At 39.9% G+C, this 112,194-nt stretch overlaps 7 protein-coding genes across 7 annotated transcripts; 1 reads left to right on the top strand and 6 right to left on the bottom strand.

Annotated features, from left to right (window-relative positions):
• Positions 1 to 4,168: 4,168 nt before the first annotated feature.
• Positions 4,169 to 41,350, bottom strand: LOC139121816 (ras-like protein family member 12). Its single transcript, XM_070687015.1, has 5 exons — positions 40,840 to 41,350; positions 38,550 to 38,606; positions 10,716 to 10,789; positions 9,875 to 10,080; positions 4,169 to 5,772 (listed from the first exon to the last, which is right to left on the bottom strand). The coding sequence occupies exons 1-5, from the start codon at positions 40,943 to 40,945 to the stop codon at positions 5,457 to 5,459; spliced, it is 759 nt and encodes a 252-aa protein (XP_070543116.1). The 5' UTR covers positions 40,946 to 41,350; the 3' UTR covers positions 4,169 to 5,456.
• Positions 41,351 to 47,809: 6,459 nt separating this feature from the next.
• On the bottom strand, positions 47,810 to 50,905 carry LOC139121815 (uncharacterized). Its single transcript, XM_070687014.1, has 2 exons — positions 49,828 to 50,905; positions 47,810 to 48,642 (listed from the first exon to the last, which is right to left on the bottom strand). Exons 1-2 carry the CDS (start codon positions 50,746 to 50,748, stop codon positions 48,286 to 48,288), a joined length of 1,278 nt encoding a protein of 425 aa, XP_070543115.1. The 5' UTR covers positions 50,749 to 50,905; the 3' UTR covers positions 47,810 to 48,285.
• A 5,701-nt stretch (positions 50,906 to 56,606) lies between these two features.
• Positions 56,607 to 61,074, bottom strand: LOC139120937 (uncharacterized). The gene is made up of 3 exons (XM_070685527.1): positions 61,052 to 61,074; positions 58,612 to 59,356; positions 56,607 to 57,419 (listed from the first exon to the last, which is right to left on the bottom strand). Exons 1-3 carry the CDS (start codon positions 61,072 to 61,074, stop codon positions 57,063 to 57,065), a joined length of 1,125 nt encoding a protein of 374 aa, XP_070541628.1. The 3' UTR covers positions 56,607 to 57,062.
• Positions 61,075 to 65,645: 4,571 nt separating this feature from the next.
• On the bottom strand, positions 65,646 to 70,436 carry LOC139121814 (perivitellin-2 67 kDa subunit-like). The gene is made up of 2 exons (XM_070687013.1): positions 67,589 to 70,436; positions 65,646 to 66,597 (listed from the first exon to the last, which is right to left on the bottom strand). The coding sequence occupies exons 1-2, from the start codon at positions 67,898 to 67,900 to the stop codon at positions 66,241 to 66,243; spliced, it is 669 nt and encodes a 222-aa protein (XP_070543114.1). The 5' UTR covers positions 67,901 to 70,436; the 3' UTR covers positions 65,646 to 66,240.
• Positions 70,437 to 75,194: 4,758 nt separating this feature from the next.
• On the bottom strand, positions 75,195 to 85,742 carry LOC139121812 (elongation factor 2-like). The gene is made up of 15 exons (XM_070687009.1): positions 85,459 to 85,742; positions 83,405 to 83,616; positions 82,601 to 82,782; positions 82,224 to 82,432; positions 81,652 to 81,885; positions 80,947 to 81,060; positions 80,499 to 80,637; positions 80,150 to 80,345; positions 79,575 to 79,713; positions 78,722 to 78,949; positions 78,145 to 78,288; positions 77,328 to 77,537; positions 76,798 to 76,974; positions 75,959 to 76,091; positions 75,195 to 75,624 (listed from the first exon to the last, which is right to left on the bottom strand). The coding sequence occupies exons 1-15, from the start codon at positions 85,459 to 85,461 to the stop codon at positions 75,431 to 75,433; spliced, it is 2,514 nt and encodes an 837-aa protein (XP_070543110.1). The 5' UTR covers positions 85,462 to 85,742; the 3' UTR covers positions 75,195 to 75,430.
• A 389-nt stretch (positions 85,743 to 86,131) lies between these two features.
• On the top strand, positions 86,132 to 101,460 carry LOC139121813 (U3 small nucleolar ribonucleoprotein protein MPP10-like). Its single transcript, XM_070687010.1, has 10 exons — positions 86,132 to 86,321; positions 87,470 to 88,235; positions 89,225 to 89,409; positions 90,119 to 90,314; positions 91,044 to 91,185; positions 91,558 to 91,763; positions 92,353 to 92,463; positions 99,231 to 99,338; positions 99,945 to 100,178; positions 101,243 to 101,460. The coding sequence occupies exons 1-10, from the start codon at positions 86,167 to 86,169 to the stop codon at positions 101,393 to 101,395; spliced, it is 2,256 nt and encodes a 751-aa protein (XP_070543111.1). The 5' UTR covers positions 86,132 to 86,166; the 3' UTR covers positions 101,396 to 101,460.
• Positions 101,461 to 102,522: 1,062 nt separating this feature from the next.
• On the bottom strand, positions 102,523 to 111,738 carry LOC139121811 (hydroxylysine kinase-like). The gene is made up of 5 exons (XM_070687008.1): positions 111,601 to 111,738; positions 108,701 to 109,119; positions 107,916 to 108,043; positions 107,115 to 107,289; positions 102,523 to 106,265 (listed from the first exon to the last, which is right to left on the bottom strand). The coding sequence occupies exons 2-5, from the start codon at positions 109,068 to 109,070 to the stop codon at positions 105,772 to 105,774; spliced, it is 1,167 nt and encodes a 388-aa protein (XP_070543109.1). The 5' UTR covers positions 109,071 to 109,119; positions 111,601 to 111,738; the 3' UTR covers positions 102,523 to 105,771.
• Between the last annotated feature and the right edge of the window lie 456 nt (positions 111,739 to 112,194).

Here is a 112,194-nt window from a genome sequence, read left to right as displayed (position 1 = left end):
TCAAAGTAAGTTTAAAAAAGAAAACTGATCTAAAATGGCATTTATAGGGAGAAATACCTTAACTTATATTAGATGTGGCCGTGGAATGTGATTTTTTTCACTTTTCACCAATATGTAATCAAACCCCGACTGTAATGATTGCAAAACCTAAATATTAAGCAAAACCTAATTGGGTTAGCAGGTGTCGTATTTACTGGTAACACCTGATCAATTCTGCCCTCCCCCTTCCTGTAATCTTGATACTCTTTCGGTCAAACCATCAACATATTGGGTGTTTTTTGAAATTTCAGGTTCCCCACTCTGACAGTGTTCTTGAACAGTCTAAAACTCAATAAAACGTATGCTACACACATGCAATCACTTGCATTGTTGTCCTTGATTGCAGTTAAGACGTACCCTTTTTTTGAAAGCAAAGAATTTATTCACAATAGTGACTTTGATGGGTAAATAGGCTTACCATCAGTACTGTTGTGGTCTTTAGCGCCCTCAGCGATTGGACGAGATGACACACGCATCACGTCTGGAGACGAACCATGCAAAGGATGGGCATCACTTGTATTTTGAAATCAACGAATGCAGGAAAAAATCTCTGCCCCAGAGAAAAGTATTTTTTCCATTTTGTTCGGAATTTTCGGTGGAGTTTCGGCAAAAGTAAAGAAAATCTGTTCTTCCTGTCCCATACGTTTATCACATCTTTACAATCCTGATCCACTTTTGGGGTGCAAAATCAGTAACGATAAGAAAAGATTTAAGCCTTACACTTTCTAGGCGCATACTACTTCAACACTACACAATTGGAGTAAGGCAGCATGACTTCACGTATTGCAACCTATTTAAGTATAGTTGTTGTTGCTGCTACCTTACTGTTGTCCGTGATTGCAGTTGAGACGTACCCTTTTTCTGAAAGCAAAGAATTTATTCACAATATTGACTTTGATGGTAAATAGGCTTACCATCAATACCGAGACGTACTGTTGTGGTCTTTAGCGCCCTCAGCGATTGGACGAGACAACAGTAAGGTAGCAGCAACAACAACTATACAGTAAGAATAATTATTCTATGCATAGTACGCGGCGGCCGGTACGTATCACTCCACTCGCAACTGTGACCTTAGGCCTAAATCCCAATTTTCGCTTTGTCGATTTTACGATAAAATCTGCAGCCCACTTCGATTACGTGTTATACGGAATAATACGGCGAAACAAAGCAAATGTCAAAGGATATTTGTGTTCTTGTTTGTTTGTGAAAGGTTATCATAATCTCATGGCATATCGTAGCCTATTCTGTACCCAGTAACAGCGATCGCATACCCAAGCAACGGTCGACTCGATTACTTGATTCGAATTGTTACACTTTCTCACGAAAAAGGGCGTTGATGTTTTATGTAACCACCCTGACTGCTGTATTTTATTGATTCAAAAGTTGTCTTTCTTTATTTCTCAGGGCCACTGATAAGCTTTTAAAATACGGAATGGTCATCAAAGTTCACACCACTCTCTCATAGTGACTGTATGGTGTTTCGGTGAGGAATGTCGTAAAACCTCGCCTAACATGCCTTTCGTGTGAAGACTGTTGCCATAACAACGCCGTATCAACAGTCAGAACATTGAACTTGCACCGTCACATTACCCGTCGAGGTTTAGTAGGGAGTCGAAATTTTGAGAAACACGAATCATAAAAGTGATACGCGTCTGAGCTTAGATAGATGGATGGATGGGTGGGTGGAGGGAGGGAGGGGGAGAGGGAGGGATTGAGGGCCTGGCGAACGATTGATGGATAGAAGGATGGATGAGTGTTAAAATTCAGACTTTTCCTTTCTGTCTTTCTTATCTTCTAACGTTTTCACTTTGCGCTCTTTTGCAAGCCTTAGAAACAAATCGATTTGGCAATGATGATATTCTTACAGCCTGAGATCCAAGCATGGAAAATTGTTGCAAACGCGTTTTGCTTTTTCTTTCACAAACCGTGGCTACGGTACGTCAGGATCAATGCGACGAGGTGAAGGTGTACAGAGCGGAATACTAAGATCACAGTCCCTCTAACGTGGAGAGTCTGTGATCACAGTCCCTTCATTGTGAAGAGACTCTGCTACACTGCTCCTGGATGCACATATCGCTTGCAGTCGTGTACGTGCATAATTATCGATGCCATTATTTCAGGGAAAAAAATCGGTTTTTATAACTGTGCTAACTTTCTACCACGTGTAAACAAAGTACACACACGATCACTCATTCAGAGCATATTTGGGTTCACCGTTGAACACTTCCATAACACACCTCTATTGTTCCAGCATTCTCAATGCTGTTGGGTTTTATTTGAACAACTGCAGTCGCGTAGATGCAGACATTATTAAACCTGCCACTCGAACCAATAAAGTAGTTTCTTGGCAACGTGCGAGTACCGATTTGAGTGTGCGTTAGAACAATATTTTACCCATATATGAGTTGACTTTTTAAAGTATATCATCAATAAAAGATTATGCGATTGGTTGAAACTCCAACGGCCAGACGGCCCCTTATTCAATAAAACGTAACCGCCTAGTGTTTGCTTCCAACGAGAATGAAAATATTTCCGTTGCCTTGTAAGGAATGAATGGGGGTAGCGATTAATGATTTCATGACTGATGTAAGGCGTCTGTTTTAAATACTATTTACGTACTAGGCGTTGACCAGTAAGAAGAGTTGGTGGAGTAGCCATTTTATGTCATAAGGATGGATTTAGTCAGGGGTTCAGGATTTTTGTAAGCTCCGTTGGCTAACGGTCCCTATTGTCGAGGGACCGTGGTCGGCTGTAACATGGGATATCCTTTCTAGTGTGTTTGCTCTGTTTTTAAAATGCAATCTCTTCTACTTTGAAATTCACATGTCGGAATGCCGGGCGATCTACTTATCAAAATGTCCACTGAGTGCTTGACAACTTATCCTCGAAAGTGAAAGGGTTAAATCTTCGCTCACACTTTCAGATCATCATGGGAATTTCAACGGTTATCTTTAAAAATCAGGAATACAAAGCAGGGGTCACTGTGCAAAGTTTGGTACTTAAGAGATAAATGACATTAACTTTACCGAAGTTTGAAATTCAAAATGGCTGCTGTCCCTTGTTAACCCCGAGGAACAAAAATTAAATTTTCGAGTTACATAAAACTAAGACGGTGAAAACTTTGTCTACTCCAAGGACTTCAAAATGAGCTTACACAAGTGGGAGATCAGAAAAGTATTGTAAAAACTTGACATCCAACTATCTGTCCCCGAGTTGCATTGTACATTGCTAGAGTGGGAAAAACAACAAATTGCAACAAATATCTTGATATGGAGGAGAAATATGATTCACAGGACTTGGTGAAGCATTTGTTTCATTTGTTTTGTATATAATTTAAGCTAGTTCGCGCCTCGAAAATGAATGACAAACTTTTGCTCAAACTTTTTCCGAAACTTTCGACCATACTCTTACTAAATAATGAAAAATATCAGCGGTCACCTGGCAAAGTTTGGTACTAGAATCACAAATTACATAACATTTACAGATTTCGCTAAAATTCAAAATTGCTGCCATCCCTGTGTTAACCTTATGGATAAAATAAATTTTTAGTTTTTCGCAAAACTAAGACGGTGAAAATTTTTCGTACTTCCAGGAGCTTTAGAAAACGAGCCAACGTAAGTGGTAGATCAGTAAAGAATTGCAAAAATTTGAGTGCAAATGTCTGTCCCCGAGGTGCATTCTACCTTAATGCCCCCTCGGTAATTCTTAGAAGAAAAAGTGTTACAAAACTATGCAGGATGTCTGACACTGCAAAAGGGGTGAACTCCCTGTGCGTGTAGAATCTGATTTATGGATTACGGCTAATCTGTGCCACATACCCAAAAGAGTAGCTGTTTTGGGTACCACACTCCAAATGTGACATGTAACATATTTGTCATAATCACTGTATTAAAAGGGTATTAATGCCAAATATTTGTCAAAATGATGTGGAATTCTTTGCCTGGTATTATATGACGGCATGTATAAAATGTATGTGTACGTGTGTCTAGTACAATTATGCTGGCGAATGCCCACTGCGCGCAGACGTAGACAGAAAAGTGCACGCGCACGCGCGCGCTAACCACTACGCATCTGAAAAAAAGAAAACACCACTCACGCTTTGACGCAATAAAGACCAGAGACTGTCAAGTTTCCCAAACTTGTCAATGTATTGATTATCACTGTGCCAAGATTTCATTTTAAACACCGCCATAAAATAATGGGATGTGACATGACAGCTGTATTCACAAATAACCACCTGGGTTTTAAGTGCAGCGCCATCAAAGGGTGATTCTTCGCAAGCCAACATAGGCTCCAGCATTGATTGGCTGTAACTGTATCCAACAGTACATATTACCTGTTCCGCAGGAATAACATAGAGTATTTACAAATCTCTCCCGAAATACCTCCTTTCTGTCTGGCTCAGTTTTTTGTACGACAAAATACTACTTTGTTCTCTGTAAACGTTATCGTGGGAAATCCTTGATTTGATTGACGGTTTTCCCCATGGAGTTCTATGTCGCTTTTAGGTTAGAGTTGATTTCGCTCACTGAAAAGTACGAGAACTGAGTGGGGAGATCAAGATATAATTGGTTCACACGATTCTATGAAAGTAAAATAAAAAATCGACACTGAAAACACTAAAAGTGATCTAGTCGCACACTCTTTAGGGTTCCTCTAAGTGTATCAATACAGATCGTTTGTGAGTCTGGGTGCTATTGTAAGTAGCTCATCATCTAACCTCTTTCAAAACTCTCAACTCTAGAAATAGAAGCTCTCAGCTCCAGAAATAGTGAGTACAATTCCTTGTAGACCAGACGAAAAACGGTTTAGTTTAGCAAGGAAGCATTATTTTCCACAATGCCATCAGCAAAACCAGTTACAACTCTAGCTTTGGCCTCGGGTTGGTGAAATAAGTATCTAATTTGACAGAAGTGAATACCCGGTCCGAGTGAAACTGTCACACGTATCTGATCAATGTCCCACACAAAGGTGCGCACTGTAGGGCTCAGGTTTCAATCTATTCTGTTGAACTTGTTAGCATGCTGCAGCGCCCCCAATACTATCAGTGACGTCCTTTTGTTTTTTTTTTTTTTTGTTTTTTTCCCGATCGATTGGTTTGGAAAGACGTCGATGTAAATCATTCGGGCACACGCGACCGGTTACATTAAGTACTGAAAGAAATGAATTCTAACTCTTTAGGCCTTGAACTAAATTTTACAATCGCGTTTAGGCAGTCTTCAATAGCTGCCGTTTCTATATTTAATTCTACATCAACAAAGGATCGGGTAATAAATTCTCTCTTTGCTTGTGCACGGCTCTGTTCCTGCCAAAATTCAATGCCATATAAATTCGGAACAAAAACATGACACGAGATACGTGTCCCAACTGTGGCTTCATTTACAAGTGTTTACAAGATTTGACTGTGTAGTGTCCGGTCAGTTGAATATTTTATTAAATATTTTGAATGTCGTTCCAGTCCTCTTTGTGTGCAGTGTCTTTGGTTTGGCGGGCAGTTGGTGACTCTTCGTACGAGTTTCTTTGGCCGTGGAGGGCACGCTGACCGCTGGTTTGTCTTCGTCGCTGATGAAGAGTGGCTTCAGCGGTTTGTGTCTCTCAGCCTCGTCTCTGATCTCCCGCACGGCGTCTTGGAAGACTTTTTCGACGCTCTCGTAACCTCCGGCTGCCGATGACTCGTGGAACTTGCAGGCGTACTGTTGTGAGAGGCTGTTACCCTCTGTTTTACTGACTTGCCTGTGAAGGGAGAATAAAAGTATACCAATTAACGTAATTCGCGCCTCGGAAATGAAATACTTTAACTAGTGTTCAAACTTTCCTCAAGCAAACTTTCAACCACTCTCTTTTAAAATCACGAATAAATATCGGGGATCACCATGCAAATTTTGGTTCTAGAGATTTTACCCTATATCTACCGATATTTGAAATTTAAACTGCTGCCATCCCTGTCTCTATGGGGAAAATGAAATTCCCGATTTTCACATAAACTTAGCCGGTGAAACCTTTATATATCCCATGAGTTTCATTGCCCCCGTGTTAATCCGTAGGAAAGTAAATTTTCTATTTTCACACGAAAAAACCGAGACGGTAAGACCTGCATTTCCTCTACCGGCGTAATAATATATCCACACGAGCAGCAGGCAAACTAAGTATTGTAAAAATTGGAGGGTCCGAATATCTGTCCCTACGGCGCATTCTACCTCATGAGTTTCATCATACTATGATCATTGTCTACAGCAAAAGGACAATGAGATTTTTCGTTCGTGGGCTGCCCAGTAATTTTACACACATCATAGTGCATGTAGAGTTAGCATACAAGGCCTTATCTTACCATTATATTCATCAACAGACTGACTGTCTCAAACCGGTCAAAGATATGAGTTATATCACTGACAGGGAGTACTCTCCAGGGACATTTTTGCTGTCAGAACCAACGATGTTGAACCCGTCCATCACTGTGTCAGCGTGCAACACCTGAGCGCCGACGTGTGAACACGAACACCGCGTCGACACAATCGTGAGCGTGAATAAAGTACAGATCGCATATCAAACACCTTGAAAACAAATCCACATCCATTTACCAGGGAACAACTGATACGGGCAAGGGCGCTCACCAACAAATGGACTACATGCACAATTCGGGCTTTGAGACAAGCGAGTCAACAATGGACAGAGATTATATCACTTGCCCGGGAAGGGCCAAACACGGGACATGAAAGAGGTCCCAGTACGGCGAGTGAACAGATGTTGATCGTAGAATTCGTGACTTTCGAATTTCTCATGTTTTCACTCGACTTGTTTTCATAAGCGTTTTATTTTCAGAAGTGTCGCATAATCTAAGAAATCCCACAGTCTGAGTAAGCTGGTTTAATGTTTTGGTTCATTTTAATGCTTTTAAAAGCCCACATAATGTCATCACCCTTCGCAAAGTGAAAAAAAAACACCATGGATTACTTTTGCTTTTCGCTACTGTTTTGAAAGCTGTTTGACCTCTGACCCTGTGAGGCAAAGGTCAGCAGGACCGGCGGTGACGAGGGGAGTTGATTTAGTGGGAACAGATGTTGAGTTTTTCCCTCTGTTGCAAAGTCTTTCACAACGAGTAACAGGCCTAAATTATGTGGGTCATTCTCCCCTTCTCTATATTTACATACATTCTTGCGCTAATCCATCGAAATAGTAGCTATAACCCAGTAATAAAGTCCATGGGCGCGACTTGTAAATCATGAAGGCACATTCGGTGAACCGCAAGAATTTGTTCAGCAAGCAAGGTGAGGCATGCGTGGGTCTCTGCTACCTCCATGGACAGACATAGTTCGTTGACCCAGGCGTTGACGTTGCCCTGGCAACTGAGGTCGGCAAAATGGCGCATACGAACGAATAAATTAACTTATATCCATTAGCCCCGTCCAAGTATTAACGATCATGCATTTGCCCATCTTTCTCTCTCTTTTTTTTGGTTCAAAAGCCAGATGGCTTTTATGGTCCCCCGAAGGAACATCTGAGTTAAGTTGAATTAAATCCGAAAAGCTTATACAGACATTTACTGTCACGCCAAACAGCTCGATTCAACGCAAAACTCGAAAGGGAGTAACTATTTGACGGCTGTGAAATTTCAATCAGCTAGGTTACTAAAATATGAAAATATTGCCGTACGTCTCAGTAAACCAAAGGCCCATATGTTTGTTGATCTAGCCTCTAGAAATGCAAACTTATTACGTGTGTACCAACACTAATACAATACCATCGACAGACTCAGTCTTCCATCGACTGAATAAAACTCTTGTCTGAAGCTTTTCTTGAACACTGCTGATCAGACAGACTTCAATTGTCCAAACAGTGGACAGCTAAAAAGCCCTTCTGCCGCACAGAAGTGTGCGGTTACCGGTGGAGAAACACGAGCGACACGGGTTATCGCAAAGTAAATAATAAACAAGTTTTGTTTGTTTATCACCTCTATACTTCTCGGCGTAAAATTTGCAAAGGTTATCGGTCCAGTCACGCGCGAGGCCACGTGCAAATGGCACTGGTAACTTGCTCGATGAATGACGCAACAAGTTTGGCGAACGTCTTCGTGAGTCACTTTTCTGCGCTGAACGTGCATGATGGGTATGGCCCCACATACGATATTGGCATGCAAAGGAGGAGGCAGAGACACAGAAGCAGTGACGTAGACAGACAGAGACAGGTACTGAGACAGAATACTGACTTACAAATGCACACATCCGAGACACTGAGAAACGGAAGAAATAAGGACGGTTGAGAAAGAAAGAAAGAAAGACAGGCAGAAAGACAGACAACTAGCTAGACAAAGAGGCAGACTTCTGAAAAAGTCTGTGCATTTTCTCGCAGTATTTCGCACGTATGCTGAGCTGTTGTTCACACACCAGTATGAAAACAAGAATGACATCATGCTCGAGCAGGACAAAAAACGTGAATGGACCACCAAAATATAAGCGTATCCATTACCAAAGAAGAGGCGAAGCTATACCCTGTCAAATACCCGGGCCCAATCCTTGGCTTCATTTCAATACCTTACAGTTTTGAATGCCTACATAGGGGGAGGGCGGGTCACACCCTGTTAACCTTCTGCAATACGGGCCCGGGAGAGATGTTTTATCTGCTCACACTATCGGCAACTTTTATTGTTTTGTTTCCAATGACAAGGATAATGACAAGACAGGTTTGCCGGTCCATCAGATACAAATGCAAAAACATCAAAAGGACAAAAGTCGCTCTTTCAGGTGTTTTTCTGTGTCATAAAATACAACCATGAACTCAGACATGTTGTTGATTATCAACTTAGAGTAACTAAGGGGCAGTGGGTATAGTAACAGCACGCGAATGGCAAACGGAACTCGTTGTGTTTCCCCTTCGCCGTGACGAAAGACTGGAAGTGCGAAAACCCAAACATAAAATTATGATTTGAGCTACCGTGTCCCTACACACGATGATTTCCTGGAACAGGTTGTTTGGGGTTTAAAGTGCTGGCAGATTGTGGCACAACATACATTCAAACAGCAAATCTGATTTAGTATCACGCACATGATGATATGTACGATTCCAAAATATAACGGTGGGATATAGTTACTACGAATTTGCGCACAATAGTCGGGGAAAGCAGTATGAGTTTCGCTTGTCAAGTCAAAGCGTATGTTGGAATTATCCACGACCCCTTACACGGTTTGTGAGATCAGTGAGACCAGCCAACAGCGAACTTACATAATTTTCTGGCAGATAACAGAAATTATACGTGACCGTTTTCTTTATCTGTTCTGTCTACAAGCTGAATTGAATCCATATTTCATCGACCACTGCTTTCCAGAATATTTCAAAGTTCTGACAAAATTAAGCGACTTTTCAGATACATGTAATACCCAAAACAACAGCGACTTTCAGTAACGTTTTTAAACATTAGACAAATTGCAGGACAGGTTCCATTCAGCCTGAGAAACTATCATGCTTTTCATTCGAGTACAATTCGATCTCGTTTTGCTTGAATAAAACCTTCTGTTGCGCGGACATCAACCAATATCTATGGTCGACGACATTTTAAAATACTATTTAGGAAGAATGTCGGTGAAGAAATCACAAATAGGTCACCCTGTCTTGCTAAAACCGAAAGTGTCGTCATTCTGACTGTTTTACGCTACTGTCGAAAATCACTCACCTCTTTACGGCAACAGCTTGACTTGTTACCGAAACCTTTAACAAGACTAGATTTTACAGTGTTCATACTATTCACCGCTTCAGTTTCTCTGACTTGTTTATCGGGTGAGGCGAAATCAAGCCCTGGAGTGCGAGAACGGTTTTGACCTTCACATTTTTATGTCAAACTCACCTGTATCTCTGCATGTCCACTTTGTTGCCGAGGAGGACGATGGGTTTATCGGGTGAATTCACTTTCTGGTGCTCGAAGACTTCTTGCAGGAATGTTTTTGCCTCGTCGAAGGAATGCCTGTTGTCAATGCTGTACACGATGATAAAAGCGTCTGCCCAGTTTAGGTATCTTTCGGAACTGTTGTCCTCGAACTCGTTGTTGCCAATCTGGACGAAAAAAATCGTTTCAGACGAGAAAAGTCACCTCCTCAATCATCATGGCCATCACTGGAGTTTACGATCATATGTATGAGATACTTTGATTTTGAATAGTGCCCTGAGAAAAATCTTGTATACTGAAATCATTCCAATAAATGATTTTAAACTGTTGCAGTGCATGAGTGGTATTAATTTCTAACGTGACATTATTCTCTTGTGACAAACAAATCAATCTATCCATAGAGGTATGACGATAACCTGGATACGTTTTCGAAACACATGACGTCATTTTTGGCAACGTGCCATAAAGTCTACCATCTCCCTTAGTTCGGTGTGTTTGTGTCTTTTTCCTCCACCCGTTCAAGTTGTCCGTGGGATTGTAAATTCGCATGCCTAATTGACTGCACAGCACCAGTCTCGCGATGACCGTTGCAGTTGTCTGTTCGCTTGTTTCCCAATGTAGAAAATAAGTTCGCATTGCAAGAATTTCAAACTAACGACAACAGAACATCGGTACACAATTTCCACTTTACGTAAATTACTTTTTAGTGACCGTAGTTTTAGCCAAGGACGGGTTTTCCTTTCAACGGATGACAGGTGTTTTTAGTCAATCGTTAATGATGGCAATATAACACGACAGTTACCTGATTAGCTGTGTCCATTATCTTCACGAGTACTTGCTGATTGTCAACTACGGTTTCTTTGCTATATGTGTCTTCTGTGTAAAAACCAGAGCGAGAGACATTGTTTCCAGGGTGTTTCATACATAAATTAATGAATGCGTCATGGAATGATAGGTGTAGACGTCGCATTGCATGAAACATGGCGTGATACCACAATGCGAAGTTGACGTTCCCCACTCTAAAACAGATATACCCTTGCAATACGGCGGTATTAACCCTTTGAGCGCCAAAATCATTTTTTGTTGCCTTTAGGAAATATACACCGGTCAATTTTTTTCAGATTTTTGTCAAAATTTTGATAACAAACTGTAGCTAATGAAATGTGATGTCCATTTGGTCCAAAATTATCAAAAAATTACAGAAAAATTCATAAAAATTGGTAAAAATATTGCACTAAAATTTTGGTTGGAACAATTACAGCACTCAAAGGGTTAAGTCGACTACCATTAAGGTACCACGGTTGTAACTTTCGAATATATCCGCTATTTCCGTCCTGTAGAAAAAAAAATATTTTCATTTTCCCTAAACTTCGTTGAAATACACAGAATGAGCCTTGTCAACTGAATTCATCGGCAACAGTAGGATTCAACATTAAACACATGTAGGCTTTATTGACAAGTTGGAGACTGGTAATTCGATATGATGTTGGAAGAAAAACAGAAAATGTCTTTGGCAAACGGGACAAAATATTGGAAAACACATCAATAGTTGCGACTAATGGAACTTTAACCTCCAAAAAGTACATTGCCCCCGGAGATTCCCGAATGAAGTATTTTCTGGATGACAGCCATTAAAATGAAAAATGAAAGTCGGCAAATACAAATGCATCGATTGTTGTTCTTGGCGCCCCCACGTTGGCTGCTTGCACTTAACGTTCATCGTCCAGGCTGGACGAGACTAGGTTAGCAAACGTGAGGCACGTTGCATGTATTGCAAAAGTGTGCAGTGAACATGCTGTTTCAATAAACTGGAAACCAGACATGCAGTTCTATTTTTGGAAGCAGGGTGATTTAGTTTCCAAATCTGGCAGAGGTGAAAGAAGAAAAAACCGGGCCCGGGGCAGACATGTTGCTCTAACAACACTAATCAAAGTTTTACTGCTCGACAAACGGCAGATGATTGTTGATGCTTGCCCGTATCACCAAGGAAACGTAACTAAGATGCAAGTCAGCAGTCCCTGAACTTTCAAAAGAGGTCTTCTAACCGGTGTTTTTGTAACCAATAAACTTTACGCTGTCTCTTCTCTAGAATGGATATCGACAACATAACGATTGAATAAGCACGCATAAAGAAACGATTCCATTACAGAAAGATACGATACTTTCATTTTCGTCACATTTCTGGAAGTTCCTGCCCGGCTTTCACTGTATCGACTGGACCGGCGTTCAGAACGTTCGCAGACGCTGAATCAGCGGCTGCCGTCACTACAACACAAGACGGAATTTCAAACCCAAAATTCCTTTCTCGTTTTCTTTTTTTGTTAAGGATAGGCATCGGCGATTACCGATGAGGTTTTGAGTGGAAACAATTACTGTACTGACGAACCAACAAGTGATCCCTGCAAGTTGCACAGGAAAGCCGTGGGCGACGCGTGTACCGTATTCGCGAGACAACTTTTAATAGTACAAACTGTCTATTCTTGACATCTGTTTTGCCATCGGAGATAACCTGTGACGTGGCGATGTTCTTTGATGAGCAAATGAGACTCAAAATACATTTCAAACTTCAATGGCTTCACAAAACAGCATGTCACACCGCACTCTCACCCATAAACTAGGAGGAATACCAAACCACGAAAGTTACAAGAGGCTGGAATGACTGGCTGGAAATTGCAAAGGCACTGTCCTGAGCATCTATCATCCGTTTTAATGAAATATCTATATATTTTACGGCACGCAGGATACCCCCCCCCCTTACCAAGAAAACACATGGGTGACATATGGGGCAATAAACCCCACAATCTAATGTGAATTACATGAAAATAAAGTTTTAATGCGACCGCAATGATTTGATTTCACTTTATACGTCGATAAGTCCAAGAAGTGGAGGCTAACTAAAAAAACTAATAGATATTTAGGTTGTCCGTCACGCAAGTAGTTACTCAGTAACGGAGTCTAGCATCTCGACGTCGTCTTTCTGCCTTCGCTGAAGGCCGAAGGACGATGTCGAGATGCTAGAATACCAGCAAGATGACTTCAGAAATGGTTGGAAACTGTTTGCCAACGTTGTGGTGTTCTACAAACTTAAGTAAAAAAAAACCTGCCGTGTAGCTTAAGTGGGGAGCTTGCCTGAATCTATCTGTCTCCGTCTCTAAAAAGTGGTAGTCATTCCTCAAAATGGACGAAGACTAGTCGCATTATTGCGAGATCGGCCAACAAAGTTAACTTCTACCCAGTGGCAAACGAGTCTATATATATTTTACGATATATATACAAATACATTCGGGTCACTTCTGGCACTGTCCAGAACCTCTCCGTACTTTTGGTATGGTAACCCCAGAATTTTTAGGGCTACCATACCAAACTATACGGACAACTTCTGGAAGTGACAGTACCCCCACGTGACATGGCTCTTTTCGGGATCCTCAACCGAGCGAAGTCGCGCAAAACCCCGCATACCTGCAACATCTAGTTATTAACTGCGATAATGCCAGGCGGCCTAGATTGGCGCCCGTGAAGTTATACTCTAAAACGCCGATGGGGTATGCACTTTCTCCGGTAACTCTAATGAGTGAAAATATGTTAAGTGGAGATATGGCTAATGTTTTAGCTGTGCGACTGGAATGGTTTCGCTAATGCATTAAGTGCAGTTTTAAGCTTCACATTCCGAATATCTTTCCGTGATAGTATATGCACTTTCATAATTTGAAGACATCAGATTATGATTAAAACTTCAAGAACGTGTCGGTGCGATATGGGGGGGGGGGTCATTTCTGTATTGAAAGTTTAGTGGCGACACACATTGACTTTTCTTTACACTCAGTTGTTAAGAACCATAGTGTCATATGGTGTCTTTATTACTTAAAAATTGTGCGTCAGATATCATCGCCCAATGAGATCATCGGTTAAGTTGGTAGAACAGAAGTCAACGAGCATGCATGACCGGTGAGGTATAATAGCATCGTACTTATCCTGTCTGCAGTCGCCTGCAGTGTGAAAAAGCAGACGCTTGACATATTTGAAATTGTTTTTTAATAGTCTGGTCCGTGTTCGCAACCGAGTAGAACGATTACTTCTTAAATCTGTCAATCAAAATGTCCATGGCCAGAACAACTTTACGGCCCATGTTGTATGCGACTTCGTCACGCTGTGCTCCCTGAGAGGAAGAGTCACGAGCGATTTATGTTCAATTGTTGGCTGCTCGACAGCAATACCGGCTACACATGGCTTTCTGAGTGTCCTCTGGTGTCTCGGTGGCATGACAAGTGACATTTCTGCAAATTCCAAAAACAGCATAACGAGCCGGACAAGAGCAAACCTAGCGGTCGCGAGAGACATATATTATTAAACGAGATGGCATATACATCGGTGAAATAGTGATCGAACGCGAAAATGTTAAAAAATATCGGCATCCACTGCTGTCATATGTCAAATTAACAACAGCATGAACTATTCTCCTTCAATAAACGTCAATTTTTAATACATAAATTACGTTCAATCGACTGAAGCAATTCATTATTTGTTTCCGGGGGCGAAAAAATATAACGTAAATCTGTCCGTATTTGACAGGCAAATTCAACAGGAAAGATGTTGAGACAAGATGTAGAGAAACATATGGTGATAGATGGAAGAAGAAGGGGCGAACAGACAGACGACATTGACTCCACGGATAGAAAAAAAGGCAGACGAAAGTACGACCAACATTTTGGCGCCACGCTCGCAAAGGTAACGTGAGGTATACTTAACCTCTACAATGTATTTCGCAAATTACCAACGGTTCACCGGTATCAATGTAACTTGTCCAATCAAACTTAACTTACTCAGAGACCAGCATACTAATGATACACGCGTTTTCTGTCAGCTGTGAAGGAAAAAAACATTTACGAATATTTCCCGTTGATTTGACCAGCGTTGAGTTTCACGACAATATACCAATATCCCTGCTGTAGATGTAATGCAACTGTGACCCACATAATACTCATATTAGGGTGTCTAACTTGTGTAAGGATTGACTTTTGCTAATCTAAACACAGTTAAACTAACACATTACTTATGGGAACGTGATTTAATAGCCTTTCGGTCTAATAGACCGCTACTCTCACACTATTATCTATGTTTGTGCGTGGAAAGCAAAGCATTGAAACTCCCCCGGATTAACCCCTGACCTTTCACGAGAGGTGCCCGTGTTGTATAGAAACATGTGAATTGCGGGTCTCTTCATGAGGATTTTTGCGATAACTTAACGGAGATGAAAAAAATTCTATCAAAATGACAAAACACCCAATGTGACCTTTTAAAGTCTTCGAGTGGGGAAAAAGCACTAATTTGGTTAGAAGACCAATGCAGCACCTGCATTTTGCAAAAACAACGTCATTGGACACAATAGAAGGTTCTGTCTTTGTGCGGGCTTTCAAACCCGTCTCTTTCAAAATGGTCCGTTTACCATCACACAGTCTTACAATGATGCCATCGGAAGTACCAAACGTTTTCACTATTTACTCAAATATTTCGATCATTTTGGACGAAATAGGGGTGGATCACTGTCTGGTTCTGCAAACCTTGACATCATGGGCCCGCACTGCAGAGCTCATTAAGGACGGGCCACACCTTCTCTGGCTGATGTAGAGAAACCACGCATATCAATCACCAGATGTTTTCACACAGAGGAGAAGAAACCACATTTTTTAAGAAGCGTAAAACCAGTAGTCGGGTCTGCCCGGGCAATTCACAGTGAGGGGCTTCCTGCCCGAGCCGCAGTTCAACAACGGAAGACAGTTTTTGTTTGTATGACTTCCATATGTTGAAATCAGAAGGTGTGGAAATCCGATATTCCTGGGTCTATGAAAATTCTCCAGCTGCACTTGCATATGCTGTGCATATGGAATGAAATGGATAGACGTAATGCAGTCTACGTTTTGATTGCCATAATCATCGGAGCAATCAAAACTCCCATCAACGTCATACTGCTCATCTGAAGGAGTAACTGGTGTCCAAATTACTGACTTTTTTTCGAACCATTTTCTGAATGTCCAGGGAATCGACAGAAATAAAACATAACTTCCTTTTCTTTCATTTGCATTATTTGAAGCTCCGTGTCGTTGATAAAAGGAGTTTTATGCTGATCAGCATTTGAAATTACTGTTTCTATTTCCGAGCAAGATCAACTCACGTTGGTGGTAGGACTGACTTGTGTTGGGTGACAGTGAACATGTGTGCACGCGCAGTGGAGGAGATTGTTTACAGATGCACTGTCTATTCTAGAAATATTTGTTTCTTAACACAGTGACGGTATACGCTTTTGAACTATTATTAATGTTAACATGACTAAAATCTGCTGTCTCGTTAAAATTAAAAGCAATCATGAGGCCGCAAAGCAAAACGTATGCAAGTCATTCCCGCGAGCTTTTTTCTACTCCACGAACCTACGCAAAATCAACCGCCATACAAGATGCCGTAAAGAGGGGTGTACTTTACGACGATGATACAAGTGCATCCCTTGTCTGTCATCAAGTTTTTAAGAGCAGGCAAAGCAAACGCTATCAACGATAGCGACTACAGCAGCCCTTCATATGTCCTTCCGTATGGCTCGTCAACTCCTGCCATTGTCGCTGACTTTGAACCATGCCATCGAGAATTGGTTGACACGCGTGTAAACGTTTGGCATTCCGCAAAAGTGTGTCACAGACCGTTAAACCATTGACAGTCTGTGATTTGAGTCTGTCTATGGTAAAACTATGCAGTCTGCCCACATTTCGACGGCAATTAACTGATGCCAAACGAATATTACCCACGCTAGTCACACGCGGCTCCCGTCCCTGTATCGTCGCAGATGTATGAGAACAAGCAATGAAACTTGGTCTTAAAATATACCTGTGCAAATATTAAACGTTTCATTCCTAGAAGTAATCCCTCGTTTCGGTTGCTCAGCTGTACTTCAGAAATAGAGCCCCTTGAGTACATTCAAGTCAGCCTGAGATTTTATTGTTAGCCAGATTTTTGGAATCGCTTCTTCGGGCGCAAGAATTCACAAATTGAACTGAATTGAATTGAATTGACACTATACCACTTTATTGGATTATTTCGTTGCGTACCGGGAAGTGAATGTTCCGCGCTGTTCTGTTCTCTTTTCTTCGAGAATTTTCTACTCTTTCCTGCGTAGGAACGCCCTTCTGAAATTAGATGACCTCATTTATTCTTTCCAGCCTGATTGCGCGTAATATGGGCATTGGAGCCACATACCATGTTAAAACCACCAATTATCCCGGTAATGATTATGTATTAGCAGTAGGTTAAAGCAACACATATCGATGGTGACACTTTTGGTAGCTTGAAGTGTGAGGAATTCATGGCTATAAATAATGTCGAAAAGCAGTTCTGTACCCAGATGCCTCGTTATATCTTCCATAGCCTATCAGTCTCTGCATCTCAATATTACTCCACCTCGGTGCACGTATGGAGTCCCTTCTGCTTGCATCCTTGTATCTCTGTCTGTCTCTGTCTGCCTGCCCGTCTGATATCTGCCTGTATTTTTGTATCTATTCATCTATTTCTCTGTCAACTAAAATCAGGGAAATACTGACACGAAAGGCTAGGATTGAGCCATGGTCTCATTAACTTTCATTAAATTAATCGGACATTGTCTACGAATTTTCTGAAGGAGTGGGTAGCCACAATTGGCCCCGCCTCCCTCGGGGTTCACTTGGCAAATCGAATTGCGAAACCAAAGCAATGGTTCATGAAAGGAAGTGCAGTCAAATTGGGCCTAATTCGATATGCGTCACTCCAAATGCATATAAGCGCCAGATCAGAAATATTTTTTTATAAATTTCGTTGACTCTTGGAGGAGACTGACGATTTCTCTAATATGCTTTCCTGGGGCAGGTATTATTGGAGGAGGGCTTTTATATCACGTGAACTATGACCCGTAATGGAGCTGTACGTAGAAACATTATCCAAGTTGGTAGAATTAATCAAAGTACTGCACATGTAGCCCACCATGTACTACCTCAACAAACCCGACTCCGAGCTGTCACACTGTTTGAGTTAACACTTTGACAGTATGGGTTTACTGGTAGAAATTTTATCATGGGATGCTTTTGATTGTAGGTATGACCACTGTTAGTTTGGAATTGAGAACCATTTTGTACGGCAACTGAAATTATCTTCTTGTTAAACTCTCCCTTCGCATGATGAAAATATACCTGCAGTATTTTTTAGCCGATGGAGTCGACCTGAATACAACATGAACCGTTTTATAGTCCGTCCACCAGGTATCTATTTTTCCACATACGTCTCAAAGATAAGGGAAGAATCTCTCCCTAAGCTCTCGGCTACGCCTTTTTAAAGACTCCCTCACAGCCCCTCTCTGGGTACGCACTATGCCTGCCTGGCACAACACGGCACGAGCAGGTATAGCAGGCTACACCAGCCTCAGTGCGTAGCCAGCCAGGGGCTGTGAGAAAGTCAAACCTTTTGATAAACCGCTACTTTTGGTATATATCGGTGGATGACCTTGCTTCGTTTCCATATTTATAAGTTCTGTGTAATTTCACTTCCCGCCACTTCAGAAGATTTCCTATCATAAGAGATTTACTAGTCGGTTACTAGGGCGATAGGTTAGATATACTTTGTTACTTTCATATGATTATTTACTTTAATAAGTTTCCATCGAGTGGGCACTCACCGGTGACTGGGTGATGAAGATCCGTTTAACTTAATATCGATTGACGTATGACTGTTCAAGACTGGCCTAGCATCAAGAAACTAACAGTATGGCCTGATTTCAAATATGCACGGTCAGAAGTTAAACCCTGGTAACCCAAAAGAACCTACTTTTTCCAAATCACTCTAGATCCTCGATCCGTCGCACGCGGGGACGGGTCCTCAAGTCTACCATCAGCAATGCTTTACAATGAGTTCGATTGAGTGCCGACTCGCTATGCTATGAACTGCATAAACATTGTACAGAACTAGCTGTGAGCCTGTCCAATAATCGCGTTTATTTTTGGAGTTATTGACGTTTTGATGATGTTCTGTGTTGATGTTTTGTTTTTGGTGTTTTATTTTTGGAGATAAAAAGAGCCTCGCATTTTGGCACAGAAGTTGACAATATCACCCTGCATTTCTTTTGGGCCTTCTATTTCCACTGTAGACGCCACTTGCAAACAAGAGAAAATTGAGTTAAGTTTGCAATAGAAGGCAGATTAATTCGATCAACGCAGTAAAGTTTTATTATTAGTGTAAATTTCAGCACGACCTAATTAGCATACGATTGGAGTTTATGAGAAACGTTTAGAATCGACTGCCTACGGTGAAAGGTTTTTTGTTAATACCTTTTTTACTATTCAAAACGTATTATCAAATCGGTCTATATAGATGCCATCCACACAACTCAATCAGTAACTCGCCAACATTATCAGACAGGAAATGCTTATGACGCATTTATCGCAATGTCATTTTCAAGTTCAATTCACACGATTACGAGCAGAAATCGGCCTTGTGGAACTTAAGGTTTTTATATTACTCAAGTATCAGCTAGACGCCTGCAATGAGAGACAATGTGACAATTCCGAAATTTACACGACTTGGAAGTGTTCCGTTGCGTGATCAAAGACACGTCCACTTGAACCAAGGCGGTGAAATAATTTGAAATCTATTCTACTTGGCTTGTCGACATTATACCGGCCAGGTGACCTGGAACAAACATTGAACTCATATAACGGATCTTGAGAACAGCTGAATACCGAAAGACAATGTGAGTACATTTACAACCATGGAGTGTGTATACAACCAAAAAAAATGTCGATTCTAAATGTGTATAGTGGCATTTAGCTATCGTTGCTTAGGGGTACGTGCTGGGGGGGGGGGGGACCGTGAAGCCCCGTACACTTGATTTACGTCATATTCTGTCGCTTTCAAGAGTTCACTTCAGGTTAAAGGATTGATACGCCGACCCTCGAACCCAGAAATGTACACACTCAACACATGTACGTGCATACGTCATCCATTATGCATAACATTGTCTCAGTCTTGCAGACTTTCCAACTACTATAACCCCAACGGCGGTTTCATTTACAATATGTGTGTATCCATTTACTTATTTATTTACAGTTTTTTAAACATCGATAGAGTCAAAATGTACAAAAATGCCTAAACGTAGTCAATAGCTCTTCTATCCTTTGCCAATAAATTTTCAGCGTATTCAGTGCATAGAGTTGCCTACCGAGTTACATTTAGTGGTAGGAGTGATAGAAACTCAAGCGTAATCATATTGAAGGAACTAAATGCTCTGAAATGTCTTTCGATCTGCGGGACTCAAGACATTTTAAGAAAAATACACATGGATTGTCGACCTAAAGAGTAATCAGTATGATACTATAAATGTGATACTACAAACATGGGGTTTGAAGTTGATCTTGCAGGCAGATTCTAGTAAGAAGTGTAGGCATGAGAAGCCAAACGCGTTCCTAGTATGTCTTCCACAATGTGGGTAACACAGCAAGAGTTGGAAGTAAATATCACTCATGTTATACTAGTAGCTCCTGAAATTTCAGTCGAACTCTAAACTTCTAACCATGCCTTCAATATCACAGGGTCCTAAATAATTAAGACTGAACTATAATCTTCTACTCCCACCGTCACCCACATCAGACATTGCTACACTTCGTAATTTACCGGAACGGTTGTTATTTGCGTTGAACTTGCTACTTGACATTCATTTCCATGCGGTTGGGGGGTCAGAGTTTGGATCAATAAACGTTAAAAAGGCTTTGAGTGCATTTGAGTTTATGCAGTTATCGTTAAAGTACTTCAGGATCTATTGGCCGTAAATCAGGCCATTATGTAGCGTATCTTGGCTGGACTTAATCTCACTGCTTGGCGGGGATAAATACGTGGGAATCGAACACTTTCGCGAAATTCTAGCGCGAATACGCCGGAATTTTCACAAGAACTACAATCTATAACTTAGGGACGGACCATTAGATCGGGAGGTGGGGGTAGTCACAATCAGACTGCGAATATTTTTAGTACAATTGTACATGTTTTTTTCCCAAGTGAGTGGTGATGTGCTAATTTTTTTTTCTCAGTAAATTGTCAGATTTATAATGTTTTTGCCTTCTGATTGTTTTTTTTTTTTTTTGCAAACTAGTCTGGAGATTTTTTTCCTAACTTTTTGCTTTGAATTTTTTTTTCTGTTTTTGACCACCTCCTCCCAAGATCTAATGGTCCATCCCTAACATGGAGAATGTTTTGTCAAGGACACCTCAACCATATGCCCATCAACCGATAGATCATCAATGAATTGATCGATCCACAAACAACGAGTACATGGTTACAGCATACCTTTAAAAGTATAATGCGTTCAGCATGTTTCTTTGCATTCCTGTGGTCTTCGCGTAAAATACGACTGGTTTTAATGATGTTACGAGTATAACACTGAAATGATTGGACTAAGGTAAAACACACCTCGAAATGAAAGTTTAAGACTTTTCTTCATACTTCGCTGAACGAAACTTTCAACAATCCTCTATCAAGGTAAAAAATAAACAGCACGGGTAACTGGGAAAGTTTTGAACCCGAGAAGCAGACATCTCTATGCCGACGTTAAAACTCAAAACAGCGTTATTCTGCATTACCGCTACGGTGGAAAAAAATATCGATTTTCACAAAAGAGTATGACCTTAATTTTCTCTGTAGATTTCAAACTGAGTCCAGCAAGCTGTAGTGTGAGTAAACACGTGAGGAACAGTAAAATTTTGAAAGTTCTAATATCTGTCCCCAACCATGACACGTGCGGCTTTTATCTCTGTCTGTCTTTTGCACAACCGCGAAACCATGATCTTTGCTCACAGCCCTGACTATAGGTCACGTAAATTCTGAAAATTCCTCCTAAGTCAGATTGCTCAAGGGATGCGATGGCGTGATTGTCATAAAGTATACAAGGGCGTCACCGAGCCCTCTGACATCGTAAAGTGAGCTGAGTAGTTTCAATATCGTCAACTCTAATTGCCGGCTTGAGCCAATGCTCTACACCTTGAAATGTATAGAGGCAGTTTCAAATTCAGGGTTCTTCCCCACTGTGAAGATAAAGAAGACGAGGAATCGTCGTCCAGGTCACCCGATCTCGCTCATCCGTTCGCCGGAATCAAAGGAGTGTGTCTGTTCATATCGCATGACGATCTTTGTCCTCTAGTTATGATCGATCTGAGCGCGATAAGCAGCAGGGACTCCGAAGGCCGTTCATGTCGTTTGGTTGGAGAGCTGAATGACAAACTCCTCAACCACCGAGGACGAACTTCCAATTCTCGCAAAGAGGACAAGATGTAACATGTTGTCTCGCGACTTTTGAAGGGCTTGTAATTGATTTAGCCGAAATAAATTGACGTGACGGCCAAGACAAATGGACGTGATGGCTGATAACTTGGCTGCTGCTATTCTCAGAGGGGATAAAATATTTATCGGGCCGGAAATGAATTATGTCGGGCAATACGACATTGATCTATCGATTTGCGACCGCAAGGTTTATCTTAGGCGAAACAGTTGCCATATATGCTTATCTGGTGAAAGTGGGTGTTTGTCAACACTGAAACACTTAAATTTCAAGGCCGATGTGAACAGAATTACTCTCGACTGCCCTGGCTCTTATGTAAAAGTACTCCATGTGTTTTAAGCATCCTCCGTTATCAGAGTAATCGGGAAGTCAGATCACAGGGGACGGACAACTTCAAACACAATCGACGGTTTGCCTGTCAAGGTACTGTTGGGGACACGTGCATGGCCAACAAACAGAACATGTTTTTACATTTTTGCGAAGTAATTTACATTCCGTTGCAGTGCCACATGGCACAGTGACGGTATGTGTAATACCCGGTGCAGCCTAGGATGCCAGCTACACACACATGTATATACATTCTCGAATACAAGAGAACGTGTTTAGTCTTTAAGGACACGGGAGAAAATGTGTTCGCCACATCCCTCTGCGACAAGCAGGCGAACTCTCAACCGGCAACATGGATACTACATTTAGATATCGTAAATATTTACTGCTGGACACAGGTTGATTTCAAATAACTCGGCAGACAGCTTGCCAAAATCGCCCCGTTATTATTTTGCCATTCTCGAGTTTCGCGCTGAAACGTGAAAAGTAAAGGGTTCCAGATGGAAATTTGAATGAAAACCTTTAAAAGCGGATACAAAAACACTGGATATTTTTATATTTAACACCTTACAAAACAGCGGTACGTGATGAAGTAGCTTTCGTTGTCAGTTGTTTTAAGATCCACGTAATGTATACATGAGCAGTCACGTGGTATTGAAGAACTTGATCATGCGTGTCAACGTTCTTATTGGAAGCAGACAGCATTGTTTAAATGCACGCAAAGTTTTGACGCGATGGGTTTAAATGTCTGACTTTATTAGCGTCGCTGTCTCTTTTGGGATTTTATTGGCTGAGAAAAGATACTCCTGGCATAGCAAAACAGCCTTTGACGTCATCTTGTGGCAGCTACTGCAGTTTCAACACAACCCATTTCACCCCAGAAAGTGTCTACATCGTAAACAAGGATCTCTTTAAATGGCGGCAAAACACAATCTGTGTTTTTTACTTCTTAAGGGTTCCTCTTCCTGTTGTGTTCTTCCTGTCGGAACCGATTTGTCTCGAATTGATAGTTGCTTCAAATAATTATTTGTACAGCAAGAAAATCATAAACCTCAAGCAAGTTCGTAAATTTGACCAAAAAAACAATATAAACATAACCGTACCTTTGTCGAATGGTATAATAAATGTTAGCGTTTCTGTGTCAGCGTCGATGCGTGGCGTCGTTGCAAGAAGATGTGTTCATATATCTTATCCTGAGCAAGAGCAATGGAATACTCCACTGACTATGGATTTACCACAGTCAAATTGAAAGGATGTCTACATACATTCGGTCATCGTGTTAACTTGAGAGACATAAACTTCACATTTTTGATAATATGACGAAAAAAATGTGTATGTTGTTGTTGTTATTAGGAGTGTCTTTAAGTTGTGACCTGGGACATAGATTAGGCCGAAAGCGAACGAGTTTTCACCACAATAAAAGTCTTACACATAACTTCATAGTCACTGACTGGTAGCTATCATGCATGGTGGTATCCTATGTCATTGCGATTTTTCGTGGAAAGGTCACGAATTAACATGGTTTGAATGAAAATAAATTTTCATATCGTGTTTATGCTTCATCTTGTGCATATGAAAAAAGGAGAAAGTATTCAAACATGAGCCACAGAATAATTTTAAGATTCATGAGGCAAGTTCTTCGATAGTTCAGACTGAACACGAGAGTGTAGGTATGGTGGTAACAAGAATGTCCGTATTCATATAGCATCGCGTCTTTATACCCGGATGTGGTCGTTACTTCAAGTCACTCTTTTAGTTTTTGCCAACAATCAACTCAAATATCTTCGCAAAGTGCCTCCATAAAACTGTCAAAGAAACCATGTGTACCTCCAGCTCGTAGACTGAGTAGGTATCCACATACCCAACATTCTCCAATGAGGACACGGTGTAGCGAATTTCCTTCGTGTATAGTAATATAGGGAAAGAAATTTGGTTTGACATTTCAAGTGTGTGGCCTATATAATCATCATCATCACTATCGTCGTCGTCGTCACCATCATCGTCGTGGTCGTGGTCGTCATCATCATCATCATCATCATCATCATCATCATCACCACCACCACCACCATCAGCACCATCATCATCATCACCATCATCATCATCATCATCACCATCATCATCATCATCATCACCACCACCATCATCATCATCATCATCATCATCATCATCATCATCATCATCATTACCACCATTACCATCACCGTCAACAACGACAACACTACGGCCTTTGTTATGTTAAGAAGCACGTTTCTGCGGAACTCTCATGCCCTCGAAATCTTCGCGTTACATTCGTGATAACGTTAGCGATAACTCATATTCCCCGTTTTGCATTGTCTTGCAACCCCGATCGGAAGAGGTGACTCCAATTTGGAGTTCAACACAAAACAGTACTAGGTTTGTTGTCCGGTAATGTTCGCGAAAATAATCAATGTACCTCGGAAAGGCAGCACGGCGCTAAGTGTCTGGTGCAAGACCTTAATTCAAATTGTCGGTCAGTCGACCGGGTAACATGGGTAAGTGGATCCGCTACGGCCAATTATCTTTCTTTATGTATGGCCATTCACATCATCCTCGCTTGGCATGAAATTCGCCAGCACTTCGCCGTACATCGGAATGTCACTGCGATGCAGAAACGACCAAAAAATCTCTTACAAGACAAATCGGTCCGATAAGAAAGAGGGAAAAGCTCGTCTTCTTGGCGTGCAAAAGAGATTACTTTGTTCTGTCGAGGGTGAAAACAGCTGAAGGTTCCCAGGCCGACCAATGACCCTGGTAATTAAAGCCAAAGGTCACGTGTCCTCTCCAGATGTACATGGTCGAAGCTCGTCAGCGACACAGACAGGATTGTGAGGATGTTACTTAAACTAAGTAATACACACAGAAGTCAAACAAGGCCATCGTCTACTAAACTCTTTTTTTTTTTACTTTGAAACCGTGTAACCTGCGCAGTTATCATGGCGCGTCACGTCAAACAGCGTACCGTCTCAAAACTTAGAACTTCGTCAAGACGCTGGTACCTGTTTGAACTCAAGCAAATCGCATCACCGGCTGTAAGCTGCCGCAGCGTCTCTCGTCAGGAAATTCGTAAAAAGTGGCTCCATTTTCACAAGCCTGTAAGGTGTGGACCATTTGATATCCTGAGGGGGGTCTGGAAGATTTTCGAAAAAAGATTCCCAGCAAATGTCAATGAAAAAAAAAATCAGTCAGAGAAGACTTGACAAAAAGGGTGGGATAGTGGGGGAATAAATAATGTACAGTAGATCAGGTAAAAAATAATGCTTACCTCATCAATCTTCCAGATCCCCCTCCCCAGGATATCAAATGGTCCACCCCTAAAGTTTGCGGCGAGCCTCGGCCTTATACAAAAATGCCACGTCAATAAAAGTCGAATCTAACATTTTTGTCCGTCACTTTAGACAAAGGATAACCCATGACAGCTGGAAAGTTCTTTTTAAACGTGCAGGCCGAAGATGTGGGCAACGGTTGTGTGTTTTTAATTAGGAATACTGGGTTTTTTTAATCACTAAAACAAACGGCGGGTGGAGTCAGTTTGAAAGCTTCGTGCGGCGATGCAGACTTCGTATGAGATGAAAATCATCGAATATGCTAAATAAACGGCAAGGACGAACACATTTGACGGCGTTTTCTTCTGTTTTGCAAGGCAATAGGAGAAAATTCGCGGGCTGCAGAAACAGATATAAACTGCACTGGAATGACTGAGGACAACAAATCATAATATGACAACGCAAGTCGATTTAATTAAAATGTACCTTCGTAAGTATCTGAATTCTAATAATCCCCTTCCTGATCCGGTAAAGTTGTGATTACACCATGCCTAGATGACACTAATCCCCTTCAACATATCGGCCTTTTCATCGAAGAGGCCAAAAAGACTGTTTATACAGAAAGCTACAGTATAGAGACCACATTAATTAAAACGGCACACTTCTATCTGTGTGCGTATCTCTCGCTGCCACTCTGACGGGCGTAGTGTTTACATGTATCCATGTATTCCCAGGAGACGTGCCCTGGAGAGACAACCAGCCTGTCATTAGCAATTATTGTAAAAGTCGATGCAGGTTTTATGTCTAATTGATGTCGGTGACACGCGACTAATTACCCGATAGCATCGACAGCTGCATCCCAATTTCTGTTCATTGTCTGCGATGAAGGAAGAGTTGTCTAGCTTCAAGTTGCGGACGTTTCCCTGTTGAGTGACGCCGTCAACAAAATTTCCGGATGATGAGTATGAAAGATACGTACTCAGTACGTGCTGAAGAACTAAAAAAACCACATGTGCTTATTTTTTTCGACCGCGGGAGTCGATGAATGTCTGGTGCAGGGAAAGATCACATCCCAGGCCCTGTTTCCGGAAATTTTAAGTAGGGACGTCTCCCTGTTTGAAAATGGTCACACTAGATGAGTCTGTGCTCTTTCAAGTGAGTTAGAATCGTATCAGATGAAATCCCTTCTTCTGAACTGTTAAATATCTTATCTTTGTCGCGCTCAAGTAAATCTTCCTTCTACTTGTTAATGTATAATTTATGAATGTTTGGCCCCCACAAACGCAAGAAGTCAACTTCTATCACATTACAACAAAAGATAAACATTCTTCAAGACACAACAATCCATTTTGTATCACAAGCAACATCTTGAAGGAGACTGGGTTAAGGAGAAAAAAGACAAGATGGAGAAAACGGCAAAAGAGCCTCAAAGTGAACTGTTAGCTGCGTTTGTAGATAGACGCACGGACAAAGCAAACTCTCTCTCTCTCTCTCTCTCTCTCTCTCTCTCTCTCTCCTCTCTCTCTCTCTCTCTCTCTCTCTCTCTCTCTCTCTCTCTCTCTCTCTCTCTCTCTCTCTCTGATTGAGCCTCCGTGTTCAAACCATCTTTATCCAATCTCATGATGGAAAACGTATTGATCGTGGAGGTAAATGTTCAACTAAGACTCTGTTTCGTGTGTTTTGTTCTGCATCAGTGTGTCGTCATCACCGATAAAATACAGTGCGATGACCGCCGCGTCACGTTAGGACGGTTCAACCGTTCAACATTTCAAAGCTGACAATTAAACTTTTAAACCTTTAAACATTGGCAATTCTTCTGGAAGGATGTGAGTTGACACGAATTCCACTAAGTGTATCGGCCTTCGAGATTAAGGGAACGGTTCCGTGCATAATTTGAGCAAACCAAGACGTGATCCCTTGCATGGCTGACTGCATGCGTGCACAAATACAAGAAGTGTTTCAGCCACGAGAACTTTCCACAAAAACACGAACTTTCGCCGCATTTGAATAGCCGCTGTACGGATCGAGTTGCAGCCTGAATTCGTCGAGCGAATAACTCTTCGGGAAACGTAAACACAACCGAAGAGTTATACTGTCTCGGTCCCTCCGGATTGATCTCGTGATTATTTTCGCCCGCAGCTGGCAAACCGAGAGCGGGAGAGAAATCAGCGGAGCACAGAAAGGTCACCATTAGTCCGCTAAGTAGCGCGCTCAGATGCAGCGGCAGGACAAACACGATATTAAACTTTTGAGGAAATCGGGTTCTTGCACAGCCTCTCCTGGCTGCTTTAACAACGCCACGCCTCAGGGCTCGAAGTTGAAGACTGCCTGCTTGATATCGACTCGAACATGTGTCCATCCTTGCCGCAAGCTATAGAAATCGATTCTGGAACGGAGGAAGTGCCGCGTCGACGACCGAAAAGTTTTGCCAATTAACCGTTTACAATAAACCGATAACTAGGTATTGTTCTTTACTGTGGTGGTATGTGAAATCAGTCCTGTTGGCAGTCTCAATACAAAAGATGATAGATTCTTCAGATCTATATATATATATATTCTTGTCTCATTCGATCAATCCCACGTGCAAAGATGTTCCTCGCAGCAAAATTAACAGACAACTGAGAGAAAATAAATTCTTTCGACGAAACACGGTAGCGTTTCGTGTATTAAGCTCGCCTGCCAACTGTTTAGGTGACTTAATACCACGGGAACCCATGAACGTGACCCGGTTTAAACTTGTAAATTTCTTAACGCCCAGTATATTTTGAAAAAGCTGTGTATACACAAGCGGCTTCTATACAGTTTCATTAAATGTAAATTTCAATTCCTAATATTTGTTCTGTTTTTTTGTTTGTTTGTTTTTGTTTTTTTGTTTTTTTTTTTTTTTTTAATACAGTTTCATGTTCTGCTCCTACAATCACTTCGAAATGCCTAGCGTTTAGCCCCGCACTCATGGCTTCTGTGTGCATAATACCTAATGTATGATTGTTGACAACTGAATTTCGGTCCGTCCTATAATTGATTTGTTAACAGTGAAATTTCATGCTGCGCTGCTGTGCTGTGTTGTGTTGTGTGTCGGTAAACCTAGTGCTTTGCTGAGGGAGAGGATGAGAAAACGTATTTGACTTGCAGAACAATGCCAACGAAACCATTATTAGATCCTTCTATCGTCCGTTTATATATGAACATCTTTGACGAGAAACACGAGTGTTCGTCGGTTTGACGTGGCCATGGCCTTTCATTGGGAGGTCACACAAAATACCGCAGATAACTTATAATTATGACAGGGGCACCAATACTTTAAACTTGCACTTTTTTCATCGTCCACTTAGCATGGCACGTCTTGTTTTCGCTAATAGTATCGGACAGTCTGCCGTTGCTAATAAGGTTTCATCGCCCGAAGACGACATCGGGTGATTGTTTCTGAAGGTCCACTCTGATCTCTCTCCCGCGGTGTAAGAACTGAACGATCGTTCAATACTTTGTAAGGTCTAGGCTTAAAGACCAAGTTGTGACCCGGGGCGTACAACACACAGACTGAAAACACCTTTTGCTTAGTACGCTGGCTTTTCGCTGAATGCATTGTTTGAAAGTTATGTGTAGCTGTTTTGCTGACATTTGGCGACAGATGACCAAAATTCACGAGAACCCTGCCGTTTTGGTAAAAATAGTACGCCCTCTGGACTTGGTTATAATGATGTGTTCAGCGCGAGCATGTCCGTCGACAATGAGCTTTTTTCTTGGTTCTATGTCTACACAACTCAGGTGTACCAAGATATCCAGGGAATAAGCCCAGTGGGATTACACTCTCTTGTTCCCAACAGAAGAATATCGTTTGGACAAATAAAGGTTTCCATAATGTCGTCCATGAGGGTCTATCCCATTGAGAGGATAGAGAAAGGCCTGTCTGCAAATTTAGCATTTGGCATGAATACAGTGTTCGACAGGCATTGTTGACCCCCAGAACGTGACAGTGATGTCGAAATTGGACTTTTCAGTCAAACACAAAGCGCTTATTTTTCACGCCATGGTGAGTGGGAAAGTCGAACTGCTCACACACTGGGCAAGACAGCATCGCCTGTCACGTGACTTCTCCAGTCCTCTTTCACAATAAGTACACCCAAACAACTTTACAAAGAGAGCGGTATATTTTGGGAATTGTTTTGAGTGCGTAATCGATGCATATCATTCTGCATTACTTGTTTTTTAATGATTTCCTCTTTCGGTAAAACCACAGAGTTTACTTCTCTCTTGAAAATTCCATCCCGTGTGCGTCGGTAGACATTAAAAGCCGTAACTTTCCAAGTACTTTCCAGTAATATTTTGTTTATCCCACAAACTACAGTCTCTTGTTAATGTTTGAATCCCAAAACAAGTTTGGTGTAAAACTTGTCGACACAATCTGTAAAGCTATGACGTAAAATGTTACTGTTGGTATTTTAATCCGAACTAGAATTATAGCTTATCAACAAAACCATAGCATATCGTACAAAAGCATTGCAAGGCTTACAGTTTTTGTATTTCAGTATTACAGAGAAGAATAAGAATATGCATAATTTTATATCACAAAAAATGAAAATATTATCAAAGCGTTATGGTAACATGTAGTTGTGACCGTCAAAAACTATGTGCAGACATCTGCAGTATTTCCAAGCCTGAGAGTCGGTATAATTTCAATTTTTTGGCAATTTATAAAGGTTCATTCCTGTGAATATTTTGAAGTGACATGGGTAGATGGCACTTTGCGTTCTCCAGACTTACTTATAAAAAAATGCACATGCATATTCTGTCTCGGAGACAGAGTAAGAATGCCCTGGTTTCAAGGAATGTAAAGAATCTAGATTTTCAAAGCGTGAAATGACATGAAACGGAAGTGTAGAGGAATATTTGTAGGTTTTCTAAATTGATTGGATCACTCATATGGGCCACTTTCTCAGTTAGACTTCGAAAAAAAAACCCAAACCGCTTCGCTTGCATCTGAAAACAAAGACTGTCGAATGTCAGAAAATCAGAAAATGATAACAATAGATACACTGGGAAACAAATAGTGATGAGAGCGATCGGGGAGGGATTGAAAGTCTGCCCTTTTATGCGTAATCGCGTATTTTTGGAAATTGCTTCTTGGATACGAAATATGAATTTACGTTTCAGTGACATTTTACCGCCACGCGTTCTTCCGACCATGGAGGTAGCAGAGATCCGACGTAAACCTTCTTTTTCTATCAGCGGTGGAACATTGTTCCAAGATTGCAAAGGGTCGGATTTACTTTAAACCCACACCGTGAAATCGAAGTAGTTACACCGAACTGCGCAGATTCAAACTTTACATGTTGACATATTCGTCACTCAAACCAAACAGGTGAGAACGCCACAAAGCTGAACGTGCAACTGTCACGCCAATCAGAATTTTAATGAGTGTTTTTATAACGGCCCTCTGTACATGATCATCTCCGAGCGACCGGGTGTAAGGTCGTATAAATTGCACAGAAGGTCAAGGTGACATCATTACCATCAACAGCAGTTTACATCATCGTAAAAGTATGTCTCCTTTAAGTTGGGAAGAGAACGTGGAACGGTATACTTTCCCGGGTATACTTTATTAAGCAAGCTTCGGGCAAGCGAGGAGTAATTCACACCTCCGTGTCGTTGAATATAGGTGCGGTGATCTACAGTCATTTCAGGGACGCTGGAGGGACTGACGAGAGCAGATCGTTTTGGCTGGAGGGGGGTTAAATATCGCTAGTTTGTAATTAAAATGAGAAGCAGTGAGGATACATTATGAGGTAGTGGACAAAACATGGCGATAAAACGAAGAGGGGCCCCGCGAGAAAATCTATCTGATTTGACAGTAGTATAATGATACGACGATCGAGAAAGTCTGGATTCTGAATAGGCCAAAGTGTGAAAGTGAGAAGGGCGTTTTATTTTAGCGCAATTGAAATGTGAATGGGATAGCTTGCAAAATGAATTACGTCAAATAGCTACACGAGTATAACATGGCCATTGAAGCCCTGTCGACCGCTCGGGTTTTCTATCGACGGGCGGTTCTGCGAGATTTTTTACCGGTGAACTTTGTGCACGTTCTCCGCAGGAAAGCATACTTTTCCGGCCTTCTCATCTCGGCACTGGGATTACGTCCGCATTCCATCGGATCGCCCTATTACCGTGCAATCAGCGTATAGAAAGATAAATTAGTATTCCTTGTGAATTTGAGCTCTAGATGACCTTGACTTCTGGTACGCAAGATGACTTAATTCGCCGTCTCCAAATCACAGTATTGATGATCCTCGTCCAAACTAGTCATCATTGATTAAATACGATAAAATATGTTAAAGCCCTCAAAACTACATTTCTAGCAGTGGTTGAATGGTGATCGTAATTGCTCTACATTTTCAGAATGTACTGGGTAGAGGTTTGGTAAAGGTTTAAAATGTTGAGATTTGCACTTTTTTCCTATTAAGATTGGAATTTTTTACAAATATTGCAAATATATTTTAGCATTTTATTACAGTCTTGCTATTGTTGCTATTGCATTGCCCAAAAGAAGTGAAGAGAAAAAAAAGTTGATAAGCCACCGTATTATAGGTTTTGGTTTGCCACATTCGCACAGCTTTCACACTAACCAACGAGACTTCACTTTGGTCAACGTCACGAAAAGGTTGGGCCGTTCTGAAAGCTGAGAGGTGTAAATTTGTTGAGAGATTAGGTGAACGATTGATTTTATCAGATTGGCAACCCACAGCGACTTTGGTCTGCCGGCCTTCTTTTTCCTTCTACGGCCCATATAATATCAATACATCACGACGTAGGCGATATGCTTGGGTATCGTTAACCCTTGACCCCATGAAATGCAGCCTCCGCACGGCCATAAATTAGCGGTTTGAAGTTAAAAGCCAGCGGAAACTTGCAAATCGAACTAAAATAGAAACAGTCACGTCAGGTTTTATATCTCCTTCTTCTCAAACATGAATCGTAACATCCCAATAAAATTTGAAAATTTAATTCGGAATAAAAAGAAAGAACAAGTCAACGCACAATGAGAATTTGTCCATCTTACAAACATTCAATCTGTACAGACTGTTTGATTATGCTTAAATTCTGCTTCGGGCTGGTTTTTCGGGAAAAGGTCATAAAAATTCTTGAAATTTCTTTACACTGCCTTTGACATTTAAGGAAAGCAAGTCGTTTTGCTAGTAATTGTTCTCATAATTATTCTCGAATAAAAGAAACATCGATTTTCCGCTCTGTTTCACCTTTCTCGTTAACATCGTCTTCCGTTTTCCTTCAGTGAACGGTCTCGTTACCAACTTGTCACGTGACAAGCTGTCATCTGTGATGAGCGAGGCAAGAGTGAAATGCAAGGGACTGCAATTGTTCGATCTCCCCTATGAGGCTGTGCAATATCAACTCAGATGACTACATCTGAAACTGCAGTGCATATTGAATTTTGTCGCATTTTCCTTGCTTGCCATCTGTTTCTGAATTTCTAACCCAGTAATTCCTGTCTACCCGTCTTCGTTGTTTGTCTCTCTGTGTCTAACTCCTTCTTGTCGCTTTGTCGGTCTCCCCGAGTCTGTTTCCTAGGCATTCCAGCCAATCTCTTCTCCTTGTGTCTCTATATTCTGTCTTGCTTGCTCTCTGTCTATCTGTCTGTCTCTGTCTCTCTGTCTCTGTCTCTCTCTCTGCCTCTCTCTCTCTCTCTCTCTCTCTCTCTCTCTCTCTCTCTCTCTCTCTCTCTCTCTCTCTCACACACATACCATGGTGGCATGTGTCTCTATATACTGTCTTGCTTGCTCTCTGTCTGTCTCTGTCTCTGTCTCTGTCTCTCTGTCTCTGCCTCCCTCTCTCTCTATCTATCTATCTCTCTCTCTCTCTCACATACCATGGTGACATGTCTCTATATTCTGTCGTGCTTGTCTCTCTCTGTCTGTCTCTTCTGTCTCTGTCTCTCTCTCTGTCTGTCTCTCTCTCTCTCTCTCTCTCTCTCCTCTCTCTCTCTCTCTCTCTCTCTCTCTCTCTCTCTCTCTCTCTCTCTCTCAACACACACACACACATACACCATGGCGGCAGAGCGATATTCGAGGTACAAGGATAGGTTACGTTATTCTGTACCTTAAATGCAGGTACCCTTAATTCATAAATGTCATTTCACTTTATGGCCCCAGGCAGTTAATATTTTGTCAGGACACGAAACGGTGATTTACAGTTCCTATTTTAGCTTAGTAGAATTCTTTCAGGCGTCACTGACACGACTAGTAGATGTATTAATCACGGGCCATAAATGACAGGATTTTTATGGAATACGGATTTTTTATTCTCCGGTCAAATATGTTTAACTTCATATCTGTGCACGAGGGGGGGTTTGTACATGGTGAAAGGGACTCTCTTTTTGTCATTGTTGGCATTCACTTGCAGAAACTGCATCGTGTTCCTGTCGTGCATGCCGTGGACGCCAAATTTACGGAGTAATTTAAGTTTTTATTAGTCAATAAACATTTCAACGGAAAATCAAACTGATGGAATCGTTCTACGTATGTATCTATGCAAGACTGCCGCCGCCGTCGTATTTCTTGATGACATATTGAGCCATGCGGAAGAAAGTTAATTTATTGTGAATGTGAAAGACAATATAAGGTGTCGAAATGTAGTTAGTGAGAGATCGTTATCACGCTTTTCTATGCGTCATATCCGTAGGTTTTCCTGTTCTGCGCAAATGGATGGACCTCGCCGCGGAAAGCCGTCTTTCGTGCGTTCAGCCAGGTTGTGCAGTGTCTAACATAGAATTGTCGGTGTCAACCGAAGCGAAAGTTGTATTCAAAAGGACCGCCCACGTTCACTATCCTTGCATCAATCTCCGGTAATTGGATGAAACCGTTTTCGTTGTTTTAAGGCATTGTACGCCTAAATCCAATAGAATCTGGCGCCAGGCAATACTATGTTCGATGTGTGCGTCCATTCACCCTGAGAACACACCTGCTGAAATGTACTGAAATGTTTGATTGGCGGACTGCCTGATCGATCGATTGATTAACTTGACTTAGCTGATCAAAATTTTATCTCTCGTTTCGTCGAAAATTATTTTACTCACACCTGAATGGTGATACGTAATGCAAATATCAAAAGTTTGATCAATTTTAATAAAATCAAACATGTATCGATGAAACTTTAGGGTCGCTTGCAAACACGGTCTGATCGTAAAGCTTGGGAAAAATTCGAAATGGCTGCTTTTCTAAGGATGACAAATATACAAGTTTGCGTTTGCTTGGTCGTTCAAACATCCTTTGCAGAGGAGTTTCAAAACTCGAAGAGACCTTTAATTCTGACCATCAAGGCTACTCGAGAACCTGATAGGTTCCATTCCATTCAAAAATACAGGTTTCAATCTGACCTATTAATAACACATTTTGACCATCCTACATAAATTCGACCATCCAACCCCCATTGCCCTCTGAATAAATCGACCTTTGTCGCAGAAAACCATCGGGTTGTACCACACTTTGGTGATGGAAGGTAGGCAGTAACTTTCTTCCCTTGCATGCCATAGACTACCACGCAACACCTTTTCTTTCATCACTCACCACCCACGACCCATGGGCAACATCGCATCCGCCAGCGCAAAGGTGTTAGTATTTCCTCGTTTTACCGCACGCCGAGAACTCTAAAATGTCTTCACGCATACAAATTTTTTTATTAAGTAATGCAAAGAAAATGTCACACCTTCATTTGTTAAATATATTCTAAGGAATATGACAATTATATTTATGCAGATACGTGAAAGATATGAGCATTAAAACCGACCAAGCTTATGTCATCATTTTGTGGAACAGGCGGGCCACATGAAATAATGAGTGATAATTTGCATATAACTGCGGATTGATACCCTGTTGTTATTAGGAAGGACTGTGAATTGGCATAGCGTTCGGTCTCCTGCTATATTCTGGAATTTATTGCGTATTCCAAAAGTTATCCTGGAGGGCCAACGGCAGGCGCCCAGGTTTACATTCACAAGTTTTGTGATGTTTACCCGTACGTCGCTGACGAAATACCGTCTAGGGTTTACATTAATCTGGAAGCAAACGTTTGAATCATGTTGTCGATCATAGTAAGGCGTTCGATGTAAACGCCAAAAAAATTCTACCGGAGATCTCCTCCAGGGTCTCGGATATTACTGATGGAGTTTGACGGTGTGACAAGCTTGATCTGTTACATTCTGGTACCTTTCATTGGACCTTGAAGCACGGGTGGTCCACATGATCGTCTTAAAAGATTTCTTTTTTTTTCTGGATAGATGAGTACGTAAGGCACTATTACTAATTTGATCAATTGTTTTGCACAAGTCTACAGCTTAATTCTGACTGCTGAATCCCCAAGACAAAGCCTGTATTCACACGCTTGTACATGCCCCCGGGGTTTTCCCGCGCCAAAAGTTCTTCATTCGTCTCGGCGGAGAAACACAACTTTGGTCGCAGGACCCCGGTGGCCTTTTCGAAGTTTCCAAATAAAATCGTGCCCATTTAGTTATGAATAGGGGTTGAATATATTAGATGAAATTCACCGTTACATGTATCGCAATGAAACGAGGACATTAAGGGAAAACGGCTCTCTCTCTCTCTCTCTCTCTCTCTCTCTCTCTCTCTCTCTCTCTCTCTCTCTCTCTCTCTCTCTCTCTCCGCGACCCTCGGAATGTTCGCATTACCTGGTGTAGGTCTCGAATAAATACAGTAAACGCACACGTGACACCTCCCTTGCCAACGGCTTTTACGACCCAAATCGGATAACAAGAGATAAAGGAAGACGAAATCTTCCGCCATGCCAACCCAATACACAAATACAAAAAGGCAATAACTATGTACAAGGTGCTTTGCATTATTGCGGCATCTTAGCTGAAGATGAAGATCTTTGGACAAGGAATTTACCCGCAAGGATTTTGTGGGAAAAGTTGTTGAACTGTCCCACTTATGTGCCATTACGTTGTTAGAATTTATTCGAGAACACCGAGACACAATAGGACTGGGTTGTAAGATTCTCGCCGCATACTTAACGAGACAAGCACGTGCTACTGACAGAAGGCGTTGTTTCAGTGTGTACATCGTGAATACAGAGCCCGGAGCAGCACTGTTTAGCAAAGTTCTTCAGTAGTTTGCACTGAGAAAGAAATTAAGAATATAAAGACACCGACGTAATAAAAACAGACTTTCTTCAAGTTGAGGAAAGTCTGAAGAGCATAAAGTTGATACAATAGTTCTACTCAAATTCTGTCCTTTTATTAATCACACTTGTTGATTTTAGTCGCTTTTTAATGACAAAAAAAGTTTCGGGGCCTGTGTGAAAACATGTACTAAATGCTTGACCTATGTACATGTACATCGCTGATAGCCTCGATAACCGGTAAAACTATGCCAGCCCAAATAACCATGAAACCTCGCATCTGGTGTCCGCAGTCGCACGTTTCTCTTGGAACAGGTTGAAGGAACGGTTATTCCCAATGTGATCAGGGTTCGAAGGTTTCAGCTTTCGTCCTGTGAGGAGATGCACTTTTTGCTCACCCATTCATCAATACATCACAAAGATTAACTGTGTTCGTGGTTTCCCATTTCAGGCGTACCCACCACCGACTTCCAGAAATTTATCATGGTTATGTTAACACGGTAAAAGTACAACTTCACCTTTGGTGTGGGGGCAGTTGAGTTGCCCTGCAAACACATAAACCCGCTACTGTTATTTTTTGCTGCAAGCCAAACAGAACGACCGCTATCATCAACATCCGGGCCTTTTTTTAAGTAGGTCAGTAGGGAGCACCGTTGCATGCGTGTACCTGCCACTAGTAGATTGGGCGACTCGCTATCATCATATACATCTATACATGGAGTTTTAATCGAGATAAAAATGGCCTATCGCTACACGATTTCGGTGATTCAGCGATTAAGGAAAACGTTAATAGCAACAGACAAGGGCCGATTCCTACTGGCGTCAAGATGTTCTGGAAGTCACTACAACTGGGTGATGGTGGGACACATCCCCGTTGAGATTCTACCCTTGTTTGCGAACAACAGGCATTATCTCTGTAAATGAGAACGGCACCGAAAATTTAGCTACAAAAGTTTGACCCGAACTTGATATGGTCTCTTGTATCATCAGCAGTAACGAAAACGACTTCAGGAATTCCACACACTGTTTTTCTACAGAAAGCAAAAAAAGATTACTGACCGGTCCGATAATAGCGCCAAGCTAGGCACTCGTTTGTACACAGGCCCCTGGGTAAATCTACCTCAATGGTGTGGAAGCGAGGTCCAACAAAGAAGCCAATCAATACATCAACGCGGAGGGGAAGTTGTTTGTCTAGACCACGGACTGATTTAGTTCCCATCCCGGCGTGAACAATAGCACCCGACTATTTCTTTTCTTTGGGCCGTTATGCCCGGCAATTTTTGCTCATTTGCTGTAACTTTAGGCACTTTGCATATTCTACGGGGCCGTTGTTTGCGTCTCAGAAACACGCAGGCACTCGACTGTCCTTGATGCGATGGACTGGCCGCGTCAACAGCTATTGGCGTTACTGCATTCTGTCAGGACGCCTGTGTAAATGACTGGAACTGGGAAAGAGAGAAAATAAACTGGCGTATACATGACCATGGGAGGAGGGACGGCAATACTCGCTTTGATAGACTGTGTATTCTAAAAACCACGCACTTACCTAGATTTGGGTCGTATTCGTTTATAAAGCGCTTGGTAAGAAACTTCACCGTCAGAGCTAAATGAGGAAAAAAAGGAGAGAAAGAGGGTTGATTAAAGTTGATTGTCAAACTCTCTCACTGTTGTTCGAGCATGCACGGCAAAGACGTAAGCTTACATGCGGTTCTCATTGTTGAGCAACCTTGGCTGGAATATTACAGTGGCTAGACAGATATTACAAGTGGCCGTCCTTTCGGTTCATTGGATCGGCGAGGTTATCGCACTCCAACTGCCCGTCGGTTTGATAAATTTACAATCTCTGTACACAATCTCTGTACACCAGTGATATGACTCGGACACCGACGATACACCTGTCGGGTGCATGAGCTGTACGTGCATTTTTTCTATCCCACAATGGGAATTTTATACGTTATGAAAGATACTGGATATTAAAAATGAGCATGGATATGCGTTGGTGTGCCGCAATATCATGGAATCGGTACAGCTTTTTCCTTAACGTGAGTTCATAGGGAAGGAGTTAGGCCCACTCAGCAACACAAACACGAACTGGGAGATAAACAGATTCTGAAATAGTTCGACAGGTTGCAATTCCCATGGCCGTTCCCATTTTCTGCATCTTTCCTCTGTTTAAGGAGATAATGGCTGTAAAATTTGATAAAAATTTTTGATTCTTGACTACGGAAAAAAATGGTTTCTTTTTCACCTCCCTTACGTCGAAATGGACCTACAGAGGAAAGCGTGAAGTTTTACCAAGATAGACCGTTGTGTGCAATGAATGTGTAATGCTAAGGTCGACAAACGGAGTCTAGTCCGAACTAAATCCAGTTGCCGAATGAGAACACTGAAAATTATACAGACTACATTGCAAAATTGAACCCTCGGTATTCCGACCGGGTGTTGGTCAAGAGAACTTGACCTGTATCTTACAAACGTAAAGGGAAAACGCACCAGAAGTTAGAGCTATAAATGGAGCTTTTAAAACTGTTCATTTGAGTTTCAGAGCTACAGACACGTCAATTTTTCCTTGCATATGGTCACCTTTCTGACAGGGACTGGAGGGTGACGTGGTTTTTTTTAACGATATGGCTTCAAGGCCGCCCACTTGACTTCGCACCAAACGGTTAGAAAACACATACTCCGGAAAGATAAATATGAGAATAAACAAGCCATCCAGAGGCTAATTAGTACTGCTAACACTTGCGAGGGGATTATATTGGCACTTAAATCTGGACACGCACGACTCGGCGGGTCCAGTACGCCGCTTCCCCGCTTAAAATACGGACCGGTGCTTACGTGAGTACGCGGATACTGTGTCAATCAAGTTCCCGCGGAAGCAGCAACATCGAGACGACAACGCAATGTCGGGTCGCGAGACCGTGAGAATTGCCTCTGGACACAGCACCGCGCGTACCGCGGAGCCAGCTTAAGAAATTTATCGTTGCTCTGCATCGACAGGTCAAAGCCCGGTGTAAAATGACATCAACTTTGTTTGACTTTGATATTTTACGAGAGAGATCGACCTACAAAGGCGGGACACAAAAGTCATCTTCGTCTGACGTAAGTAGACGACCAATTTTGACCCAGATCAAAACAATTGCATCTTGTTTCTAACATAAGTAGAAGCCGAAAACATAGGCTAACAAAATCGCTATGTTCAGAACTCGTCCAAGCAGCAGGAAACAAACGGAGCTTGCAAAATCATATACCTGTAATAATCTGATCTAATGCAATTATAAAGGTCTCACAAGTTTCATACCCAAACGCAAGGAATAATGAACGAAGAAAATATCTAACCCTCACATTTAATAGTAATATTACACGGTCGGTCGTTACATTAGAAAACGAGACGGTGAGATAAACCAATAGAAAGGTGTATTACTATCATTGCGTTAACGGATGCCTCACGTGTTTACCAAACGTTACTATTAAAATCTCTTGAAACGGCATATGTATGCAAATATTCCATGAACGCCGATTCGATCGATAGTGGCGCTTGGAGAGTAACCCCTCTGGTATAGAATGCATTGGATTGCATGGTCCGGTGTGTGCTCAAAAACAATGAAAGATACAGTAGTTACACAAACACGTCCTCCTTCCCCCCCCCCCCCCCGATACTGTCGCTGACTTTTGATAGTTATCTGAAAGATTGTTTTCGGAGATACCGTATGGTGTTGAGTTTTGGGCAGCCATCAGGGAGCTTGTGAAAAAAAAACTACGGTCAGATAATCCCCGTGCGTTTCAAACATAGGTCAGACAATTTGCTATTGACAGGAGGTATGCCCCGTGTTTACCTGACTTTCCGACTCCCAGACTTCCAAGAAGGGCGATCTTGTACTCCGGTAGGATCATGCCAACAGCACCGGTACTGCCACCGCGGTTTCTTTGACGAGAAGACATAGTCCGTTTTCAAAGCAAGAAGAAATTGAAACCAGCAATTGAAACGTGAACAAAATTTACGGTGCTAGACTTGACAATGTTGTTCCAAGCGACCCGGCTCCCGTCAATGGCCTGTTACATCTCCCGGTGTGCAAATACTGAGGAATGACTTCAAACGACGTCAGGCCTTCCCTGTTGATCGGATCGCTGACTGCTCACATTAAGACGTCCCTCAACTTCCTGACAATTGCTAATTGTATCTGAAAACTCGGCCCAGAGCTGTGATATTATCCGTACTTTTCACTGGCAAGCCTGACCACTCGAATGTGTACAGGGCTTAGCGGCGAATGAATTGGCCCAAACAGGGCATCACTCGGACTGATCCATTTATTATGGGGTTGCCAAGTACACACCCCCGCAGACGGTGGCGCCTATCGACACGATCATCGTGTGAATAGACAAAAACAAATGCTTACCGACACGATGATCGTGTGAATAAACCAAAAAAAATGCTCACCGACACGATGATCGTGTGGATAACGTGGTTTTTCTTACCTATCCACACGATGGTCGTGTCAATAAGACGCATTTTCCGCTTATTTGCACGATGATCGTGCAAATACACAGTTTTCTTACTTATTTGCACGATGATCGTGTCTATAAGACGCATTTCCCGCTTATTTGCACGATGATCGTGCGAATACACAGTTTTTCTTACTTATTTGCACGATGATCGTGTCTATAAGAGGCATTTTACGCTTATTTACACGATCATCGTGCATATAAGCGGAAAATGCTTCTTAAAGACACGATCATCGTTTTGATAAAGAACAACACATACCGACACGATCATCGTGTAGATAAGAAAAACAAACGGATAATCCACACGATGATCGTGTCTATAAGAAGTATTTTCCGCTTATTTGCACGATCATCGTGCAAATAAGCGTTTTTTCTTACTTATTTGCACGATCATTTTGCTTTTCCTGAAACGTCCTTTTTATAGTTTTTTTACATCTCAAGACTTTAATTATCATCTCAATTAGAAAATTTGAATATTGAATATAGAGAAAATATGTTTCTTAAAAAAAATATGGGCGTACTCGGTCTGGTCATGAAGTTAGGAAGGTTTGCATGTTTGGGTGACTATGTCCGCGACTCAATGGCGACTCTATCCCTACAGCGTGCAACCCCCTAAATTACATATAAATAAGCTGAATGCAAAAAAAGTGCGCGACGTTTCAAACTTGACGGCCATCTTTTATCCTGGAAATGTCGCAAACGAGTGATGGTGAGTTCCATACATCGGCTGTGTACGTACTGTGTGTACTAGTATGGCGCTTTGCTTGAGGGGTTTGTCAGTTTGACTCAAAATTACTGGCAGTGGATCGGCGGAGATTGTCAAATGCAATGAATTTAGCGAGAAAATAGCAAAAATAGGAAAGGAGAGTAAAAGAGCGAGAAGGGAAAAATTACAAAGTAACTGACAGAAAATAAAGAGGGGAAAAAAAACACGTGGCTCCGTCCGCGAATCGAACGTGCACCTCCTGAGGCTGGCTTCCATCGTTCACATGTGATCACTCTGCGTTCCCGATGTGCCAACGGGTTATCGATGCAAACATTGGAGAAAATAAGCACCATAATTATTAGAAGTATTGTTGTCTCTTTCAAGCTGCGATTTTGTTTGTTATGCTCTCTAATTCAATTTTTTGGCAGTTTGAGCCTCGGAAACGTGAAATATTGAGATCGCTAACAAGATTTCATTGGTGGTTTATTATAAAACGGCAGTGGATTTTAGCAAGCGATGCCAGCAATTCAATTGTCAACTGAACACGTGGGCCTAAGGCTAAATTATGGAGAACACACTTTTTGTCACACGAGGAAATTTTATTTCAGCTCGAAAGCCGTACATTTGAGACCACTTGATAACGCAAAATGGTGACATAAGTGTACAATTTGCATTTGATCGCAAATTATCATGATCGTGTCGCTAAGTTGCTTTTTATGCGTGCTTACCGACACGATCATCGTGTCGATAGCCACAACGCCCCGCAGACGGTAGTAATATGGCGCCGCTTCGCCTATATATAAATATATAACGCATCGAGCGACACTGGGACACGCTCTTTGGTTTTTATGTACCTGATCGCCTTGACACCTGTGAACGCGCTCCCGGATCGACAGACGATAATCGTTTTTAAGGCTGACCCCAGACGTTTCAGGTCACTATGTAAAACAAATAGCTTTGTCAAATGAAATGTTGAATGGAGACTGATTCCAGATATGCAGTTTCGCCTCCTCGACGCTAAAATTTCAATTTGCGCAGGTTTGTGGACAACATCAAAAATTGACATGGGCAGTCAAATACACCGCATTTTGCCAAATGCTCTTTCCATCAGATGCACACTTGCTTGCCTGCCCTAAATTGGAAGAACATAAAACACACGGATGTTGATAATGTAGATTCTTGCTGGACCCCAGATTTCAGGCAGTTCGAATTTCGACTTTTATCTGAACTAGAGAGTAGCTTTACTAGTAACTGCTGTGTCCGTGTAGTGCACTACCCAAGGTTCCGATAAAGGCGTAATTTAATTTCAGATAACTCTGGTGCAGTGACTCGTTACCGGTACAGGAAAAGTCAAGTGCATGACCTTAAACGGTACTGGCCGCAAACCGGAAAGTATGCGAGATATCAACAACAAATATTTTAAGAAGTTAAAACACAACTTTGACATTTTCCCTTTACGGTATTCTCTGCAGAATGAAGCATTATCTGCACCATTTGTTGAATATGTTGACCCGCTGCATTGTCCGCAAGAGGGCGTATTTTCATACGTGCACGAATTAAAGATTGCTGTCAATTTAGAAAATTTGGGAGAAAGAAGAACCGACAATTAAGATTGGTGGCCTTAAAATGTGATCATTAGGGATAATAAAAATCAACACACTTCGTTACCTCCCCGATGGCAACAGGAAACAAAGAAAGGCCTTGTCCGACAACAGATCTACAGGCAAGTCACCACCATCACGGGGTGAGCGTCCTGGATACGGGTGACTGCTCTAACCTGGCTGTACACTCTGAGTTTTAGCGCAAGAGTGATTATGGACGGGGGAGGTGGGGAAGAGAAGGCGAGAAAATCGGGAACATATGCAAAATCATAAATACACTAGTTTTGCTCACAATTACTCATGGCGGTGTTTGTGTTTGTTTAGCGGGATGACCTCAGTTTAGCGAGTGTAAGGCCAAGACCAAACCAGGCAGGCTTGATCCTGGTGCAGTATGATAAGGTACCTGAGGAAAATGTCAATATATTCTTTCTGTCAGTCTAGCACAGAACAAGAAAGGTTTCCACAATGCAGGAAGGATAGCTGTAAAAGTGAACGAGGTTGGTCAATTCTTAATATACTGATCACAAATTTGTCCCAACACTCTGTCACGGCACTTTCACGTGGAGCGGTTTTACTTTCTTTTCCCTTTTCCAGTGCAGAGAGTTTGAAAAGAGAAACGACACGCCATTGACATTCCTACAGGAAGATATTCCGCTATAATTGATTACCTTCAGGTCATTGTTAGACAAAAAAGTTGGCGTGCCATCTTGCTATACTACACGGAGGTCAAAACCGATCAAGTGGGAAAAACAAATTTTGCTGAGCGCATCTATGGAAATACAAACTCCCCTAAATGAGCACATTACATGACGCACTGACCTTCCAATCTCAGTGTCGTTGGTTAGCATTCTCGTAAAATGAAAACCACAAAATTGTATTTCTTCGGAAGTTTGCAATCGAATCCTGCTCTATTAATTACACAATCGATGACTTAAAGTTCGTTATCTTGACTATCATTTAATCTCGTTGCATCGATAACTGACGTTAACAATATATGTACGACATTTTCCTTCAGTTTTTGGAAATTTCATTATCTTCATTCCAAGAATCGAAATGTTTTTGTCGATAGCTAGTGCGACCAATCCGATTTTTCCTCACGAGCGTTTTACTGGAGCGATGCCTTTGCTTCGGTGTCCCTTGAACTAAATTGATGTCAACAGTTAGCCATGTCATTATTCATCGCCTCCGGCTGTTGAACTGCTATTTATTTTTTTTAAAGTTCAGTTAAATGTTGGGAGTCGGCAAACCACGTAATGTGTATTAGTACACCGAGTCGACCTGACAGCTCGGGACGAAGCCCCTTTGATGATTCGGTCATGCGTTGTTCTCACTCACAAAAGCCGTGACAAGAGTGGAAACGCTATACACCGTGCGTTGAGGGGACCGTACAGTGACGGTATTGTTTCGGCCAAGAAACCCTGCCCGTCACGACCCGACACAATGGGATCTTTCCTCCGTTAATTACAGCTGTGTTTTGCGTCACGGAATTGATCGCACCGGCTTTTGTAAGCCCTTCAAAAGACCCATTATGCCATTTGAAGTGTGAGAAGTATCGATAACCGATGAGTGACTGTGTATAACCGTTCAGAACAAATCCTGAGATCTTAAAGACAAAGCGCGGAGATAGACTTTAAGGATTTCGAGTTTTATCTGCCATTAGGCAGGGCAAATGAGATCGATTTTTCTTAACAAATTTCTTCTACCTCCATCAAACAAAATATCCCGATAAAGATTCCTAAAATCTTTCCATGCATTCTTTCTTCGTGGCTTTGCGTTAACAGCCAAGATCCATACCCAATTTAACTCAACTTCAAGGGCAGATTTCCATCATCTTTAGCGACTTAAATTATACTGTGCACGTCAGGTTACACGCCTACGGGAAATAGAGTACATTGGCAAGAACTTATTTTGCGATACTTCATTGGTTTAGAACCAATAGAAGCGGACACTACACTCAGATTCCGTATCGGATGAAGTTTGGCTAAGTTCAAATAGGGTTATATCGGATTGCTGGAAGCACCGTCCACATTTATAGGTTTTTCTTTACTTTGCCTCAAAAGTGTAAGAAGAACATCCGGGTCAGTAGACGCGTTGTGAGGTTATGGGACTTCGTTTGAAATCACCAATTCGCCTTTCGTCGCTAGCAAGTATGTTGTACAATTCTTGAGGTCGGACAAAGTCTCCATCCACCTAAGATTTCAATATTTTAAAGTTTAAACAGGTTCACAGACCAGTGCAGTCGACGAGCGTTTTTTGTACAGTTCGAGGTAAAGCGGGTTTCTATCGCAACATGAATATTTTAATCCCGGTCCAAGTTGGAACTTGGTTTATTGAGGATGGAAAGAACCAAATAAAAATCTCAGATGTTTTGATATTGATTATCTGGTAACTGCAAACAGCTACATACAACGAAGAATTAAAACTACAAGCGAGAAACATCCGTAAAATATTTTAAATTGTAGCCAATATGATCACGTAAATTTAATGTCATTTGTTGAAGACAACAGAAAAACCCAATATACGTGTACCTACCCCTATACCATGCCATCGGAACCTACCCTACACCATGCCATCGGAACGTAGACCCTACACCATGCCCATCGGAACCTACCCTACACCATGCCATCGGAACCTACCCTACACCATGCCATCGGAACCTACCCTACACCATGCCATCGGAACCTACCCTACACCATGCCATCGGAACCTACCCTACACCATGCAATCGGAACCTACCCTACACCATGCCATCAGAACCTACCCTACACCGCGATATTGGAACAATACAAATTTTGTTTTGCTTTGTCACGATATCTTTGTTGACATGTTTACTCATACTAAGCTTGTGAAAGGAAACGGAGGTGAACAGATCTTCTAGGCGTTTCATCTCTATGATGATCAGATCCATGACCTCTGTTTTACCAAATTCTTGTGTTTATCCTTTGTCTCCACTAGATCACTGGATACGATGGCTGATTTTGACGTTAACCACAACTAACCCATGGACAGCTGCCAGGGACAGCTAGAGACTTTCATACTTTGTGAAAGTCTTTATTATTTCACCAGAAAAAGCAAAACTTACAATAGCTGGCCGTTAATTGTAAACAATTAACGTTTTAATGGTTCGGCGAAGATAATTTGTTGTTCTTATTGCATTTGCCTGGTTGTTTGTTTTCACTTGTTACGTAGAGTGAACGGATCTTTAAAAGGCATTACGGTAAACGAGCGTTCTGTCATAAATATACTTATCAGACCACGAAAGCAAAAGAGTCCAAAAAGTAAAATCTACCGTAAGGTGGCGCTCTGTTTTGAACATGATTATCGAAACTCGTGTTGTCCAAGACGCAGTTTTGTACATAATTAACACACTAAAGCGAAATATTGTCATTAACATCATTGCAACATTGGCAACCCCTCTGCAGAAAGATTTGTCACATTATATTATGGCATGAAGCGCGAACTGTGGAAGTAGTCGCAATGTACCGTTTACACGGCTTAAACGTTTTCAAATTTATACTTCAAATCGCTGAAAGTTCACTTGAAATTGCGATAATTATTATCAATGACTTCCAGCTTGTCCAAGATTGGCACCTATTTTTTTTTTTTTCAAAACAGTCATCTTACGTACAACAAGTGTAAAACACACCCTCACTCACACGTCAGAACGAAGGTATCAGATCACGCGCACATTTAAAGTACATATACTGTTAAAACATTAGGCAGTATAAGCTTATGTGAGCCGTTCAGTAAGAGACTGTTCTCAAGGCAACTGCCAGACTCTACCCCTCTTGAAATCATCACTATCTATTGCACTTTCTTCCCAATTTCAGCAATTGTAAGGAAATTGCCAGCAACTTCAAATAAATTTTAAAATGTCCCAGTCGTCTAAAGTCGCTTTATGATAATTTATGTAGTCCTTAAGTTCGATGTCGTTTGGTTTCGTTAAAACGGTCAACTTTGTATGTTCGTGTGTGTTGCCAAGTAAAAATGACATCGTTTTTCTGTATATTTACAAAAGTTTATTGCATGGTAAGAATGATATACAAGGAGGCTTATGACGTCATCATTCATTCAGCAAATGGAACTCGGAAGATTTACTTCGTTGGTAAAAAAATGTTAGAATGAAGACAAGTCATCATTTTTGTACTACCTTATCATGAATATTCTTTAAAAAAATTGATATTTACTGGTTTTTTTTGCATTAAAGTGATGGTAGTGTGTATTTAAAAGCTCTGCTTTGTTGAAACAATAGGTGAATTCAAAGTGATACAACTCAGCAAACGAAACATGCCAACGAGAAAAAGTGATCTTTGGGGCTGAGATTTTACTTTTTAAATATACAATGGATTGTTTGAATCGAAGTGAAGTGAGAACAGCGAAAGGAAAAATCTTCGAGAAAATATTCAAAACAGCCGTTGTGCTGCCTCATAGTAATGTAATGATTGTACAGTCGTTGCAAGTTGCAAGGTATTTTATAAGAATAGACCCCATCTCATACGACAACCACCGCTACGGCCATCGGTGTCGTCTCGGTAGTACGAAGTCCACTGTCCAGGGTAGGCGCACAAGATCCGATTTGCTCCACCGCCGCACTGTCCGGCATCACCGTCCGCGTACCACTCGTAACAAATCTTGGCGTTGTCGAACCAGTCTGGTGCGTCCGAGGGAGCCCTGAGTTGCCATGACATCCGGCAGCCGCCACTGCGTTCGTCAGAGTCGTCTCTGTAATAGGCCGTATAGGTGTTGACGGGGGCACACAGCTCGCTGGCAGCTCCACCGCCGCACTGCCCGCCGTCACCGTCAGCGTACCACTTGTAACATATCTGGACCTATTAGGATACAGAAAATGTTCATCTTCAAATCGGGCCAAGGGATGGATTATTGACTTATGACGTAAGCAATGATACACAAAGGCACTAACCTGATGTACATGATGAAAAGTTTGACTTGTTCTATCATGTAGTTCTGATTTGCTCGATTGGAGATTTTTGTTCCTGTATTTTCTCGTAATTCACCGCGAGATGTTGAAAACTTTTAATTTTCTCTTTCACTCTACCTTATTTACAGTGTGAGTTTAGCGAAATGAAAACATGTTTCAATGGCAGTTCATGATCACTTGAACCAAACATTTCTTGCTGACGATAATGAGGATAGTAAAGAGGCGAGAGGAGGAAGAACACACGTGACGGTTGTGGTTACCATAGTGATGGTCTTATAAAAATATCAAGTACGGTGATCATCGGGATAAAGATTGTTATGTATATTACGAGAATGTTTTCAATATCAAAAGCAAATACATTTCCATGCATGTTTTAACAAGCCGTAAACTTTTTAAACATCATGATGTCGACATAATTGAGAAGAAAAATAGTATTCATGTTGGTTTCCTTCACAATATGGCAAATAATCACTTTTCTATTTTAGTTTCAATAATCCTTTTTCAAAATCAACATCCTTCAGAAAATCGTTCGTCTCCCTTGAGAACAAAATTATCCTTCGAACATCGTACTTTTCGATTTTACTTTCTTTGTTTTATTTATGTTGCTTTCTGTGGTGCCATTCTTGCCAGTATAACTATGCATGGGAAATAAAAATTCACTTTTTGGCATTTTAAATTATCAACAGGAACGATTAAAATAACCTAAGACCCCTGTTTGAAATACTCGGTATGAGTAATATGGTTTGTGCCACGTGAAACTAAATGTACTTCGAGAGCCTGTGACAAGTCGTTTCTACGTATAGACCAATTCTTGTATTTGTATATCTTTCTTGTTAATAATTTGCAAGATTTTGTGTGTCTATTATGTTTATTAAGTCCCGCTTATACAATTTTCTTTCCGTTCAATCGTGTCAGAAAAATGTCTGAAGACAATTGATAGGATCTGATGACAGCCAAATAGTATGTGAAACCCCATCTAGGTTTTCATGAGACAGATTGAAAGAGCACCGGGGAACTTGGAAATGATGAAACACAGACTCCAGGACATCCCGAATGCCATCCATACACGTCTTACCTGATCGAACCACGATTCTGCACCATATGCCAATACTGCCCAACTCATTCTACATCCACCTGATCGACCATCGGTGTCGTCCCTATAGTAATCGGTGTACCCGTTGACACCCGAACACAAGGTTCTGGCCGCGCCACCTCCGCACTGGCCACCATCGCCATCGGGATACCAGCTGTAACACAGCTGAGCGTCATTCCTGAACCACGATGGGGCGATCAACCCAGGCGAGTGGCTCTTGCATTCGTACCCGTTGATTCCGCAGGGGAGGTCTCTCGGTTTGGCTGCGCACGAGTGTCGGCAACAGTCACCGTCATCATATTCGTACTCTTCGTTATTGCATGCCAGATCGCACCAACCGTCTCCGATTGAGCTTTCTTGGCACAGCAGGCTTGATTCGGTGCGCTGTTCAAAGTTTGGGAAAACCAGACGTGTGATTTCACGGTCAAGTTCACAGTTCAGTTCGCTGGCTCTCCCGAGGAGGAAATCGTGAAGTTGAAACCTTTCTTCGAAGCGAGAACCAGAAGCATCCTCGAAGACTGGACTGTCACGTAGCCTTAAAAGTAGGTCGCTCACCTGAGAACAGTTCAATGTTGAGACAAACTTCAGCGAAATTCGTGCCTGTTGGGTAGGAATATTGGCAGCCCCATCCCCTACGTCTTCATCACCCACCTGTTGACTGGGTCGCCCGTCTTCCTCTTGTTGTGCTTCGTAGCTTCTAGCAACCAGGCAATCGCGATAAGCAACCGCAAGGTAGACCGCAGCCGATATAGAAAGAAGTGTTACACAGACAAGGATGGCGCTGAACAAATAACAATAGTTGCATCTCTTCTTTTTCTTGGTGTTTTCGACGTCAAATTGACAAGATTCTCTCATTTTGCCGTACTGGAACTGGTCAGCCCCCGTGTTTCTCCCGTCTTCCATCTGTGCAGACTATCAGATGCCAACTTCAAGTTATGGAAGAATTCAGCCCGCTGATGATAGTTCAAGTTCTTACTAGCCAAGAAGCTGCAAGGAATAGCGAACATTTGAAACCAGGTCTCTTTATAAGCAACTCCCATCGCATCGCATTTCATTGATACGATAGTCAATTCCGTGAAGTATCTTCAAGTTCCTGGTTACACGCTAAGCTCCAGGACGTTCTGGAGAGTTTTCCGTAATGATGTCCGGGTCTTCACAACAAAGGTAGTTGTTTATTAGATAAAAAGATTATGGGTCTGTTTTTTCATCATTGGTTGCTTACAAAAATAATGCCAAAAGGCGGTTTTTATCATCGGGTAATTTTTTTTCGCTTATCGATAATCTATGCCTACATGAGAAACAACAGAAGAGGAATGCGACACGTAGAAGTAATTTTTGATGCTCAGCAAATTGTGGCTACAAGAAGTTCACTATGAAGAACTCCACATGGCGTACTGATTATATAGATATTACACGAAACATTTCCTGCCATGCGAAGAGAAATGGCGTTTTTTATCGTTTCCGTGTAAACATGTTGCCATGGATAATGTAGATGGAAACGCACGAGGATGAGGATTAATCCTTTTTTTCTAGCTTCAGCGTCTTTGAATAAGCTTTAGCACATTGCTAGATGGACCAATGATGTAGGGAATCGTAACTTTATATAGATTACTGTAGCGATATTTATATCATGCATGTTAATAATTATTTTATACAATTTCATGTATATAAGGTGCAGAAACTTCTCTTTAACATAAATTATGTATATCACAGTGCCATTACGTCATAAAGCTGTTTTGTGCCAGTATATGTAATTAGTCAGGCGTTTCCGACACTTTATGTGTCTGATATTCAAATTATGAAGATGTTTGTTGGTTTCCAGATGACCGTGTTCTCTTCGGTGTATTACACTTTGTTGGTTGGTAACGTTTAGCGAGAGGGGTTACTGAACAACGAAATATCTCTTGATCCCTCTTTTTAGGCTGCCTTCACAAGAAAAGTGGAGAGGGGTTTTCTCCAGGTCCCATATCAGGGTAAATTGTGCACATTTCTTAAAGTATAATAGCCCTAATATCTCGATCAACATAATTTTTCGTGACACGTTTTGGAAATACAGGTCAAACTTCATGTTCATATGAATCTGAAATGTATCACTGAATCACTGCTTTGAAACGTCATACGTCGGCTTTCAAATTCTGTTGTAGAGACAAGACAAAATTAACCAAAATTTGAAAGATAAGTTATTGCTGTCGGACAGTTCGCATATTTATTATACAACGCAATTCTGTTGTGTATCCAACTTTTCACGCCGTATATCATAATCATTCCAAATTATGGCAATCTTAAACGAAACTTCACAATTTTCTGTGATCACTGATATTATAAAAGTGTGCTGCAGAAGGGTTCGCTTCCTTCCGAAGCAAGCATTTTTTCTTGGCCTTGCATAGCAAAAATATGATCAAGATACAGAATAAAATGCATATGTGCGACAATAAATTTTCAAGAAATATTCTGATTCCACAAAGTACTCTTTTTTTTACTTAATTAAAATGACATAGATAGGGTTCCTTAAAGCGGGGGGGGACTTTTGCCAAATTTTGCATGTTAACTTGAGAAGAAAACCGCGATAAATTATAAACTAACTAATCTATACTTATCGTATTTGCAGAATTCGTCACGGTCCTATCCAAAGCACAAATCTTTTTGTTAAATTTTGCCGTAGTTCCAGGACGGCCCTGACTGTATCGGTGTTCCCACTAACAGCAGTAACAGACACGTAACGGAAAAGTTAGGGTTTTTTCACAGATTGCAAAACAAGCGCGCAAACACACTTCGTCCGTGTGTTGTGATTAGCATGATTAGCACGTCCTATTTCACTATCTAATCACGGACGTAACACAAAGCGTGATCTTATATTCGTGACGTTGTCGGATTGTCCAATCGTTGGGCTTCTTGTTCAGGGAATGGGTAGGAGCACAGTCCCTCCTCTGTGGGTGGAGGGACTGTGGTAGGAGTAACCATATACAGAAATCAATACTGGCCTCTGAGTGAGGTAGCAGTATTATACTGTCAGACTCTGTCAGACATGTAAGATTGTGCCTTCGATTCTTTCTGATCACAGAGCTGTTCTTCTTTCCATTAACATCTCTTGTCATCCAAGAGGACCGGGTGTCTGGAAATTGAATGTTGATCTGCTAAAAGATGAAAGTACAAAGCTCGTATCATTAATGTTATCGAGAAAACTAAACATGAGTACTCAAATTGTCCTATTGATTTAACTTTGGAGTTATGCAAAACACGTATAAGAGATTTTTCTATTGGTTTTCCTAAGAACGTATACAACAAATGCGTAATCGTTTACCTGTCCTAGAAAAAAAAAGATTAATGAACTTGAGCAAAAAATTGATGACACTCTTGATTCTTGTGTTTTAAGCGAATATGAAAATGTCAAGTTTGAGCTAGAGCAACTATATGGTGATAATGCAAAAGATGCAAAAGTGAGAGCCAGAGCTCAATGGTACGTTGAGAGTGACAAACCCACAAAATATTTCCTGAATTTAGAAAAAAAAGCGAAGTATACAAAATGACATTACTGAGCTCATAGACCAGAACGTGCTCCACAATCCAGATGACATCCTTAGAGGTACACATAGCTTCTATCATCAGCTGTACTCGTCCAACAATGTCTCTGATGAGACTGTGAATAATTATTCAAATGATGTACACCTGGAAAATGAGTTAAATGTCCGAGAGAAGGTTTCACTGGATAAACCATTTGTCATTTCATGAGTGTTCAAAGGCAGTTGCAAGGCTAAAGAATAACAAAGCCGCCGGAAGTGATGGGCTGCCTGCCGAAATTTATAAAGAATTCTGGCACTGTATAGGACCACTTGTTCATGGTGTAATTTCCAAAGGCATGCGCATCTTCGTTTGATTCACAAGAAAGATGACAGAAATGTTTTGGAAAATTGGAGACCAATAAGTCTCTTAAACATTGATTATAAGATCATTGCTTTTGTTTTGTCTGCGATGTAGCAGCCTGTTTCGAGCAGAATTATCAATGACGATCAAACGGCATACCTTACAAAGCACTTTATTGGACAAAACGTGAGCTTAATCTATGACATTATTGATTATGCAAACTACGAAAACATACAAGGTGTGGTTTTATTTCTCTATTTGCGAAAGGCTTTTGACACTGTAGTGTGGAATTTTATGTTTGAAGTTCTCAAAAAATATCATTTTGGAGTCAACTTTATAAGTAGTGTTAAAACTCTTTATAATGATTGCCAAGCTAGTGTGCTTAATCATGGTTGGGTTCTCAACCATTACAGCTTGAAAGAGGTATTCGTCAAGGCTATCCTATTTCTGCATTACTCTGTTTGTTAATCGTTGAAATCATTGCCATTCAAGTTAGATCTGATAATGATATTAATGGTTTCAAGTTAAATATTTCAGCCAGTCTATCTCAAGATATTCGCATTTCTCAGGTAGCTGATGATACAACCATTTTTGTAACCGATGAAATTTCTATTTTAAGGACAACTGAGGTTGTACGGACGTTCAGCTCTGTAGCAGGCCCAAGTTTTAATTTAAATAAGACTAAGGGCCTTTGGGTTGGTGCGTGGAAATATAGAAATGATGGTTACGCTAGTATAAGAAGTCCAAAAGAGCCAATTAAATCCCTAGGTACTTACACTTCTCAAGTGATTCGTCAATTTGGATAAATAATGTATTGTGTAAAAAGTTTTTGTTTGTTGAAAATTTATTATCACAGTGGTCCGAGAGAAACTTGACTTTGTATGGTAAAATTACTGTCATTAAATGTCTTGCAGCTGCTAAATTATGTATCTCCTTAATATATGTATTCTACTGTAGAAAATAAAGGAATTGATGAATAAAAAAAGAAGTCCTTCTCTCCTTGCTTTCTGGTGCATCTTCACAACAGGCCAAGAAAGTTACATTGAGCGCCTTTCGAGTAGTGCGTACTTGACATACCGAATACCTTGAAGTCAAAGTGACAGTGCTATACTTGCAGCCTTCTCTAAAATTCCAGCGAACCTTGACTTCTGTGAGGAAGCCTTATGGTAGATAACACAGACTTATCGAAAGAGTAGGCTTCTTATTGTCTTATTCTGAACAATTTGAAGGAATAACTTAGTAAACTTCACTAACACAGCATCGATAGTGGTTAGCTCTGCGTGGGGGGGGGGGGGGTGTTACCGGCTGTAGGGCTCCCGCCACAGGCCTACAGCCGGTAACACACAGCCCGCCACGCAGAGCAAAGATAGAAGTGTGATCGCGTAATAGCGGAGTGATACCTGTAACTCAAGCGTAAACCGAGCAAGATATAAAATTTGCAATATTCATATATGTTATACAAAAGATATCAGTCACGTTTACCAGTGATGCTGGACCTGCCCCAAGTCTGTTGGCATATACATATATATCAAAACAGGGTAAATAGAGAGCAATATACCCTGGCAGGCTGTTGCGTATAGCCTAGACCCCATTCTCCGCTTTTTGCCTTCGTCCACACGAAGGCCAAAAGTGGAGAATAGATTCACCCCCGTTCCACAATCAGCATGGATAACAATTAGTTTGGGCCAAACCATGGTGTTGACGGGGATCATGTTGTGTTCAGTCTTATGTAGAGATTAACAGAGTAACCAAAATCCTATCACTACTGACTTACATTCATTTCAATATGACCCATGGACAGCTGACGGAACCGCCAGAGACTTTCATATTTCAATGGTTTGGCGAAGGTTGTTTGTTGTTGTGATTGCATTCGCCTGGTTGTTTCTTTTCACTTGTTACGTGGGGTGAACAGGGCACTTAAAAGATCTTTAAAAGTAATTACAGTAAACGAGCGTTCTGTCATAAACATACGTATCAGACAACGATAGCAAACGAGTCCAAAAAGTAAAATCTACCGTAAGGTGGCGCTGTGTTTTGTCAAAGACATACTCGTCTTGTCCAAGACAGTTTTGTACATAATTGACATACTACAGCGAAATATTGTCATCAACTCCATTGCAACGTTGGCCACCACTCTTCAGAAAGATTTGTCTCACTATATTATGGCATGAAACGCGAACTGTGGAAGTAGTCGCAATGTACCGTTTACACGGCTTGAACGTTTTCAAATTTACTTCAAATCGCTGAGGTTCACTTGAAATTGCGATAATTATTATCAATGACTTCCAGCTTGTCCAAGATTGGCACCTATCATTTATTTATTTTTCAAAGCAGGTCTCCTACGTATTGTACAACAAGTGTAAACACACCCTCACTCACACGTCAGAACGAAGGTATCAGATCGTGCGCACATTCAAAAGTAGAAGTACCGTTAGACAGTATAAGCTTATGTGAGCCGTTCAGTAAGAGACTGTTCTCAAGGCAACTGCCAGACTCTACCCCTCTTGAAATCATCACTATCTATTGCACTTTCTTCCCAATCGTCTATTATACCTATTTCCTTGGGTAATACAAAGTAAAAGGTAAAGATGTGAGCAATATTCAATTCAAATATCTAGAAAATTCACTTCACGGACAGAATCTTGAAAAATAGCCTTTTCTTATCTGGTTAACGAAAAAAGATATCCCTGAACTAAAATATGCGTGGGCTACCAGCCATTGTCACTGGGCTACCAACTCCAAGTGGACTACCGGGAAAAAAGTTAATTTCGAGCCCTAATATTTCGTGTTCAATTTCGTGTGGATTCGTTAAAACGGTCAACTTTGTATGTGTGTGTGTGTGTGTGTGTGTGTGTTGCGAAGTAAAACTGACATCGATTTTTTCTGTATATTTACAAAAATTTATTGCATGGTAACAATGATATACAAGGAGGCTTATGACGTCATCATTCATTCAGCAAATGGAACTCGAAAGATTTACTTTGTTGTAAAAAATGTTAGAATGAAGACAAGTCATCAATTTTTATAATATCTTATCATGAATATTCTTAAAATAAAGCTGAGAAAATTGAAATTTACAGTTTTTTGCATTAAAATGATAGTGTATTTAAAAGCTCTGCTTTGTTGAAACAATAGATGAATTCAAAGTGATGCAACTCAGCAAACGAAAACATGCCAACGAGAAAAAGTTATCTTTGGGGCTGAGATTTTACTTTTTAAATATACAATGGATTGTTTGAATCGAAGTGAAGTGAGAACAGCGAAAGGAAAAATCTTCGAGAAAATATTCAAAACAGCCGTTGTGCTGCCTCATAGTAATGTAATGTTTGTACAGTCGTTGCAAGTTGCAAGGTATTTTATAAGAATAGACCCCATCTCATACGACAACCACCGCTACGGCCATCGGTGTCGTCTCGGTAGTACGAAGTCCACTGCCCTGGGTAGGCGCACAAGATCCGATTTGCTCCCCCGCCGCACTGTCCGGCATCACCGTCCGCGTACCACTCGTAACAAATCTTGGCGTTGTCGAACCAGTCTGGTGCGTCCGAGGGAGCCCTGAGTTGCCATGACATCCGGCAGCCGCCACTGCGTTCGTCAGAGTCGTCTCTGTAATAGGCCGTATAGGTGTTGACGGGGGCACACAGCTCGCTGGCGGCTCCACCGCCACACTGCCCGCCGTCACCGTCAGCGTACCACTTGTAACATATCTGGACCTATAGGATACAGAAAATGTTCATCTTCAAATCGGGCCAAGGGATGGATTATTGACTTATGACGTAAGCAACGATACACAAAGGCAATAACCTGATGTACATGATGAAAAGTTTGACCTGTGTCTATCATGTAGTTCTGATTTGCTCGATTGGAGATTTTTGTTCCTGTATTTTCTCCGCCAGATGTTGAAAACTTTTAATTTTCTCTTTCACTCTACCTTATTTACAGTGTGAGTTTAGCGAAATGAAAACATGTTTCAATGGCAGTTCATGATCACTTGAACCAAACATTTCTTGCTGACGATAATGAGGATAGTAGAGAGGCGAGAGGAGGAAGAACACAGGTGACGGTTGTGGTTACCATAGTGATGGTCTTATAAAAATATCAAGTACGGTGATCATCGGGATAAAGATTGTTATGTATATAACGAGAATGTTTTCAATATCAAAAGCAAATACATTTCCATGCATGTTTTAACAAGCCGTAAACTTTTCAAACATCATGATGTCGACACAATATAGAAGAAAAGTAGTATTCATGTTGGTTTTCTTCACACTATGGCAAATAATTACTTGTCTATTTAAGTTTCAATAATCCTTTTTTAAAATCAACTTCCTTCAGAAAATAGTTCGTCTCCCTTGAGAACAAAATTATCCTTCGAACATCGTACTTTTCGATTTTACTTTTTCTTTGTTTTATTTACGTTGCTTTCTGTGGTGCCATTCTTGCCAGTATAACTATGCAGGGGAAATAAAAATTCACTTTTTGGCATTTTAAATTATCAACAGGAACGATTAAAATAACCTAAGACCCCTGTTTGAAATACTCGGTATGAGTAATATGGTTTGTGCCACGTGAAACTAAATGTACTTCGAGAGCCTGTGACAAGTCGTTTTCACGTATAGACCAATTCTTGTATTTGTATATCTTTCTTGTTAATAATTTGCAAGATTTTGTGTGTCTATTATGTTTATTAAGTCCCGCTTATACAATTTTCTTTCCGTTCAATCGTGTCAGAAAAATGTCTGAAGACAATTGATAGGATATCTGATGACAGGCAAATTTCAGTATGTGAAACCCATCTAGGTTTTCATGAGACAGATTGAAAGAGCACCTTCAAAGAAACGGGGACTTGGAAATGATGAAACACAGACTCAAGGACATCCCGAATGCCATCCATACACGTCTTACCTGATCGAACCACGATTCTGCACCATATGCCAATACTGCCCAACTCATTCTACATCCACCTGATCGACCATCGGTGTCGTCCCTATAGTAATCGGTGTACCCGTTGACACCCGAACACAAGGTTCGGGCCGCGCCACCTCCGCACTGGCCACCATCGCCATCGGGATACCAGCTGTAACACAGCTGAGCGTCATTCCTGAACCACGACGGAGCGATCAACCCAGGCGATTGGCTCTTGCATTCGTACCCGTTGATTCCGCAGGGGAGGTCTCTCGGTTTGGCTGCGCACGAGTGTCGGCAACAGTCACCGTCATCATATTCGTACTCTTCGTTATTGCATGCCAGATCGCACCAACCGTCTCCGATTGAGCTTTCTTTGCACACCAGGCTTGATTCGGTGCGCTGTTCAAAGTTTGGGAAAACCAGACGTGTGATTTCACGGTCAAGTTCACAATTCAGTTCGCTGGCTCTCCCGAGGAGGAAATCGTGAAGTTGAAACCTTTCTTCGAAGCGAGAACCAGAAGCATCCTCGAAGACTGGACTGTCACGTAGCCTTAAAAGTAGGTCGCTCACCTGAGAACAGTTCAATGTTGAGACAAACTTCAGCGAAATTCGTGCCTGTTGGGTAGGAATATTGACAGCCCCATCCCCTACGTCTTCAACAGCCACCTGTTGGCTGGGTCGCCCGTCTTCCTCTTGTTGTGCTTCGTAGCTGCTAGCAATCAGGCAATCGCGATAAGCAACACTGCATGAAAACCCGATAATTCAGATAAATTCACATTAATGAGTTGCCTGTATTATAGTATAATACACATGAATTCACATGAATCCACATGAATACAGGCTTGCTGAATACAAAAATGGATTCTTGACTGTATTTATCTGTATATGCACTCTTCAACTTAAATACAGGCAATAATCATTGTAAATACAGTAAGTATTATAGGGTTTTTATGCAGTGCAACCGCAAGGTAGACCGCAGCTGCTATAGAAAGAAGTGTTACACAGACAAGGATGGCGCTGAACAAATAACAATAGTTGCATCTCTTCTTTTTCTTGGTGTTTTCCAGGTCAAATTGACAAGATTCTCTCATTTTGCCGTACTGGAACTGGTCAGCCCCCGTGTTTCTCCCGTCTTCCATCTGTGCAGACTATCGGATGCCAACTTCAAGTTATGGAAGAATTCAGCCCGCTGACGATATGTCAAGTTCTTACTAGCCAAGGAGCTGCAAGGAATAGCGAACATTTGAAACCAGGTCTCTTTATAAGCAACTCCCATCGCATAGCATTTCCTTGATGCGATAGTCAATTCCGTGAAGTATCTTCAAGTTCCCGGTTACGCTAAGCTCCAGGACGTACTGAAGAGTTTGTCGTAATGATGTCCGGGTCTTCACAACAGAGGTAGTTGTTCATTAGATAAAAAGATTATTGGTCTGTTTTTTCATCTTTTGTCCCTTGCACAAATGATGCCAAAAGGCGGTTTTTATCATCGGGTAAATTTTTTTTCGCTTATCGCTAATCTATGACTACATGAGAAACAACAGAGGAGGAATGCGACACATAGAAGTAATTTTTGATGCTCAGCAAATTGTGGCTACAAGAAGCTAACTATAAGGAACTATACATGGCGTACTGATTATATAGATATTACACGAAACATTTTCTGCCATGCGAAGAGAAATAATGGCGTTTTATATCGTTTTCGTGTAAACATGTTGCCATGGATAATCTAGATGGAAACGCATAAGGATGAGAATTAGATCTAGCTTCAGCGTCTTTGAATAAGTGTTAGCACATTGCTAGATGGACCAATGATGTAGGGAATTGTAACTTTATATAGATTACTGTAGCGATATTTATATCATGCATGTTAATAATTATTTTATACAATTTCATGTATATAAGGTGCAGAAACATCTCTTTAACATAAATTATGTATATCACAATGCCATTACGCCTGCATATGTGATTAGTCAGGCGTTTCCGAAACTTTTTGTGTCTGATATTCAAATAATGAACATGTTTGTTGGTTTCCAGATGACCGTGTTCTCTTCGGTGTATTACACCTTTTTGGTGGGTAACGTTAAGCGAGAGGGGTGACTGAACAACGAAATATCTCTTGATCCCTATTTTTTGGCCGAGTTCACTTAAAAAAGTTTTCTCAAGGTCCCATATCAGGGTAAATTGTGCACATTTCGTAAAGTATAATAGCCATAACATTTCGGTCGACATGACTTTTCGTTATACATTTTAGCAATACAGGTCAAAGCTTATGTTCATATGAACTTGAAATGTATTACTGAATCATTGCTTTGAAATGTCATACGGCGGCTTTCGAATTCTGTTGTAGAGACACGAGAAAATTTACCAAAATTTTGAAAATTTAAGACATTGCTGTCGGTCACTTTGCATATTTATTATACAACGCCATTCTTCTTACAGCGCTATCAAGTTCTGCTGCATGTCTAATTTTTAATGTCGTAAATCATTATCATTCCTAATTATGGCAATCTTAAAAGAAACTTCGCAGTTTTCTGTGAGCACTGATATTATGAAAGGTGGTGCAGAATGGTGCGCTTCCTTTAGTTCAGAAGCAAGCATTTTTTGTTGGCTTTGCATAAGTCAATATGATCAAGATACAGAATAAAATGAATATGTGGACAATACATTTTCAAGAAACGTTCCGATGCCACAAAGTACTCTGCGGGTGGGGGAATGACTGTATTTTTTACTTCATTAAAATGACGTAGATAGTGTTCTGTAAAGCGGGGGCTTTTTGCCAAATTTTGCGTGTTTAGTAGAAAACCGCGATGAATTAAAAACTAACTAATCTATTTGTCTTATTTGCAGAATTCGTCACGGTCTTGTCCAAAGCACAAATCTTTTATTAAATTTTGTCGCAGTACCAGGTCGGCCCTAATTTCATCTGTGTTCCGACTAATAGGAACGTAACGGGCGACTTAGGGTTTTTTCAAAGATTGCAAAAACAAAAAGCGCGCAAACACACTTCGTCAGTGTGCGATTAGCATGTCCTATTTCATAATCTAATCGCTGACCTCACACAAAGCCTGATCTTATATTCGTGATGTTGTCCGATTGTCCAATCGTTGGGCTTCTTGTTCAGGGATTGTGTAGGAGCACAGGGACTGTGGTAGGAGTAACCATACACAGAACTCAACACCTGCCTTTGAGTGAGGTAGCAGTATTATGATGTAACAAGTATTTCTCTCCATGCTGGACAAAAAGCTTTTTTCGGCACATCTTTTCAACTAGACTGGAAGATCCGTCGCTCGAGGGCGCTCTCTACCCCCCCCCCCCCCCACCCCCCAGAGAGCGCCCTTCAGCAACGGATCTTCCAGTCTACTTTTCAACAGGCCCGGAAAATTACATGACTTTGCTGGATATCATGAAATTGGCGAATCTGTTGAACGCTTTGAGAGCAGTGCGTACTTGACAGACCGAATACCTTCAAAGTGACGGTGCTACATGCAGCCTGCTCCAAACTTCCCGCGAACCTTGACTCCTGTGAGGAAGCCTAATGGTAGATATTGACATTACACGAACTTGTCTAGAGTCTATGGGCTTTTTATTGTCTTATCCTGGACAAATTGAAGGAATAAACTTTAGTTAACTTTAGTAACATAACATCGATAGTGGTGTTATCACGTAATAGCCGAGTGATAACTTCGGCGTAAACCGGAGCAATTGAAGATATAAAATTTGCAAATATTCATATATGTTATACAAAAGGTGTCAATACGTTTACCAGTGCAGCTGGATTTGCCCCAAGTCTGTGGGCATATAAATATCAAAACAGAGTAAATTGAAAGCAATATACTCACGGAAATAATGACTTATCATCTCTTTCAAATATATACAGAAACGAAAATGTGAAGGCTTTGTATAACCATAGTTTTGGTGACTTTAAAAGTTCACATAAATGTACGAAAAAAGAGCGAGCGGGCGAGAGCATAGATCTTCAATGAAGTTTCACTTTGTCAGTAAGGGTCAGGTTGTTGTTATTCTCGCGTTTATCGTCTGTTTTCACTGCAACACTGGATCGGATGACAGATTTACAACAATAAATGTAAACACAATAAAACAAACGGATGATAAGCAGAACAATGAGTCGGGGGGGGGGGGGATTCCGAGAGGTTGCCTGTGAAAAGAAAAATCCAACCAAGGATGACAGAGAAAATGAAAAAGATTGCAAGCAGATATGAAGTAAAAAATAATGCACAGAAGTTACTTTAAGTCTTTACTTACAATTTTCGGCGCGCTCTCAGGGAGCACCATTTTATAACATCTTTCATTGCTTGCTTTTGGCCAAGGCTAAGAAAAAATGTTTGCTTCTGAAGCGCACCCTTCTGCAGCACCTTTTATAATGTCAGTGCTCACAGAAACCTGCGAAATTTCTTTAAGATTGCCATAATTAGGAATGATACTAAGGTGAAAGAATTTAATGTCTTAATGATATCCTTAATGTATTTATTTTGTCTTTTACAGTATGTTATAGGATACATCTATTAATATCCAAATAGCTGCTCGCATCAACTTTTGAAACAGTAGAAATTCGGAGCATTTCTGTAGAATATTGTATATATATATATATATATATATATATATATATATATATATATATATATATATATATATATATATATATATATATATATATATATATACGAGCAGGACGTAGATTGATGTCTTCATCGGACTGGTAGAGTGCTCAATAGTTGAACTGCAGCTATAGGTAGATGAAAGTCCGGAGCTGGATTATTAGATTAAAACATTTATTCGCTACTCAGAGTTTCGCGCATCTTGCGATGCAGTCATCAGGCAACTGATGACTGCATCGCAAGATGCACGAAACTCTTAGTAGCGAATAAATGTTTTAATTTAATAATCCAGCTCCGGACTTTTATCTCTCTCTCTCTCCTCTCTCTCTCTCTCTCCTCTCCTCTCTCTCTCTCTCTCTCTCTCTCTCTCTCTATATATATATATATATATATATATATATATATATATATATATATATATATATATATATATATATATATATATATATATATATATATATATATATATATGCAGAAGCTGCATTTTGATTTCTTTGATTTAATTTGAATTTCTTTGCATTAAGTAGTAAATCTGATGGAAAGCGTCTTTACGTTTTCAAGGCCATCAACAGTTTTGTCAGAGGAGCTACTGAAACAGGTGTCGGGAACTACTGAAGCTACTGAAACAGGTGTCAGAAACAACTGAACAAAAGGTGGATTCGCTCACAAAAATTGGGCAGTTAAAATGGTGCAGTCAAAATGACAAGTTAAAACATTGCCGATTAAGTTATGGAAAGGTACGTCGCCCGACCTTTCATATTCATCCTAGTTACCTGTTCTTTATGCCAATATGGCAGGGGGAGTGTATACAGACAGGTGCCGCAAACTATAAGCTGTTCGTGAAAAAAGGTGTTCATGCGGAGTTTTTCAGCGGGTGGGCAAATTTCAAAACTAATCAGTCTAAGTGGGAAAAAATCGATATTTACTGTGGGCGGGGAAGAAATTTTACTATTTTTCGGTGGATGGGGAGAATACTTTTGACAGTGGGTACGAAAGTACATAGAGGGAGGGGAAAGCCGTGGTTGATAGAATTTTAGAGGAGATTAAGCGCCAAACTCAGCCTGAGACGGAGCAATGTTCCAAGGTATACTGCTAGCTGCTCACAAGGTTTTGCGTTGTTCTGGGTTGCCTAGTGGGCATATTGTGGGCAATGGGGAATTTAAGTAGTGGGGAGAGGGTAGACTTGGTTCAAGTCGGTGAATTTCTAAAAAAAAACTTTTGTAATAGTTTCTCTTATGTCTCTCCTATTTCATACAAACCTATTTGGAATTTAGCAGCCCAGGCCTCAGGCCAGGTTTTCCTTGCGATTAATTGAACGCGTTACCTTTGAGTCTGCGCAGTAGTGAGTGAGTTTCTGCCAGATTCATGTGATTCCGGGAGAAACTCCCCTGTATAGCGTTCACCCCACTCACGCGTTTCACATGAAAACAGAACACAAATCATCGCGTTCACCCCACTCAAACATTCACAAATCACAGACTTGAACCAAGTCTAGGGAGAGGGCAGTGGGAGCTTGAATTCTTTTGGTGAGTGGGGAGCGTACAGACCATGGAGGAGGGCAGTGGGCATCACAATTTTGCGGGAGGGCATATTTGCCGTGTGTGCCAGTGGGAGGACAGTTACGAACAGCCTTCCCGATTTTCGATCAAGGTCAAAATTAAGTAAAATCTGTATATCATCCTTATCAAAAACCGTTTAAAAATGTGTAAAATGCATTTCAGAATTTATTGGTGCCCCAAATGTTACTCCCTAGAACATCAGTGAGTTTCAACGACTTTCTCTGAGATCGAGCAAATTTAAGAAGTATACGTCAATGCTACCTGTCCGTAGGAAATGTTTTATCAAAGTTCTCTACTCTTATTATAAGTGTGCCAAAATAAAATGACGTCATCGAATTCATCTGACAAAGCTAAAGACGTTTTCTGTACATTTGCAAACTTTCTTGCGTGACTTTATCGACTGTAAGTCTGAGCGTTCAGCTGTATGGTGAAAATTTTGACTCTTCACAGTGTAGCTTATTTTTGTGTTGGGTTCAATAGACAGCAAGAGTAATAGGGCTGTTCACAGTTTACGTCACTGTTCTCTCATTAATATGCAAAAATAAATATTTGTCCGCATTTTTAGATTACACTTTTGAAAACTACGCATGCAAAAACGACGCAAACACATATTAGTAGGCGACTGCTAGTGTAACAATGAATACTAAAAGCCGTATTCACCGACTCAGGGTACAAGCTGCAAAAACGACCGTGTATGCAACATTGATAAAATTTGCCCGCATTTCAAGCTGCGTGTCTGATGTCGCGCGCTTACAGCTAAACCTGTAACCGTGAACAGCGCTATAAGGGAAGTTCATGGTGCCAGTATTCATTTGTAACGGGAGAGAAAGGGCCAAGAACTCACGTCATTATGAAAGTGTTGTGAAACTACAGTTTTCTTTAATTGCGTTAAAAGCGAACTAAAGTCAAAAGAATGTCAACTTGGAGTACATTGGTAAAATTTCAAAAGTACAACCTTTCTGTGTAAAAAGATCATCTTGCAGTACACGGACAAGAATACATTGTACATGGAAGTACACGTTAGTTTTTGGGTGTGTTCAGTGCAACGGATTGCACTGAACTGTCAGTGCAACGGATTGCACTGAACTGATGAACTGAATTGAATTGAATTGAATTGAATTGAGAAAGGGTCATACAAAAGTCAACCCTCTGAGTGCTGCAATTTTTTGCCGCCAAAATTATAGTGCAACATTTTACAATTTTTAATTTTTTTTGTAATTCTTTTGATAATTTTGGACCAAATAGATGTCACATTTCATTGGCTAACGTTTTTCATCAAAATTATGTAAAAAATCTGGAAAAAAATGACTGGGGTATAAGCCTTATTTTATAAAGGCGAAAAAAATTGACTAAGGCGCTCAAAGGGTTAAAGAAATAGAACAAAAAGTAGTCATGTTATCCTCACTCAGTCAAAGGAATGACTGTCCACTTGAGTTGAAGTCGGGCATTTATTACACGAAAAGACCCCATTTCATGCGACAACCACCACCGCGCCCGTCGGTATCGTCTCGGTAATACGAAGTCCACTGCCCGGGGTAGGCGCACAAGATGCGACTTGCCCCTCCGCCGCACTGTCCGCCATCGCCATCTGCGTACCACTCGTAACAAAGTTTGACGTCGTAGATCCAGCTCGGTGCCTCCGAAGGAACTCTGAGTTGCCATGACATCCGGCATCCTCCACCGCGTCCGTCGGTGTCGTCTCTGTAATAGGCTGTATAGCTGTTGACGGAGGCACAAAGCTCGTTAGCAGCTCCACCGCCGCACTGCCCGCCATCACCGTCAGCGTACCACTTGTAACATATCTTGACCTGCAACCAATATAAACATAAGCATCCTATGATTTCCTGAACATTGAATATCGGACAATGACGCCACTTAAAGCAGAGGCGATGATTAGAGCTTACCTTGACGGAACACGAAGTTTCGAATTTTTAAGCTTGGAAGACGTTCTATGTTTGTGATATTTCCGGAGATACACCGCGTCATGTTACGACTTTGATAACTCGCTCCCTGTAATAGCTTTTTGCAATCGAAAAAATGACGATAGTGACAACAGCGACAATGTCGGCGACATATTAATGATGATGATGATGATGATGATGATGATGATGATGATGATGATGATGATGATAAACATGGAAGGAGAAAACGGTGACAATAAATTATGACAAATTACAATAAACACGATTGGAACTAATTTGGGATAATTGGATATACATATTTTTCAATAGGTGATATATAGTTGAACGTTGCAATATTACAGATTACTCATAAAAACAAGTGTGTAACTCAGAAAGAAAAGCAGATGAGCTTACATTTGCAGGTGAAAACGGCCTTACTTCACTATCCAATTATCCCAAATTAGTTCCAATCGTGTTAATATGTTAATGTTGAAGATGCTATAAGGTAACATCAGATGGTTCGATGACGTTATCAGCGATAAAATAGATACCGTGGTGTCTAACTGAACTAAGGGAAGTCATCACTTGTTTATTGTTTCAAAATCTATGCAACCATTAAAGAGGTAACTGTCAAATCATGTCACGAAAAAATGGCTGAAAATTCTCAAATTATCCAAAGGATGAACGGGTGTTCAAGTTACTAGTAACATTTCTCCGAGTCCTTCGATGGAAAGTCTGTTATTTAATTAGTCGTCCCTTCGTATACTTCTTGTTGGGTGGGAAGTTGAAATTCATGATATTACATGACGAAATTGAACGAAACGGCACACTTCAAGAACAGTGTTGAAGTTAGCCCGAATGGAGTCTGTAAAATATTAAGGGCTCAGTTTACTCTTACCTGATTGAACCATGATTCTGCACCAGGTGCCATTATTGCCCATCTCATTCTGCATCCACCTCCCCGGCCATCGGTGTCATCCCTGTAATAATTGGTGTAATGGTTAACTCCCGCACACAGAAGCCGGGCTGCCCCACCTCCGCACTGGCCACCATCGCCATCTGCGTACCAGCTGTAACAAAGCTGCGCCCTTTGCTTGAACCACGACGGGACGATCGACCCGGGCGGTGGAATCTTACAGTCGTACCCGTTGATTCCGCAGGGATAATATCTCTCCATGGCCGTGCACGCATGTGGACAACAATCACCCATATCATATTCATTTTCGTTGTTATTGCAGGACCGATGGCACCAACCGTCTCCGATGGAACTTTCCCTGCACGACAATCCTCGGGCGGTGCGCCCTCGGGGCTTTGGGAATCCCAAAAGCTCGATTTCACTGTCAAGTTCACAGTTCAATTCGCTGGCTCTTCCGAGCACGTACTCGTGAAGTTCAATCCTTTCTTGCAAGCGATAACCAGAAGGGTCGTCGACGACTGGGTCATCATGTATCTGTGCATGTACTTCGCTCACCTTTGAACAGTTCAATGTTGCCACGAACTCAAGGGTATCTGCTAAAGTGCGGGCTGCGGGTTGCGGGTTGCGGGCTGCGGGTTGCGGTTGCGGGCTGCGGGCTGCGGGTTTTTAGAATTATGGCTAGATTTCTAATATATGTAATATGGCATTTAGTATATAAGAAATAAAACCTTTAGAAGGTGTCTATTATCAATAATCATGACCAGGTCTATCGTACAGTATCCCTTTTCCTGCCAAGTCCATATTTTCAACATCAGGTCAAGATGGTTAAAATTAATGAAACACAACATATTCCATATTGTGTATTTTAACATAATACTGTACATTTGAAGGCTGTTGAAAACATATATGCTGTAAAATTGATTTTTTGGACTAAAGATGCTATAACAGACCATACCAAGTGGGTGAAAATACGTCATGTTTTCTGAAAAAAAATCTGCTAAACTAAAAGCGGCGATTCCGAGGACCAATTTATTTGTTCCGAGCTGCCTGGCCATCACAAATAAATAATTTGGGATCTGAAATCACTTTTCTTTCTTGCCATGGATGTGAGTGAGAAATAATACCAGACTGACAAAAAAATTCGCGCCTCGGAAATGTCGCCACTTATCGCGGAATGAAAATTGTTACATTTCTAGTATCAGGCCATAGGAAGTAAATTCTTAGTAATGCATCTATTCACAATTCGGTTCTAGGGCAACACATACAGAAAATTAAACAATGCCTACTTAAATGCAATGTGTAAGGAAAGATTTGACTTCAAAAAGCGTAGAAGTGTTGTGTATTTAAATGCCGTGTATTTTTCATGAAATCTTTAAAAAGAAAAAGACGTACGACAATGGACTTAGCTTACTTTGCCGTTTCGGTTCAACCGAGGTCACGACCACAGAGAACGACATTCCGCTAACATTTTACGCGAGAATTTCAGCGGGAAAAACACGTCGGTGCGTTGACTTATTTTCAGGAATCGATCTAATAGGAATATTTTTGGATGAGTTTGTGTTCTGCAGCTCTCATAATTGTGTATCTCCTAATATCATGAACATATTCTATGACTTGCACCTGCAGCATGATAGTCGCTCCATATGCATTTGATCCAGCGTGACTATGAAAAGTTTCCTAGGACTATTATCGTGTTCACCACAATAAAATAATTTTAAACGGCATTGAAAACGATTCTGAAAATTGTGCTTTTATCGGCGGTTGAACTAATCTGAAGTGTGAGAAGGGCATGGCATTCTATGAAAAAGTAACAAATTATTAGGCGTGTCGAGTTTCAACGAACCGAAGTTCATCTCCCAGTTCATCTGTGCTGTCAACGATCCGAAACTTACTTTTAAACTATCCGTCCTAATCATTACATAAAAAGTTAATATAGCGAGTTGTTGTGAAATCTGTCTTGTGTTCATATTATTACTCATCCGTGTTCAGTCATATCATTTCGAAAGCTCCGATCGGCAGTGCGCTGTGCAACGGCGAATGTTGGATGGGAAATGGACTATTCTGACGTTGGTGGTGCTTTACCAGATGTAAGCTAAAATAACGGCATTATTCAAGAAGTTCACGGCTTTTATTCCATAAACAAATACATCTAGATACTATTTTAGCGTTTATTCTATCTACTAGCGAAAATGATACCAAAAATCAGACATTTTTTCATGCCCGCAACCCGCAGCCCGCAGCCCGCAACCCGCAGCCCGCAGCCCGCAACCCGCAAAATAGCGCATCCGGAACTCAAGCAGAGTGCTCGACGTCTGTTCGGACTCTTCAGCGCTGTGTCCAACAGGTACCGTCTGCTCTTCGAACGCTTGGCTGTCTACCATCGTATCTGGTCGCGCAACTTCAGCGCCGCCGGTGCTGCTACCAGCCAGGCAGTCGCGATGTGCAACTGCAAGGTAGACAACGGCCGCCGACGAAAAAAGCGTGACGACGACAAGAATGAAGCTCAGAAAATAATGCCAGCTTTTGTTCTTCATCTCTTTCTCTTTTCCGATGTCAAGATGATGAGATTCTACCATTTTGCCATACTGGAAGGGATCAGCTCCCGGCTCCAACATCTTTTTCGCGTCTTCCATTTGCGCAAAACGACCGGTTGCCAACTGCAATTTGCAGAGAAGCAGATCACAACAGGGTTGCGGCCGAACTCTTTCGAGACCAGGAGCAGCGCCGTGAGAAATGACACAAAGTCTAAAATCTCGCCTCCTTATAACAACTCCAGAGCCCATCACACTTCCTCGTCGCGAGAAAGTGAATTCCGGGAAACAAGCATTTCGCCGGATGTCAACAGGATCAAGTTCCAGGAACCAGAGAATCTACTCTCATCACATCCGGGTCCTTCAAAAAGTCATAAATGTTATTTTTTGTCTGTAGCATGAACGCAAATTATTTTCTTCATCGGATTCTAGGCTGAGACATTGTGTAACATAGTTCTGACTTCATACATCACTTGCGAAAGATTAATAAAATTAATATATTATCTGAAACATGGGTTGATATAGCTTCATAAACTCCAATCAATCATATATTCGCAGGCTACCTTGCTCGCTATAGATTTCTCCGATTTCCGAAAAGTTATACTACCTATTCAAGCGCGTTTTGGAGCCATTTCCTGTGGGTCTTAAGTGAAATATATGTACACACAATGATGTCAAGGTGACCTTGTTTTCATCAGCTTGAAACAGGTCTTTGAACACTAAAACAGTTTTCATCTGTGGAAAGAAGTGATGATGAAATCTCCTTGAGTATCCAAAGTGCGGAATCCACACCCGAAATTCAAAAACAGCAGTAAAACCATCGACGATGTTCAGGGTATTTTGATCGAAAGATTTTGTGTTTGCCGTTGTTTACCAGTGTTCTTTGCATGTGTAGAGGCATTTTACTGTAAGAATTTCTTTACAAGGAAGCGATATAATGCATCGCCATTTTCGGAAAGACGTAACCACTGGCAACTACCAAAATTATCTGAGATACAACAGCAGTCGCATGGAAATAAGCAAGTTCGCTAATCAAACGGTGTTTCTTCGGGCCCCCCCCCCCCCCCCCCGACACAGCTCTGTACCGCGTCGACATGGCTAAGCCGAGCAGGTCGGACGATTCGAATGCGACACTCCACGGGGGTAGAAAGGGCACTCCATTCTCTCTGAGGAGCTAGGTGACACCACATCCTCCTCGGAGTAGTCGGAACTAAGTTCTCAGTTTCTTCTGGACTATAACAATTGATTAGTGTAAGACGGCAAATTTTGCTCTTTCAGCGCACAAAATTCTCAGTGCACTTTTACCTGCACAAAATTCTCCAACCGAATGATACCCGATCACAGGTACCAGCTTGAATCGAGGGGCACCCACCGCCTCCAAAAGTGAATGCCAATCGTAAGCTATACGTGCGAGGATGACCGCATCGGACCATTATTTTCAAGAGATAAGTGAGAGACACGTTGTTGTATCTGGATTTAAAAACTACCAACATTAACTGATAATTTAGAACCGTCCTGTCACTTTACACCTTTCTGACAAGCACTGTAACCCTTCATTACTGTTACCAATAAAAATATCTGTTAATACAGCACAGGTTTATGATGACAGTATGCCAAGAAGATGCAGTCTGAAAAGTGACGTCACGGGAAACATCTCAATCCAGACAATCGCACCAGCCATAATTCCAATATGCCAATCAAAGAAATTGTCGTCGTATCGTCGAATTCCAGCGAGATTGGGGAGGGGTTTGCTTTACCGTGTTTTTTTTACTTCTACCACGGTCGTAGACCCCATGGGTACCCTATCGGGCCATCCCGGAAGCCACCCTATTCCCCGGGGGCAATGCAATCGGAAACACGTTGGTATTTTACACGTAATCTGGCCTTGATTTCTGTATAGGACTCGTAACCCCTTCATTTCAGGTCATTATATAGACAGCGAAAACAAAAACAAGCTCCTCACACGTTTGTTTAAGCACGTCTGGATCCATCTATTAAAGTTAGCTTCCGTTATTATGGCCCGATTGGGCGAAAAGTCCAGGGTCACCTGAAATTGGAAAACTGCGAAAAAAGGAAGGGGGCTATTCCTTCGATTCACAAGGCACAGAAAGAAGGTCATCTTGATTTTTAAAAAGGTCCATTCAGTTACAAGGCCTTGTTTCACTGTGCATAAACATTCCATGAGATTGAGCCGATTCTCGGCACGTTTTCGTTCGCTGAACTCGTTTCACTACATTAGTCCGAATACAAGTGTCATCTGTCTTAATAAAAACGTCTTGCCTTGACAAATTATCTTTTGAGGCCTGTCTCGTCATAATTTGTGTCAGCAGAGGGGAACTGATGGATTCATTGGCACCGTGTTGTTCAGGTAAGGCAAGTTACAGGTGCAAATTGGCTGCCAAACGGAGACCTGCGGTTCATCGATTGAAAGCATTTGACTGATGATGGGCATCTGTTTACATCTAACCGATATTCAAGAAACTTGTCGGGAACAAAACTGATCTTCGGAAAAAAAGAAGACAGTGACATTTTTAATAATGAAACGTGCCTTTCACTTTGTCTTTCATCGTCAATTATGTATCAACATTTCAACAAGATGTCTTTGAGTAGGAAATAAGGTGTTTTTGTATTGTAACTCTCCATAAATATAATATATAATGAATACATTGGTTTGTTGTAAAATATATTTCAGGTGGTATCAAAATGCGTGACCAGAGTAACATGTTCACTTGTACGGATCTTGATACTTTGACATGACTGAAATATTTTGTTCTCGAGCAATGGACCTTATATATTAAGTTCTCTTTCCTTTCCATTATCAATGCGTGCTGGACTGTGTAAGCGGCAAGTTTCATGCCCGCACATTCTGGTATTTCTGGTCGTCTGAAGGTATTTAAAAATGTAGGACATTATTATTCTACGAGAAAGCCAGTCTTTGTGGAAATGTAAAACTTGCTTGAAAGTAAGCCCCACGCAGTAGCCATTCGACACAGATAATTCGGTGGATTTGGTTTGAATCTGCCATCATGGGCAACAAAGGGAGAGATGAGAAAGCAATTACGTGTAAAATGTGACGTACACGGGAAATAACAGAAAAGAGGGGAGTTAGGGAGAAATTAGATGAATAAAACAATTACAGCGGTACAGCAAAGCCAACATAGCTTGGTGAAGATGATGACAGCACCGTAAACAGCAGCACGAGTTACAAAGATCTTTTTTTGGAATTTCGGGGACTCAGTACCCCGAATTTCTGGTAGATTTAAAAGAAGAGTATAAGGGTCTCGGGAGGAAAAGCTCTTTAAAGAGACACAGTCGTTGGAAGTGCGTTCGAAGGTCCTATGGGACCCATACGATGAATGTAAACACTGTATCCAATACAAGGTACAATGGTGATTGATGAAAGTTAAAACATATGTCATAACCTACATCGTATGATTTAAATGTTGCAGCTATGATGATGTGCATCTAGATGTCGAGCACGAAATACATTGTTTGTAAACAAAACACTCGCACAGGCGCAGTTCCGACGACCGCTTCCCTTTAATTTTCCGCTTATGCCACACAGTGTATGTACAAGAAAAGGTGATCGTCAGACAGTCTGATCGTCAAGAGTTGAAAATTGAATATCGTTTCTAGACTTTGCATTGGTTTAAAACTTACACGCAGACTGTGATGCCAAGCCACTACTGCAGCTCCTTTTGACATGACTGTATGTAACGCACTACATATACACAGGATGATGAAGTCATCAAAATGTCCCAGGGAGATGCCGCGGGGACGTGGATCATCAAATCGTTTTTGTTTGTTTGTTTGTTTGGGTTTTTTTTTTTTTTGGTTTTTTTTGAGCGGATCGGTGAGTTGACTGATTAAGACATTAGCCTGAGGGGAATGTACCGGTTCCTTCCCGCCTGTAATAACTGGCTGCTCCCAAATCCCCATGGATACGTATATCTAGTTGTTCAGGTCTGTATTCGTGGAATCACGGAAGAGCATTGCACCTTGGAGTGCGTAAAGTTATGCCACTGGGTGTATATCGTATGCATTTCTCGACTACACGGTTAGATCTATTTCCTGAAACTTTCGACACATTGTCCGCGTTTTAGATTTGTTTACAAAATATATTTGTGCAACTCTAATTCGTCGAAATGGCCAAGCGTTTCACTTGGCCATGCAGCCCATGCATGTGAGAACTGAATTTCACCAGATTAGAAATCGGTTGTCAACAACAAAACTGCATGTTGTACTCAAATGCGTTGTGATGGCAAAGCTAATACTGTCTTTTTCGACATACCTTACGGGGACGAATGAAATGTTCCTGTTTTATACAACAAAAATTCACAATTTACTCCCTTTAACATTGATATTCCCTCAAATTGAACCGGAGTTAGAATATCGAATATATCTTTGTCATTACGCTCTGCTCTCCCTTCAACTCCTCCGTTCGCTACGCACCTTCTAACCTGTGCCATCAACGCTCTGATTGGGCAAACTTTAGCCAAATGTGTAGTGAGACGAATTTAAAAGCAGGAGAGCTTATTGGATGAGAGTTCCACACTGCTTGGCAAATAAGGTACTGTGTATCATATGCATAAGGTGAAATGCACATACAAACACGCTGCAGTTTCTCCCAGAATTCAACTTTCTTTTAATACTTTTTATCCATTTGAATGAATTTTCTGTAAAACGCCATACTGCTGCAAGTATTTATTTCACTTTGCTCTTCAGTTCCAGGTAGGTCTACGATTCAGTTGTCAACAATAACATTGGAAATTACAGACATACAGGGTATGTTGGAAAAGTTGAAAACTGTGCATTTCAGCTTGATTTGGAATAAGAAGTTGCATTTAAAAAGTATTGGAAAATACACCAAAATGGAGCTTTCATTGAAACTAGCAGCATCTGCTGTCTGGTAAATCTCTTGGTGAAGATTAATTTTGTATACAATTATGAAGATAATATACAACACAATGCTGACACAACTCTGTTGTAGGGTATACAAACTCCCTGCAATGGCACAGAGTTCATCAGAGAGACAACATTGTCATTCAAACATCCAATTACTTTCATGTACAATCCAGTACTTTATTTTCACCACAATCTACACAGAATTACATTTCAACAAATGACAGAGTTTCATTACTGTTTTAGGAGTTACTCTTTGTTCTTGTTATTTTTTGTCATAATTTCTTCAATGATACAATTTATAATTTATTTTCCTTCTGCTTTGAGCAATATTAGTCTATATTGTTAGATGACATTTCTGGTTTCCTCAGTCTCTTTAACCTAATTTGTTTTATAGTTTGTCAAGAAAGTTTTCCAGTCCAGGCAATTCTTCTTTCAATCCCTTTCTCTGCCTTGTTGCTATGACAACCTGACCTGCCCTGGAGGTGGTGTCTCTGGGGTCTCCTGTCATTGTTTGCCAGTGATCAAAGACACACTGTGGGAAGGCTTGGCCACCAGTGGCGCCCCGCAAGTCACCATTGAAGCCTGTAACAGGGATGGTGGAGATGCGCCGTGAGGGTCATGCAAGTGGTAGAAATGCTTTTACAATGCAAGTCAGCATATTCATTGCATACAGAAAGATTATCAGTAAAAATTTTTCTCTAGGCAGATATATAAATATAAATGTAAATATCTGGTACTTTAAATGTAGAGTGAGACTCTACCTGATAAATTGGCAAATCAAAAAAGATGCATATGCAAATATGTAATACTTAAAATATAAACTGAGTATCCATCTGGTAAACTGACTTATTACAAAAGATCAAAAAACAATGGATCACTTAGTAGTTGTCAGTGAAAATAATGGTGATCTACTTACCAAAGGACTCATTAACTGGCATGTAAGCTTTGATCAGAAACATGGGAGTTCCAGCGATGGCACTCTCTTCATACACATGTCCACGGCGTTTATGTAAAGTTGTGTAGACTGCTCCTACAGACCGCTCTGGACACTGCAATGAGTAAGGGGAAAAAATACATTGAAATTTGCATTCTGATGACATGGTATTTCTCAAGATCAATATTGGTGACAAGATAACATGCTGAATTTTAGTTTTGAGGGTTCAATGTTGCCATTTGCTGATGGTATTTGTGCAGAAATTGACATCTCTGACCAAAAGTATAATATAACCAGTCTAGGGAATTAATAAATGGTATTAAAAGATTGTCACACCCATCAGTAATAGCCGTTGTCCCAACAGGGACAAATATTTGGACTCTTAAACTTTCACAGTATTCTTTTGGTCTACCACTTGTGGAGCACTCATGTTGATGCTTAACGAATAAATAAAATTTTCACTGGCTTAGTTTTGTGAAAATCGGGAATTTTATTTTCTCCCATAAAGATAACACAGGGATGGCGGCCATTTTCAATTTCAGATATCAACAGATATTGGGTAACTTGTTTCTCTTGTATCAAAATTTGCAACTTGACCCCCTGATGTTTATTTCTGATTTTCAAAGAGCATGATAGCAAGTTTGCTTGATAAAAATTTCAGTAGAAGTATGAGTTTTCACTTTCAGGACACAAACTATCTTGTGAAAACACTATAGTCCTAGAGAAAAGCAGCCTGTGTTGACTGCCTATGCATTCAAAACTTGTTATCACCAATCTATAATTTATTCATTTGTAACCTCATCACAAAGTGTCAAACTCACCTGAATTTCCACCTGATAGACAGGTTCCATGATGGCTGGCTGTGCAGTCATCATAGACGCCAGTAAACATCGTCTGGCTGTCGGGATCAGCTGACTGCCGGCATGACACTCAGGATGAACCAGAGCATCCACCAGGTTGAAGCGTATTCCACGCATTGCTTCTTCACATAATACTCCCTGTGTACAACACAACAGATTGTTTGATAAAAATGCTTAATTCTCATTAAAACTACAAAGTCTTCCTTTTGCAAGTGTAAAGCCATAAGTGCAAATATGCACTGACTGTGAAAGTACTTTCAAGAGAACTCAAGTGTCATCAAAACTACTAATTTCCATCTAAATAATTTGATAAATTTTACTATGAATGACAACCCACAATGTTAAGAATGATAACATATCGGATAGGGAAGGTGTCAAAAAATCTTTCAGTGAGGCACTTTATGACTAAAAATTGATAAAGTGATACTTTTATGGTGACAAATGGAAATGACAGAAAACCATCTCTCTTTCTTATCAGCCTTTATACCTACCTCTGAAGTCGTCCACTGAAAGCCAGCCACTACCATGTCCTTTATGGAAGACAAATATTGAACTCCTTTACAGCAATCAACCAGAACATTTGGACCACTGCCGTCAGGACCAAAGCACCAGATCTTGCGTGCTTCAGTGGCATCCCAGCCATACTTCTCAACAAGGTAATGAGCTCTTTGTTTGACGTCCTGCTGGTGGCTTACTACACCCTGATGGTTACAAAATGATACAGGGTTATGATGGTGATCATCGCCATGGCAACTATTGTCATGGGGTCAGAATTATGGTATTTGTTGCAAAGGAAACATCTCAATGTGAAAGTACTAAAGTGCAATGAAAACCTTTTGTGTGTGAAGTCTCCAATTTTTGACAATATGCTTAGCAAACTGGTTGGCATAACTGACTAATTAATACTGGGCTCGTAATTTTCAGGTGAACAAATTAGTATAATCCTAAGGGGTTCCACTTATCTTTTCTATGGAAAGGACCATCTAAGAAAATCAAATTGATTTTGCTGAGAAGACTGTGCCCATTTATCTTCAGTTGCCACCAACTGTTCTGCTCCGACAGGAGTTTGCCTTATGAAATTTATCAATGTTTTCTTTATCATGTGACAGTAATTCTTTCACAGAGGGAATAACTCCACGAAGACACAATAAGACAATGGCATGTTGTACTTCCCACAAACTCCACGTCCATCCAAGTTCTTACATTACCAAGTTCTACACTGAAATGGATGTAATTAGAATTCATGCCAGTTTAGGCCATTCTATATTACGCCATTGATTCAATGTGTTTGCAAATATTTTTCTGTACCTTTTCAATGTCAGCGGCCAGTTCTTCCTCCAGAGGCTGAGCTGTCATGAACAGCCTGTTGAGTTTGTTTGGTGACTTGGCTAGACACACCTGACTAGACTGTGACATCACTGTCTCCTTGTAAGACACTACAGGATCAGAAATCTGCAAGATAAACCAGAAAACGTTTCTATATAGGTTACTGAAAACGCAGCAATTTTCATAAGGATCATACACTGCACTAGTTTGATGTTTTGAGAAATCGTTATGAAATGATACACATCTTTACGTAAGATCTTTGATTGTGAAACATTTACTCCTGGGTTTCATTTATACACTTTATCTATCGGCAAAAATAATGTGAACTTAATTCCTGGATAATAGCAATGCTTCTACAGTATGGAGTACGTCATCAAACCAGCCCATCCTTCAGAACTATTATTCCTTGCTGTATGAGTGTATAGCTGAGGCATTGTCATTCCTTGGATTGTGGAATTTCCGACTCTCCTTTGTGTTATCAAATGCCATGTCCGTCACAAAAGACGAAGCTACAAGTTATCTTAATTTGCAAGACAAATACATTAATTAATATTAGTACCTTGATTGGGACTCCAGCGTGGTCTTCTTCCAGATCTTTGAGACAGATTTCTAAATGCAATTCACCAGCACCAGCCACGATGTGTTCTCCAGATTCTTCTATGACACACTGTACCATAGGGTCTGATTTGGCCAGACGTCTCAAACCTTCAACAAGCTTGGGTAAGTCAGATGGGTTCTTGGCTTCCACAGCGACACGTACCACAGGACTGACAGAGAACTTCATCACCTATCGATGGCAAAACTATCATTACAGAGTTGCAAGCAAAGTAAAAAATTTCCAAAGCCAAGTATCATAGTATCAGTTCACTTCTACCTGTACACTGGTGATATCTTCATATTCATCATTGACACATCACCATTAAAGGAACCTGACATGCACCCAGGCTGTACATGATATCAGTAGAACATTTGCGATACACTTCCAATATTAAACTGGATAACATTGTAAAATGGTTTATAATTTGATTTGCATTTACAAAGAAGGAATGTCAAACCTCAACAGTGCAGGTGGTTGTTTAAATACTGCAAGGCAAGAATGGCTTGTACAGGATATTTTCATTCATGTTGACATATTTCTTTCCTTTTATTTAAAAAAAAATCATGATATCTTTTTCATGCTTTGCACACTTTTCACTTCTCTTACAAGATCACCAGCAGAAATGGACTTGAACTCCTTCAAAATAACTATTTTCATGGTCACAGTCAAAATTATTGTAACATTTCAAAAAGGTAGTCGTTTTCATTACCACAGTAATTCCTCATACTTTAATACCATGCTAGCTTGCTTCCTCAGCTTGCTTCAACTAAGTGTAGTGAAAAAAAGGTGTACCCATTGATTGATGAAAACGTACCCTCATATTGTGAGCTTGTTCATAGGTTGTGATGGTACCACTCTTGACCAGGTACTGGTCCACTCCAACAAGACCAACGGTGTTACCACAGGGAACGCTGCTCACAGACTCAACACTTCTCCCCATCATCAGAACAGTTCTGCAAAACAATATTATTCTATAAACGCCCTCTCTTGGCTGCAGTAATGAGTACTTTTGTTTTCTCAATGAGCATGCAAAGAAATTGGCTGGCCACAGCTTTCGTTGCAACTGTTTGCATTATTTCAAATGGATACTATCAATGGTGAAATACAATACATCCTTAACCCTTTCACCACCATGGTTTGTCTCAAATCCATTGTTTTCTATGGTAAAGTTGGACCTGTGTACAGGGAACTGGGGGTGAAAGGGTTAAAGTAGTACATGCAATCTTGACATGTATTTGTACTCTCAAATTTCTATGGTACTTTTCTGAGTTACTTCTTGGATGGGCGCATTTAGAAGCCAGTGGAGTTAATGAAGTTTTCAGTTTTGTTTTTGTGAAAGTAAAAATGCTCAGCAAACTATGATGAACTTGAACTGCTTAAGGAACCTACCTCTGGATGGGCTTGATGTACAAATCAGTCTTTTTGCCAGGCTCATATTTAGGGCCCATCATGCGTACTCTCTGACCGGGGGCAATCACCCCCGAGAAGACACGACCAAAGGCATAAAAGCGTCCCTCGTCAGTTGTTGGTACCATCTTGGACACGTAGACCATCAAGGGGCCATTAGGGTCACAATTCTTGATGGCTGTAGGGTACAAGTGAATGACAGATGCAAATAAACAAATGTGAAATTACAATTTGCTGAACCCCGTCTCTGTAACAGATTCAATACCTGGGGCTCTCTGCTGATAACTCTCTCATTCACTTTGAACTGTGGGATATTGATAGCTTTACTTACCCATGGCTGCCTCATCATCGTGGGGTCCCTCATAGAGCATTTCCATCCTGTATCTCTGGGCTGTCACAGGAGACGGCAGGTGAATTGTGATCATTTTCAACAATGTATCACCAGCCGGCAACCATTTACGCATGATAGTCTATGGGAAAAAGAGAGCACCACCGATGGTTAGTGTACAAAAATGTATCTGAAGTAACCAATACAAACAGGCTGAAATGTATCTGAACATGAAATAAATATATGCAAAAAAGTATTGGGAATATATTTTTAAAAATTTTGATGACATTTGATGACAATTGGTTTGTACACGCCTTCAGCAAAAATTTGATTGACACATTAGTCTATGAATATTGATCAAGCATTATCAAAGAATGAGGATGCACATTAAACAGAAAGACAAACACTGACTGAGGTAAATGATTTATAAGATGCCAAGACTTAGACAAACCTTGAGGAGATCCTTTCCCTGCAACTCCTGTTCCTCACTCGTAAGACTGATTGACAACTTGTCAAGCATCTTGTTGATTTCCTCCTGCTTGAAGTTCAATGTTGCATCAAACATCTGTGTACGTAGGGATGAAAAGAAGAAGTCAAGAAAATAATTCCATTGACCAAAGGCAATGGCAATCTCACTTAAAATTACTTTTCAGAGCAAAACACCTTCAGAAATTTTGGAGGAAAAGTATTTTTCTGTGACATTTTAATAGCATTATTGCAGAGTGAACATCACTTTTCCTTGAAATCAGACAGTGATAATTAGATTTAATAGTCTCTGAGGTGGGGGAATAAAAGTGTTCAATATTTTCTTTTGAAAAGCTTTGAGAATTTCAAAAAAGGGATTTCAATTTCTGAATTATTAGAATTTTCCTCTGACATATCAAAAAATAACTTGGAAGCAGAATTGCCCATTATGTCAATCAGTTTGGTGAAATCGCATTACATATGTACAATGTTCATATATGACTATGAGTGAGTGACATGGGTAGCAATCTGAGTTTCATCAAGGAATTTTCAATCATGGAGATACAGGCTTCCAGGTCTAATCTGTTCACCCCAATTCCCTATAATAAAATGATCTACCTCACTGCTGACACCTATGAGTTTGAGTCAAGCCAATTAGTGGTGAAGGTGTTGAGACAATGAGAGTCATTACCTTGTAGAGGGGGTCCAGTACAAATGCATTGAATCCTCTCACAAGTCCCTCACCATTCTGTTTGGACCATTTCTTCTCTTTGGCATCATAGAACTGATCACCCCACAGTCTCTTCATCATCTTGGAGGGCTCGATTTTGAACTTGTCGGCGTACATTTCAGCAAACTGCTGGAGGGTGAACGCCCAGCCGTGCAGTCCTGAACCAAATCCAACTGTTCCTTTGGAAGGATGGACCTAAATGAAAATTTTCACGACAAGTTCAGAAGTTTTTCAAAATTGTTACAACAGAAAGTTCCAACTAAAATGAAAAAAAGCTTAGCAATGACATGAGAAAGCTGTCACCAAAGCTGGTTATTTTAGTCATTTATACGCTGACACTTTTGACCATTAAACTTATTTCAACTTGAGCAGACAAAATATGCTAGAATAAATACCAAAACAAAAGAAAAAATTCTTCACATTTCCAAAAGAGACCAAACTCAATCAAATGGCGAACATAATTTTTTGAACTTTTTATTCGAACAAGTTTTCAACCTCCCTTGCGAATGCTGCTAAGACTAATTTGAACTCACTGCAATGTCTCCCATGGGTCCATCTTCTTCACCGTAGGTGGCTATGATCACATTGACATTTTCAATGATCCGGCAGAAAGTTTGATACAGATCTTCCTTGTCCAGCTGCAGCTCCAGCAAGGCACGGTCCATCTTGTTCATGAACAACACCGGCTTGATTCGTTCAGAGATAGCTTGCTTCAATACAGTCTCAGTCTGGACACATACACCTGATAGAATAGGAAAAGACAAATTTGCTGCTGTTGTGAAACATTCTTGATATGACTAATTTAAAAGAAGCTTACAAAGTATGCCAGACTGATGCATCCAGGATGAGAAATAATAGTCTAGGCCAAAGCAGAGTACACGGCTATGAACACAAAAACAAAAGAACCTACCACTGACACAATCCACCACCACGAGGGCGCCATCAGTCACACGGAGCGCTGCTGTGACTTCCGATGAAAAATCAACATGACCAGGTGAGTCTATGAGATTGATGAGAAAACCGTTGCCTTCTACCTCTGTTTTGATGTACTGCAGATCTTTCTTGGATAACTCGTAGTAGAGAGAGATTGCCCTGGTAAGTAACAAGACACTAGAATGTCATATCGGTTGTGTTACAATATCACCAATATTTCTGACAATTACCCCAATGACACATAATTATCACAGAGTATTATCACTATAACATGCACTACCTCTTGAAAAATTACTACACAGTATAACCTTGAAATTGACTGACATGCATTATCAACAGTGAAACAAAATAATTTGTAGCTGACTGCACAGAATCTTTTTCTGCTGGGCTACATATGTTCAACTTTCCCCTTCGATAACAGTTTCAACTATGCACTTTTATGCACCATTCTTGATTCATTTTCAAAGTTTGTGATGAAAATAGATTTAGCAATCTTATTTTGTCAAAGGCAGCAGTATCTATGATGTTTTAAAAAGGAGTTAATTCAGAGTGGAGGCAATTTTTAATTTCAAACATATGCAACTGTTTCAGGTGAATTAGTACAGTGATTAAAACTTTTTCAATAACAAGGAACAAGAATTTGAGAGTTGAGTGAGTACATGAACAACTTTATGAACATTTATTTTCAGGTGCATATTGTGTAAAACATTGGATATTTTGGTAACTTGGACCTTGTAAGACTTACATGCCGTGTGAGACTTACGTGCCTCACAAGACTTACGTTGATTTGATGGTAATACATCTCATCTGTTCATCTTTTCTGCTGTCAGTGTAACGGGAGCCGGTCTTCTGCTCCGCCATGATTCCAGCTTTACACACCAGGGAGTCGGTCAGAGTTGTTTTGCCATGGTCCACATGTGCTATCACTGACATGTTCCGGATGTTGTGTCTCTTTTCCATGATTCCATGGATCTGTTCCTTGCTGAACTTCACCTGTAAAATGACACAAGGACGGCTTGAGGATAATCTTGAAATATCTCTTAGATACAGTGTCCATGCAAGAGATACCTTTCAAAGAGTTACCATACTCAGTGACAATGATTCTGAAATCAGGGCAGTGCAGAGGGCCTGTCTTTTCATACATCTGAACTCTTTGAGTCAACATAGGAATTTCTTGAAATTTCCTTGAGCCAGTCCCATATGATCATATCAATATATATTAGGAGTTTTGAAAGTTTAGAAGGCCTCTCATGAATGTGTCAGTGGCATATGAATCAACTTTGAAGAGACACTGTGTTTAACAATTTCAACATTTTTTGTGTCACTCAGTATTCATAGCAGTCATTACATAGTTTCTCCACACATGTCAGAGAAAAACAATTGGTAATATGGTATTTTGTGCGATCTTTCTATGGGGTTTTATACTTTTTTCCAGTATTCTGTGCAAGAAACTTATCTATCATTCATTTATTGTAAAAATTCTATTAATAATCACATTGATCATAAACAATAAACAAATACTTGAAAAATGTTCCACGTAATAAAGTGAAGTAAGAAAATATCTATGAAGACAGTAAATAAGACAATGGATAGATCTGCTGTGAGTGATTGCGCAATAAATGGTTTCAGTTTGTGTGTTGCTATAGGTGATCCCAGGGTTCAAAATGTGTTTTACTGCATATGCTCAGTTGCGAAGGACATTATTGAGCAATACTGAACAGCGGACGTGGATGACACAAAGGATGGCCACTTACATTTTTTCAGTGAATTCAAATTGACTTGAATATCATTTACCTTTCTATCTACATATATTAAGTTTTGAATGGTAAATTAAAAGTTTAATTTCAGCCCTGAAAAGCTATTTGCGATGAAAAATAACAGCATCTTAGGATTGTAAATTTGAAGCCTTTTTATGTTTTCTAAGAATGCAATGGTTTGAGTAATACAGGATATTTCATTACTTAAAGTTTCCAAAGGTCTGATAACTAATCTTTGAAAAGACACAAACTATCAAATTGCCTTCATTTTCCTCACTATGACTCAAAGAGACCAGAAGCAAACTTTTTCGCATTATTTTTGAAAATTAAAAGAAAGGTTTAAGGGACTCAGGAGAGTAAATTACATACTTTGACTCATTAGAAACACACATAGGTCTTTCCCTGGCCTTTAGTTTTGTCTCTGGTTTCCCACCGTTACACTTCAGACAAATACTACTGGAGTAAGTATTCTTACATTCAAATATGGTCATAGCGAAATAGCTTATTGACCAAAATCATTTCATTCTCACAAAGATTTCTTCATTTGACTTACATGTAGAAGTTTCCTCCGGTCATTCATTTGAATAATTCAGTAACATACAGTAATGAGCAATACCGTGTTTATGCCGGATATCCTCTGTACGAATTTTGAAAAGCTGCTAAAAAACCATTGACATTCCACTTAGAGCTACATTATAACAATTTTGTTTCGTTTACGTATTTGAAGTGTTCTTTTTATTTGATTAATGACGGTCACATTCAATTTCAATGCTTTCTCTCTTCGTGACATTGCGCAATACAGTATTTTGTATTGACAGTGCGTTTTTGTCACTGCAAGAACAGGGATGGGCTATCTCTGTCGACCTACTCCCAATATTCGGCCACACAGCCCGGCAAATTTGACGAGGGAAAAAAGTGGCATTTTAATATTTCGGTATAAAGAAATGAATGTAAGGCTAAACCGAAGGGGATTATATTGCATGCATAATATTGTTGAGATCTAACATTCTTTTTCAGCAGAAATATAAAAAGTAAAAATGAAAAAAGAAAGGCAAGCGAAATGTTGATTTGGACTCACCATTATTGCTGTTTTTCTTTCTTCAACTTGTCTTCAAAGCGCTTCTAAAGGCTTCAATTGTTGAGATGGGCTTCTTCGGAGGGAGTACTCACACTCCGATCGTTCACATCTTGAATGCTATACTTTTTCGCACAGTTACCTGTAAATATACCTGCTCACTGGCCAGGGAGTTGTGCAAGACCAGCTGATGAAGGACTCTGATTGGTTAATTTTCCTTAGACGTCATGAGTTATTCCTAGCACGGTACTTGTCATATGTAAATTTTGGGCCCTGGCATGGCAGGCCAAAACATGCAAGCGATTTCGCAATCGAATGAAAGAAGCAAAACATCCGAATATTTTGAAGGTGACCTCAGGGTGGGGAGGGATACAGTCTCTCATGTTTTTCCATACACATGATAATAGTTACTTTTACAGGCTAGTGAGATTCTCGTTGGAAGTTATGGCATGGCAGGTCATGGCGCTAGCTCCAACTCGATAGGGCGGGTCAAAAAAAAGCAGTCAAAGCTAGCTCAGACACGTTCGATTAAAATAACTAGAAGCAAAGGGTGGTAATTGTGATGCAGCGTCGGGTGTTATGCAAAGGCACGGCTTCGTCTTCTTGTGTCTGTACCCGATGTGGGCCAGCACAGCTAGCAGCTCGCGGGCCTCGTCGTAACAAGCAAACATTTTGTGACCCTGTGGTGCCCTGTAACCCGGAAGAGTTAAAATGAGTGAGGGCGCGCTTTGTTGTACTATTGGCTTCACACGTGTGAATGTGAGTGTCTCAAAGATGACTTCACCGAAGCAGACAGAGTTTGGTCACCTTCACAAGATATATCAAGACTTTAGTTCATCCACTAAGGTTTCGGAAAGTTTCCTTAGGTAAGCGACAACATGTACTCACTCAACAGCAGAGTGTAACTTTGTGCATCCCTACTCACAAACATGACACGATCACGATCATTTGTTTCCAAAACCATGCACACAGTTTTTCCCGACATATTGGTGTGTAGGGAACACGAAATACATTGGGGAAAACCATGGGCTACACCACAGCAGCAACACAGCTCTGTTATACGACGCGATCGGGATCGTTGGTCTCCCGTTTGCTAGAAAATTTACCTGTGCATATTTCAGGGTTGTGAGCTGTGGTGAGAAATTGCTTAACGTGTAAAACACCAGCAACACCTGAAGGGACCGACCTGAAGGGGTTGTCAACCGCAATGTGTTCTGTCTCTGTGATTCGTCGCCATTGCTATCTATCAGTTGCTGTCTTTCTCATTGAGACAGGATAACTGAACGTTTGGTTGGACTACCAATTACAACAAGGAGTGTGCAAGTGAAAACCGAAATATGTTTTGTTGGAGATTACCAGCCAGTTGCTGTAAATGTTTACATTTTTTTCTTCACAGTTTTTGGTTTTAATGTTAACTGTGCCAACAAAAGCATGTTGAGATATGCAGTATTCGGCTTGTCATCTCAGCCTGTACATGTGTTAATTGCATTCTTATTGTTGACCGGTGAATTCTGGTCCAAACTAGAATTCAAAAAATAAACAACCACAGTGCATCACACGTATAGACACTTTGTTGATAAACCAGATAATATTGAAAGTAGAACAAGAACAATTGACATACAAAACAAAAATACTGAAAAAGTAATAGATACTGGCCCTTTAATGCCATAGGTATGAGGAGTTATCATATGAGTGAATATGTTGCTTAATTACATGTATTCAGTCACATCGAACAGTAGCTATATATACTGATTCAATTTAGTCTGAGGAAAATACCCCATGGCTTTTTTATTCACACATAATCTGAATGTGGCATAATATAAGCTATAGGCCAAGAAAAATAAAAAGTTTGTTTCTCATCCTAGACCTATATTTCAAAAATGATGCGGTGAATTGACACGCGCGGGGATGAGAAACAAACTTTTTATTTTTCTTGACCTTAGTTTCAGTTTTAGGCATGGCCTTTAGCAATTAAAATGTTGAAGTTTTAATATGATGTTTCCTATTATTTCAGCACTGCACCAAAACTAGCACAGACATTTACTCAGCTTACCAAGGAAATATATGATTATACACAAAGAGAATCTACAGATAGTAAAGGACCATTGACGGAACTGATCGTTGACAATTTTGACGATGAGCAAATCTGGCAGGAAATTGAACTGCAAAATGACTCCTGCATCTCAGAGATGGTGCAGAATGTTTCAAAGATTGTAACTGCCAAAGGAAGTGTTGCTTTGCGACCTCAGGAAGAAAGTGAGGAAGATGATGAAGATGAAGAGGACATTGATGATGATGCTGATGATGATTATGATGATGAAGAGGAGGAAGATGACATGGCGGAATATGAAGAAGCGCCAGATGATGTGGAATATGATGGAAGCCAAGACCTCTTTCCAGAGCTTGCAAAAAAGGACAAATTATCAGAGTTGTTAGATTCAGAGACTGAAGACCTTGACCTCGATGTACTGATGGGAAAATCTGCATCAAAATCTAAACCTCAGCCACAGAGGAGCAATCTGAAAAGGAAAGGACCTTCCATTGTTGATGATAAGTTTTTCAAGTTGGCAGACATGGAGATGTTCCTGGAGGCTGAGGATGCCAAGGAGGAAAAACGGAGGAGGAGAGAAGAGGGCAGGGATGAAAGTGAGTCTGATGATGAAGATGATGACGACGATATTGATATGTTTGAAGATATTCCTTCAGAAGATGAGGAAGAGGAGTTATTAATGGATGCAGAGGATGATGATGATGATGATGATGATGATGAAGACTTTTTGGTGAGAATTTTAACCATATTAGGCTTGTGTCTGTTGATACAGATTTGAAAAAAAAAATTATTGAAAATAGATCAAGAAAAGCAAACAATGACTGCGATAGCAAAATAGCAAAAGGCTTTTCATATCTTTGTCATGATCATGATGTTGTAAGATCTCTAACACAGAGAGTTTGATATTATAAAGTATAGCTGAAAGCAGTACTTTGCATTGACAGATACATTCAGTCATGTGAGTGTGTTCAGACCCTAACCACGACTGAGAGTGCAGTGTGGAATGTCTGTTCTCCAACAAATCTTGTTGGAACTGATTGTACGTATTAGTTTATTGACAGCATTGTGCTCCCTAAGTGGACGATAACACACCTTGTTATCATGCAACCAAATTTGATATGTATTTAATTTGGGCTAAACTTCATTATGCATATTTCAGAAGCATATACTGCTTCAGTTGTGTGTGGTCACTGGTACTTCATTTCTTTGAGTTTACCATGGTAACCAACACTGAGCTTTTAGCCATGGTGAGGGTCGAAGGTCACAGAGTTCCCTATAATTCTGGAGTGTCAGACATAGATGCTCGATGTGGGCAGTTGAGACTCAACATATGTTTTGCTTCACATTATTTCTCTTTGTGTGCTGGAGATGAATTTTTATGAACAGTAGCAGCTTAATCCTAAATAGTGAAACTTAATTACAGTGATATATTTTTTATTATTTGTTCAAACAGTCACAATTAGCAACATAGACTGTGTATCCATTTGATTTTCGCATTCATTACATGTGAGTTCCAAGCACAGAACATTCATTCTTTGACTCATCCTCAATAAACAACTACTTTATCATAATCTCATTCAGTGAATCTTATCGTATTCAATATCTACATTTATGAATACACTCTCCATCTTGTGTACTCAATGATATATATTCCAACATGACATGATCTTGCAGATGGAGTTTCTAATGCCATGTCTTTCTCATTATTACTAAAACCAGCAAAGCAAAACTGCCAGGAATTTGAAGTACAAAGACTTCTTCGATGCACCGCAAGGGGTCAAAATGAAATCTAAGAAGAGAGATGAAAGAAAGCAGGTCCTTTTTGACGTTGAAGAAGAAGATGGAGATGATAATAATGACGACGATGATATTGACAGTGCAGAGGAAGGTGATTCCAAGCAAAGGTAGGAGCTCTATGTTGTATCTATCTGACCACAGAACATCCAAGTGTTAGGTTTGCCTGTAAATTTACTGTTGCATTTTATAACATAGCAAACTTGTCTTCAGCCAGCTTATGTCTTTGTAAAGCTAGTATAGCTGCCAAGCATATTAATTGTTTACATCTGCAGCTAGAGACTGGAGAATGCTACAAACATCATGCATATAATTTAGAATTTTACTCACAGTAGATAAGCATTTCAAATGATCCTACACATTTCTTAAAAAACCTAAAGTTTGTGAGATTTAGACAAGCTGTATGTGTTTATGTCTACTGAATTGATAAAATCAAATGGTTTATTATATTTGACATGTGGTTATTCATCCTTTGACAAATCAGAAAGGTTAAATCTGCATATTGCTATTTGTAAAGGCTTTCATAAAAAATATGCAGTTTTCAAAAGATCACATTAACCTATAAATGATGTGCTTTCTCTAAATCTTACAAAACATCTCCCTCAGAACTAATGAGCGATAATCAAAAACTGATCAGGCTGTAGACCTGTATCAAGTGCATCCATGGAGAAAGTATTGAGCATGTTCGTGATAATTTCAAATCAATAATAGGGCACCCTCAACTCTTAGTATTAAAGGGCCTACTGTACGGTGCCTCTCACCAGTGAATCAAAATTGTTATACTACATCTGTATAATGATATTAATATTGATGCTAAAGGGATGAAGATGAAGAAGGCTGGGGAGATGGCGAGGAATTTGATGATGAGGAGGAAGACGAGAAGGAAGAAAGTATAGGAGGCCGTGTCCAGACAAAGGATTTGTTTGCTGCAAGTGACAGTGAAGGAGAAGACGTGTCAGACATCATTGGAGGAAAGAAACAAACAAAGTCTAGTTTTGAGAAAAGACAAGAAAAGGTAAATTTACTTGATTTCTTTTTTAGTGTCATTCTTGATCATTCTATGAGAAGAAACATCACTGTGTAATTCTCGGCTTCTGAAGCAGTTTTATTCCCAATTTTGTGAACAAGTAGACAAATTATCAACTTTTGTTTAATTGTAACGGTACAGACACAAGAGGGAGATTGTTGCTTTTTTGGCAGTTTGAAAGATTGTGACGAGAGCTAGTCAAAGCCATCAATCACAACATACAACTCATACAGCAGACAGTAGTGATATCAACATCAGTCTGATCTATTCATAAGGACATTATAGACATCACAGTATTTGGATAATAACTGCCGTGTATAATTTTGTTGATTTTCCAAGGGTTCAAATAAACATGTATAAACATGTATTGATATTCAGAGGAAGGCAAGCAAGATTAATTGTGATTCAGATATATTCATGTACTGTATCTTGAATTCTCAGTTCAAGTTGTGATACCATTCGGTGGCATAATTCTAACATTTGATATGAATAAGTGAAATGGCAATTTTTCAAAAATAGTGTAAAATTCAAACCATTGAGTCTCAGTGATTTCATAACAGTGTGGACCAACAAGCCATGGTTTACACTTTCAGACATGGTAACAGCTATATGTCTACATATAGAGCAACTGTTTCCTAAATTGAAGGAATATTTACAAATGTCAGAGACGTTTGAATATAATCTAACTGAGGGTGTACTCTCGTTCTATTTTCAAAGCTGCGACAAAAGATTGACCAGCTGGAGGAGGCAAATTTAGCAGAGAAACCATGGCAACTGATGGGTGAAACGTCAGCATCAAAACGACCAGATAACAGTCTCCTGGAGGAACATGTGGAGTTTGATCACACAACCAGACCAGGTGAGGATGGTCTTTAGTATTATTCAGGGCTTTCAAGACAAACTTTATTTCCAAAAGTTAGGGGATTTTTGTATTAAGTGCTTGATTTCATTGGTTCAGAATTATAGTTTGTGGCAGTGTATGCTAATCATAAAAAAGCCCCAAGACTGCAATAAAAGTATGTGTACAGATGTTTGCAGTTGGTATGTTAACAATATACCACACCTGTATTTCTCATTGCTTCTGAGTAAAATGGCATAGAAAGCAGAAAGTTAACTTTTTCATGTTAACCATGAGTTTTTCCACAGATAATCTCCAAAAAATGTTGAAAAGTCGTAAGCATGTCACAGTTATCATAAAAATAAAGTCAAAGATTTCACTTTCACAACACAGCCCCTGTCATCACCGATGAGACCACACTGACCCTTGAAGAGATGATCAAGCAACGAATCAAGGACGAGGCTTGGGATGACGTAGCCCGCAAGGTCAAACCTAAAGAGGAACCGTTTGAATACAGAAAGAGAATGACACTTGACCAAGAGAAGAGCAAGATGAGCTTGGGTGAAATCTACGAAAAGGAGTACATGAAACAGACCAAGGTAAGATTAGAGAAGTTTTTGGATTCAAGTGTAAGTAGGAGGGAGAAGGAGTTGGCTATACCGAGTGTTATTCATGAATGATGTCTCCTGTTGAATTTCTTACAGCACATTGATTTCTTTTTCTGTATGCCAAAGATGAAACATGCATTTTCTCATTAGTCATGTCTACATAGGGTGGGAAAGACTTTACATAATTGTAGCACTTCAAATCTCTTTCAACCGAGGACCCGGTATTCTTAACCCTTTCCACAACTATGATTTGGTCCAGACCCATTGTTATCGTTGATGATTGCGGACCAGTGTACAAGGAACGGGGGTGAACAGGTTAAATATTTAAAGACTTTTTCAGAGGGCTGCCTTTCAAATTTGTTTTCCATGAATATCACTATCAAGTTATGGCTGTCCCAAACCTTTCAACAATAGCCAAGTTGTTACTGTATCTAGTTTCAAACCACCAGTAAAAACAATGTCAGCTCAATGAAAGAGTCAACATAACCACACAAATGCATGTAGCTGCTGTGTATGTGTGAAAAGCTTTACTTTCTACATCAGTCTGTCTCATCCTTGGCCTTTCTACTTTGTATCGTAGCAACTTAATGAAGAAGAAGAGAATAAAGAGCACGCAGTAATCAAGAAGATGATGGATTCCTTGTTTCTCAAATTGGATGCACTGTCTAATTTCCACTACACTCCAAAACCGGTAAGTGCCTTGGAAAGTGTGTTGCTAGCTATCCAAGCTGTCTGCACCAACAAAGTATTCTTAAATATGAACAACACAGACCTTGATAAGCACATATTTAAGTAATTTTTAAGCATCTATAAAAAGGACTAATTTGATTTGTTTGCAATTAAACTGTTTGTGGTTACAGGTTTGTTACTATATACAGCTGCACATTGTTACGTGCAGAGAAAACGAACAAAAAGGGTGAACTCAGCAGTTAACGTTTAAACAAAATTTATTACAAAATAAAACTAATTGCTAAGTCAGGGATAGAGTACAAGCTTTAAAAGTGTACAGACTACTTATCTCAGCTGGGACGGCAAAGCTCCAGTCTCAGAGTGTAACAGTCAGTTGGATGAATGAACAGTCCTTTGGCTTGCAGGCTTGAAGTTGCACAAAGTCCACAGTATAAATCCAGCGTTGACAGTGAAGGTCTTGAAAAGTCTGAGAATGACTACTGCTGGAGTTTATAGTAACACACAAGAGACACGATCCCAAAAGTCTGACTGGAAGCTGAGCGCGTCCCTTTTATAAAGGCATATAAGAACAATCTAGAACTTTTATTGACATGCTAATTACAGTTCTAAAATTATCTCCCTTACACAACTAATCAACTTTCCAGAACATTCCAAACATGACTAATTGAATTCAGGTTGTGAGGTCATCAAGGGCAGTGACCTTGGGAATGTTCTAGACTAATTGAACTCAGGTCATGATGAGTGTGGGGGAAATGACCTACATAACACACCCCCTCTTCAAAAAAAAGAAAATTTTTCAAAGAAAAATCTTTCTTTTACAAATGTAATCTTGAAAAGGATTTAAGTACTCAAATTTTGTTTTACTCTAAGTAAAATTTCTTGAAAGTGAACAACAATAAACTCTAAATACGAGAGAGACAGTCTGCAATTAAATTGTCTCTGCCTTTGATATGTCTAATGTCAAGATTAAACTCCTGTAACATTAAACTCCATCTTAGCAATCTCTGATTTTTGCCTTTAAATTTCTGCAGAAAAACAAGAGGGTTGTGATCAATATAAACCACTATTGGCTGATTTGAAGAAGTAACATAAACTTCAAAATGCTGTAAAGCTAATATCAAAGATAAACACTCTTTTTCAATTGTAGAGTAGTTTCTCTGGGATTTGTTAATTTGCGTGAAAAATAGCAAACAGGATGATCTACCCCATGACTATCCTCTTGCAATAAAACAGCACCAGCAGCCGTATCACTAGCATCTACAGCTAATTTGAATGGCAAAGTGAAATCTGGTGCAGACAACACTGGGGCACTTTGCAGTATGGCTTTAAGTGTATCAAATGCCTGTTGGCATTGCTCTGACCAAACAAACTTTACTTTCTTTTTAAGTAAGTTAGTCAAAGGCTCAGTAATTGTGGAGAAATTTGGACAGAATTTTCTGTAGTAACCAGCCATACCGAGAAAGCGCATCAGTTGTCGTTTGCAGTTTGGTATGGGAAAACTTGAAATGGCACTGATTTTGGCATCAACAGGTTTTACCTCACCCTGTCCTACAGTATGTCCGAGGTAAGTTACCCTCGCCCAACCAAACTCAGATTTGGCAAGGTTGACAGTCAACATTGCTTTACTCAGTCTCTCGAAGAACTTCCGCATGAGCTTAATGTGTTCCTCCCAGGTGTCACTATACAGGATGACGTCGTCAACGTAAGCTGCACACCCGTCTAGCCCGGATATGACGTCGTTGATCATCCGTTGGAACGTTGCCGGAGAGTTCTTCATTCCAAATGGCATCACCTTGTACTGGAACAATCCGTCTGGCGTAACAAAGGCGGATATTTCACGAGCACGATCTGTCAGAGGGACTTGCCAAAATCCCTTCAGTAGGTCAAATTTCGTCACATACTTGGCTTTTCCCACTCGGTCGATGCAGTCATCAATCCTCGGGATTGGGAAAGTGTCTGTCTTTGTTAAAGTGTTGACCTTCCTAAAGTCCGTGCACATACGATAACTGTGGTCTGATTTGGGAACAAGTATGCACGGCGAACTCCAGTTACTTTTACTGGGTTCAATAAAGTCATTGTCCAGCAGGTATTTGACTTCTTCCTGGAGATATTTCGCTTTTGTTGGATTCAGTCTGTATGGGTGTTGTTTTACAGGCTTACTGTCCCCAACATCAACGTCGTGATAGATGACGTTTGTCCTCGTTGGAACATCTTGAAACAGGTGTTTATATTCATGGAGCAGTTCTTTCACCTGTTGTTGTTGTTCTGGCTGGAGGTGTGCCAACTTTGTAGACTCCAGCTTCTCCAGGATTTCTGAGTTCTGAAGCTTGACCGAGCCCAGCTTTGAGTTTAGAGTATTTTCACTCAAGTCAGTTTCAGTATCACTATCTTCATAATGGCCAGAACTGACTGTACTGACAGGCTTTGTTTTAGTAGGATTATCCCTATCCAAATATGGCTTAAGCATATTTATGTGACATAGCTGTTTTTGTTTTCGCCTGTCAGGTGTTATTATGATGTAATTTAAATCACTTAATTTCTTATCGATTAGATATGGCCCAAAGTAACGAGCATGGAGTGGTTTGCCAGGAATTGGAAGTAGAACAAGAACTTTTTGACCTGGTTCAAACTTCCGTTTTGAGGTGTTTTTGTCATATTTGGTTTTCATTGACTGCTGAGATGACTCAAGATTTTCTCTGGCTAATTCACATGCTTTAGAGAGTTTCGTACGAAAATCTGACACATATTGCAAAATATTCAGACAATCATCATCGTCTGATAGGAATTCTCTTTAACGAGCTTAAGTGGGCCACGGACTGTATGTCCAAATACAAGCTCAAATGGGCTAAAACCAAGAGACTCTTGAATTGACTCTCTAACAGCAAAGAGCAAAAAATGAATTCCTTCATCCCACTGCTTCTCTGTGTCAAAACAGTAGGTCCTAATCATGTTTTTCAAAGTTTGATGAAATCGCTCAAGAGCACCCTGACTTTCTGGATGATAGGCGGATGACCTATACTGTTTAATGCCTAGCTGATCCATTACTTGTTGAAAAATACCAGACATAAAGTTGGAGCCTTGATCGGACTGGACACATTTAGGGAGGCCAAATAAGTGAAAAATTTGACTAAAGCTTTCACTATAGTCTTTGTCTGTATATTTCTCAGTGGTATGGCTGCTTCTGGGAACCGAGTAGATGTACACATTATTGTCAGCATGATCTTGTTTTAGGTAGGGGCCCAACACAGTCTATTAGTATCCTACTAAATGGTTCTTGAAATGCAGGAATTGGCTGTAAAGGGGCCTTTGGAATGGTCTGATTTGGCTTTCCTACCATTTGACATGTGTGACAAGTTTTACAGAAATGTGCTACATCCTGCCTGAGATTAGGCCAATAAAAGTGACTGAGAATTTTATGATAAGTTTTCCTGACTCCTAAATGACCAGCCCAGGGTGTTTCATGGGCCAGGCGCAATATTTCAGCACGATAGGGCTTTGGAACCACAATTTGATGTTTTATAGCCCAATCGTCATCAACCAAACATCTGGAGGTCTCCATTTACGCATGAGAATACCAGATTTTGTATAATAGGAAACAGAGCTATCTGAAGTTTTACCTTCATCATCTACCCTGTCAAACAAAGACAAAATATCTGGGTCTTTGTGTTGTTCTGCAATGAGATTTGATCTAGAAAATGTCTGACTTTGGTCAGCAGAAGTTTTACTGGAAGTTTCAAATCCACGAGGGATAACGGAATGCTCCGTGTCAAACACCTGACTGAGAAAGGTGTCATTTAAGTCAACATCTGTGACATTATTTTTGAGAGTATTTTGATTCTCAGAAGTTTTCTTTGACATGGCTCGAGTAATGGCACATGATGGGAAAAGGCCGGGAATGTCTTCCTCTATTGGCTCTGGATTTTGATCTAAACTAGGATTATCAGTCACAAGTGGATTAGTAATGACCTTGTCCCCAGCAAGGTCGTTTCCAAGAAGAAGGTGAATCCCTTCAAAAGGCAAAAAAGGCCTAATACCTAAAGCCACAGGTCCAGAAACAAGTCCGAAGACAAATAGACATTATGGAGAGGAACAGGAATGTAGTCATTACAATCTACCCCCTTAATAAGAACTTTAGAACCTGAAAATGACTTTTCAGAAAACGACAGGGTATCTGCCAACAAAAGAGACTGGAAGCCCCGGTATCTCTTAAATTTTGACAGGGGTAGCGGAAGAAAAATCACTAGAAAGTGATATAAAACCATTATGAATAAATGGTTCGAAAATACCCATAATGCTATCTTGAGAAGAATTGACCTTGACCTTATTAATTGGGGATAAGAGGGGTTTAACCTCAGAAAATGTGTTGCACACATTATTAGACTCTAATTGAGTTGATGAAGAATAAAGCCGGTGGGCTTAGATCCACTTTGACCACTTTGACCTTCACGTTTTCTTTTCAATTTGAAACACTCTGACATTAAATGGCCGTCTTTCTTGCAATAATTACAAAAAAGTGTACCGAACTGTTTGTCAGAAGGAGATTGAGACTTGGGATCTGATGATGTGGGAGTGTTACTTGAACTCTGTGAACTGTTGTCATTTGATTTTCTACTGTCCTTTGAAAAATTCTTGGATGAGAAGGAGGAGTTAAATTTACCTGCATTGTTTCTGTAGGAAAAGGACTGGGATGGTTTGCTGAGAAATGAAGATTTGTGGGTCAATGAATAATCATCGCCAAACGTGCAGCAACCTCCAATGTATCTGCCTTTTGTTCATTGATAAACGTCTTGATGTCACTCCGAATGCACCTCTTAAATTCTTCAATCAAAACAAGCTGTCGTAATTTGTCATAATTCTGACTGACCTTTTCAGAAGAACACCAGCGATCAAACAGTTGTTCTTTTGTTCGAGCAAATTCAACATAAGTTTGATCTTTCACCTTCTCACAATCCCTAATTTCTGACGGTAAGCTTCAGGCACCAACTCGTAGCCCTTGAGAATTAATTCCTTCACAGAATCATAATTTGAAGCCTGTTCTACTGACAACTGAATGTAAATTTCTCTGGCTTTACCCACCAAAGCACTCTGCAAAAGCATAGACCAGGACTCCTTAGGCCAATTCAGACTCTGAGCAATTTTCTCAAAATGAAGAAATATTTATCAACATCCTTTTCTTGGAAAGGGGGAACTAACCTGAAATGCTTAGTGATGTCAAAATTGTCTGAAGGAAGAATTTTCCTGACTTTCTAAGCTCTAAACGTCTCATTTCTAACTGCAGTCGGTGTTCTGCTAATTCTCTTTCCTTTTCTTTTTCCTCTCTTTCTTTCTCCCTTTGTCTTTCTTCCATTCGCAATTCTTTTTCTTTCATTTCCAATTCCCTCTCTTTCTGTCTTTCTTCCATTTCTAATCTTTCCTGCCTATCTTTCTCTCTCTGTCTTTCTTCCATTTGTAATTCTTTCTCTCTCATTTGTAATTCTAGTTTCTTGATCTCCAAATTTGTCTGCATTTCTAATTCTAATTTTCTGAGTTCAGAGGTAGACTCGGGCTCATAATCTTTAAGGCAGACTCCTCAAAATGGCCTGATTTAACTAAATGTTTTGCAATCTTGAACTGTAATTCTCGCTTGCGCATAGATCGTTTAACTTCTACCTTAAGGAAATTGGCCAGTGTTATGAGGTCGTCTTTTCTGAGGGAATCAAATGTGTCCTGATCAAGGTCATCCATTTCCTCTGGTTTAAATTCCGCCATGATTAAATTTCGCTGAGTTCACAGTGTACAGTAGTTTTGAAAGGCTGTCAAATGTTGTCAAACGGCTCAAAATATTCGTCTCCCGGACGAGCCCCCAATTTTGTTACGTGCAGAGAAAACGAACAAAAGGGTGAACTCAGCAGTTAACGTTTAAACAAAATTTATTACGAAAATAAAACTAATTGCTAAGTCAGGGATAGAGTACAAGCTTTAAAAGTGTACAGACTACTTATCTCAGCTGGGACGGCAAAGCTCCAGTCTCAGAGTTGTAACAGTCAGTTGGATGAATGAACAGTCCTTTGGCTTGCAGGCTTGAAGCTGCACAAAGTCCACAGTATAAATCCAGCGTTGACAGTGAAGGTCTTGAAAAGTCTTGAGAATGACTACTGCTGGAGTTTATAGTAACACACAAGAGACACGATCCCAAAAGTCTGACTGGAAGCTGAGCGCGTCCCTTTTATAAAGGCATATAAGAACAATCTAGAACTTTTATTGACATGCTAATTACAGTTCTAAAATTATCTCCCTTACACAACTAATCAACTTTCCAGAACATTCCAAACATGACTAATTGAATTCAAGGTTGTGAGGTCATCAAGGGCAGTGACCTTGAGAATGTTCTAGACTAATTGAACTCAGGTCATGATGAGTGTGGGGGAAATGACCTACATAACAACATGTGCGTCACTAGACACTACAGCCTGAAATGCGGACAGATTTTGCCAGTTGTTGTCGCAGCTTGTACTTTGAGCTGATAACGTCATTTAGTGTTCATTGTTACACTACCAACTAGGTGGTATTTTGCCATTCTAGCAAGCCTAAATTTAAAAAGTGCAATTTAGAAATGCAGATAAGTATTTATGTTTGCATATTAATGAGAAAACAATGATGTCAACTGTACACAGCCCTTTTTCACTTCATCTCAGTGTTGGTTTCTAAGCCAAAGATTATTGAAAGACAGTTACCAGCTGTTTTATTCCATAACAAAACTAATGTTGCATCACTTTGTCTTACTTCCAGGCCATTCCTGAAATCAAGATTGTTTCAAATATGCCTTCAATAACAATGGAAGAGGTTGCCCCTATTGCAGTCAGTGACGCAAATGTTCTGGCTCCAGAAGAGATCAAGGTGAGTGAAAATTCTTCAATAAATGTTGACTTAAGGTAGTGTTCGCATTTAAAGTGAAAGATTTAACCTTTGCTCAAACTTTTCCCAGTGAAACTTTCAACCATACTCTTATCAAATTGAGAATAAAATCTGGGGCCGCTATGCAAAGTTTGGTACTGGAGAAACAAATTACCTAACATTTTATTTGATATTAAAAATGGCCACCGTCCTTGTGTTAACTCTATGGGGAAAAATAACATTTTCATAGATTTATGAAAAACTAAACAAGAGCTTTAAAATGAGCCCCACAAGTGGTAGATCAGAAAAGTATTGAAAAAATCCACAGTCAGAATATGTCTCCAAGATATATGCAGTCTACCTTAAAGTCTTGAAGTAAAATCAGTACAGCAAAAGGCTATGGATTTTTGAAACATTGGAGTGTGCCATGTTTATGTGTAAGCTATGTTAAAAATGTCATATGTCAATTATAAACATTTTACATAGCTCTGATTGGCTATTCTGTGACAAAATTTCTACCCAGAATTCATAGCCTCTTAAAGTTGTTGTGCTCATAGTGTTTGCTGAGAGTTTTATCGTGCGGTCAACTTTCTCTGTCTGGTTTGACAGGAGAAAACAAAAACTGGTGAGCTGATCGGAGATGCCGAGAAAACGTCAACCGACAAGAAAAGAGAAAGAAGGAAGAAAAAGAAAAACCAACGGATACGACACAAAGAGAAAGAGAGAAATGCAAAATTAGTGGAAAAAATGAAACCTGGACTTGGAAATAAATACAGTAAGAAAGCAGCTCTTGAGAAACTTGAAAAACAAAGTAAATCTGATGGAAGAACAACCATAATAAAGGTAAGATTTCATTGTGATATACAGATCAATTTGTGTTGAATATGAGGTTTGCTGTATTGATTGATATTTCAAATGTATGTTGTAGATTAATGTTGTGCGTCTGTTTCTGGGTAGGAACCACTACTGAAATTTTTTTGATCAACTGTTGTGGTAACAATTTTGAGTAAAATTATAATTATTAACCCTTTGAGTGCCGTAATTTTTCCCACCAAAATTTCAGTGCAACATTTTACCAATTTTCATGAATTTTTTTGTAAATTTTTTGATAATTTTGGATCAAATGGACATTATATTTCATTGGCTATAGGTTTTAATCAAAATTTCAGCAAAAGTCTGAAAAAAAAATTGACTGGAAATATTTTATAAAGGCAACAAAAATCAACTTTAGCGCTGAAAGGGTTAAGACAATGAAACCAACATAATGTGCACAGCATCATCCACTTTACTCTGATGATGAATATCCAGTGCCAAAATTTCATTTCTCTTTATAACTCATCTATGTTAGCTACTCACAGCGAGTAGCTCACATAGATGAGTTATAAAGAGAGATGAAATTCAGCTCACATTGAACCTGCTACTATTTGTTGAGGTGATATGGGGACCAATGCTCAGACAACCAAAGTTTTAGAAGACTGTGTCTGTCCACTACTTATGTAGACACATTTTGAAGCTTGTGCAATAAATGAATGTTTCACAGCCTTGTTTATGTGAATATCAACAACATGATTTCTCCTGAAAGAGTTAGCATACCTATGGGTTCCATGTTGAATTTGGAATATTACAATGGACTGGATTTCTCTGTATTGAAATTCAGTCCAATGTACTAATTCTGAGACGTTTCTTATCTGCACAACTTTTTTTCAAGTATGACACTGTAAATGCGTGAGAATCAAACTTCCGTAAATCATAACAACATGCTCTTGTCCTAGCTGTGTCTGTAGCTGACAAGTTTTGCTGTATTTTTATGGGAAGTTGAGTGTGATTTTTGATAGGAAAGATCAGGGTGAAAGGTCAACTGTGAAAGGTCACCTGGTGTGATTAGTTTCACTGTCTTTCTATTGCAGGATGATCATCACAGTGACAAGAAGACCCTGTCATCATCAAAGGCATTCTTCACTAAACTTCAAGATGAAGTCTCCTCTGAAATCAAACAAATAAAGACCAAAAAGAAGCAGAAGAAAGGAAATACTGTGACATCTTCTAAGCTTAAACTCTGATTAAAGTGGTCGTAAATTGTTTTTTGTAATTTAACACAAGAAAATAAATATTTTGTTCAAATGAAGATAAATGTTCTTTCAGTTGCTGCTTTCTGTGTGTGATTAGAATGGATGTGAAAAAAAAATACCGTAAAGCTGTTCAGCTGTCAAAAGTATAACCCCTTCTATCCTCTGAAAGATGCTGTCCCAATTCATCTTCGGATTTGGAAGTCAAAACTGTGAATGAAGATTTACAAACACGATTGGAACTAATTTGGGATAATTGTATTTTCATATTTTTCAAATTTCTCAAAAGTGTTAGGTGCCATACAGTTGACTGTTGCAACATTACAAATTACTCAAAAAAACGAGTGTTTAACTTAAAAAGAAAATCAGTTGAGATTACATTTGCAGATTAAAATGACATCACTTCACCATCCAATTATCCCAAATTAGTTCCAATCCTGTTTACAAAGGATTTCATATTCCCCAAAATCTGGTTCCCATCTCCACCTTGTATATATGAAACTGATGAATGTATGTTGAGTCGTGTTGATTGTATGTAGGCATATCTACACGCAATATAAGCCTGCATGTGGTGGTCACCCAAAGGATAAAAAAATACTAGCCACTATGTGGAGGTGACCTTTCTTTAGAATGGTGCGTGTGGCTTTATGTTTGTGGTTTGGTCATGTATTGTGCAGTGAATGTGAAGGAAAAAGGTCTTAATAATAGCATTTACAGCTCATTTACAGGTGCTGGCCACTGACCACGAAAGAGAGGCAGTTGAAATCAAAATCTTGACAAAGTGACCACTATGGAAGGGGTAACTGACCTTTGAAACACATTTGAGTGGAAGTTAAATGATGAACAAATGGTGCTTAATCTCTGTGTATTCAAAACTGCAAATGTGACTAATTTTGTGTAATAAACTTATACAGATAAAGACATAAAGTTTATTCATTTAAACTTTTGACACTTGGCCATTGCTTTGTACTTAAAAAATCTTGCAACCAGCAGAAATAAGCTATACCGGTATCAAAAATATGCATTTTGGAGAGAGAAATAGAAATTCTTCACTATAATTCATCTCACAAATATTTGATTTGTCGACATCAAAGTGAAATTGACCATCATGCAGGACATGTGGAGGTGAGTTTCTTTATTTTCTGAGAAATTGGTGTGCAAAATACAAATTTTGAACGCAATACAAGCCAATGAAAACCACAGCTATTGTTTATGAAAACCCGACTGCTCCAAATACGCCCTTACACACGCACTCATAATTCAGAGAATATGCCATAAATATCTGCATAAAATAATCACCCTACATTTACTTTCCTTTTGTTGATTTTTTTATTAATAAATTGCACATATTCTACTTGCATAATGGGGATTTTCAAGAGAGATTTAAAATATCTACATATCACTATCCATATCAAATTGTTCTGCTGTTTTCTATGTAAAAATTCAATAAAAATTTGAATAAAATCATATTTTACAACAAAGAATTTTGATGTTTACACGGAGCAAGCCATTGATCACTCACTCTTTGAGGATCATAAATACCTTGGACCTAAATCAACAAGTATATACTGGTAAATACAAACTTGTTTTACTTATGCTATTTATTATTAATTTTAAATGCTAAAAAAAATAATTTTGAAGTATATTTAATGTTTGCCATAGTTGCTGAGTTGATCAGCATTCTGGATTCTGTATAATCATTGTACATTTAAACTATTGTTTGCTCAAAAACAAAAAAACAATATCACATCTGTTCCATCTGTTATTTTCTACACTGGTTAATGGCAACTTTGTAATTCTTTGGACATGATTGGAGGATAAATATAACAACTAAACATTGATGTTGGCAAAAACATTAAACAAGTATAATCAAAACTCGCCTGGATTCTGGTAGTGATATTTTAAGCTCACTTATCAACAGATAAATTATTTGATAATGCATGATGTGGTGAATTATTCACCTTTTATATTGCCTTAATTATGCAGAAATCATTAAAAAATACATTGATGACTTCTGGGCTAGTTCTTCCGGCAGTAATACCAGTTTCTTGCTTATTTGAGTTCTTGAAAATACTGAAATGGAGCAAATCACACTGACATAGGCTACACAGGCATCATGCCTGGAATACAACAAAATGGTCACTAGAGGGCAGCAGCACAATATTTCCCAGTTCCTGCAAACACTGTTGTCAGAAACTTGACCTGTGATTGCTTTGTGCAGTTTGTATGTTGTATGGCGATATCAAAAGATTAAAAAGCACTGATTGGTCTTTCTGTTGGATTACATCTTAATTGAAGGCACTGTAATATACATCAAAGGAAAAAAAACATATACTAAAAAGTTCTAAATTCCAAACATTACATTGCTATCATGGTTCAAATTTGACTTTTCCTTAAGTGTCAATCTATACTCTGCAATAGGAAAATTACACACACTCATCTATTTAAGATAACACTTCTAGTAAAATTATTCAGTTACACTGAAAACAGTCTGCAAAAATTTATTAGATCAAGAAAAATAAAAGAGCACCAGCTTTTATTTTAAATTCCACTGTGAGCCTTTCACAATCAACACTGACAGTGGTTTTGTCTAACCATTCTCTCCACTGACTCTGTTTAATATCATGAAAGATTATAATGAAACATGTCAAATACTATCATCTATGTGTGAAGTAATTATTTCAAATATTTTTAAAATGTAATATCATATTAAAAGATAGATTTTTTATTCTGTAAATCTGTAAAAAATCTGACATAATCTCTAATCACTGTAAATGCTATAAAGAATCTGATACAATCTTGAATCACTAAAACTTATATTTCTGAGAGGTGCCATTATGAATTCAACAAGCAGGAAATTTAAACATCGAAAATAATCACAAATGAGGAACAGTGTACTTGATGATACTATGATGCACAAAATGGTAACATTGTCATGAAAATAAACGTTTTATCATTGCTCTAAAGGTATGCTGTAGATGACAATCTAGAAAACATCTGGTGATACAATAAAGACACGAAATAATCAAGTACAAGAAATGGAAAACATTCTTGGTATTATCACAGCACCACCTACAAGACTCAATTACATTGAAGTATTGTATTTCAGTTTGTGTACTTTTGAAGGTTGAAAAAATACCACAGAGTGAAAGTTCAATGTTTGTGATGATAGAAGAAGAATTGCGAAATTTCTAGCTATTTCAGTAAGTCAAGTCTACTTTTATGCTGCTGTCTCATCACATTACTAACACTGCTAGCTGCATAGGTTTAGGTAGTTTGCGCCTCGAAAGAAATACTTCAACTTTTGGACAAATATTTCTCTAGCAAACTTTCAACCATTCTCTTTTAAAATCAAGAATAAAAATTGGGGGTCACCATGCAAACTTTGGTACTAGAGAAGAAAATAACCAAAAGTTTACTGATTCAAAATGGCCGCCATCCTTGTGTTATCTCTATGGGAAAAATACAATTTCTGATTTTCACAAAACTAAACAGATACGAAGTTCAAAAATGAGCCCCCCTCAAGTGTTGGCCACTAGAATTATGAAAATTTTTGTGAGTCTAAATTTCTATCCCTGAGGCGCATTTTACCTTAAATAAAGAATATGCCCAGGTTGTGAGAAATTTTTACAGCTCTGTATTCTGCGACACTTAACATGCATCAGCTGCAATGACAAAATTGCACATTGGTACAATTTTTCTGTACTTCTATCTTTTTTAGCCAAAAGTGTCATTTTGTTCCTTTTTAGCACTATGCTTCAAAAACACTCATTATTTAAGGCACGGACAGACAGGGAAAATAAGTATGGCTGGGTTTTCACAGCCACAAGGCATAGTGTCATTATGTCAGGATTTGGTCAAAAAACAAGTCCAATATCACCTGAGCATTGACATATCTATGTGAGACAAACAGCAGAAGAAAGTAAAATTTAACATTTTTGTTTTCCACACTGGTGAACTTCCCCAAGAAATTTTTTCACAATTAATGCCCAGTTACTGGAAGTTTACATCAAAGCATACTATCATAAATTGTTTCAAAAAAATGTAGTCTCTACATATTGAAAAATACCACAAAAAAATAATATGATCTCCAACAGGACATTTTGGAAGTATTGCAATCCTGTAAATTTGGGTGGTGTTCAGCTATTTTTGAAAATCTCTGAATCCCTTCAAATATTGAAAAAGAAGAGATAATACTGGAGAATAATAACTATTTTTCTTCAGATTTTTCACTAAAATTTTGATTAACTACTGTAGCTGATGAAAAGTGATGTCAATATGGTCCAAAATTATCATAGAATTTACAGAAAAATTAATAAAAATTGGTAAAATTTTGTACTAAAATTTTGGTGGAAAAAATAGCAGCTCTATTAACTGGCACTATTCTTATACATCTGAATGATCTTATCCCATTCCTGTTCAATCTCCTCTATCGGAGTGCTCCACAACTTTTCAAGAAGGATCCATCCAGTCTCCTGGGTGATGAGAAGATATTTATTGTCTGGATGTAGTGTGAAGGAGTACATGCCAAGAGTCACGGACTGTGCGATGCGACTGGTTATACAGTAGTAGACAACCGCCCTCTCCAGGGCGGACAGGGGAAACACCGATAGGTAACCTGCGAGCATGTGCCCGCCGATTTTGATGGGGTCCTCGCTTGCTTGCATCATGGTGTAAGCCAGGGCAATTGCGAGATCGAATACGGCAAAACCATGGGACACATCACCGTAATCTAGCAAACCACAGAGTTCATACGTAGTGGAGTTTGACATAGCTGTTTCTTGACCTTGGCCGTTAAAGTTGCAGTTTATTTCTTTTGGAGTGACAATTATGTTGGACTCATTGTAGTCACCGTGAATTGTACCTGGTAGTATGAAAAATGAAAATATTAAATCGTAAACCTTATTTAGAAATGAACCTGACAATGACACTGAAATGGTGATAACATTTTGTCCAGAAAAGAAATGCACATTTGAAATTCTTTTTTTCTCCACGGTATGTTGAAATATTATTAAATATTAATGTTGCAACTGTAACAGATATGCATCGTTATGGTTTAAAAATAAATACTTCCTGAGACTGCAATTCAGGCAATAGTTACATACAACATTACACACAAACAGGCCATGCTGTCAAGTTCAGAACTGGGCATTTCAACATGATTTGGGAACTAGAACAACTGTGTTCAGGGAATTTTGGAAATGAATTAAAAATAAAAGTTGACAAAGCTTCATGTAGTCATTTCCTTTGTGAAAAACTTTCTGACAAACACTTCTTTTTCTTCTTTGATTGTAGTGAAGGCCTTGAACTTCCTTATTAATCTGCATTCACTTTTTTCTTTTCACCGACAAAAGCGACATATTTCTCCTTTGAAAGCATTATATAGCATTGTGCACAAATTTACACTCTTTGAAACATTTTCAGGCCATATGAAAAATGCTCTCATTGCTATTGAAGAATGTGATATGCAGAATTACTTTTGAATATTCCAAAAACAGCCAATGTTACTACACAATACTTTTATCTCTGCATGAGAGTATTTGCCAAAAAAAATTCAAATTATCTGTGCTTGTTTAATACCTTTCACCCCTCTTCCCTGTAATGGATTCAACCAGAAAACAACTGATAAGAAGGTTATATCAAATCCTGGGGAACCAAAGAGATAAATGATGTTTTACTCAATAATATATAAGTATCTAACTGTTTTACGCACCCTTTGTTAATTTGCCATAGTTTGGCTCTACGTGCTCCTTAAATGCCTTGATAACTGCTTGGAGAATGTCTCTTTTCTTCTCTTCCTTGAAGACATAAACATACTTCTCAAGAAGGGGAACATTTACCAAGTTCCAGAGGAAATCCGGCCGTTCGAATCCTTCATGATAGAAATCCTATCAAATGAAAAAATACCCCCTATGAATTATGTTATGAGACAGTCCCTGCTAACAAAAGTTTGACTTTTTATGATTTTTCAGTGTATCTTCAGTCAATACTTTGGAAAATATTTTGATACCCACATGACATTGATTTAATAGGCAGTATTTGTACATTCTGTAATTTATGTTTTAGTTTGTCTTCTTTGTGTGCCTCGTATGTTGAACTCATTACCGTTAAATAATCGTACATTTCAGATACTTGATAATTTAAAGTTGGGTTAAAACTTGCCTTTTCAAGTCATTTTATACATAAGTTTTATGTGCTGATCTATTTTAACATTTTCATGGTTTGTAAGTTGATTTTTAATTTTTAAAGTTCATGAGCTTTAAATTATGTTGTTAAGTTTTTATTGTACATTTTTAGTACAAACTATCGCTCAACACTTTCAATCCAAAATCCTTACAAGACTTGAAAGGGTTAAGCCTTTGGAATACTGCCTCCCACTCTCCAGTCATCAGTTGATTCTTAGTTTGGAAAATATGAAACCACATGGCCTCAGTCGTTCTCTTATTAAAACTGGGCTCTAATTTTGAACAATTCGAAAAAAAATAAAGAAAACCAACTCTGATTTGAAACTCACTTTGAGAGCTACATCAATGCTGCCGATGTGCTTGCCTGCTCGGTAGCAAAGTTCAGGGGTCAATTCAACTTCTTTGTAGAGCTGACCAGGAATGTAAGTCAGCAACCGTACCATGTGTTCAAAGGTACCTGTGAGGCATACAACAGGAAAAATTCCACCTTTTATTGAAAACAGTCACAGCAAAGAATTCAGCCATAGACTAACACTGGCAAACTCAAGTCTCTTGAATACCCCACCCAGATTAATTTCCAAACACAGCAGGGAAAGTGACCTTGTTTGAACACTCTTTGGCTTTTAGCATTCCCTGATGAATTCATTTTCTAGTGCTACACGTAACAGGAATGGCAATACTCATGCTGAACCATATGCCATCACTAAGTTACAAGGACTTCGACTTCAACAGCATCTAGACTATACCCAGTCATAATAAATACACGTTGTGAATAATCACAAATAAGTTAAAGATCATAACTGCAAGGAACCACTTTTTTCATAACATTTAATATTGAGTGAATACATGTTTAATTTTAAATGGCATAAACCATCCTTTTCCTGATTGTGAAAAATTAAAAATAAAAGTTGCATGGCATTCATAGGCTTCCATTCTGATAGAAATGGATAACATGTACAACCTAATGACCGTATAATTTATATTATAAACTTGTATTGTGATGTCACAATATTTGCGGTTTAATCAGAAATCTTTATACATGAAAATACTTTTTTGACATTCTGATGCAGCATTATTCAGGATGCCCACTCTTATGGGGACAAATCAAAATTACCTTTGTTCGAAGATATTTTTTCCAATGTCATGTATTTACCGTTGGGCAGTTTCACCGGCTTTGGAGCGCTGAACTTCCTTTCATTGAGAAAGAGCATTATTGAAGTCTGTGCTTCAAGCAATGTGACATTCTCAGAGTCATTGGCGTTCATTACTTTCAGGGTGTACTCCTCCAGCCTATCAGAACCTTGTGATTTGGCGGCAATGTAGAAATTCTGATCATCGTAGCTGTCAAGCTGCTTGACGTTCACAACTTGGAAGCCGTACAGCCTCTGGATCATTTCTTTAGCACCGTCTGAGGTCAGAGATGGTTTGATAATTTCATCTGGTCCAACCGTGCCTTTGTTGTTTTCCCCTTCAGATGTAGCCATGTTGTTATGAGCTCACCTTCGATCTTGGTTTCACAAAATCTTCAGAATGCTGAGAAGGGATAACATAAAAAGATCAGATTTACATCATCAAAATGATATATTTGAACATGCGATTGCATCACACATAAGTGACATTGAGAAATGGCTCCGAGTCATTGCTTCAGATAGAAAATTTCATTACATGACGCTTGATAGACAGCCATATTGGATTATGACACAAAACACATTAACAAGCATATGGATATCATTGTCTCTTACTGATGAAAAAAGTTACACGTATTAAACACACAACTGGAATATTGAACATCAAAAATGGGAAAATTCAAATGAGTATCAGTTTCAACATCAACTTTTACAGTGCTTTCCATGAAGCGATTCTAAAATATACCTAAAACCTACATGACAATACACTACAAAGGGTTTCTCAGAAATGGAGTAAAACATATGTTCTATTACAATATGTGCTTGAACCAACACGAATGTAAAACACAATATGACGCTCGAGTCAGAGTTAGACATTTCAACAGACACTGGGCTTTTTATAAATGAAATATTGCCAACAGAAATCCATTTCCTATTTGAGCCTTATAGATACATCAGATATAAATATTGGATCCCCTGTGAAAAAATGTAACGAAGATGTCCTGTTCTTTGCTTTTCCATTTCACAGTAAGTCAAGCTACTTTCAAAACATTTCTGTTTTTAGCCATACACACTTATGATGATTTCCCATACCATGAACCTTTTTCATGAATTATATATTGTACAGGATTCAGGAAATGTCATATAGCATTCTGTGTTTTACAACATTGTTTCAGTCATTGCTCCTCAATAAGTGAGGATGACATAGGGTTTAACAGATGATGACACACATACCTGGACTCTGATGGAATTTTATAGTCTGTTTATGAGTAATCTGTGCCAGAATTTCTTATGACTGTCATTTAGGATTTTACCTCTAAACTCTGGAGACAGGTTTTAACTACGACAGATGATCTCAAATGTGAAAATATTCTGCAACAATGCAATGCAACACACCTTTCTCGCACCAATGTGACATAACAGCAATGGTATAGATAATAAAAGTTCCATATACATCACAAGCATTGCCATGTTAGCAGGCTGCACCTAGATTCAGATAAGCCCAAGATCTAAGGACAGAACATGGGGCGAACTGTTTTTACACTTCAATGCTTTTAATGCCCTCCCCACCACCCCTCCCACCAATGCAATGGCCAGAGCTATCAAAAAAAACTGGTGAGCAAACAACACTTTTGATGCGCACCAGCTACTTTAAAAACAGGCTAAAACTGGTGCACCAACGATTACATACAAGAATAGAACAAAAACCCAAAAATACCCCCGGTAGGCTAACAACACTGAACTTGGCAAGACTGAAGATAAGTGGACACAAAGAAATTTTGTTTGAATAGTTAGTAACCTAGGGAGTCTACTCATACCATCACTTTCATTTACAGGCCCCCTAAGAAAATTCCTTTTAGTTCACAACCAAAGGTGTGTCCACGTCCAGTAACATTCAGTCGTCCCCTAAACTACTCATCATCATAAAAAAAAACTGGCCATTTGCTCGCTCACCAGGTTTTTCTATAGATTGGCGGTAGTGGGCTGCAGTGCATAAACACAGGTATAGACATTGTCACATTACTTCCGAATGCAAATATTGACTTTAAAGCATATTAAATCAAAATCTATTTATGTAAGTCTGTTGGGTATGTGGCGCCAGCGATAGTGAATGCAATTCAATAGCTGCACCATGCTCAAGGTAGTGTAGCAAGCAGATTGTGAGCCAGGATATCTAATTTTGTCAAATTGGTAAGTAATAGGCTCTTTCCTTTGAAAGATACACAGAGTCTGCCATGCGTGATGGAACGGAGATGAGATGATTGCTCGGAGACAGTGATTGCCATGGTTACCTACATTATCCAATTATTTTTTTGAACGCGCGCAGACTCGGGAAGTGAGCTCCAGTTCAAACTGCATGAACACAAGCGCACCCAAGACTAAAAGAAACGGCGATTTGACTAGCCCGTCGTGTACACAAACACATGTATCTTGCACACGGATGGGCAAGGGTTAGGTATTCTTAAAGTGGGCACAGCAGCAATGGCTTCACATTGATCATTATTGACCTAGGAAGTCGCGTAGGGATAGGCAAGGAGTGCCAACCTAAGGCTCACAAGAAAACCTGTTATATAGGTCGTGCCCAAAGGCTTGTGTACACTTGATACGGGCCCAGAACAGCACTGAAACAAAAAAACTAGGTCTGAAAGGGTCAAGGTCGATTTAAATCGATTGCGGCTTTGCCTGATAAGCAATAAACGAAGACGCATTCGCATGCGCATGCTGTCACATTAATTGCTGTAGTGGCAGTAGTAGTTGTACTACTGCTGCAGATGTTACACGGTCTGTGGCTGTAGCTGTGAGCACTTCTTAGCGCATGGAGCCTTTTGAGCGTGAACCTACCCCTGTCATACGGACAGCTGACACTCAACATTGCAGTGAGGCTTACCTTTAAAATATTCGGAGCAGTTATGAGCACCACGTGTCAGGTGCTGCACTGATGCGTGAATGAATGAACAATATGCGTACTCGTACTGGCCATCACTCAGCAGTTGAAGCCATTTTGAAGCCACGGCGTAGTTGAGTGTCACGTGATTACAAACTAGCTTCGAAGCTCCACCCACAAACCCTCCACACATGGGGCCAGACTGTGCTCCATCTGTACCCAGGCCCGGGACCCAGGCTCCACCTATTCAGAAGGGAGCCAGAGCAGAGGAAACTTGAATCATGGAGCTCCGTTTCGTGTGTGTATGTATATATATATATATATATATATATATATATATATATATATATATATATATATATATATATATATATATATATATATATATATATATATGTATATATATATATATATATATATATATATATATATATATTCAGACTAGACAGACCACACCATTGATGCAGAATGCTCTTCTGGGACAGATGTGCGGACTCTATTGGTTCATTTTGAAGCTCATTGCATGCAGCTGAAGAACTGGTCAGTTTCTTCGGCCGGAGGGGGTGATGGCTCTATGAGGGTAGCCCTGTTTTTTAT

The sequence above is a fragment of the Ptychodera flava genome, chromosome 21 (genome assembly GCF_041260155.1).
Source record: "Ptychodera flava strain L36383 chromosome 21, AS_Pfla_20210202, whole genome shotgun sequence".
Lineage (NCBI taxonomy): Eukaryota > Metazoa > Hemichordata > Enteropneusta > Ptychoderidae > Ptychodera > Ptychodera flava.
This window is presented reverse-complemented; position numbering and strand designations above follow the sequence as displayed.

Coding starts and splice junctions, on each gene's coding strand:
- LOC139121816 (XM_070687015.1), bottom strand. CDS start 40,945: ATGTCTTCTCGTCAAAGAAACCGCGGTGGCAGTACCGGTGCTGTTGGC. Junction 38,607..40,839: donor TCTGGGAGTCGGAAAGTCAG/GTAAACACGGGG, acceptor TTCCTCATTTAG/CTCTGACGGTGAAGTTTCTT. Junction 5,773..9,874: donor GTGGACATGCAGAGATACAG/GTGAGTTTGACA, acceptor CTCCCTTCACAG/GCAAGTCAGTAAAACAGAGG.
- LOC139121815 (XM_070687014.1), bottom strand. CDS start 50,748: ATGGAAGACGGGAGAAACACGGGGGCTGACCAGTTCCAGTACGGCAAA. Junction 48,643..49,827: donor CAGAATCGTGGTTCGATCAG/GTAAGACGTGTA, acceptor GTATCCTAATAG/GTCCAGATATGTTACAAGTG.
- LOC139120937 (XM_070685527.1), bottom strand. CDS start 61,074: ATGCAGCAGAACTTGATAGCGCT. Junction 59,357..61,051: donor CAGCAGAACTTGATAGCGCT/GTAAGAAGAATG, acceptor GTTTTCATGCAG/TGTTGCTTATCGCGATTGCC. Junction 57,420..58,611: donor CAGAATCGTGGTTCGATCAG/GTAAGACGTGTA, acceptor TGTATCCTATAG/GTCCAGATATGTTACAAGTG.
- LOC139121814 (XM_070687013.1), bottom strand. CDS start 67,900: ATGGGTGATTGTTGTCCACATGCGTGCACGGCCATGGAGAGATATTAT. Junction 66,598..67,588: donor CAGAATCATGGTTCAATCAG/GTAAGAGTAAAC, acceptor TATTGGTTGCAG/GTCAAGATATGTTACAAGTG.
- LOC139121812 (XM_070687009.1), bottom strand. Junction 80,346..80,498: donor CGATGATGAGGCAGCCATGG/GTAAGTAAAGCT, acceptor TGTACCCTACAG/CCATCAAGAATTGTGACCCT. Junction 79,714..80,149: donor TACATCAAGCCCATCCAGAG/GTAGGTTCCTTA, acceptor ATTGTTTTGCAG/AACTGTTCTGATGATGGGGA.
- LOC139121813 (XM_070687010.1), top strand. CDS start 86,167: ATGAGTGAGGGCGCGCTTTGTTGTACTATTGGCTTCACACGTGTGAAT. Junction 88,236..89,224: donor ATGATGATGAAGACTTTTTG/GTGAGAATTTTA, acceptor TACTAAAACCAG/CAAAGCAAAACTGCCAGGAA. Junction 91,186..91,557: donor TGATCACACAACCAGACCAG/GTGAGGATGGTC, acceptor TTCACAACACAG/CCCCTGTCATCACCGATGAG.
- LOC139121811 (XM_070687008.1), bottom strand. CDS start 109,070: ATGGCTACATCTGAAGGGGAAAACAACAAAGGCACGGTTGGACCAGAT. Junction 108,044..108,700: donor AAAAATATCTTCGAACAAAG/GTAATTTTGATT, acceptor TATGCCTCACAG/GTACCTTTGAACACATGGTA. Junction 107,290..107,915: donor GCATTGATGTAGCTCTCAAA/GTGAGTTTCAAA, acceptor TTCATTTGATAG/GATTTCTATCATGAAGGATT.